Source organism: Aquarana catesbeiana, linkage group LG08, assembly GCF_042186555.1.
Source record: "Aquarana catesbeiana isolate 2022-GZ linkage group LG08, ASM4218655v1, whole genome shotgun sequence".
NCBI lineage: Eukaryota > Metazoa > Chordata > Amphibia > Anura > Ranidae > Aquarana > Aquarana catesbeiana.
Window position 1 is genome coordinate 92,548,599 of NC_133331.1, and position 144,179 is coordinate 92,692,777.

General features: G+C 43.0%; 1 protein-coding gene across 3 annotated transcripts; it reads right to left on the reverse strand.

Annotated features, from left to right (window-relative positions):
• Positions 1-13,601: 13,601 nt before the first annotated feature.
• On the reverse strand, positions 13,602-109,211 carry SUFU (SUFU negative regulator of hedgehog signaling). Of its 3 annotated transcripts, none has more exons than XM_073596148.1 (12): positions 108,822-109,210; positions 93,860-93,994; positions 82,971-83,107; positions 79,846-79,988; positions 70,447-70,532; positions 66,484-66,556; positions 64,240-64,393; positions 54,243-54,354; positions 41,572-41,706; positions 34,121-34,259; positions 29,316-29,384; positions 13,602-19,767 (listed from the first exon to the last, which is right to left on the reverse strand). In XM_073596148.1, exons 1-12 carry the CDS (start codon positions 108,962-108,964, stop codon positions 19,678-19,680), a joined length of 1,416 nt encoding a protein of 471 aa, XP_073452249.1. In that variant the 5' UTR covers positions 108,965-109,210; the 3' UTR covers positions 13,602-19,677. The 3 variants fall into 3 exon arrangements, with proteins under 3 accessions (XP_073452249.1, XP_073452248.1, XP_073452250.1); XM_073596147.1 differs by having other exon boundaries at positions 64,240-64,396; XM_073596149.1 differs by lacking the exon at positions 41,572-41,706 and having other exon boundaries at positions 64,240-64,396; positions 108,822-109,211.
• Between the last annotated feature and the right edge of the window lie 34,968 nt (positions 109,212-144,179).

Genomic DNA, 144,179 nt, shown 5'->3' on the forward strand with positions numbered 1-144,179 from the left:
TATCGAAATTGACACGTGTATGATGGAGTTTCGTTTGCCTGAAGTAAAATTGAAGAAATTAAAATGGCTGATTATGTGGGTATTGAAAAAGAAGAAAGTTCGGTTGAAAGAGATGCAATCGCTGTTAAGAATTTTGGCTTTTGCTTGTAGAATTATGCCGGTTGGCAGGATTTTTTCTCTGCGCCTTTATCTGGCAATCTCTGGTATGAAATCCCCTTTGGATCACATTAGATTGACTACCCCTCTGAAAGAAGATCTGATGGTCTGGGCTAGCTTCTTGGAATGTTATAATGGGAGGTCCTTTTTCCAATCTGAATTTGTGATAGCCTCAGATTTCCGTTTGTTTACAGATGCGGCAGGATCCATAGGCTTTGGTGTTATTTGGAGAACACATTGGTGCTGTGCAGTTTGGCCTGAGTTGTGGTTTCAGACAGGTGTCACCCGTAACGTTGTGTTGTTGGAGTTGTTCCCGATTCTGGTGGCCTTGGAGTTATGGGGCCCGAATTTTGCAAATAGGCGTATTCTAGTGGAGACTGACAACAAGGGCGTGTTATATGCGGTTAATTGTCTTTCGTCTAATTCATTGCTAGTGATCAAAATACTAAGACAAGTGGTCTTTAGATGCCTCAAATTTAATGTTTGGTTAAAAGCTAGGTATACTCCTGGGATCCTGAATAACATTGCTGATTCTTTATCCCGGTTGCAGATGGACCGTTTCCGGAGTTTGCTTCCAGAGGCAGATGTGACAGGCATCCCGTGCCCAGACCACCTGTGGGACGTGATTTGAGTGCTATAGCAGAAGCTATTCAAGGTTCCTTGGCGCCCAAGACTTGGTCCAGTTACTCTGCGTCCTGGGGAAGCTGGTTGTCCTTTGCAAGCGCTGAAGGTTTTAGTTTCAGAGAACCATCTGAAGCAACTGTCTTGGCCTTCTTATCGCAGTTAATACAGCAGTGTTTTTCCTTTAGTTATGTGTCAAAAACGCTGGCTGGCATTTCATTTTTCTTTAGGTTATTAGGTTTGCAACCTTGCACGTCTTATTTTTACGTTAAACAGGCGCTGAAGGGTTACAGGAGGTTGACTTTTGTTTCAGACAGTAGACGACCTATCTCCTTGGATATCCTTCGTGGCCTTTGCAAGGTTACTGCAATGGTTTGCTTCTCTAAGTATGAAGCGCTACTTTTCAAAACGGCTTTCGTATTAGCCTTTTTTGGTGCTTTCCGTATCTCGGAACTAGTTCCAGCAAATAAACAAGGGACTTCAGGAATTCGATTTGAGCAAGTAGTGGTTGACCAATTGGGAGTGCATATTTGGCTGCAGCAGTCTAAAATGGATCAATGCGGCAAAGGCAGGTGGGTCAACCTGTGCGTACAAGAGGACAGAATCGTGTGCCCTGTAGAGGCAGTTAAACAATTTATGGGGATTAGACCTTTAGGTAAAGGGTTTTTTCTTATTCATGCTAATTCAATGCCACTTACGAAATTTCAATTTGATGCAGTTTTTAAGAAATGCTTGGTACAGTTGGGATTAACCAACTTGAAATTTTCCTCCCACTCATTTAGAATAGGCGCAGCTTCTGAGGCGGCCCGGGTAGGGTTACCAGATTCTGACATTAAAGAAATGGGGAGGTGGAAGTCCCATTGTTTTTGTTTATATGTTAGGCCTAATTTGTTTATTTGAATTTCAGGTTTTCAGCACACAGTTTGGATTCTGGGACACTCTTTTATATACTGGGCACGAAAGAGAGCGGCGCAACGCAGTTACTCAACGAATTTTTCCCTGCAGCCGGACTCTTTTAAGTTATATTGGCAGGGCATAAGAGGCCTTCAGTGGCACCAACTTTATTTTCACCTAACAAGGTTGTGTCAATTATGGCCCATGCCATCCATTTTGGTTATTCACTTGGGTGGCAATGATTTGGGAAAAGTTAAGACTCTAGATTTATTGTTCATGATTAAACAGGATCTCCAGCGCTTTTGTATCACTTCCCCAGGTACAACTCTAGTCTTTTCAGAGATAGTCCCTCGGCTTTCGTGGCTCTCCTCAGATCAGAGGAGGGTCATGGAAAAAATGAGGAAAAGAGTCAATAGGGCTCTTGAAAAATTTATGCCTCTGATTAATGGTTTATCCTATCGGCATGTGGATCTTGAAGGTGGTTACCCGGGTTTGTACAGGCCGGATGGAGTCCATTTATCAGAGGTTGGTCTGGATATATTCAATCTGGGGCTGCAGTATAGTATAGAAAGTGCTGTGGCCGCGGCGGTGGGGGGGGGGGCCGGGCTTGATGTTCAAGCCCGCCGTGTGGGCTGTTTTTATTTAAATTCTGCTACTGCTCGAGTTCTAATAACTGAGCAGATGGAAATATGTTTGGATTTATGAAGTTATGATATAATAAAAGAGTTATGAATTATTTCATTGTTTAAAACCAATAAAAGGTGTCGCGGCCAATTTTCTTGCCAAAAAAGATGGATGTTTGTGTATTATTTATTTAAATTGTATATGGGGAAAGTGTTTTGTGGGTGGGTGTGGCCTACAATCTCACTCCTCCTCCTTCCAGGAGCACATCAGTTTTTGTAGCAAAGCAATATACTTAAATCCCCAAAAAAGAGGGGAGGGAGCTCTGTGTCCTATGATGTACTCCAAGAAAAGGATTTTACAGGTAAGCTGTTATAAAAGTGTAAAAAAGGAGACCCAAATTGGGTAAAAGCTGCGCTTAGATTAATAAAAAGAAAAAAAGCTGCCAGCACCCTGAAAAAATCCTGTATCTGACTTTCAAAAGTATAATAAACAATAAAGTGCAGCGCTAATATGATATGTGAAAAGATACAATTGAGTTCCGCCAAGTGACATATAAAACAATTAGTGACAAAACATATTGCGAATACAAGTAAGAAGCAAAACTGAAATCACAAGTGTATGTGAGAAAAATCCAAAAGTTCTTAATAAGTCCACAAATATATAAATAAATAAAGAACACCCATCCAAGAGAGGTTGTGACGAAAGGTGCCTAGATGTGATCCACCAAAACGTGTATGAGTAGAGTCTGCTTACCAGACGGCGATGACTGCTATTATGGCAGTCTCGCCCAGCATAGGGATTATGGTCTCCCAAAACCCAAGGTACAATGCAGGATCAGTAGTTCTAATACTCCATCAAACCGGAAATACAAAACACCTCCATAGCGCAACATTGTATGATATAAAATTTAATAGTATATAAAGAATCGCACTTACAATATTGTAGAAAGTATGCAGCATGTGAAAACTCAAACGGAGCGGCGGCGTCTCTGTGTGCCGCGATTCACTTCCTGTGTTCAAGCCCTTCCGAGAACGTGATGACGTCACCGTCGTAGGCTCCTCCCTACGCATTTCGTCACGATAGGACGTCGTCTGGGGATTGGCCGAATGACGGGTCATCACGTCTGGGCTTATAAATACATAGAGAGCGCCATTTTAACTACTGGCGAACATGGTGTGTGTGATAGAAATGAATCTAAAAGAGCCATGTTGAATTCTGGCTGCTAATGGTAAACCAATATGTAAGAAGGAAGTGATAAAAAAGAAGATCACCATCTTGTGGAGATAAAGGAGATCAATGGAAAAGGCTCTACACAGGAAGGAAAAAAGGGCACAACCGATGCACCTGCCGTAAGAATAATAAAATGACATAAAATAAAAATCTGCTCACATCAGATTCGGAGTAAAAACTGATTTACTAAAGGGAAAAAAATAAAAAAAGGGAATAAAAAAGAGGGGGATCACAGTAAATAAATATGGATAAACATCATAATCTCAACTAAAAGAATTAGTGTGTTACCCGTGGCTGTCGAGCTGAAAGTTTCACATTTCCTGCCCCTGAAGGAATTGATCTGGCAGATCTTGCATCTATGACAGGGAAAGAAACCCTTCATATTTTGAAAGAAGGAGATGGTACGTGGAGGGTCGACCACATTTGAGGCTACACTGTGTCTTAGGGAGGGGGCCCCTCTGTAGATCAAAACTGGTTGGTCAGGTATAACTGTACAAAGTATTGGATCATTCTGAAGAATACTCCAGTGTTTACGGAAAATCTTTTTGATAAGATAATGCTGATTGGAATATCCCGTGATCATGGACCACTCAAATTTATTAATAGGTCCCAGATCTCGTTGTCTATCTCCCCTCAGCATCTGAGATCTATCCATAGTGGCAACCCTGTTAATGGTGGTATCAATATCACTCTCCAGATAGCCTTTGTCCAAGAATCGTTGTTTTAATATTAGAGCTTGTGAATGAAAGTCTGAAATATCAGTACAATTGCGTCTGATACGTTGAAATTGACTTCTAGGGACAGACCTCAGCCATGATGGATGATGGCAGCTGGAGAGTGGTATGTATGCATTTCTATCCGTTTCCTTGAAGTGTGTGTTGGTGGTTAGACACCCATTTGTAACCATAATGTTTAAATCAAGGAAATGGATACTCGATTGGCTAGCTTCAAACATCAAAGAAATGCCTTTGTTGTTAGAATTGAGTCTGGAGAAGAAACTATGGAGAGATGTAATATCTCCGTCCCACACAAGGAGGACATCATCGATATATCTTCTCCATAGACGCAGTTCCTTGGGGGGATCGGTGTCTATGACTTCTTTTTCCCACCTGGCCATAAATAACTTTCAGCTCGACAGCCACGGGTAAGACATACAGCATAGAGTCCTTTATAACATGCTCCACTCAATATGTGGTCTACCTTATCCAATGTCCCTGTTCGAAACAGTATATTGGTCGCACCAAACGGGAACTTCATGTGCGCCTTTCTGAACATGTCGCTAACATCAAACGAGGATTTACGAAACATAACCTTTCCAGGCATTATGCCAAATACCATAATAAAAAATTAAAAGGTACCCTGTTTGTAGCTATCGACAGAATACGTCCCCACTGGAGAGGGACCAACATGGTCAGATCTATCTCTAGACTTGAAACCAGATGGATCTTTGACATGGCATCTTCCAGACCGCAGGGGTTAAATGTGGAATGGGATATAAACTGCTTCATAAACAACGCATGAAGCAACACACCATTGTTTGGCCTTTTGTATTGTTTATTTCCTCTTCCACAATTTTATGAATTTTTACTTTCTTAAAAACTAATTCTTTTAGTTGAGATTATGATGTTTATCCATATTTATTTACTGTGATCCCCCTCTTTTTTATTCCCTTTTTTTATTTTTTTCCCTTTAGTAAATCAGTTTTTACTCCGAATCTGATGTGAGCAGATTTTTATTTTATGTCATTTTATTATTCTTGTTACGGCAGGTGCATCGGTTGTGCCCTTTTTTCCTTCCTGTGTAGAGCCTTTTCCATTGATCTCCTTTATCTCCACAAGATGGCGATCTTCTTTTTTATCACTTCCTTCTTACATATTGGTTTACCATTAGCAGCCAGAATTCAACATGGCTCTTTTAGATTCATTTCTATCACACACACCATATTCGCCAGTAGTTAAAATGGCGCTCTCTATGTATTTATAAGCCCAGACGTGATGACCCGTCATTCGGCCAATCCCCAGACGACGTCCTATCGTGACGAAACGCGTAGGGAGGAGCCTACGACGGTGACGTCATCACGTTCTCGGAAGGGCTTGAACACAGGAAGTGAATCGCGGCACACAGAGACGCCGCCCCTCCGTTTGAGTTTTCACATGCTGCATACTTTCTACAATATTGTAAGTGCGATTCTTTATATACTATTAAATTTTATATCATACAATGTTGCGCTATGGAGGTGTTCTCTTTTGTATTTCCGGTTTGATGGAGTATTAGAACTACTGATCCTGCATTGTACCTTGGGTTTTGGGAGACCATAATCCCTATGCTGGGCGAGACTGCCATAATAGCAGTCATCGCCGTCTGGTAAGCAGACTCTACTCATACACGTTTTGGTGGATCACATCTAGGCACCTTTCGTCACAACCTCTCTTGGATGGGTGTTCTTTATTTATTTATATATTTGTGGACTTATTAAGAACTTTTGGATTTTTCTCACATACACTTGTGATTTCAGTTTTGCTTCTTACTTGTATTCGCAATATGTTTTGTCACTAATTGTTTTATATGTCACTTGGCGGAACTCAATTGTATCTTTTCACATATCATATTAGCGCTGCACTTTATTGTTTATTAAGCTGTTATAAAAATCCTATTTTCTTTATCATACATCATGGGACACACAGCCTTAAGTAATTACTTAATGGGACGTCCCATAGAAATGCTACTTGAGGGGAGGAAGAAACAACCCGGAGGGTACCCCCAGATTTGAGGATCTATACTGCTGCCTGCAGCACACGGAGCTCGAAGGCGATATCCTCATACCTCCTTACATCCAGCTGATAAAATTTTGTGAATGTATGCACTGAAGACCAAGTTGCGGCCTTACAGATCTGAGCCATGGAGGCCTGATAACACACTGCCCAAGAAGCACTAACAGCCCTAGTAGAGAGTGCACCTTAACTTGAAAAGGGGGAATCTTACCCCTTAAATCATAAGTTTGAATTATCACTTGCCGAATCCACTTCGCGACAGTGGATTTCAACGCTGCCTGTCCTTTCTTAGGACCCTCTGGCAGAATAAATAAGACATCAGTCTTACGAATCTGAGCAGTTGCCTTTAAATAGATTTTCACTGCTCTCACTACATCAAGACAGTGTAGTGACTTTTCTTCTCTGGAACATGGTTTTGGAAAAAAACAATGGTAGGACAGTATCTTGGTTCAGGTGAAAACCTGAAACCACCTTTGGCAAAAAGTCTGGACGAGGGCGTAACACCACTCTGTCCTCATGAAAAATCAAATATGGCTCTTTACAAGAAAGAGCAGTCAATTCAGAAACCCTTCTTGCTGAGGATATAGCAACCAAAAATACCAACTTCCTTTGTTAGAAGGACTAGGGGAATATGTTGCATCGGTTCAAATGGCTGTTTTTATAAGACACAAAACTAAGTTCATGTCCCAAGGGTTCAAGGGAAGTTTGATGGACGGATTAAGCCACGTTACCCTTGTATAAAACCCCGGACCAAAGAATGAGTAGCAAGTGGTCTTTGAAATTATACCGATAAAGTTGAGACTTGGCCTTTAATAATACTCAAGGCCAACTTAATTTCTACTCCTAATTGAAGGGAGGCAAGAATTCTTGCCTAAGATATATATCCGAGGGTGCCAACCCTTGGATTCACATCAGGAAACATAAGCCCTCCAGACCCTATAATATATAGTTCTGGAAGCTGGCTTCCTTGCATTAATCAGGGTAGAGATAACTGACTCGGAAAGCCCATGTTTCTTCAGAATGTGGGTTTCAATAGCCAAGCCGTTAAATTTAGAGACCGTAAGGTAGGATGGAATATCGGTCCCTGTGAGAGCAGATCTGGCCATAGTGGGAGGGACCATGGGCCCTCCACTGCCATCTTTACAATTTCTGCATACCATAACCTTCTGGGCCATGCTGGTGCCTCCAGAATTACCGTCTTTCTGTCCAGCTTGATCCTGCAAAAAAGTTGAGGCAGCAACTGAATGGGGGGAATGCATAGATCAGTGAGAACTGATCCCATGGAGTCACCAACGCATCTGTTCCACATGCGAATGGATCCCTTGTTATGCCCACAAAGTTGACCAACTTCATGTTGAACCTGGATGCTAGAAGAAGATCTATGTCCGGAGTCCTCTATCTTTGGCAAACAGACTGAAATATGTCGGGGTGAAGAGACCATTCCCCTGGTAAGAAACTGCTGGCGACTCAAGTAGTCCACCTGCTAATTCTCTACTCCCGGAATGAAGACTGCCGATAGGCACGGAACATTCCTTTCTGCCCAAGTTAGAATATGGTTCACCTATCTCTGCGCTGAGAGACTTTTGGTGCCCCCTTGGTGCTTGATATAGGCCACAGCTGTTGCATTGTCGGATTGAATTCTGACAGGACAATCCCGTAACCTGAAAGTCCAGGCCTTTAGAGCCAGACACACTGCCCAAATCTCCAGGATATTGATGGGCAAGATTCTTTCAGTTCTTGACCACTGTCCCTGGACAGTTGTCTTTTCTAGTACTGCTCCCCAGCCTGAAAGGCTGCCATCCGTCGTTACCACTTTCCAGATGACTGGTCTGAAGGATTTTCCTTTCAGCAGATTCTGGGTTAGTAACCACCAAGTGAGGCTTTGGGACACTCTTGGGGGCAGCTGCATTGGCAAGTCTAAAGTTTGAATTTTTTTGTTCCAAGCAGACAGGATACTGTTTTGCAACAGTCTTGAATGAAACTGGGCATAGGGAACTGCTTCGAATGAAGCCACCATGGTTCCCAGCAACCTCATGCAAAGGCAAAAGGATCGCCTTTTGACCTGACCATCTGCACCAGCTCTCTTATGGAGTTGATTTTTGCCTGAGGCAAGAACACCTTTTCCTGGGCTGTGTCTATGATCATTCCCAGGTACTCCAGCCTGTTTAGTGGTATTAAGGAAGATTTCTCTAGGTTGAGAATCCAACCCAAACTTTCCAGATAATTGGTTGTAGTGCGTATGATTTGCTCCAAACGAGCCACTGACTGATCTATTAGTAATATATAGTCTAGGTTGCGCTAGACTATACGGGGTGCTGTGGCTAGCCCAAAGGGCAGGGCTACAAACTGGAAATGCTGCTGTTCTAACTAGAACCACAGAAACTTGGCTGGTCCCAGCCATCCAAAGTGCCACTAAAAGGATGGTATCTGGGGCCTTGTATCCGAAGCACGAGGATTTGCCAGTAACACCTCTCTTTGAAGGGCTGGACCCCAGGGCTTTGATCTTGTTACATTACCTAGCTTTCCTAGTGGGGTGCTTTTACAGGTCCAAGGGAGTTGGAACCCTGTTTTAGGGACCCGGTCTTCGAAGGTTTGCTAAACGCAGCCCGCCGTGATGGGTGAAGGTTGGATTGTCTTAATTCAGCAAATCCTGTGGCAGGGATAAGGTAAGGAAAGAAACGTAGGTATTCTTCCATTATGGAAAAAATGTTGTCATGCCTTAATTCTCCTCTAGAGGGGGTCTATGCACATACCTTACTCTATTGTCTTCACTTTAAAGTTCAGTCAGCGTGTGCAAGGGGATTTTTCAAGGTAAAAGAAATCTGCAAAAATGTTTTCTTTCTTCCTTCTGATGGGACCAGAGGATTAGGGGGACATCAGCGCTGTACCCCCCTTACATGGGTCTCTGCCCCCCCCCTCCCTCCCCCATGTAGGGTCTGTGGACCCGAAAATGCTGCACACGAGCGGGAAAATTTTTAAATATAAAAAGTGGCAGAATTTTTCTTGGAGGGGGCGGGGCCTAAACACGGTGTCGTGAACATCCACGAGGACGCACGGCAGGCTAAACAGATTAAGCTACAGCTGTGACAGTCTCTCCTCAGCTGAGGAGGAATAGACAAGCAGCCTGCAACACAGGGACACATATGGGTTGCAAAACTGGCATTCCTGATACAGGAAGGACACTTTTTTCCCAGCACTAGGCTGAACTTTATGTCGGCTTTAAATGGCATGACTATTTTCAGCGATTAAGTGCAATTTGTATAGTGGCACTTTGGATGGATCTGGTCTATGGAGGCTATTTAAATTTAGCATGGATCCCTCCTGGATCTCCTCAGAGCACATCTTCACTCGTGACCAACACCTTAGACACTGGTGAACAAACTGATGTGCTCCTGGAAGGAGGAGGGGTTATATAGGGAGTGAATTTCCTTGATTGGGTATACCAGTGTCAACACCTGAAGGTGGTCTATAACCCATTAAATAATTACTGTGTGTCCCATGATGTACGATAAAGAAAAATATTTTACATAAAAAAAAAGCTGATCGTTGTAAGCACCTCTGTCAGAGTTAAATGGTTTGTCTTAACCACTTGCCAACCAGCCGCTGTCATTATACTGCGGCAGGTCGGCACGATCCCGTGAACCGTCGTAGCTGTACGTCGGCCCTTTAAATGCCTATAGCACTGTATGAATGTCAGTGATCCCAAAAATTTGTCAAAAGTGTCCGATCTGTCCGCCACAATGTCGCAGTACTGCTAAAAATCGCTGATCGCCGCCATTACTAGTAAAAAATAAAAAAGCCATAATTCTATCCTGTAGTTTGTACACACTATAACTTTTGCGCAAACCAATCAATATACGCTTATTGCGATTTTTTTGAAGAATATATATTGGCCAAAACTGATAAAGAAATTTGATTTTTAAAAACCTTTTTGGGGATATTGCAGCAAAAAAATGTTTTTTTTTTTTCAAAATTGTCACTTTTTTTATTTATAGCACAAAAAATAAAAACCGCAGAGGTTATCAAATACCACCAAAAGAAAGTCCTAATTGTTCGAAAAAAAGGACATCAATTTGGTTTGGGTATAGTGTTGCATGACCACGCAATTGTCAGCTAAAATGACGTAGTGCTGTATCGCAAAAAAAGGCCTGGTCATTAAGCAGGCAAATCTTCCGGTCTATAAGTGGTTAACACTCTTAACTCATTACAATTGCAGGAAAGCTTGTTCTGTTGACAAAAACAGATTTTCTGGGCAGATCACCAGGTGAAAAACAAAAGAAAGCCAAGAAAAAGAAAAACTAATGCAGCCATCACATTCAAGAATTGGTAAATTGATATATAATAAATGTTTGCTTTTGGGTTTAATACTGGTTTAAAAGTTAACCCATACTCAAATCTTTCATCTTCATGGGTTGCATAAATAAGGCACAATATTTTATATTCCTGGGTAATGTGCTGCTTCAGGCTCCATCCAGTAGCAGCCTGCTGCCTGAAGGCCTAAGAATCAGTCACAGTCTGAATTCTCCTTGTTTTCATTTCAGGAACTGCCCAGGCTTTCAAGTGAGCCTGTGAGGAGAGAGATATAGGTTAGGTTGTTGATTTTTCTTTTTGTTATAGGTGTAAAGCTTTGAGGGTGCTGTATTACAGAGATAATAAGACAGATGCATTCTACCAGTGACATCTACACGAGCTTCCATCCTGAATATTTGTTGCAGTTTATGACTCAACAGGTAGAGAAAGAGCGACTTGAAAAACCCAAAGAGTTCAATGGCAGTGCCCATTGATCTGCCCTCATACATTACCTTTCCGATATGTTGCCAGTGCTAAAGTGAACCTATTGCAGCATTTTCTCCAGGGACTTAACTTCAGCCCCGGAAGATTTGGCTGCAGAATGACCGGGCTATTTTTTGCGATTCGGCACTGCGTCATTTTAACTGACAATTGCGTGGTTGTGCGGCGTCTCTGACGTCTTTTTTCCCCCACAAATAGAGCTTTCCTGTGGTGGTATTTGACTGTCTTTTTTGCGCTAAAAACAAAAAAAAGCGACAATTTTGAAAACAAAAAATATATTTTGTACTTTAATAAATAACCCCATTTTTTTTTTAAAAAAAAGAAAAAATTTGCTAAGTTTAGGCCGATATGTATTCTTCTACATATTTTTGGTAAACAAAAAAAAAAAAAATCACAATAAGCGTATATTGATTGGTTTGCGCAAAAGTTATAGCGTCTACAAAATAGGGGAAAGATTTATAGCATTTTTATTATTTTTTTTTTTACTAGTAATGGCAGCGATCCGCGATTGTTATTGTGACTTCGACATTATGGCGGACACATCGGACAATTTTGAAACATTTTTGGGACCATTGGCATTTTTACAGCAATCAGTGCTATAAAAATGCATTGATTACAGTAAAAATGTCACTGGCAGTGAAGGGGTTAACACTAGGGGCGATCAAGGGGTTAACTGTGTTCCCTGGGAGGTGATTCTAACTGAAGGGGGAGGGGACTGACTAGAGGAAGTGACCGATCGTGGTTCCTAGCCAATAGGAACACATGATCTGTCATTCCTCTCAGAACAAAACATGGATTTGTGTGTTTACACACACACACACACACACTTCCGTGTTATATCCGTCGTGCGCGTGTGCGGCGGTCACCGCGACCGTGTTGGCCATGAGCATCAGTACAATCGCGGGGCAGGGCGCACCTGCTATCCCGATCCTGCGACCTGACGTATAGCTATGACGGTTCGTGGGATCGTGCTGACCTGCCGCAGTATAATGATGGTGGCTGGTCGGCAAGCGGTTAAAGTTCAGCTCCAGCTTTCCTCCCATTCTGCACCATCTCTCATCACTTTTTTTTTTTTTTTTTAGAACTAGAAATTACCTTTTATTATTATTATACAGTATTTATATAGCGCCAACAGTTTACGTAGCGCTTTACAACTTGAGGGTAGACAGTGCAAATACAATACACTTTGATACAGTAGGAATTAGAGGGCCCTGCTCCTTAGAGCTTACAATCTAAGAGACCTGTAAATACCTTCAATTCTGCTTCCTTCTGGTCAGTAACATGCTGAAGGCATCAGTGCCATGCTCTAGGTCGTCAACCCCTGGACCGCGGCCCACTACCGTAGTGGGCCGTAGCGTCTTTGCAGCTGGGCCGCATGACATTTTAAGGCACTGGTGCATCAGAGAGGAAAGCGGGCGGGCGAATGAGAGAAGCGGGCTGGCGAGCAGAGATGACATCTCTCTCCGCCCACCTAGCATCACCGCTCTTCCGCCCTCACAGCGTGCGGAATGTCGGAGATGCGGCATCTCTCACCGCCCGCCCCGCATCTCTGCTTATCAGCCCTCACTCAAGAACGACCACTGAACCAGTGTCACCAATGCAGAGACAATCATCATCTGGTGGCACTGGCAGGTGATGTGACAAGTGGCATTCCTCATCTGGTGGCACAGGCAGGTGACATGGCAAGTGACATTCCTCATCTGGTGGCACAGGCAGGTGACATGGCAAGTGACATTCCTCATCTGGTGGCACAGGCAGGTGATGTGGCATTCCTCATTTGGTGGCAGACAGCATGGCAAGTGGCATTCCTCAACTGGTGGCACAGGCAGGTGATGTGGCATTCCTCATCTGGTGGCAGGCAGCATGGCAAGTGACATTCCTCATCTGGTGGCACAGGCAGGTGATGTGGCATTCCTCATCTGGTGGCAGGCAGCATGGCAAGTGACATTCCTCATCTGATGGCAGGTGACGTGGAAAGTGACACACTCAGGGCTCCCACCGATTCTGCATTATGGTGAGTTGAACTATTTTATCTGTCTATAACATGAAGATGCATACGCAAGGGGTAAGGAAGATAAAGGACTCCGGCCACCATTCAACTGAGGTCCAGCACCTGAGAAGGGGCAAGTATTGCAGTAGAAACTTTTTTTTTTTTTTTATCTTAACAGATGGTGCTTTTTTTCCTAAATCAAAACATAAGTTCCTCCAGTATGTCAGACCTTCCATTATGCCTGTAAAGGTTCCTATTTATCAAAGTAATACTATACTTTGTAGTAGTCAATCACATTCAAGTGGACTTGTAATGTTAAAGGTCAGTGTAGCTCTGCAAGGGAATATTGAAGGCCCCAGCTTCAGGACTAGCAAGGACAACTCTTTTACAGGGTGCTTTTTTTTTTTTTTTTTTTTTTTACTGCAGAATCACTTTAAAAAAACCTGGCAGGGTATGGCATTGCCAGGCACAGATCATCCAAACAAACCTCAACAGTAGTAATAAGAAGCGGAAAGCACTGCAGCTCTTTTGTACAAATACATTTTAATGCATTTAGATAAAGACAAGGAGAGATTTAGTGGTTTGCAAATTACAAACAAGTAATTCACAAGCTCGTCTACCTGCAATTTAAACCAGTGAGAATGTACAATACAAGACTACAGTAAACAAAAAATACAAAAATAAAAAGCAAACCAAAAGTTATAAGTTACAAAATTAGATATGCTAAAAGATTCAGAGATCTTTACATTATGTCCATTTTCTACTATTGTATATAAAACTGAGTTTACTGAACATCATACGTATGCATAGTCAGACTATATGTGTGCAGTTAAAGATTAGAAGACTTTCAGCGTTTTTTAACAAGGTGCTGCAAAGCAAATTACTAATGTGCAAAGTGTAGTTCCCCCAGCAGCCAATCAGATTGGAGTTTTCTGTAGTCAGCTCATTGATAGGTTTTGATTGGTTGCGGTGGGTTACATAATGCTGCACATCACTCTACCTTATTACCTTACATCGCTAAATTGGTATTAAACCCAAAAGCAAAAACGTTATATTGCAGCTTACCAGTTCTTAGAGGTGATGGCTGAATTTGTTTTCTTTTTGAGGCTTGTTTCTTTTATTTTCACCTGGTGATCCTGCTAGGAAGTCTGTTTTGATGTCGTCATTTAAAGCGGAGTTCCACCCACTTTTAAAAGGTGGTCTTAAACTAAAGACCACCCCTTGTTTTTGGAGAATATATATAAATATATGTATATATATATATTTTTTTCCTTCTTTCCTATGAAGTACTAAATGTACTTCCCCCCGACCGCAGCGAAGTATGTAATTTCCTCCTCCCCCGATGAGGTGGCCATCCACAAAGTGCTGCGCGACTCGTGCATGCGCAGTAGGAAACCAGCTGTGAAGCCTGAAGGCTCCAACTGCCGGTTCCCCTTAGTTACAATGGCGGCGCCTGCACCCGAGTCGATGGATGCTCCTGGGGGGGGGGGGGGTGGGTGACACCGCGGGCTCCCTGGACAGGCAAGTGTCCTTATTAAGTCAGCAGCTACAGTCAATTTTGAGGCTGGAACTTCGCTTTACTGACAGAGGCGCTTACAATGATCAGAATTTATGTAAAACCTTTATCCCAAAAGGAACGCAACTGTTGCTGTAAATGTATAAAGCGGTTGTAAACCACTGGGTGCTTTTTTGTTTCCAGACCTGCGAGGTAAAGGAATAACATGCTAGTACTAGCACATTATGTGAAACTTGCCTGAAAATGAAGCATTCCAGGGATGCGATCTCCCCGCTGGAGGCCACTTCCATCCTCACCCGTCTTCCTTTTGCAGTCTCCAGCTGTGACTGGCCGAAGCCATGATGACGTCATTACCACGCATGTGCAGGGGAGACGTCATTTACAGCACAGAATTAAGGAGGCATGGCCTGGGTGGCCGTTCCGTCAGAGCGCATGCTCCTATGACATCATCGGCTACATATATATAGTAAAATATCTCCTAAACGGTGCATGTTTACGAGATATTTACAGAACCTATAGCTAAGCATTATTATAGGCTTACCTATAGGTACAAGTACAGGACTGAGGTTTACTTCCACTTTAAAAAGTGTTAGCTAGAGTTTGGCTTAAAATTTGTTTAGTGTATTTAAATCTAGTACATTTAATCCTACTCCCCCCAGACGGACAACGGTGGCATCCAAATGTGTGGTTGTGCTCCTTTACCCAGAGTGTAGGCACCCTAATGCAGGAGGTAGGTTACTGACTGGATCGGAAAACAGAGGAGAAAGACTATAAAAAAGAAAACAAATGCAGCCACATCTCGTGTTTGGTAAGCTGCAACTAATTACATTTTTGGTTTTGGACTTATTACAGCTTTAAGAGTTTAACTTTATCCAAATGTTGCTAGAGGGCTTATGTAAAAAATAGAATTTCTGTCCCTCCTATTTAACCCATAGAATCCCTGCAGTAACCCCTCATAATTTATGCAAAATAGCCATTAATAATATTCAAATATTTATATGAATGTGCTCAGCATCTGGGCCACTGTGTAGATCGGGTCAATGTAGACCTTATCCTCCAATAAATAAACTGTGTATGGTGCAAAGGTGACTTTCAGGGTAGCAACTATCCACTAGTTAGCACGGTCGATGCAGTAATACAATGATCCCATCAGTCTCGTGTTTAGTCCAAATATGTCAGCAACAAACATTTTCAGTGAATTAGTATTTACACATTACTTATTCATAATCCTTACATTATCCTTTATCAATTACTTGAATGACAGCTCAAAGCAAATGTAGAAAATGAGCAAAGTCGATCATTACACTTGCGATCTGAATAAAGAAGTATGGACAAACCTTTTTTTAGCTTTACTTCTCTTTTTGGTCACAGGAGTGTATTTACCAACAGCTGATGGGGCAGAGCCTCACCACATTTGGGAAGTATCCCAACAATATTGTCAAGATCCACCTGGCTGCCTTATTGACAGCGGTTTCCTCCTTTCAGCACATGGCTAGGAATTGGAGCCAGCTGTGCCAGACCTGTCTGTCACCCCAGCGAGTGCTAGAGGAGCAGAGTAGGGTCACTGTTCTCTGCTGCAAGCAAGCTGGGAGCTGACTGATCGGCCTTAGAGCCGGCGTGGGCCAATTGCAGTGTCACATGGATGCTGCAGTCTGTATTTTTAACCCAATAATTATTTTATTATTTATTTCTGCCCAATACCCAGTAGAGGACAGCATACAGTACTCATATTTCTGTTCACTTAAAAAGCCAGAACATGGAAACCCAGCCAGGAACTGGTTTCTTGTTCACAGTTAGCAAACTCCCAGTTAAAAAGTACACGTCACAGTTACTGATAGCCTGAAAACCTTTTTCCGCAGACTTACACAATTTAAGAGCAGGCTATATTTATCAGACTTTGCTTTCCCTTAACGGTGAATGGGTCCCTGCCAACAAATGATCGGAATTAAAGTGAAACTCTAGCCAAAATCACTGTTTTAGACAAAGAAGGCTTAGAACTGCTCATGTTTTTATCTGCCTGAGTTTTCACTGGGTAAGATTTTTACTTATTTCCTATAGAGGTCCCAACCCTTCCACAGAAACGTTTAGTCTAGTTACTTATTAGGTTGATGGACAGCAATGGAATAACTGCTCAAAACAGTGTACTGAATATGGGATGTGGAAGGTCCCCTGCTGATACTCACCATCAGGACAATAAATTATTAAAGAGGAATAAATATACTGCCAACAAAATAAAGGAAACAGTACATGTACGATATGATGAAAGATGGGAGGGAAGGGAAAGCCTTGGTTTTGATCATTTACAACCTAAAATATGTACCACCACTGAACACACAAATCCCTCAAAACGAGCTGCTACATAAGGGGAGCTTAGTGCTTAGGGACTATTTGAAGGCTCATACACAGGCATGAAGAACACTTTACCTCGGATTGCATTCTTATACCTCATACTGTATTGCATCCCATAACGCATTACAAAATTAGCCATTTAATACTTGGGAGTTAATCCATTACTATTTAAACAGCTTGACATTCCTCTGCAGCTTTTGTTTTTTTTTTTTTTTTTTTTTAAGTGCATGATTGAAAACTTTAGTTGTGGGATTTGACGTCATTGACAATCACAAAGCCAGCAGACATAATCCATTTGAGTAATATATTACTCTGTACACAGTGGGCACCACCAAAAGGTACACTAGATAATCATTTTATATGGTCTATGTCTAGCCATCACCTACACACAGTACGGCAGCTGTTTTAGAACTCTTTGGATAAAAAAAAAAAAAATTCTGGTGGCAAGCAAAATTTTTATATTGAGACTTAGCCAACAAATACACACCTATATGGTTCGAGTGTTCTTAAAGTACTCCTAAAACGTAACCGTAGCCAGGTTTTGGTTTAAATAGTGTAGGGAAGAAAAAGAATGTTGTGTGTGCGGGTTTAAGTCCCCTCAGTGGGGAGATCTCCTGGTGGTGACAACAACTGGGATAAGACGTGATGGAAAACTGCCCATCAGGGACACAGACAGTAATTATATGTTCCTATCCCTTCTTCACTCCACAGAACAAAACTGTTGCTGTCTTTTCATACATTAAAGGAATTTCTCAAATTCAAGTCCCTCTGACAAGAAATGAGGAGATACCTTGCTAACATGAGCACAGATAACAAAATAGGTATCACAGGAGAGTTCCCATTCTAGCCTTAAAGTAGAGCAAATATTTTGGCTGGGGTTCCAGTTTAACAACCATCTTATGTGTCCAAAAGGTATACAATTTTTCTTTAGATTTACCAAAACCATATAATAGGAGGTCAAACCTAGACACCTAAATTGAATAAGAAAATTATATAAAACGTATGGCCAGCTTAAGGCTGGCTATACACTATACAATCTGATTGTACAATTTCCTTTAGCTCTACCATCAACTTTGTAGCACAAGGGCTGGTCTGCCAGACTAGGTACAAATTGATTGCTTGGGTTTGTGTGTTTGGTAAATCCGGGTACACTGAGTTTTTTTTTTTCTTTTATTCTCACAAAGGAACTGTCAGCTCTGGTCAGAGCCACTGTACTAACTATCCGAAGTTAGTATAGCGATCTCACCCACTGAGCTGCTGTGTTCTGATTGGGGGGGGGGGCGGGTTTCCACCATTGCCTGAGAGAGTGCTGATCTGGGGTCGGTCGGCTGCTGTTTTTCCACCATGCTTGTCCGACTTCTGACAGACAGGGTGCCATACACACAGGCTGAATGTTGGCAGGTTTTTTTTTTTACCTGCCAAGGTCTCCCAATATTTCGCTCGTGTATACGGGGCTTAAATCTAAAGGCGATTGTACAGTCAGATTGTATAGTGTATGACCATCCTTAGCATTTGTAGAAAGACCAGTACTTGCTTTACAAGAATCTCCCTTCTGTCCATTTATAGTTATAGGCTGTATAAAATAAGAGATACTGGGTTGTAACGGGCAATCTCCTCCTGCTCTGGTTACCTGGCACATAATGATCTGGTATGTTTATTCAGAAATGAATGGCTCATCCACAAAGAAAGGGCAGTAACTGAGTAACTAGGTCTTCATTTAACCAAGATCCCAACTATAGCTTCCTGGTCTTTGCCCTAAATGAAATAAAATAGGGGCTTTGTGCACCAATACATTTATAGCAGCACTCTGGAACTTGACAGTATGAAATCAAAACAGATCTAGAATCTGAGCGTCTAACTGTAGGCACTAAAGGAAAACCTGAATGTGCGATTCAGACCTCAAGGTTTCCTGATGCGAGTCGATGAGTGAAAGATTAACAAGCAACTTCACCCAGCTACACAGACTTGCTCGATTAGGCACTGGAACTTAATGGTTTAAGAGGAAAATAGGACATTCCCATAGCTCAGCACTACACTGAGGTCCATTGCGGTCCCATTTACAGATAAAGTATTCCGGGCTTTTATGCAGCAACCCCTCATGGATCAGTCTGCAAAATACTGCATAATACTTTTATCCGATACTCTACTTATAAATCAAGACCAATTCAAAGTGTTGGGAAAGAAGTGATCTATGTACTAGTGAAGATCTGTGTATTAAATATATAATTAAATCACAAAAAAAAAAATCAGAATACTGATAAAATTGCCCACACATCAGTTATTGTATATATTATCTGGCTCACACAGAATCAATATTCAACTACTGAAAAGTAACACTGCGATTGTGGAAAGTCAGTCGAAGGAACAATCCTGTAGCCAGCATTGTGACCACTTGCAGGTTCCAGTGTCGTACAAGAATCAATGTACTCGGGAAATATAGCATTAGCTAAATACTAACTTGTTAAGTGAGGGCTACCATCACACGGATGTCATTTAGGAGCACAGAGAAAGCCATTAACTGACAGAACTGTGTATTGAAATAGAACAGGGTTCTATCAATTCAGCAAGTCGGTAAGGATATACAGTCCCGATACTGAAATATCACAAGTGTGTTATCGGTCTCTTCTAGTGATGATTGTGCAGTAACTGCTTTCCTTTGGTTTACAGCCATAAACGGTGCTGAAAGCGGCAGAGTTCATCATCTTTCTGCGTCGTGGCTGGTCTTGCCCTTTTCCTCACTGTAGTGGGTTATCAAATACGACATCTGGAAGAATGGAAATCTTTAGCTTCTTCTCTGGCCAGCTATACTCCTTTGGCAATTTCATCTGAGAAGAAGTGAGGACATTAAAAGCAGTCAGCTACCATTTTAAAAAGGAGAGGAGAAAAAAAATCATAACAGAACACATGCCCTATTATCTATGGTGTAATGCGTACCAGGGTTGCCAACCGTCAGTAAATTTACCAAGTTTGTAAAAATCAGTGACTAACTGTAAATCTCAGGGGCTGAGAATTGGTCATGCTGTGTTGACTTTAAGTGTAAACCAGGCTAATTACTTATGTGTATTGTCAGTGTTTCAATGTTTATACTGTTTAAGTATCCATTATATTAATTTTTAAGTGCTTCGTCACTAAGTTTCCCATGTTCTGTTAGTAAAAGATGCAAAAGGAGGTTGGCAACCCTGATGTGTACCTTTACTGTGCTGGACACACACATAATCAGATAAAATAATAAAGTGATAAAAACACTGTGCTTGACAATCAGTTTCACATAAATAACCATGTTTTGCAGGCAACTGGTTCCTGAAGAAATCTGCACTGCAACAATGCCTGTCCCCTTCCTGTCTCTGAACTTCTGCACAGCACCGATTACCGACTTTGGGTCTTATGTAGATGCTGTTAACTATTGCAGAGTTGGAAGATCACAGACAAGAGGACAGGAATCAGTGAAGGGAGGATTTCTCCAGGATCCAGCTGCCTGCACAATGTGGGACATACTCCATTCCAGCTAAGTGATGCGATTGTAGGAATAATTTTTTTTAACCAAACTTTAGCTTTGAAATTGTTTGGAATCCATTGAGGGACACAAATCCAGATGCAGTTGGGTTATACTTCTGCTTACAGGAGGAATGCACACTGGAAAACAGAATAGGAATAAGCTAGCCAACACAAAGCTCATAGAACAGTAGCATTAAAAACCACTGTTTGTTTAATAAAAATATGCACTTACAAAATTCCAGAAGATAAAAACAGCATATGATTGTAAAACGAAGCTGGAAGACAACTGGCTTCCATTTCCTACCCAAGCATCTGAAACCACTTCCTCGACATGTTTCGTCATGTGACTTTTTCAAGGAAATCTTAAACCAGTGATTTTTAATCCTACTACACTATGAGCTGTGTTTTCCCCTGTCAGGAATAATCTAAGGGATCCTGGGAATGTTCGACACAAGTTTGGACCCTATGATTATCACATGTTGCAGATTCTGGAGAGAATTCATCTGCATGCGGTTCCAGCATAGTGGCGATTGTGAAGAGTATTTGCACAAGCACTATTATCACAGCATTGTGTTTAAGTAATGTAAGCATAATTTTTTTTTTTTATATGGCACTGGTTAATATGATGTGCTACACCATGGATGTGCTATGTTTGGTCTATGCCTAAGATACTGAGCGTATCATAAGAACAGGGGAATATCTGGGGATTTTCGGCAAGAAGGAGGGAGACATCTGGAGGCAGGAAAGAGATTCGCATCAAGCCTGATTTGCCTCACTGATACATAAGGGTCAGAATTCTGGTGAGAATTTATTCATATTGGGGTCACAGAAACAAAGGGAAGATATAATATTTGAAGGAGGATTTATATGTTGTGGGGGTTATAACATTTGCAGGGTTGGGGGCACATTTGCTGCTGGGGTTTCTTCTATAAGTGGGGTTATTTAAGTGGGAGCACTTCCGACTGCACTCATCTAATGCTTCTGAAAACTTCTTCTTTGTCCCTCCACAGGTATGTCACTCTGCTGCTGCCATTCCACCCATAATTGAAATACTGCAAGCTGCTCTCGGTTTGTCTATTATTCTGGTATGTCCAAGTTGCAATGTTTATTTTTTATATCTCTGGTGTCAAACCTAAAAGAGAAAGTAAAGTCTTCCTATTTACTTGTACCTACAGGTAAGCCTATAATAAGGCTTACCTGTAGGTACTGCAAATATCTCCTAAACTTGCACCATTTAGGAGATTTACTATATACACAAACGCTAGCGAATGCGCTTTGAAGAAACGGTCGCCGGTGCCATTTCTTCAGGACCCTGTGATGTGACCGGCGCCTCCTGCGCGCATGCAAGAGAGTGACGTCATCACGGCTCGCCCGTGAACCAAGAAGAAACTCCGGGGAAATGTCAGCGGTGTGCGTTCACCACTGAAAGAGCTTCGGTCTAAGGCAAGCCTTTCATAATGAGCTAGAATGCAATGCAGTACTAGCTAATTATGCCTTTGTCTTGCAGGGTTTTTTTTTTTGGGTTTACAACCGCTTTTACTTTACAACCTGCCCTCTTTTTAGTCTGTTTTCTGAAGTGAAAATCCTGCTCTGTTTAGCCAGCCAGCCATCCTTTATTAACTCTTGATTAATTAACAACTTAAGGACCAGCACCGTTTTGGATTTTAGGTGTTTACATATTTAAAACAGGTTTTTTTTTGCTAGAAAATTACTCAGAACCCCCAAACATTACATATTGTTTTTTCTAACACCCTAGAGAATAAAATGGCAGTCAATGCAATACTTTTTTTTTGCACCATATTTGCGCAGCGGTCTTATAAGCGCACTTTTTTTTGGAAAAATTCACTTTTTTGAATTAAAAAAAAAAAAAAGACAACAGTAAAGGTAGCCCAATTTTTTTTTATATTGTGAAATATAATGTTACGCCAAGTAAATTGATACCCAACATGTCACGCTTCAACATTGCGCCTGCTCATGGAATGGCATCAAACTTTTACCCTCAAAAATCTCCATAGGCGACGTTTAAAAAATTCTACAGGTTGCATGTTTTGTGTTAGAGGTCTAGGGCTACAATTATTGCTCTCACTCTACCGGTCGCGGCGATACCTCACATGTGTGGTTTGACCACCATTTTCATATGTGCGCGCTATTCACGTATGAGTTCGCTTCTGCGCGCGAGCTCGTTGGGACAGGGGGGGGTTTAAAAATTTTTTTTTTTTATTATTTATTTTACATGATTTTATTTATTTTTACACAGTTAAAAAAAGAAAAAAAATTGTGTCACTTTTATTCCTATTACAAGGAATGTAAACATCCCTTGTAATAGAAAAGGACAGGACCTCTTAAATATGAGATCTGGGATCAAAAAGACCTCAGATCTCATATTTACACTAAAATGCCAAAAAAAAAAAAAAAAAAAAAAAAAGTCATTTTAAAAAAATGTGCCTTTAGGACGTATGGGCGGAAGCGACGTTTTGACGTTGCTTCCGCCCAGCAGTGTCATGGAGACAAGTGGGCGCCATCTTAGCCTCACTCGTCTCCAGGCACAAGCACGGAGAAGGATGCGATCGCCTCCGCTGCTACCGACGGCTCTGGTAAGCGGCGGAGGGCACCAGATCGCGGCGGGAGGGGGGCCCCTCTCCCGCCACTGATAAAAGTGATCTTGCGGTGAATCCACCGCAGAAACCACTTTTATCTTAAAGTCGACCGCCGCACGAAAACGGGGATACCGGGGTTATGGCAGCTAGCTGCTGCCATAACAACGATATCTGCCGCCAAAGTTTGGACGTACATCGCGTGCGGCGGTCGGCAAGTGGTTAACTGAAACAAACCTACCCGATCCCTAGCAGTATAAAAGTAAGCATTTTTATGGGGAAAGTACATTTGCAGGGAGGGGGCACATTTGCCGCTGAGGTTCTTTCTATAAGTGGGGTTAAGTGGGAGCACTTCCGACTCTGCACTTGAGCAAATGCACAAAGTGAAAATACTTTTGAAAAACACCACACATAACACAGTAGACCTTGCACAACCCTCCAGCTCTCCATCCACTCTGTAACATGCAATCTCTACCACTCCTTCTGACAGTTCTGTCCTCTCTCCTTAAACTTCCTTTCCTTCACCCCAGTTTATATATAAATCAACCTCATTAATGTCCTCTCCTCATTACTGCACCCACCAACTCCTGCTAACTCTAAATCCACACGCACACAAAATCTCTAGGACCCTAGGGCACATCCTTTCATATAAATCACACTCCCACATTACCCCCCTCACACTTCTGCTTCTCCTAACCTCGGGGATATATCCCTAAACCCTGGGCCTCCATCACTAACTGCACCCAGTACCCTCTGGCAGCAGCCGCAATCCACACAATTTAGTTCCCATTCCTCTTCTTGCCAAAACCAGACTTCTTCTCCTGTGTCCTCTGGACTGCCCACTCTGTAACAAACTCACCTCTCTCCATGGCCTCTATCGCTAACTCATTTGATCTACTCATCACTGAAACCTGGCTTCATGAATCTGATACTGCATCTTCTGCTGCCCTCTCTCATGGTAACATTCTCTTTACTCACTCCCCCAGGCCCAGTGGACGTAAGGGAGGGGGTGTGGGAATCCTATCCCCACATAGCAGCTTTCAGGTACTTCACCCACCTCCCTCTCTGTCACTCTCCACATTTGAGGCACACTGCATTAGTCTTTTGTCTCCAGTTCCTCTAAGGATAGTTGTGATCTACCAGCCCCCTGGACCGGTAACAGCCTTTCTAGATAACTTCTCTGCCTGGCTACCCTACTATCTCTCTTCTGAAATCCCCACAATCATCCTCTGTGACTTCAACATCCCTCTTAATACTAAAACTCATTCCAAACTTCTCAGTCTAACCTTCTATGACCTGAAGCAATGGATACATGCTTCTACTCACTCTGAAGGAAATACCCTTGAACTTGTTTTTTCCCACCTATGCACTCCGTGCAACCTCTCCAACAATCCCTTCCCTCTCTCTGATCCCTACCTTATTAGTTTCACTCCCTCCCTCTCCTCCACCTCCTCTCCCTCAAACCGCCTACCAGTTATCTCTGTAGATACCTTCGCGATCTCACCCCTTCTCTTATCTGCCACTGACAACCTCTATGACAAAGTCTCACCCCTGTCCTGCCCAACCTAGCCACTTCTGTCTACCACGCTTCAAGGTCATCCTCTTTGGCCACACTAGCCCCCTAACTACTTACAGAAATCAGGCCCTGATCCCTACAATTTTGGCAAACTGACGACACCAGAAGTCTAAAAAAAACATAACATGTCCACAGGTACAATCATTACATCCCTTATTCAACCCCATCACTAGAGCAGAGGTTACTAAACTTCTTTCTAACCTCCAGCTAACCACCTGCCCTCTGGGCTCTGTTTCTTCACAATTGCTACGTTCACGCTCTCGCATCTTTACCTCTCTTCTGGCAAATTCTCCAATTATCTAAAACATGCAATGGTCACCCCCATATTCAAAAAGCCCTCCCTGGACCCCACCAACCTTAACCTACGCCCCATCTCCTTGCTCCCCTTTTTATCCAAACTTCTTAAACATCTGGTTTATAGCCAACTGAACGACCACCACGCTGTGAACAACCTTCTTGATCCCTTCAGTCTGGATTTCGCCCTCAAAACTCCACAGTATCCGCCCTCAAACAAACAATCTACTAACAGCCAAAACCAACGGACACTATTCTGTACTCCTACTCCTAGGCCTTTCTGCTGCCTTTGATGTGGTTGACCTAAAAACACAAAACAAAAAAAACAAAAAATCCACGTCTTTGGTCCCTATGACTGTACAGTTTGCTGTTTTCCCCCCACTTATCCAACCACACCTTTAGCGTTACTTACAATTCCGTTACTTACAATACCTCCTGTTCTTTTCCTTTCTCTGTAGGGGTCCCCCAAGGTTCCGTTCTTGGACCTCTCCTATTATTCATCAACATCTCCTCCATGGGTCAGCTGATAGCATCCCATGGTTTCCAACACCACCTCTATGCTGACAACACCCAAATTTATCCCTCTACCCCTCAACTCACTCCTTCAGTCTCCTCACATATCACTAGTCTATTAACAGACGCATCGACCTGGATGTCACACCACTTCCTCAAACTCAATCCCTTCGATCGAGTCCTAACCAAGCTCATAATTTTCCCTCCCCTACATGCCCCATCTCCTGATCTGTCAAGATTGATGGCACAACTAACAGCCCATCCCCCGCATGCCAAGTTTCTAGGTGTAATCCCGGACTCTGAACTATCTGTTCAGCCCCACATCCAATCACTTTCCAAATCTTCCTGCCTTAACCTCCAAAATACGTCCCTTTCTAACCAACACCACTAAGCTAATTCACTTCCTAGTCATCTCCCGCCTTGACCACTGCAACTCTCTTCACATTGGCTTACCATTACATAGACTGAAGGGGGGATAATCCGTTATGAATGCTCCTGCCAGGCTCATTCCACCTTACCAACCCACTCAGTGTCTGCTACTCCACTGTGTCAATCCTTTCCATGACTCCCGCTCACCCAACTAATTATTCAAAATACTAACAACTTACAAAGCCATCCACAACTCGGCTCCCAGATACATCTCTAACCTAGTCTCAAGACACCAACCTAATTGTTCTCTTCATCTCTCCCAAGACCTCCTGCTCTCTAGCTCCCTAGTCACCTCCTCCCATGCTCGCCTTCAGGTATTTTCCTGAGCCTCACCCATCGTATGGAACTCCCTACCCCAATCTGTCTGATTATCTCCAACTCAGTTTGCTTTTAGATGATCCCTGAAAACCCATCTCTTCAGAGAGGCCTATCCTGCATTTACCTAACTGTACTTTTATTTTCTCCATCACCTTCTCCCCCACAGTTGTTTTCTCAATATTCTAGGTCAGATTATTTGTCAATCAACCAACCAGATTCTGAACCTCTTCCCAATCATAGTATCATCTGCAAATTTCTAGAGTGAATTGCAGTACAATCATAGGTGTACAAAACAGGGTATTGGACTCAACAAAAACCCTGTGGTGAGCCAGCACGTGAGCTAGACTAGGAGTATAGGAAGAAAGAAAGCCCACTTTAATATGTTGTTGGTTTGCTTCCACTGAAGTGAGTACACTCGGCCTATAACATTTAAACTCAGTCACTTTATTGGGGGGGGGGGGGGGGGGCAGGGATGATAACAGTTTGCTTTAAACAAGATGGAATACCAGCTTGTATGGAAAAATTAAAAAAGCTTTGTAAAACCAGCAAGCTGGTCAGCACAAGCTTTAACTACTACCCAGAAACTATCAGGACCAGTAGCCTCACTGCCCCCTCACCCCACGCTCTTTGAAATTAAGTGCATCACTGCTAGGGGCTTGCACCATCCTATTGTTAGACCTCCTACGTTGGGGCTGTAGTGCACTCTAGCTTTTCATGACATTACTGATTATGGTTTCCATCACAGGGTCAAAGAAGCAACGACCCTTGAAGGCCAGTCAAGGCAGATGCTCTATATAGATAGGTCATCAGCATCATTGCAACGCAACTATAGTGCCCCGCACATGTATATGGACAGTTCTGATACATGCAACAAGCCATCTAACTGCAGCATAAGACTCCAGACATTTGTTCTACTCTTGGCTGGGGATAGAACGCTTTGGTGGTAAATTATCCCATTCTGGCACAATCTGATAAATAAAAGGTCACTGACAACACAAGATGGAGGGCAGAACACAACTAAGATTTGAGGAAGGATTCTAACTGCCTGGGTAGAGGAAGTTGTAGTGTCCAATCTTCCTGAAGGTGGCAGTACAACCAGACTGTGTCTGAATTTCTGTGTTCCTCAATAGACAAGGAAGAAAATTAATTTATTTTAAACAAACACAGTGGCCACTATTATAGTTACATCCAGTGGTCAGTAAAAGGTCTATGACAATTTATACCTTAGACACGGACAACCAGCATTCAAACATCCACATTCTACCTCTTACAGTATACGAGAACAAAAGCAATTATGCAATGGGCTGCTTTGGGGAAGCGCAGACAGATCTCTTCCTTCAGACACTTTCATAAATGAATGCAAGAGTTTTAGCACCTATGATCATAATCAATTATCTCCATGCCAACGCTTTTGTGTGTAACAGGAATCATTTGGCACCCCTTGGGACATTTCAGCACAGCAGTTATGGGTAAGTGGGAAGGAAGGTGGGGGTCGGGGGGGGGGGGGGTACAAATGCAAACTGGCAGCATAAGAAACAAATAGAACAGTTACTTGGGATAAAAAGCAGACAGTGTTGCATTTATTACACATCAATTTTGTGTTTTATTCCTGAAAAAAATTATATTGGAGAGGTTTACAAACATAGGACAGAGTGTATGTTATGCAAGTATTTTCCAATGTTATTCTCTAGCTCTTAAAGTGGTGTTAAAAGGTTTTTGTTTTTTTTTTAAAGCTGAACAAACATTTTATACTTACCTGCTCTGTGCAGTGGTTTTGCACAGAGCAGCCCCAATCCTCCTCCTCTTCTTCTTGGTTCCCCTGCTGATGCTCTTGGCTCCTCCCCCTTGACCAGTGCCCCCAATAGCAAGCCACTTGCTATGGGGGCACTGGTGCGTGCTCGCTCCCGAGCCCTGCTCTATGTGTCCATAAGAGACAGAGCCACAGCTTGACCCCACCCCCTGCTTTATCCTCATTGGCTCACTGGCTGTGATTAATAGCAGTGAGCAATAGCAATGAGGAGAGGGAGTCCTGGGCTCTTCTGCACATAGAATGCATGAAGGTATAAAACCTTCAGCCTTTGCAACCACTTTAAAGCATGGTACATATGTTTGTAAAGACATCTGCAATTAATGGATCAACATATTTGCAACACTTTTTTGTTCACACTAGCTCAAAGAACTGACTTTAAACAAATGCATCTATAGTATGAATGCGAGTCGTCCATCAAGTTTGAAGCGCATTTAATGTACATGGAAAACGTTTCCGAAAATGCCTTATGTGCACCCCAGATACCTATTTTGTTGTGTGCTGGGGCGTTTATTGTGCGTTACCCATAGACTTAAATGGAAAGAGCCGATATGCTTCAACGCCTTCCATTTCCACACAAAACTTCATTTTTTAAGCGCAGGAAAGTGACGCACATTGCTTCACGTTTTGATAATGTGAACAGTACAGTATGTGCTGTCCATACAATCAATTGAAGACCGCTTTACTAGGAGTTTGAGTTAAAATAACACGCCTCAAGCTCCTACTTTTAATGCCAATGTGAGTAGGGCCTTAGTTCAGTTTTTACAGGGTGCTCATCTTCAACCTGCTACATGAATTTAACAACTGCAGTGCAATTTCTGACCACTAGAGGGAAACACAGCAATTGTGAGTATATTTGTTCCCTCTCGTTGCATAATGCATCTATTCTGCATTGTGTTCTAAATCCCCACCATCCTCAGGACAGATAAATACGAGTGTTCTCAGATGGAAGTGGATGACTTTGACACTCTAGTAAGAATCCTTAGAGCGCTCTGTAATTCAATTCATCACAGATCAGCAATGTTATTAATACCCTTAGCAGTAACATCATTTTTCTGCTATAATTTCTTTAATAGAGCAAATGAGGCTCTATTACATACCAGGCATCAAACCTTACAGAGATATTATTACTTTGTTATGTATTCAGCTTGCAGGCTTACGAAGTCTTTAACATGGGTTAATAAATGAATAATTATGAATGCGTGACCCTGTTACTGAACAGGAGAAATGGCACACTCCAGCAAGTTCCCATGTTTGAAGAAAAGGCCTCCGGCTGCAGTGACTGCAGAAAGGCTGGCGGTTTAAAGAAGCCTTTCCTCCCCCTCACTTATACAAATGAGAGCTTACTTCCTCTGGAGAGCTTAAATCTTCTAAGTCTTCCAGCATCCTTTCCACCAGCTCCTCTGTCAACAAAATCTGAAGAGATAAAACAGTTTCAGCCTTTTATTCTCAGGTTTCTATGTAATTGGCAACTATTTGATCTGACTTTCAGCAGCAAGTGAGGATGTAAACCTTTCTATACAAAACCCCTAGTTTGCCATAGTTTTCTGGACTACACCACTTATACAATTGTTCAGTTGATAAATCACTGAGGTTTCTTAGTGTTCCAACAAACGTGCAAGGCCATACTGTAGCCTTCAGTAACAAGGAACATATAAAATATCAAGTATTACTTCTAAATTTGCCTGTAAGTGCTGCAGGATCTCATTATATGACTACTAGCTATTTCCTAAAGTATACGTAAACATTTACCTTGTAAACTAACCCATTCAATTTAAAACAAATGAAAATCAAAACATGTGTGTATATGTATTAGGGTTGCACCTATACCGATATTGGTGCAGATACGAAGTATTTGCATGAGTACTTGTGCAAATGCTCCAATACCTAAAACCATAGTGACTTCAGCCTGGGTTGACACAGGAGCGGTGCGGGAAACCGCATGCGATTGATATGGACAGGAATCCCACCGCATTCTTGAAGATTCTTTGCAGTTCCAATTGAGCCCACTAATTTTGTATGGGCTCAAATCACACCGCACAATATCGATAATTGGTTTGGCGAGTATTTAAGTACAAGCATCGGTACTCTTACAAAACAGGTATCAGGGCATCCCTAATATGTATACATATAAAACACAAACATTATAAATACCGTTCTTGTGATCACATTACTTCTGTTCTCTGCATAAGGGTCTTCAAGAGCTAGGGGTGGAAAAACTGCAATACACTGCTCTTCCCAGTGAATGGCTGTGTGGGGAGGTTGCCAGGACAAGTATGATTACTGAAGGACAGGCAGGCTGTTCACCCAGCACAGCCAGAAAACTAGCTACACTGAGACAGATGTGCTCTCATTCTTAGCATGGTCAGTTCATGGTCAGTCAGGAAAGCAGGAACACCAGGTATTTCACACAAAGGAAGCAATACAAAGAAAACAGGATAATGACACAAGTACATGGAACAGGCACATATCAGGAATATGAAATGTTGGGGTAACATTCCTTAGGCCTCATTTAGGCTTGCAGTTAGAGGGTGGCAAAATTGTGTGGTTGACCCATGTTTTTATTGCCCAGCAAATAGCAGCAGACAGGGGTGTTTACATGCCGCAGGTGCGATGTTTCACGGCAAAGTTGACCCAACATGTAGTGAGCGGCAAGCTCGCCAAGCACTACACATTCAAGTCAATGGGGAAGCACCGCAAATGCCCCGCAACTGTGTGCAATGCCCCTGGCAAAAATGGGGTTAAAACAGGCAGTGAGAAAACATCACATTGCTTCCTCACCGCTTGTCAGTAGCCTCTAGAGCACAATCTCAACATGGATCGGAACATGAATCGGGCTTCAGAAGCAAGGAATATTTAGATGCACCTCTAAATCTACCCTTAAACATGTAATGCTACATGCATTTATATATACAGTTGTGAGTTTATATACCCTGGCAGAATTTATGATTTCTTGGCAATTTTTCAGAGAATATGAATCAGAACACAAAAACTTTTTTCACTCATGGTTAGTGTTTGGTTGAAGCCATTTTGTTTTATCAATTAAAGGGGTTGCAAAGGATCATGTTATTTACCTTAATGCATCCCATGATCACTTTGGTCTCATCACGCCAAATGATTTTGTGCCAGAAGGTTTGAGGCTTGTCTCTGTGCTGTTTGGCGTACTGTAAGTGGGATACGTTGTGGCATTTGCGTTTTAATGGCTTTCTTCTGGCGACTCGACAATGCAGCCCATCTTTAAGTGTATCTTGAAACAGCCACATCACATGTTTTCAGAGAGTCCTGTATTTCACCTGAAGTTATTTGCATCGCCAACAATTTTCCTGCCAGTTGTGGCTGAAATTTTACTTGGGTCTACCTGACCGTGGTTTGGTTTCAACAGAACCCCTAATTTTTCCACTTCTTGATTAGAGTTTGAATACTGCTGATTGGCACTCAATTCCTTGGATATCTTTTTTTATCCCTTTACTGTTTTATACAGTTCAACTTCCTTTTCCCACAGATCCTTTGACAATTCTTTTGCTTTCCCCACAACTCAGAATCCAGAAACATCAGTGCAGCACTGGATGAAAGATGCAAGGGTCTTTCAGTAGTCCAGAAACTCATTGACCTTTTATACACACACAAATTACAAGCAAACATATCACAGGTGGGGACGGTTACCTTCAATAGCCATTCAAACCAGTGTGTCAAATTGTGCGCATGTTATCAGGCCAAAATCATCAGGGTATGTAAACTTTTGATCAGGGTCATTTGGGTAGTTTCTGTTGTGATTATGATTTAAAAAGAGTAAACACAGCTGATTGATAACAAATGCCCAAACATTAACCATGAGTGAAAGAAAATGTTTTCGTCTTACTCATATTCTCTGAAAAATGGCCAAGAAATCAAATTCTGTCGGGGTATGTAAACTTATGAGCACAACTGTATATTCATACATACACAAATACATATACACACACACACACACAGACACACACCTCGGTTTGCGAGTGTTCTGCAAAACGAGCAGGATTCAAGCCTCTGTCGTTTGGAAACCCTTGGAAACAGTTCTCCATGGGTTTCCTCCGAGTCTCTCCGGCACCCCCCCCCCGGCCACATGCGGTACTGCATACAATAGATCCATGCTTTGGATTACAAGCATTCTCCTGGAACGGAACGGATTATGCTCGTAATCCAAGGTTCCACTGGAGATAAGAGTGTGTGTGTCTATATCTATCGACACATATATATACTTATAGACACACACACACACATATATACATACATATATAAAGGGCATCCTGACTAACCTGTACATATTTTTATTAGCACTACTCCCTTGCAGCTCCTTTTCTCTCCACAGCCAGGACGTCTGGATATGAAAGAGCACATGACCTGCTCCCCTGTGATACTGCACAAGCCTAGTAGCCAATTGCTAGGCTGGCGTGTGGTCACATGACCAGAGGAGTAATGTTACTGCTCTCCTGGGTCATTGACATCGCTATTTCAGAGGCAGCTGCTGAGGAGGAAGTATTGTGAGGGAGTCTTTAAAACAGACCTGTTAACTATGCTTTACAGTATATTTAAAGTGATATTAAACAGAAAACTTTTTTTTTTTTTTTTTTTTTTATATATACATTGCAGGTTACCAAATTATTAGTTGTGGTAGATGCATTAGTTTTTATTTTTAGGCTTTTTTTCCTCATTTCTACTCTCACCCGTGATCTGGTCAATAACACATCTCCTGTATCAGAGTGCCCTTTGTACAGCAGCACTGTCAGTGTGGGGGGGGGGGGGGGGTTAAATATACTAGCAGATTTAGATGCATTAACAAACTGAAGCTAAACTCTAGCTCACACTATATAAACTGTTTCAGGAAGTTTTTTTCCTTTTGAGAAAAAGGTTTCACGTAAATAAAAGCCAATTATTGTAAGCACCCCTGTGGGTGGTAAATTGTTTGTACCATCCCTGCAACAGAGCTTGTTTTGTTGAAAAGCAAGACTTACTGGCCAGATCACCAACTGAAAATAAAGGAAAGAAAATCTAAAAAAAGGAAAGAAAATCTAAAAAAAGAAAACAAATGCAGCCACCACATCTAAGAATTGGCAAGCTGCAATATATTAAATTTGTTTAAAACTAAACTCCAGACATATAAATGTATGCATGTCAATTGCATGTTAAATATCCTTTAATCTACAGCCCACTTTTGCTGTAGCTGCTGTTAATCCTTGTAAATAAGAGCAAAATGATCAGGAAATTTCCAGCAGCAAGGCATTTCCTGTTATGACGTCCAGTCATCTCATAAGGCTGCTTATGATTGGGTGACATACTACTTCCCTGACCCTAGAAGTTCTGTGCAGGCAGTGTATCAAGTCACTGCGTAGACCAAGTGGTGACTATCAGAGCAATATGCGGGATGTTTTCTGCCTGTCCTCACCTGCTACACTAATCAGCAGCAAACTTGTTCTGCTCCCTGCTCAGAAGCTGTCAGCAAAGGCTTTGTGCTCTCTGCCCCGATGCTTTGTAGCCTCTGCACAGACAGCGGATCAGTCTAGTTGGCAGAGCAAGTGAAGCCTCCACTGTCAGCAGTGTGCCTACGCTTCAGTGCAGCAGTGAAGACATACAGATAGAGGCTTCACTTCTTTTAACTTTTTGTGGAACAATGGATGTACAAGGTGATCAATATGATTCTAAGACATTGTTAAAATCATGAGACTGCTGCTACTATAAAAAAAAAAAAAACCCTTTGCACACATCTGTGAGCGGTTTAGTAGAGGTAGAAAGAGAAAACCCTCTGCACACTCCTGACATTACAAATTTCACCTGTTTTGCTCCACTAAACTGATCGGATGTCAGATATGTGCAGTGTTACAGAACAAGCACATCACACGGCATAGAACAGGATTACATTTACCTTGGAAACTTTCTAGCACTTTCATCATGCTTAATGCATATCCAACTGGCAATGAGGTTAAAAGACAAACTAAATTCACAGTCACAGCTCTTGACATGGAAGAAAGTATCATCTAATAAAAATCAATAATAGGATGTGAACCAATACAGTAGTACAATAAAATTATTCATCTAAACTGTGCAATATGACCAGCTGATTGTAGGTCTACTTAAATATGGGGATTCAATCTACATGGCTAGTAAAGGGATTTGCTCACCTGGAGCCAAGGCCCGTGTGCTGCATACGGATGCTCTTCTGTAGCAAATGCTCCTTCGACCCCCGTAGAGACAAAAGTGATGGCTGTGTCCCCAGTAATGCTTTTATAAGTAAAGTGTCGTCCGTGTAACAATCTACCTCTGGATGAAAGCAGAAAAAGAAATCTAAGCAATATTTTTAAATCGTGTAAAATAGACAAGACTACAAGAAAGTTTTTCACTAATCTGTAAATCTTGGAGTCTAGTACAGGACACAGGGTGAATATTCATAGACCCTGGATTATAGGCTGCTGATTGGACACTGGCAAAGCTTTGGACTCGCCCTCTCTGGTTAATACTCCTATAAACATACCCCACAACTCGAGGCCTGAGTTTGTTGGCAAGCAATGCAGAGTTATGCCCCGTACACACGGTCGGACTTTGTTCGGACATTCCGACAACAAAATCCTAGGATTTTTTCCGACGGATGTTGGCTCAAACTTGTCTTGCATACACACGGTCACACAAAGTTGTCGGAAAATCCGATCGTTCTAAACGCGGTGACGTAAAACACGTATGTCGGGACTATAAACGGGGCAATGGCCAATAGCTTTCATCTCTTTATTTATTCTGAGCATGCGTGACACTTTGTCCGTCGGATTTGTGTACACACGATCGGAATTTCCGACAACGGATTTTGTTGTCGGAAAATTTTATCTCCTGCTCTCCAACTTTGTGTGTCGGAAAATCCGATGGAAAATGTCCGATGGAGCCCACACACGGTCGGAATTTCCGACAACACGCTCCGATCGGACATTTTCCATCGGAAAATCCGACCGTGTGTACGGGGCATAACACAGGAACAGAGGGGAGGGTGGCCTGCGTCCTGTACTTAAAGATACAGATTTTACAGACAAAAATATAAAAAAAATATTTCCATCCTAATTGTACAGTACAGGACACAGGATGGAGATTCAGACCCTGGGATGTCCCCAATGTAAAGGGTGGGCAACAACAAGGCAAACGGAAGTGTGGCAATTGGCCCAAAATGCCAGAATAGGGTCAAAGACCAACACAGAGCGCTGCTGAAGGAACCAAGTGGCCCCTAAAAAGCTGAGTAACAGATGCCTGGTGGCAGAATGCCAGGAAATTCCCACTAATCTGGTGCAGTGAACACGTAAGCGTACCGGAGGTACCATATCTTTTAGTTTCTAAGAAACTGACCGACATTCAGCCAGTGTGTACAGCAGTATGTCCGGCTTCTGTTGAACGGGCATGTTGGAAAACCAGCAGCCAACTGGCATCTGAACAGCGCTGGCAGCCAATGTCTGCGAATGCTGACCGGTGTGTTTTGATGGGGGAGCAGCCCCCCTGTCAGAACATAATAGCTCAGCAGGGAGATCAATGTATTAACATCACATTGTTAGTACAGCAAGCTCCTCAGTTCCTGTTTTCGTTCAGCCTGCTAGGTTGAACGAAAAAACAGAACTGTGTATACCAGGCTTTACCGATGAGCTGTCTTATCAACCTGGTAATAGTGGACTTTGAGGCAGGGTGTCCATTTTGAGTCCCTGTAGGCAGGACAAAATGTCAGTTTTTCATACAGAGGCTGTGGTTTTGAGTCCATGGAGTTACCAGACCATCAGATGCCAAAGTTAGAGGATCCTTGGCCATAAAAAAGGGTAACTGTCTGTTGAACCCGGAGGCCAGGATGTCCATGCCTGGGGTCCCCTAATTAAAAAGGTTTGGACTATTCCCCTCGGTCCATGGGATGACAAGGAAATCAGTCTTACAATTATTCTCTGCCAGGATGTGAACAGCAGAGATTGCTGGGCAGTGCTTTTCTGTCCAAGATATGATCACACTTACTTCAAGGCTGCCTGACTCCTGGTTCCCCCCTTGGTGCTTGATATAGACTACCGTATTTTCCGCACTATAAGGCGCACCGGATTATAAGGCGCAGTCTCAATTACGGGGATTATTTCTGTACTTGACCATACATAAGGCGCACTGCATTATAAGGCGCATGCTAAAACATATGGTCTACAAAAAAACAAGCAAACAAAAGCCGGGGGGGGGGGGGTAAATGCCCTACCCTACATTTGCTACAGAACAGTGCAAGTGTTCCCAATGTTCGCTGACAGTTAGTACTGTCAGCGCACATTAATGCCTGATGCCCTCTCTGTAGTCCTGGCTCAGAGAACTCAGTGGGCGGAGTCAGGAGAAATGCAGAGTGCGGGAGTTCTGAAGCCGTGGAAGCCGAGAATGAAGACTGTGGAGGCTGGGAGCCGTGAAGGGAGCTGAGATTGAAGACTGTGGAGGCAGGAGCACAGAATGGGAGCCAAAAAAGAAGACTGAGGAGGCAGGGAGCACAGAGAGGGAGCCGTGAAGAGAGCAGAGAATGGATGCGGGCAGCAGATCAGAAGGTGAGATCCTGTCTGAACGGTAGCAGTGCTGCACACTGTGGAGGGGGGAGCAGAGAACAGGAGGTGACATCCTGTATATAACAGCACTGAATGCAGACTGCAGAGGGTGTGGGCAAACTCAGTGCACATATAAGGCGCACCGGATTATAAGGCGCACGGCTGATTTGGAGGAAAATATAAGGCTTTTAGGTGCGCCTTATAGTGCGGAAAATACGGTAGGTGCAGAGAAGTCAAATAGCAGTTTGAAAAATTGGAAGGGTTTGTCTCCTACTGCTAAGTGTAGAAAGCACTAATGAGGTGTGTAAATGGTATTGTGCAGGTAAGCATCTTAAATGTATACTGATGCCAAGTATTCCTCTCGTCTCAGAGAGGCAATAGTTGACCTTGAGGATTCCACATTAAACTTGTGAATGTAAAAAAGGTACTGGTTTAGGGCTTTTAGGTCCAGGATAGGACAAATACCCTTTTGGTTTTTGGTACCATGAACATGTTTGAATAGAGTCCCTTGAAACGGTCCTCAAAAAGGGACTGGAACAACCACTGCTTGGTTTGTAAATCTGGTTGTCCAGATTGGCAGATTTTGGTTGGTTTGAGAAAAGAAACAATGGAGGGGAAGCATTTTGAAATCTACTGAAACCGATTGAATACTTAGGTCTGTGACATAAGAATGCAAACTCTAACAACATCACCCAACCCTTAGGAGTCAGGGCGCTCCATTGTGAAATCGGCTTTACGGCAGGCTCAGTGGGCTGTGTGTGCCAAGTCTTGCACCAAAGAGCTGCAATTTGGCTTTAAAAATAAAGCCTGGAGGACAGCGACGTGGCACTCTGAGGAGATAAAAGCCCTGACATGTGGGGGTTTGGAGACTTTAACTGCAGAAGAACCTTTCCTCCTGTGACATAATTTTATTACTTTCCTCTCCAAAGATGTCCTCCTTCAAAACCACCAAAGAAGCTTCAGCTGATCAGACTTTTAGCATAAGATTCTGCACATATGGACAGACATGGGAACCATTCTGGAAAATTGTGTTGTGACATGTTCTAGGGTGCCAATACAGAAAAGTAAGGCAGAAAGCAGTATTTTTCTAAGTTTGTTTTGCAAAGACAGGATCCTGTTTCATTGCCCTACTCCAATTATCTGTGGTGTGACTAACAGAAAATGCAGCAATAGTTTGTAGCGTGGCTGAACCAGCCAGGATAAAGAGATCCTTTAAAAAAAGTATCTCAAATTTTTTGTCTGTAGAATCCTCGAATACTCTTCAAAAAGGCACAGAAAAATGTTGGTTTAAGACAGACAGCAGGATCTAACTACTTTTTAGTGAATTATTCTGCCGCTGGATGTAGCTCAGCAATGATTCTCAGAGGGGTGAAAAACATTTCAGGAGAAACCCAATTGTCATAAATTGCCCATTCCATTGTTTATGAATGGGAAATGTCTTAGTACCCATTGGGGGTTGGTGAGAATCAAGTGTGACCATTTCAAGGCTTTTGCGCACAGTAGAAATAAACATATTTACAATGGCAAGCATACTGAATGAATTCAAATCATCAGGCATATGAGAGGCTGGGAGTAAGAAATCTTCCACTGCGATTCCCTTGCGCCTGGTTTCTGCCATTGTGTTTCCCAGGGTTTTACTAAAGTTGCACTGATCCAGATGTACCGTTTCTATTGTTTAAATAGAAGGCAATGAAGAGGTTGATTGAAGAGTTATTTGAAGAACACAAGAACTAATTAAGCAAGATATGTCTCGATAAGAGAGAAGAGGTCCATCACCTACAGGACACTAACAAAAAATAAATAAAAATAAAATAATGAAGTCTCATGGAGTAGGGTAGGTTTATAGGGATATGCCAAAGAGGGAATTCTCCAAACGCACACCTGAAGGTAGCAGGGTCTATGAATTTCCAGCCTTTGCCCTGTACAATTAAGACAAGTATATTGACAATAACTTGATACAAAAAAATATGAAAATTTACAATTTAAAAATAGGTTATTTTTGATTAGAGATAAAACTGAAGTAGTAAAGTTACAGTTACAAAAGGCAACTGGTGAGAAAATGAAGCATAAAATAGGTGAGATGAGGGCTTCAAAGAGCGATGCTTAAAAAAGTAAACCTGTTAGGACAAAAATAGGGCATTACTGACTGGTTTTAAAAAGGTTCAAGCGCTAGGGTTATCATAATCCCTCATTTTATTAACTAAGGAGCCAGTGACTTAGAAGAACCATGCAGGAGTGTTTTAAGGCTACCTGCAAGCTTGTTCCAGGTCAGGTGACTCATTAAGTAGTGGATCAGGAGGACAGCCTTGGAGTTTTGTACAAAACCGCAAGAGGGAGCTCACATTTTTTTTCAACTTCCCAGGTTCTCTTTACAGCATATGTCAGGGCACAAAAAAAAAAAAAAAAAAAAATTACATCTCTCTAATACATCCACAATCCCCCATATTTTAGCCCTATTAAAGCATCGCAAATACAGAAAAATACCTGTTGATCTGCCATAAATCCAGTGTGCTCCCAATGAAATTCTACAACACATCAGCTCTTCCACTAGCCCCTTCTGTGTAGGACCTGTACATTAACCACTTTTCTACCAAGGCAATCTATTACTTACTTTTTGCATGCTTTAAAATCTGCATTTTGTTGCTAGAAAACTACTTTAAACCACTTTAACTTTTTTTTTTATAACACGGGACAATAAGTCCCCTATTTGATGAGTTTTTTTGGCGACAGGTTCTCTTTAATGAGACACCAGTCAGATTGCTTCCATCTGACAGCCAGCTTGTCACACACACACACACTTTAGGTGGCTGCAGCCAGATGTACAAACCTGGCAGTAAAAGGGTTAATGGGGAGTTTTTTACTAAAATATTAAAGATGGGGTTGCATCTGGTACATAGATAGCAAACATATTAAGTCTTAAAATTATGAGTGTTCATGAAATAGTGAAAAAACTATGGTACCCAAGATTGTCCATAGGCCAATGCTTTAAAAGCCGTTACAGGTTATCAGTTTAAAATCAACCATGAATTGTGGCCCTCGTATGCATTTAAGGGCTCTTTCACACATGCGTTGAATTCCACAGCACCCTTAACACACATTAACACATCTAAAGCATTAACGAGCCTATGATTATGTTGCATTCGTTCATGTCGCATCAGACAACACACCTCAAACCCTGTGAGACAATTTTTTTTTAGTTTGACAAGGCTAAAAATGGGAAAATGATCACTTTTGAAGCTTTGAAACAGCACCTTAAAAGGCACTGTACACGCCCATAGGTGCGTTCACAGTGCATTCAAGGAATACTTGTGGTGCTTTTCAATAGAAATGAACGAAAACTGTTGTGAAGCATTGACTGCCAAACTCTGCAAGCAGTATTCATTTTACTTTGGGGCGATGCAAGGCAACGATAACGCTACAGTGTGAACACCTCCATGTGCTCCAGATTTTAACAGATTTGAGTAGCATTTGGCATTAGGCGTTTTCTTTTATTGATCTTGTGAGCCAGTTATATATATATTTCACCAAAAGTTTCCCCTCTGCAAATCCAGTGGTACGATGGAGACCAAGAACGTAGGTGCCCTTTACTCCCCTAGTGTTGACGCTGGTCATTTTATGGAAATTTATCCTGAAGAGGGGCTTTAAGGCTGCACTAGTTTTATAAATGCCCGCAGTGTTTAATTAGCAGTTATGGACTAATGCAGTGTTTTTAAATAGGATTTATTCTCTTCTACCTCTGTATGGTGACAGTAGGACCTGCAAGCACATATCTCTACTGAGCAGTGCTTCCCAAAAAGGCTGCGGTTTGGGTTCTCCCAGGATGCTGTGAGCACTGGACCCAATCTGCCCCGGATCAACATGAGATGCCATGGTGAAAGTGAGCCAGCTGGCAGTCTAGGGCCAGAATGCAGTGTCATCAGTTGCTATTGTGTGACAGCAGGCCAGCCTGCCCGCACCATGGCAATACATTACGCTGTTCCAGGGCAATCCCCATCATTTAGGAGAGAATGGAAATTTGCCTATTAAAACTTGCATACATGAAGTTGACCAAACATTTACTGCAAGTGAATCATTCCCTGTAAGATAAAACACATGCACCAGGAAATTTCACCTACAGTTAATGTTTGGTGACTGTCACATTGACTGCTTTCTAAATATGCTCCCAAGAATCATCCCTAAAAGTAGAATTCCAGTCAAATCCTAAACTGCCCCACTTCCATTCTAAGCCTAGTCTATTTACCCTGTAAGGAAAGACGTCTTTACCTATTCTCAATGCGCTCCGGCACGGTCATATGATCTCTCCAGCAGCCGGCTTAAGTGAAGAGGACAGATCGCCAACAATGGCTGTAGAGCCTGGACGATTATGTAACCCATAGGCTTACTATGGAGAATCTGCTGTCACTCCTCAACACTAAAGCCGGTGCCAATCAGGTGACCAGACTGGAGCGCCCTCGGAATAGGCAAGCATAGACATCTTTCCTTTACAGGGTTAAAATAGGCTTAGAATGGGGATGGTAGCAGGTTTAGGTATAGCTGAGATTTGAGTTAAATGCTACTTTAACACTTGTTAAAGTGGGAGTAAACTCACATGCATGAATTTTAACTAAAGGTAAGCCTATAATAAGGCTTACCTATAGGTACTGTAAATATCTTCTAAACGTGCACAGTTTAGGAGATATTTACTGCACATGCAGCCAGTGACGACACCGGTGCATGCGCTTTTAAGGAATGGCATACCTGTGCTATTCCTTCAGAGTCCTGTGCCGTGAAGAGCAGCTCCTTCATGCATGCGCGGGAGTAACGTCATTGCGGCTCTGAGCACTCACACAGCCGGAGTCCGCAAACCCAGAAGGAAGACCAGGTGAAGATTGAAGTGCCTTTAGCAGTGACAGTGAGCCACTGGCAGGCTTCATTTTCACATAATGTGCTAGTATGCCATGCATACTAGCACATTATGACATTGCCTTGCAGGTTAAAAAACACCCCCAGCGGTTTACTACCACTTTAATTATATGAAGAGATTTTTTTGCCCCTTTGTCACACATTCTTACCTTAAACAAAGTGGAATGAGTGTGCCAGATTCCTGGTTAAACTTGAGATGGACGCTTTCCAGTTGTCGTGTACGTACTAACTCATGAGGAATTATGGCTGAGGAACTTTCACTTTCTAAACTGTCTTTGCGACTCCTTAAAAAAATAAAGAGCAGAAAGGACACATTTAAAGCTTACTATGGTATTATTAAAGTACTGTATCAACTAATCATAAGGTAATAAAACCCAAGAGGGAAAGCTATCAAGTCCATTCACAGGCAGACTAGGTCATTTAGGATTTATCTACCTAATCAAAACCCACCTAAGGGATCAACAAATACCACCATGTCCAATAATTATATATGGTTATTAATTTGTTACAGAGAAACTGGTACCTGCCCCAGGTGAGCTGCCAATACAATGTCCCTACTAGTATTACAAAATCATACACATAACTATGGCCAATTTATACAGAAACCTATGAACTTGCAATAGTAACAAGGCCAAAACATGCTCAAACCTGGCTACACAACAGGCGGGAACCCCACCTACAATACTTGCCGTAAGACTTTTCCCCCCAGAATGGTGTCTGCAGATGCGTAAACATCTACCTGGTAGAACATACATGTGAAAAGAAGACCACGTAGCAACTTTATAAAGTTGGACAACAAAAGCTGGATGCTGAAGCTGCCAGGAAGCACTCATACTCCTGGTGGAATAGGCCTTGACCAGGAAAGAGAGGAACCTTGCCCTTGATATTAGAGGTTCAGAGCATATGAAAATTTCACTCTCCTGCGCTGTGTGGCAAGTTCCAACGTGTTATCAGACTATCTTGACATGTTGGTATATGTGAATAATGCACACCTCTCGCTGCTTTCCAAAGACTGGGGGGGGGAGTCCAAATGAACTGAAAGCATAGAACACAGAGGGCGCAAAGGCCATAAAGGTGTACTACCATTTGAGTCAGTACACCATATATAAGTATGTGAAATGGACATGTTCTGAAGGCTCTGAAGAAGAGGGAAACCTTGAAACACGTTAGCCGATGTGACTACAAGTGTTGTGGATTTTCGCATATGGATTTAAGTGGATGATTTTATGATGATGCTATGACACAAGTACTGGTTTGTGAGTATATTCACCTCCATTTATATTAAATAAAACATGTATTGACGATTATGTGCTAGGTCTATGTGCCCTCTGTGTCCTTGATACTATAGGCTTGGGAAATGAGCCCACAAATTAACCTAAAATTGTAGATTAAAAAGCATGACTCTTGCAAGGACTCTCAAGCAGAACAGGAAATCAAAGTCAAAATAAAGCTTTTTGACTTCAGATAATCGTGAATACTGACCAAAGAATGAATAAACTTCTCCTTAGGCTGTAGGATTAAGACAAAAGATGGTAACACAATGTCCTGGTTCAGGTGGAAAAAATAAACCACCTTAGGTAAGGAAGAGGATCAAGGCCTCAACACCACCTAATCCTGATGAAGAACCAGGAAGGAGTTCCTTGCAGGAAAGTGCAGCCAACTCAGAGATTCTGTGAACCAAGGTAATGGCCACAAAAAGACAACTTTGTGTTCAAGAAGCGACAAGAGAATTGGAGAGGTTCAAAAGTAGAAGACTGCAAAATAGACGAGACCAAGTTAAGGTCCCACGTAGACAGGGGGCTTGAAACCATCTGTGCGACACCCTGCACAAAGGCTTTAACCAAGGAGCAGGACCTGAAAGGTCTATGAAAAAGCACACAGTCAAAGCCGAGATATGTCCTTCGATGGTACTTAAAGCCAGAGACATCTCCACACCTGGCTGGGAAGAGAAAAAAAAAAAAAACCATGCCAGACTGTTGGGGATAAAAATTGTGAGCTTTACACAAGGAGAAGTAAGCCTTCCATGTACGATGGTACAGTTTCGTGGAGGTTAGGTTTAAAGCCTTTAGCCTCAATCCCATGAGCGCTTTGGCCCGTAGACTATGAACGAGCCATGTGTAAATGCAGCTTGAGCTGCCAGTTGCTGCGTGCAGGCAGTCCATTTAAATGTATGGTGATGCAGTGGCTGCAAAGCCGCTCGTCCCTATTTTACAGTTGCGCTGGTGCCTGTGAGCTACCCCAAACGCAGATCGTGTGCATTTGGTGCTACTCACCAGTCATATTGGGACAATCGTCTGTGTCCATTCAGCTGCAGCTTCCCCATACACTTAAGTGGGCTACCTACACACAGCACTTAGCGGCTCGAACCACATTAACAAATGGTCTCAGCAGCCACGTAAATTAAGCCTTAAGAAGGGTAGGGATTACAGACTCACCGACTCCTCTATCTCTCAAAACTTGGGCTTCAACAGCCATGCTGTTAAAGCTAGTGACTGTAAAGCAGGATGGATGAATGCATAAATCAGAAAATGGATCCCAATGAGTCACTAAGGCATCCGCCAGAAACACTGGAGGATCTCTTGTTGGGGACACAAACCTGTCCAGACAAATCTCTGCAAACACTTCTTGGTGAAGAGCCCATTCTCCCATTTTCAGCTGCTGACAGCTGAAGTCCACTTGCCAATTATCTTGACAGAGGGATCCAGAAGACAGACAGAGCAGTGCATGAGCGCTAGCAGAATTGCATGATTACAGGATGTTGATTGTCAACTTTCACTCTGACGACCGTATTCCCTGGACTGAGAGGTCCTCCTGAACACCTCCCCAGCCCGACAAGCTGGCATCCATGGTCAGTACCTTCCAATTCACAGGAAGGAAGAATTTACCAGTATCCAGCATCCACATTCATATCCACCAATTTAGAGCTGACCTGGTCTCGGGAGTCAGATGCAATGACAGATCCAAGGACGTTGCCCCAAACCAGGAGAATATTGAGCTGAAGAGCTCTGGAGTGAAGCGGCGCACAGAGGACCACATGAAAGGCAGCTACCATCTTCCCCAGGACCACCATGAAGGCTTGAACAGAATTTACCAAAAGGCATCAGAAACTCAGCCCGGGATCGAAGAGACAGGCATTTCTCCTGCGGGAGCAGTACCTTCAACCTGGAATAAAAGAGTTAGCCCAAGTATTCCAGGTGTACCAAGGCTGGTTTCTAAAATTTCGCATTATAGTCAGTGTTTATTTGGCGCTCCAGATGGAGTAATCCTTAGGGGTATAGTCTGTAGCTGCAATAGCAGGATGGTGATAAATCCATAGAAAGGGGTATTAAGGGTTAAAAAGGAAGGCAGTCATCCTTCAGAGTGTGTCCAGAACTCTGCAAGACATGTAAGGAAAAAACCAGGGAGGAGGAGGAGGTGCTGACTGTTCCGGATAGCTGGAAAGGATTGAGCAACTGGTTGGAATGGATCAGTGTTTCTCCAGGAGCAAAGGAACCAAGCAGCTCCACACTGACCAGCATGGACCGTGGAACAGAAAGTGATGTCCCCGGCGTCTGATTTGACCTAGGCAGAGCTGGAATCTTGTCAATCAAGGCTGCAGTGGTGAAAGGCTACGCTATGTCAATCAGGGCTACTCCTTCTATTGGCCTCAAAGTTCAGTACCCATCTGAACCTTTCTAGGACTTGTGCTGGACACTGGACATGTTTCTGAGCCAAATGCTTCCTTAGACGCAAGGTGTTCAGGAACCACACAGTGGGGATACTACTACCTAAACATTTCTTATTTTAATGCAAAGAATGCATGAAGATAAAATAGGATTTTTTAAAACAGCTTACCTGTAAAATCCTTTTCTTTCGAAGGACATCACGGGACACAGAGCCACAGTAATTACTGATGGGTTATATAGGTATCACTGGTGATTGGACACTGGCACACCCTATCAGGAAGTTCAACCCCCTATATAATCCCTCCCCCTTGCAGGGATACCTCAGTTTCGTAGCCAAGCAATATAGTGTATTAGAAGAGGGGCGGGACCTCTGTGTCCCGTGATGTCCTTCGAAAGAAAAGGATTTTACAGGTAAGCTGTTTTAAAAAATCCTATTTTCTTTCTCGAACATCACAGGACACAGAGCCACAGTAATTACTGATGGGATGTCCCAGAGCAATGCTACCTGAGGGCAGGGAACCACGACCAAGTAGGGTGCAATCAGACCCGAGGACCCTGTACCGCTGCCTGCAGCACACTACGCCCAAAGGCGATATCCTCATGCCTTCTCACATCCACCTGATAGAATCTGGTGAATGTATGAACTGAAGATCAGGTTGCGGCCTTGCAGATTTGAGCCATAGAGGCCCGGTGATGCACTGCCCAAGAAGCACCAATAGCCCTTGTGGAATGTGCCCTGATCTGAAACGGAGGAATCTTCTGTTTCAAACCGTAAGCTTGAATGATCAACTGTCGAATCCATTTAGAAATGGTAGCTTTTGACGCTGCCTGTCCTCTATTGGGACCCTCTGGCAGCACAAACAAAACATCCGTCTTGCGGATCTGAACAGTTGCCCCTAGATAGGCCTTAACTGCTCTTACTACATCCAACGAATGTAGAGATCTCTCTTCCGGAGAACAGGGATCTGCAAAAAAAGGAAGGTAGAACAATGTCTTGGTTTAAATGAAAATCAGAAACCACCTTCGGTAAAAAACTAGGATGAGGGCGTAGTACCACTCTATCCTTGTGTATAATCAAATAAGGCTCCTTACAGGAAAGAGCTGCTAATTCTGATACTCTTCTAGCAGAAGAGATGGCCACCAGAAAAATTAATTTCCTTGTCAACAAGACAAAAGGAATCTGACTTATTGGTTCAAAAGGCTGTTTCTGTAACACAGCCAGGACCAAATTCAAGTCCCAGGGGTTTAGGGGCGCTTTAACCGGAGGATTAAGACGCATCACCCCCTGCATAAAGTTTCGGACCAAAGAATGCGAAGCAAGTGGATGCTGAAATAATACTGATAAAGCAGAAACCTGGCCCTTGATGGTACTCAATTGTGATGGTACTCATCTGCCTGAACGGCTATCTTGAGAGATGGTGGCCATTAGGCCGCAGAGCCCGGGTGGTATAACCACTTTCTAGACCCCTGTGGCCCCTCTCTAGCCTGGGGGGGAACATTCAAACATGAGAAATCCCCCTTTCCACCTTACCTGTTTGCAGCCTGCTTGAGACGCTGGGACATAAACAGCGATTACAACACCTGAGACAGAGTCAGCATGTGTAGGTTTGTGCTCTTGGCAGCCCCCGGTGGTCACAATAGGCATAGCATGCCTTTACCTTAAAGGAGAAAAGCCACTAGAACTCAAAAATTCTGTGGAATCTCCTCTTACCTTATCCAGCCGCAGGGTGCTGTTTACACAGACCCAATCTTCACCTCTCACGGTGGGCTCCGTTTGAAAAAACCGTCAGAGACTGGGGCCCCCATCAGTAGGGGGATCCAACAGTTCTGGGACCGTAAAGCACCTCGCCAGAAATTAGGAAGTTTAAAGCCATTTTCTGATCTGCGGGGTCCAGCTCTCTAAAAAGAGAAGCATTACAGGTAAAACCTCGTTTCTTCGGACACGAGGCCCGGGTACCATTCAATTCGGCCATGAAAAGACACTTTGAATGGATCCGGTTCGCCTGGCTTGCCCCAGTATAGGATCTTAGGATATTCCCTTTGGAGCTCAGCAAAGGACATCTTTACACGTCCATCACCTAAGACACTGGCGTAAAAACTGAGGTATCCCTGCAAGGGGGAGGGATTATATAGGGGGTTGAACTTCCTGATAGGGTGTGCCAGTGTCCAATCACCAGTGATACCTATATAACCCATCAGTAATTACTGTGGCTCTGTGTCCCGTGATGTTCGAGAAAGAAATAATGTTTAGGCTTTATAACCACTTTAAGAAAACAACTCTTCTTGGATTCTAAAGGTCTCACTGGTTTCTGACTTGTCACCTTCAGCACCTTTAAGTGGTAAAAGTGACATTCTGGATGAACACATCCAACGATGGTCCAAATAAGTGTTTGCCCTCAAAAGAGCTGCCCCTCAATTTGCTTGAGCCATAGGATCCTTCTTACGTTGACATGGGGCCTGCCAGTAAAAATTGTCATATAAAGTCTTCCAAGGCATCCACCAAAAAACTCAAGGCTCTCAGAAAGCTTTCCAGGAGCTGCCAAATGGTAGGAAGGATCTTTTGGATCCTATTCTCTGGAACAGAGAACATGATTAGCTCAAACTTTAAGAGCTTGGAAAATTCCCACTACAGCTACCACCAGCTGCAGAGCCACTCCTACCAGACAGAAGGATGCCTGAATATTTTATCTATGGCATCTTTAAAGACTGGGACCTCATCCACTAAGATCTTATGTATGAAATAGCCAGGGTCAAAAGCTGGATGCCCCCCATTTTTTGTGGCATTCCTTCTCCATGAGGTACTGGTGAGCAAAATGCTTTGGTGGTGAGAAAGACCTTCTCCAGTAAGCCCAATTGACACAATCTCCTCTTGTGAGTCAGGGGGAACTGGAAAGTACTTGGAAACTTTAGGCATGGGATGTGATCATCCCATGCCTGATGAAGGGATCCTGCACAGCTCCAAAACATTGCACTTTGCCTTTTGTGATGCATCTTCAATAAAACTTCTCGTATGACATTTGGTGATCCGTGGTGTGCTGGCAAATATGGCTTGTGAGGTTTCCAGTCTCTAGCTGGCTGTTTCTGCAGCAGCCGCTACTTCTGAGCCTTTTCCAGGAACGTGAGCGATGGGAATATTAGAACTCCAGATGCGGTAGACTAGTGCATACCACATTCACCAGACAGACAGCCCTGGACCCCAAGATTCCTCCTGGGAGGACTTGTCCACAGGGGATTCCATATCTTTCACAGCTTTCATCTTTTCTTGAAGAATTTCCACCAACACCTCATCCCAGCTAAAAAGGAGAGGCGGGACAAGGGGATGGCCTACACTTACATCCCAAGTGTTGCAAGGCAGTGGGAACACCTGAGAGCTGATCACGCAGTCCAGATATATCTGCAGAAAATTCCTCCCTTGAAACAAAGTAAAGAACTGTGCCCCTGCAACAGTGGAAATACCAGACAAAGGCAGGGATTCAGAACTAATCTGACCCTTTTATTGAGTCACCGCAGGGAAAAATTGTAGGAGGTTCTCCCTACCCGATCGAGGAGTTTGGGGGCCCACCCCATCATCCTCCCCCACCTCTCTATCTGTAACGAGGCCATGGCTGAGGGTTAAAAGGCCTGTGAGCCCAGAGGGAAGTGGTCACCTAAGCACGAACACTATGAGGTAGTACCCACCAGTAGCTGACAAGTGTTCAAATAGTTTCTGTGCTTTGATAAGCGGCAAGGCTGCGGTGCAGGGCTTGAGTTACAATGAGCTGAAGCAGGTTGACTTCCAGAGCAGTACGATAAGATCTCCACATGCAGAGTAGGCTCAGACAGCTCAAATGCACGTGCTGTGATCAGGACTGATGAAAATGGCACCCATACATGAGCAGGCTTGCACGACAATGTAATCATACACTCGCGGTGCCAGACCACCCCTTATGAGCTGCCACCATTGCTACATAATTGAAATCTACCCAAAAAGTACCAAAACAGGAAAACACTGAAGGGGAATTGCCACATTGCTCCACTGATACCCAAAGGCACCCACCAGTTCAGCTCTAGGGCCCACAGGCCCAATCTTCACCCATCATAGTGGGCATGCCCCACAGGGTTTTTAGGGGCTGGACTCAACCCTATGGGAAATACTGTCCTGGACCTGTTTAGCACCCTGCCAATTAGGTCCCTGGGTACACTGTACTCCTAAAATTGATAACTGCAAGATCCAGCACTGACCGGCAGAAATTACACAGGCCACCCCAGCTCTTGAACGCAGGGTCCGAGTACAGTCATTGTTGGCTTACTGGCCATAGGGACCAATCCAGATAAGTACCATCTCTGCCCCATCCGGGGTGTTCAGGTGGTTCTAAAAGACTTAGGGTTTTTTTTAATTTTACCTTCATGCATTCTATGCATTAAAGTAAAAAACCTTCCAGTGTCAGCCCCCACCCTAAATACTTACATGGTTCCGCTTTCAATCCAGCGCTGTACCCGAGAGCAGCATTGCTACCCTCGCTCTCTCCTCACAGGCATAGAGGCAACAGCAGGAGCCATTGGTTACTGCTGCTGTCAATCAAATCCTGTACAAGTGTGGGGTAAAGCCTTGTGTGTATATAGGCAGTATCCCAGACCCCAGTATTTAATACTAAGCCATTACACTGCTCCTTCCACCCGAATGAGTGAAAAGACAGCTATATATTTGATTTGCCACAGGCAGCTAATCTGTGCACTATACAAGCACTTTTGAATTTTCACTAGGATATGGCATCTACTAACACAGACTGGCTCTGCTTTTTTCCCTTATTACAGAAGCCTTTTACAGGATCCTAGCAATCAGTGATTAACAGAACCAGGCAGAGCTTCCCACTGCAGCCAGCAGTGTGAAAGTCTGAAAAAGGCAATTGTGTCATGCATGTTCAGTAGTAGTGATGGAGCTCACTTGCCTGTGCAGACAGATTTAGAAACCGTCACTTCAAACAGGTCTTATAAACTGGTGGATGCACCTCCAAGGGTGGCCTCCATGGCCCTTTCCTCCATCTTCCCCTACCCCAGGCCACCCCCCCCCCCCCCCCCAACCACCCTTTTTTTTTCTCTTTTTCTTCACTTCCTTTAGTATCTCAAATGTCACTTTGTTAGGCCTTATTGGAAATTGTCATGCAATATGTGGCTGCTACATTGAAGGGTTTTTTTTTAAATTTGAGGTATTCTGTTCATGTAGCAATAAGGTTTAAAAAAATATATTTTTTGTATTGTGAAGTATGGGGAAAGGCCCACAAGTTCAGATCCATGTCTGACAGACATTATAGCCACAAAAAAGGCTACTTTGCTTGTAAAAATTCCCCTGATGGGTTCAAAGGGTGGTTTCTGCGAGACAGAGAATCAAATTAAAGTCAATATCCATGTTTTATTTAACTTTAGTCTGTTTGGACTAAGCTGGCCCAAACAAATTATTTATCTCACTAACAGTTGCAGTGACTGGGGGTGCTGTATGAATTATGTTAACCACTAGCCACCCAGGCCAATTCTGACATTTCTCACCTACATGTAAAAATCATCATTTTTTTTTGCTAGAAAATTACATAGAACCACCAAACATTATATATGTTTTTTTTAGCAAAGACCCTAGAGAATACTATGGTGGTCATTGCAACTTTTTATCTTGCATGGTATTTGCGCAGCAATTTTTAGAACGTATTTTGTTTTGGAACGAAAAAAAAACAAACAAACAAAAAAAAAAAAAAAAAAAAACAAACAGTTTTGTGCTTTAAAAAAAAAAAAAAAAACAGTAAAGTTAGCCCAATTCTTCTTCATAATGTGAAAGATGAAGTTACGCTGAGTAAATAGATACCCAACATGTCACGCTTCAAAATTGCACACGCTCATGGAATGGTGCCAAACTTCGGTACTTAAAAATCCCCATAGGCGCTTTAAAAATGTTTTACTTATTACATGTTTTGAGTTACAGAGGAGGTCTAGGGCTAGAATTATTGCGCTCGCTCTAACGTTCGCAACGATACCTCACGTGTGGTTTGAACAACGGTTTCATATGTGGGCGGGACTTACGTATGCGTTCGCTTCTGCGTGCGAGCACACGGGGACAGGGGCACTTTAAATTTATTTTTTATTGTCAATTTTTCTTTTTTTTTTAGTTTGATACTTTTTAAAAGAAAATAAATTTTTTTTGATCACTTTTATTTTTATTACAAGGAATGTAAACACCCCTTGTATTGGGAATATGGCATGATCGGTCCTCTTTACAGTGAGATATGGGGTCAATAAGACCCCACATCTTACCTCTAGGCTGGGAAGCCTGAAAGAAAAACCAAAAAAAAAAAAAAAAAACCACACCCCACACGATCTTGACTTTCCAGCCGAGGCAGCGCCATTTGTTTGAATGCAGAGGCTGAGCGTGACGTCATAACATTGCGCCCAGCCTTCAAATGATCATAGACTCCGGCGACCATTTGGTCCGGATCCTGTCTCCGACTCACCGATGGAAGCGTTGAGTCGGTAGAAGCACTGGAGGGCGGCAGGAGGGGGGATGTCCCCTCTCACCGCCCGTAAGAACAATCAAGCAGCGAAGTAGCCACCATGATCGTTCTTACGGTGTAGGGAATCGCCGGCTGAAAAATCTGATATGTATGCCTGTAACTGCAGGCATCATTCAGATATACCCGCACAAAGTCAAGGACGTCAAGGATAGCCAACGGGCAGGAAGTTGTTAAAGAATAAAAAATTATGCAGCCTCAGCTACATACGGTATACATTGCTGTGTCTCGGCAGCGGAACAAGAACTTCCCGTGCTGCTCCTGTAACACAATCAAGTCGGGCTAAATGCTGCTCAGCCATTCAGAGGAAGCTTTGTATTGAATTAACACAAAAGCTTCCTCCGATTGGCTGAGGCGGATGGATAACGTTACAAACTCTGCCTCAACCAGAGGAAGCACCAAATTCATTCATAGAATACAAAGCTTCCTCTGAAAGACTGAACTGCAACTTGATTTTGTTTCAGGAGGTCAGGAAGGTCTTGTCCTGCTGCCAGTTTAGGCTACATACAGTGTATATAGTGCTCCCAGCTGCTACAACTGTTAAGTGAATTAAATAATACTCTATTGTTAAATGAAACCTGGAAATCAGCTTTAAATAGGAAATGCAGTCTGCTCACATAATTTGTAATAAAAACCTCTGTCATTCTGAAGATTCCCTCCAACCACTTTGCATATTCTGTTATATATATTGCGATTATGTACTTGCCAAATAAGCTGCAGAAATCTCCCTCCACCAAGTCTGGCTGCATCCCTTTTAGCTGTAGCTGCTGCCTGTTCACTTCCTGGATTTACACAGACACACAGAGGTACACCTCCAGCTCTGCAGCTCTCATTGGCCCTCTTATGACTGGAGCTTGCATGTTCTCCCTGTGCCTGCATGGCACAGACATGCTGGCGTCTGTCTAAATTGGCCCTAGTATATGAATGTGAGTTAGGGACCTTAGATTGTAAGCTCCTTGAGGGAAGGGACTGATGTGAATGTACAGTATATGTAAAGCGCGGGCCTAAATTTATGGCGCTATACAAGTACCTTAAATAATAATCAGTGGAAGCAGGATGCACCTGAGCTCAATTTTGAGTGTCATGGCAAAAGCTGTGAATACTTATGTACATGGGATTTTTTTGTTTTTAATAAATTTGCAAAGATTTCAAAACAAAACTTCTTTCATGTTGTCATTATGGGGTATTGTTTGTAGAATTTTGGAGGGAAATAATGAATTGAATCCACTTTGGAATAAGGCAGTAACATGACAAAATGTGGAAAAAGTGAAGCGCTGTTAATACTTTCTGGATGCACTGTAGATGTAGTTTGATGTATCTAGAGGCTAGGATGCCCACATCCACAGTCCCCCAATATTGGTATAGCAAACTGAACAAACCTGGATGTAGAGACCATTCCCCTTGGTCCAAGAAGTAACAGTTGGGATAATCCGTCTACCAGTTGTCCACTCCTAGGATGTGGACTGCAGAGATTGCTGGGCAGGGAATTTCTGTCCATGCTAGAATCTGGTTAATTACCTTCAAGGTAGCCAGGCTCCTTGTACCCCCTTGATGGTTTATATATGCCACTGTTATGGCATTGTCTGACGGCATCCAAAGGAGTCCCTTTAGAAGGGGGGACCTGTGCTGGAGGGACAGTCTGACAGCTCTGAGTGCCAAGATGTTAATGGGGAGTTTGGTCTCTTCTAGTCATGTTAACTGAACTGTCAAGGACTGGAAGATGCCTCCACAGCCTGACAGACTCGTGTCCTTTGTAAGAACTTTACCATTGTAGGGAAGTTTAAGACCTTCCCACTATAAAAGTTGGAGCGGTGACAAGGAACAGGTCAAGGACTTTCTTGCTTGGATGGATAGGAGAATGGGTAGATCCAGGGAAAGAGCCTACTTGTTAATGCAGACAAAAATGTTTAGTTGCAGAGTTCTTTAACGGAATTGGGCAAAAGGTACTGTCTCAAAAGAAGGCTAACATTAGATCAGACCCCTCATGGCAAATCTTACTGTGGGATCTCAGTGGTCAAGCATGAGCCTCAAAATTGCTTTTCTGGAAGAAAGACTCTTGCCTGGGATGTACCAGGGATCATACCAAAGTATTCTAGGCACAGGGACAGCTGACCAGAAGCTTTTTTGAAGTTGATCATCACCCAGCCAAAATTCTGAAGCAGATGAATTGTCTTTTGGGCATTAGTCGAATGTTGCTGCAGAGTCCCTTCTGACTCTGCAGCAAGTGAGGACACCAAGGGCTTAACTCGTGACATCAATGTGCTAGCCACTGTGTTTTATTTCTGTGCGCTGATCTGCTTTTTAAAATTGCGAGTACCTGTCTGTATTGAACATTTATTTTAAAAAGACAGTTACACTATGTTTGGCCTTTGTTCATTTGCAGAATATCCTGCATGGGGTTACCCAGTCGAGTTGACTAGTACTGCGGGCATCTTGAAGCCTGGGAATGGGGTCTATGCTGATGTTTCATTGTTAAAAGCTGGAATCATCTAATTTACAAAATGCTTTGTTGATCTCTGATAAGAGGCTTATTTGTGTGGTGGAGGGCACAAGGACAAGATCTATTTTGAAATTAGTTCCTGTAATGTTTTCCATAAATAATTTGGGCATAAATTTACTTACGGTGCCCGATCATGGTTCATGCCATTCTGACGCTGCATACTAATTGGAGGTAGGATAGGTTTACTGTTGATTTCAAGGCCTCTTCGTAAAGCCTCTCTGATTTGCTCGGTATCTGAGAGAATACAGAGAATTAGTTACATTTCATGCATGGCACACATTTGAAATCTAAACAAACATTAAATCATAGCCTGATTTTTAGAACAGTGGTACTTATATGTAAAAAATGGAGGACAGGAAAAGAGCATGGGTTATGGTGCCAATAGATGGTCTGTTATCTCCCTGACAGGCAAGCAGGGTTATCTGGCCACCCTAGAACGAGTTGAGCACAGTGGCGAAGTGGTTTGCACTTCCGCCTAGCAGCACTAAGGTCAGGTTTCAACCATTACACTACCTGCCTGGAGTTTGCATGTTCTCCCTGTGCCTGCGTGGGTTTCCCACTTTCCAAAGACATGCTGGACAGGGTAATTGGCTCCTGTCTAAATTGGCCCTAGAATGTGTATGTATGAGTGTGCATTAGGGACCATAGAGTGTAAGCTCCTTGAGGGCAGGGACTGATGTGAATGCACAATATACTGTATATGTAAAGCACTGCGTATTAAAAAAAAAAAAAAAAAAAAAAAAACCAGACGGTGCTATACAAGTACCTGTAAGAGTAAATAAGAATATTGAAGATATCCAGTACTGTGCAAACATTTAAAAGGTAGGTGTGAGGAAATGCAGAAAATTGTAATCTTAATCAAAGCAATATTTGGTGTGACCATCCTCTGTCTTCAAACCAGCATCTATTCTTCTAGGTACACCTGCACGCAGTTTTTGATGGAACTCAGTAGGTAGGCTGTTCCAAACATCTTTGAGAACGAACCACGGATCTTCTGTGGATGTAGGCTGCCTCAAATCCTTCTGTCTCCATGTAATCCCAGACAGACTCGATGTTGAAATCAGGGCTCTCTGGGGTCCAAATCATCACTTCCAGGACTCCATGTTTTTCTTTTCACTGAAAATAGTTATTAATAACATTGGCTGCATGTTTGGGGTTGTCCTGCTGCAGAATAAATTTGGGGCCAATCACACGCCTCCCTGATGGTATGGCATGATGGATAAGTAGTTGCCTGCATTTCTCAGCATTGAGGACACCATTGATGCTTCCCAAATATCCAACTCTATTTGCAGAAATGCAGCCCCAAACTTGTAAGCAACCTCTACCATGCTTCACTGTTGTCTGCAGACACTCAATATTGTTCTTCTCTCAAGCCCTTCTGCGAACAAGCTGCTTCCTGTTACAGCCAAATATTTTGACTCATCAGCCCAGAGCACCGGCTGCAATTTTTCTGCACACCAGGTTCCTATGTTTTTGTGCATAGTTGAGTCGCTTAGCCTTGTTTCCACATTGCAAGTATGGCTTTTTGGCTGCAATTCTTCCATGAAAACCACTTCTGATTATACTTCTTCTGACAGTAGGTGGGTGTACCTGGGTCCTACTGGTTTCTGCCAGTTCTGTGCTGATGGCACTGCTGGACATTTTCCGATGTTAAAAGAAGGTAAACATGATGAGTCTCATCTGCTGCATGAAGTTTCATTGGCTGTCCACTGTGTATACGGTCATCAACGTTGCCTGATCAATAGTGTCCTCAATGCTGAGAAATACAGGCAGATACTCATTCATCATACCATCAGGGAGGCATGTGATTGGTCCCAAATATATTCTGCAGCAGGTCAACGACCCCAAACCTACAATGTAATTAAAGCAGATCATTTGTTTAAAAAAATAATGTTCTTTAGCAAGGAACATTCATTCCACATTAATTGCCTCCAGCATTGCTCCCTTTTCTTCTTGCTGGAGCCTGCCGTTTTGCTGAAGCCCAGAGCCCTTGAACAGCAGTAAATCAAATCGGAACTAAAACCATCGATTTGACGGTGAAAAAAAAAAAAAAAAAAAAAGTTACATACCAGGAATGCTGGGATTACCAACTGTCAAACCATCAAATGTATGGTGTCATAACTGATCATGTGTGCAGCATCATGGCAGTTGCATGACAAACAGAAGCAGCTTCCTTGTCTGTAAGAGCCCTTTCACACTGGGGCGGTTTGCAGGCGCTATTGCGCTAATAATAGCGCCTGCAAACCGACCCGAAAGTGCCGCTACTTTCATTCCAGTGTGAAAGCCCCGAGGGCTTTCACACTGGAGCGGTGCGCTGGCAGGATGGTAAAAAAAGTCCTGCCAGCAGCATCTTCGGAGCGGTGTGTATACCGCTCCTTTACCGCTCCTGCCCATTGAAATCAATGGAACGGTGCGGCTATACCGCCAGCAAAGCGCCTCCACAGAGGCGCTTTGCGGTGGTATTTAACCCTTTCTCGGCCGCTAGCGGGGCGTAAAACCGCCCCGCTAGCGGCCGCATACCGACGGTAGAACGCCGCTAATAATAGTGGCGTTTTACCGCCGACGCCGACGCCGCCCCCGCCCCAGTGTGAAAGGGCTCTAAAGGATAGCAGGGTTTAATTCCGCTTTAAGGCTGTCAGTAGGTAGGCCTTTACAAATTAGTGCCTAAAAAGAGAGAGCAACTGAGCATGTTTAGAGCAGGGTTAGACAGTATTACTGGATTTTAAACAGTAGACACACTTATTTTTATGCTTTCCATAACGATACCTGCAAAAGCTGTCTGCCTAAAGTGATCTAGCAAAAAGTGATCTAGACTAAAGTTCCACTTTAAGAACTATCTTCAGCGTAAAGGATGGTTTGGACCCCACAGAGCCCTGATCTCAGCATAATTGAGTGTGCCTGGAATTACATCGAGACAGAAGGATTTGAGGCAGCCTACATCCACAGAAGGTCTGTTAATAGTTTTCCAAGAACAACCTACCTGCTGAGTTCCTTCAAAAACTGGGTGCAAATGTATCCAGAATTGATGCTGGTTTGAAGCCAAAAGGGTAGTCACAGCAAATATTAGTTTGATTTAGATTTTTCTTCTCACTTTGCATTTTGTAAATTGATTTCCTAATTGAAATCCTATTATTTTAATTGCTTATTTTTAACAGCTTACCTGTAAAATCCTTTTCTTGGAGTACATCATGGGACACAGAGCCTAAATAATAACTTAATGGGTTATAGGCCACCTTCAGGTGATGGACACTGGTATACCCAATACAGGAAGTTCACTCCCCTATATAACCCCGCCTCCTTCCAGGAGTACCTCAGTTTTTGCAGCAAAGCAATATACTTAAACCCCATAAAAGAGGGGAGGGACCTCTGTGTCCCATGATGTACTCCAAGAAAAGGATTTTACATGTGAGCCGTTATAAAAATTCTATTTTCTATATCGAACATTATGGGACATAGAGCCTTAAGTAATTACTTAATGGGACGTCCGACAGCAATGCTACTTGAGGGGAGGGAGACACAACCTGGAGGGTACCCCCCAGACTTGAGGACCTATACTGCTGCCTGCAGCACACTGCGCCCGAAGGCGATATCCTCATACCTCCTTACATCCACCTGATAACATTTTGTGAATGTATGCACTGAAGACAAAGTTGCGGCCTTACAGATCTGAACAATGCAGGCCTGGTGACGCACTGCCCAAGAAGCACTAACTGCCCTGGTAGAGTGTGCCTTAACTTGAAAAGGGAGAATCTTACCCCTTAAATTATAAGTTTGAATGCCAAATCCACTTAGCGACAGTGGATTTCGACGTTGCCTGTCCTTTCTTAGGACCCTCTGGCAGAATAAATAAGACACCAGTCTTACAAATCTGAGCAGTTGTCTTTAAATAGATTTTCACGGCTTTCACCACATCAAGACAATGTAGTGAGTTTTCTTCCCTGGAACATGGTTTTTGAAAAAACGATGGCAGGACAATATCTTGGTTCAGGTGAAAACCTGAAACCACTTTTGGCAAAAATTCTGGGACGAGGGCGTAACACCACCCTATCCTCATGAATAATCAAATATGGCTCTTTACAAGACAGAGCAGCCACTTCCAAAACCCTCCTTTGCTGAGGATATAGCAACCAAAAATACCAACTTCCTTGTCAGAAGGACCAAGGGAATATGTTGTATTGGTTCAAATGGCTGTTTTTGTAACACAGACAAAATTAAGTTCAAGTCCCAAGGGTTCAAGGGAGGTTTGACTGGCGGATTAAGCCACATCACCCCTTGCATAAAACCCCGGACTAAGGAATGTGTAGAAAGCAGTCTTTGAAATAAGATCGATAAAGCTGAGACTTGGCCTTTAATAGTATTCAAGGCCAATTTCATTTCTACCCCTAATTGTAGAAAGGCAAGAATTCTGCCTATGATATATCTCCGAGGGTGCCAACCCTTGGATTCACACCAGGAAACATAAGCCCTCCAGACCCTATAATATATAGTTCTGGAAGTTGGCTTCCTTGCATTAATCAGGGTAGAGATAACTGACCCGGAAAGCCAGTGTTTCTTCAGAACGTGGGTTTCAATAGCCAAGCTGTTAAATTTAGAGACCGTAAGGTAGGATGGAATATCGGTCCCTGTAAGAGCAGATCTGGCCGTAGTGGGAGGCACCATGGACCCTCCACTGCCATCTTTATGGATTTCTGCATACCATGACCTTCTGGGCCATGCTGGTGCTACCAGAATTACTGGCTTTCTTTCCAGCTTGATCCTGCAAAGAATTCAAGGCAGCAACTGAATAGGGGGAAATGCATAGATCAGCGAGAACTGATCCCATGGGGTCACCAACGCATCCATTCCACATGCGAGTGGATCCTTTGTTCTGGCCACAAAGTTGACTAACTTCATGTTGAACCTGGACACTAGAAGATTTACGTCCGGAGTCCCCCATCTTTGGCAAACAGCCCAAAATATGTCAGGGTGAAGAGACCCTTCCCCTGGGAATAACTGCTGGTGACTCAAGTAGTCCGCCTGCCAATTCTCTACACCCAGAATAAAGACTGCCAATAGGCACGGAACATTCCTTTCTGCCCAAGTTAGAATATGGTTCACCTCTCTCTGCAATGAGAGACTCATTGGTGATCGATATAGGCTACAGCTGTGGCATTGTCAGATTGGATCCTGACAGGACAATCCCGTAACATGGAAGTCCAGGCCTTCAGAGCCAGACACACTGCCTGAATCGCTAGGCTATTGATGGGCAAGGTTCTTTCAGCTCTTGACCACTGTCCCTGAACAGTTGTCTTTTCTAGTACTGCTCCCCAGCCTGAAAAGCTGGCATTTGTCGTTAGCACTTTCCAGATAACTGGTCTGAAGGATTTTCCTTTCAGCAGAATCTGGGTTAGTAACCACCAAGTGAGTTGGGACACTCTTGGGGACAGCCACATTGGCAAATCTAAAGCTTGAATTGTTTTGTTCCAAGCAGACAGGATACTGTTTTGCAACAGTCTTGAATGGAACTGGGCATAGGGAACTGCTTCGAATGAAGCCACCGTGGTTCCTAGCAACCTCATGCAAAGGCGAATGGAGGGATCGCCTTTTGACCTGACCATCCGCACCAGCTCTCTTATGGAGTTGATCTTTGCCTGAGGCAAGAACACCTTTTCCTGGGTTGTGTCTATGATCAGACCCAAGAACTCCAGCCTTTTTAGCGGTATTAAGGAAGATTTCTCTAGGTTGAGAATCCAACCCAAACTTTCCAGGTAACTGGTTGTAATGCATACGCTTTTGCTCCAAACGAGCCACCGACTGGTCTATTAGTAATAGATCGTCTAGGTACGCCAAGACTGTTATGCTCTGTGCCCTTAACCTGGCTAGAGGCGGGACCAGCATTTTTGTGAACACTCGGGGTGCTGTGGCTAGCCTGAAGGGCAGGGCTACAAACTGGAAATGCTGCTGTTCTAACTCTAACTGCAGAAACCTTTGGTGAGCGGGAAATATAGGAACAAGCAGACATGCATCCCTGATGTCGATAGATGCCAGATCTTCTCCTAGAAGGATAGAAACTACTGACCTGATCATTTCCATGCAAAAGGAGCAGATCTTCAGGAACCGATTTAGATTTTTTTTAGATCTAGAATGGGTCTGACATCTCCATTTAGTTTTGGTACTATAAAAAGATTTGAATAAAACCCCAAACCTTGCTCTTTTGTGGGGATCTGTATGATCACCCCCTGAGATATTAAATGGTCTAGTGCCCGAAACAGAAATGGTCTTTTCTCTGGATCTTTGGGAACGCTTGACCTCAGGAAACGAGACGGTGGAAAATCCCGAAATTCCAGCTTGTACCCCAGCGTTACCATGGAGATGACCCATCTGTTCTGAATTTCCTCTTGCCAGACTTCTGAAAACTGCAGAAGTCCCCACCCACCTTGGTGAGGGCGATTGCCTCTTCATGATGAGAGGCTTTAGTATTCTGCTTCGCAGGTTTCCAGCCCCAGGACTTCTTTTGAGCCTGGGCCTGACCCTGAGGTTTTCCTCTAGAGTCTGACGGTGGAGGCCGACGCCACTGCCTAGAGGCGGAAGCCCCTGGCCAGGGGAAAGAGCCCGTTTAAATGAAGGATGTTTATACTTTATTTTGACTGGCAAAAGCGTACTTTTCCCACTAGAAATTGTTTGGATACCATCCCTATGGGAGAAGGATATAGGTCCAATTACGGGAGATCAATGGGAGGAAGTTCTGCAACCTATTAATATATGTTCTCTAAATGTGGCCCAAAAGGTATCCTAACTATATATAGTACTTAGAGGGCACTACACCCCACTTAAACTATACAATATGGATAGAAGGCCAGACCCTTTATGTAGTAGATGTGAGCGACATCAAGGTGATCTCATTCATCTACTTTGGAGATGCCCAAAACTCCATAGGTACTGGAGTGAGGTACTGGGGACACTTAACCAAGTGTTCCAGACCAACATTCCTCTAGATCCAATTCATTGTTAATTAGGAGTCCTAGAGGACATTGTCCCAGAAGAGATGACTAGAATAGCACTCACCAGGGCACTGTTCCAGGCACGCAAACTTATACTGCTTGGCTGGAAGTCGGTTTCACCACCCTCAGTGAAATCTTGGAGAACGCATATGGGCAACACCCTGACTATGGAAAAATGCATATACCAACATAGGGGTAGCTCTAATAGATTTGAGTGGATTTGGGCACCATGGTGGGATACCCCCGGACTGAGTCCCAGGGAACTGGTAATGTCCAGACTACTACAGTGTCCTGGGTGGGCCCGTGAGGCTCCTTAAAAATTACTGACCACAGGGTTGTAGAGCATTGGAATGTTATAAGAGATTTTGGTAATAAATGACGATTGAAATGTACAGTTCACATGAATGTGTATTAATGTATGATGCTTGTACAATGGAAGCTATATGTAAATTTGTTCAATAAACACCTTTCTGATTTAAAAAAAAAAAAAAAAAAAAAAAAAAAAAAAAAAAAAACAAACAAACAAAACTAACCTAAGCTGCATTTTTTTAAAACCAGTTTGGCAGAGTTTGGTGTTTGGGTGTTCGTTTATTTCATTGGCCAGAATTTTTATTTATTCTGGCTATTGAAATGAATGCTTAAATACGAAATACTTTATTATGCTAAACGCGTCTAGTGTTTAGGTGCAATTAGACTCGTGGATGCACTGGCATTGTTTTTTTTTTTTCCTGACATTAAACGCTGAAAAAAAAAAAAAAAAAAAAAAATTGTTTGGATATATTTGTCCAAACCTTCCCCAAATAGCCGATCCCCATGAAAAGGGAACCCAGTTAGAGGGTTTTTACATGGTGCTTCGGCTGACCAATTTTTTAACCACAGGATTCTACGCATATGTACTAGCATAAGCGTAAGGCGGGACGCCTGGTTAATAGAATCTTTAATGGCATCTATGGCAAAGCATAACGCTTTTGGTAGTTCAGCCAATTCCCAGGCTGGTTGTGCAGGAACCTCTTTAAGGGCCTGTCTAAATTGGTCCTTTAGGGATTGACAGACGCCTATTGCATCGACTGCAGGCTGAGTAACGGCACCTGCCAAGGAAAAAGCAGATTTTAACAGGAATTCCAACCTTTTATCTGTTGGATCCTTAACCATTTGTGCATTGCCTACTGGACAAGTTAGGCTTTTATCCACACTGGAAATTTCAGCGTCAACTTCTGGTAGTTTCCGTTTTTTTGTGAATTTCTCCTCTATGGGATAGAGAACTGAAAATCTCTTTGGAGGGAGAAAATGCTTATCCGGGTGATCCCATTCAGCAAAAATAAGCTGTTCTAGTAATGCATGGACAAGAAACGCATGCAAAGGCTGTAAAGGTTTTAAGGAACCCAAGGTAGAAACCAAGCTTTCAGCAGACTCCGTTAAGGGTAGCATGAAAGTAGAACAAACCATCTCCGTAAGAGATTGTATCAGCAACTTCTCAGATTGTGAGGCTACAAAAGGTTGATCTACCGTTGTTTCCTCCACAGAGGAATCATCGGTTTGTCTTTCCTCCTGATCGGCTGTGGTTAACACCTCATCCTGTGCCCACTTCGTATCCATTTGAATGCAGGATGCGATTAAAGCCGCTAATCTTCCTTCCAGACCCTGCAGGGTGGAGGAAAGAACATCTTCAGTCACGTATACAGGGGCTGAAATGTGAGAAGCAGTTGCACGATCAATTTGTTCCAAAGGCTCACCCTGGCTTGCCATAATTCGTAATTCAGACGAGGATGACAGCGTGGAGATGCGACTCGAGATCCTAGCGCCTGGGGGGCTTTTTGAAAATGTTCCCACGCTCGTGCGCGGCGGCTTTCGGGTCTACAAACCCAACACGAGGGGGGGAGGGGGGAGAGGAGAGGCAGAGCCCTGTCACCAGTAGGCAAAAGAAAATACCACAACAATAGTAAGAGTCTGAGCAAGAAACTCAGGACCTCCGCACCCCCCCGCGGCGGGGGGTACACCGCTGATGTTCCCCTAACCCTCCAGTCCCTTCAGGGGGGAGAAAGAAAGCATTTGGAGATTTCTTTACCTGAGAAAATCCCCCTGCGCAAGCTGCTGCGACCACACAGAGACTGACTGAGCTTTACAGTGAAGGCAACAGATTAAGGTAATGGAGAATTAAGGCATGACAACATTTTTTCCCTTAAAGAAGAAAGCATAGGTGGACTTTTTAGTTCCCAAGTTTCCTCCCTTACCTTATTCCCGCCGCAAGATTTGCTGAATTAACAGACAATCCAACCTTCACCCATCAAGGAGGGCTGTGTTTAGCAAACCTTTAAGGACCGGGTCCCTTAATATCGGGCTTCCACTCCCTTGGACCTGTAAAAAGCACCCCACCAGGAAAGCTTTAGGTTATGTAGCATGACCAAAGCTCTGGGTCCCGGGGTCCAGCCCTACAAAGAGGGGCATTACAGGCAAAACCTCGTGCTTGGGATACGAGGCCCAGGTACCATTCACTTTGGCCTCAGTGGCACTTTGGATGGATCTGGTCTATGGAGGCTATTTAAATTAAGCATAGATCCCTCCTGGAGCTCCTCAGAGCACATCTTCACTCATGACCAACACCTTAGACACTGGCGAAAAAACTGATGTGCTCCTGGAAGGAGGAGGGGTTATATAGGGAGTGAACTTCCTGGATTAGGCATACCAGTGTCCATCACCTGAAGGTGGCCTATAACCCATTAAGTAATTACTTAAAGCTCTGTGTCCCACGATGTACGATAAAGAAATATATTTTTGAAAACATTTTTACTTTACAGCTTTTCTTCACACCTGCCAAAAAACCTTTGCGTAGTACAAACAAGAATGTAGTACAGAAGGTTTACAGAGACAGAAAGAGAGAGGGTATAGGAGTCCAGAAGCCATCACAGCTTTACTTTTAAAAAGCAATGCATTTTAGAAGGGGTCTAAAGAAGCTATTTTCACAGTAGCCAATTTTTTTCCCATACTACACTACAAAAGGTGATTTTGACTGGCTGCCACGTATATCCATAGTAATATCTTTTGCAGACACTTTTCAGTTGTGAAACCTTATTCAGATGTCATTAACTGTATATATAGTAAACAAGCACTGGTGTTAATTAGGCTGTGAACAAATCAAGACCTTTGCCAGATAACCGCCTCGGTTGCGTTCCAATACATATACTCCTACTGTCTTCCTCATCTTCGGGTGGTCGACTCAAATCGTCCCATGCACATTTGGCACTGACCCCGCTGAGGTTCGACCCTTCCGTTTCAATCCCTTTATCAACCCTCTCCTGCTTGAAAATGTAAGAGAAAAAAAAAAACTCTTTTGTAAATGTATTCTTAAAAATCAGAGGCTTCAAAATCATGGCCTCCTTGATGCTTATTTTGGGAGGCTTACCATAGATGACACATTTGAGATTAAAAAAATAAACACAATAGTAGATAAATAAATCTGGAAAACATGAATGGTGCATGCACACAGTCATAAGAGGGTAGTAGAGCATCTAGAGCCCCCATAAAAACTTTCCCAAGACCCACAGCTGCTGCACATCAACTATAAGATGGAGCTGCATGCAGTTATACAGGTTACATAAAGCACCCACACAGACATATGTTCCTAATGCACACTTTCCGCATTCTAAGCGAACATATGTGCGCGTGCATGCATGCGTGGGTGCTTGACGCAGCCCCTGGCACATAACCACACAAGGACATATCTTCTAATTGATGAGCAGCAGCTGCAGGTCTTAGCTCTAGAAGCCTTATGGCCCACTTGCGCATGAGCCCTAAATAAAAAACAAACAAAAACAAGGCTACCATTTTCTGTATTGACAAAAATATAAAAACATATTTATAAAATGCTTGGTATACAGAGATTCATGTGACACTTTCTTTAACAAAAGATTCTCCAATATTCAAACTATAATGCATTTAAACAAAATTGTGAGGATTCAGTTTTAGAATGCTTTTAGCTGACTACATAGTATTTACAGATAGATACCCAACATCATTTTCGGACCATACAACTTCATCAGCTCTTAATCTGCATTACAGGTAGAAGTGTGTTTTTAAACACTTTAGAAAACAAGTTAAAAGATTTACTTTATTTTTTTTTTAGTTAATGCACACTTGAAAATCTATTTTTTTTCTTTTTTTTTGTTTTATAGGAATTTACGGTCACTTGAAGTCACCACCATGTGATTCAGATATGCGTGGAGTTATCCACCATGCATTAAATCCACCAAGTCAGTAATATTTAATTTCAAATCAACCCTGCCCTTGAAGAAAAGTAAATACTTGCCTCTCTATCCACCAATGCTGCTCCAATCAAGAGAAATAGCCAGTTGAAATCTACACTACTGGAGTGGAAATCTCCTGTGTCCTCAGCAACGCTCAGTGGTTCCTCCCAGTGAGCACCGCAGCATACACAGAAGACGCTCAGAAATGTAAATTTCTTCAGACCTCACTCTACAATGCCTCTCGATCAGAGAGATCGGCAGCATAGGCATTAGAAGAGGCAAGTACTTTTTTTTTTTTTTCAGGGGCACTGCTTATCAATGTAATATTGGCTGACAGGGTTGCTTTCCTAAATAATGAATGAAAAAAATAAAAATAAATAAAAAAACATGACCATTTGAGGGCCTGATTAGTCTTTGTTGGGCAGAGAGACCTTTAGGCCTCATGCACACTGGGCATTTTTTCTGCTGCTTCTAGGAGCGTTTGGCTTTTTCTCGTTCCTGCCTGTAAACGTCCCTGCATGTTAGCCTATGTGTCCTTGCACACATAGGCATTTAGAGGCAGAACCCCCCCCCCCCCACGGCCAGCGCATCCAGGAGCAGCAGAGTTGTGGCAGGGAAAAAACAAAAACAAACATTCAATGCACCTAAAATCATGTAAATGAGCCCTAACACTAGCCACATTTAGCACCTGAGCGTTAATTTCAATGGCTAGAATAAATTATTCTGGCCAATGAAATGAATTATTGCCCAAGTGCACTGTCAGTCACCGGCTCTCTGCTCTGCCCCTCCAGCACTCACTGAAGCCCTGGGCTGTGAAGGGGGTGGGAGCGGCCTGCTCAGTCTCCCAGCGGCTCACTGAGAGGCCAAACCAGGTGTCTGTCAAGGTATCTGGGTGGATCCCAACTGTAAAGTCAAGACTCTGCGACTCAGCCTGGGTCACAGGAAAACAGGTCAGAATGAGCTGCACTCCTGTGATCCTTAGGCAAAGTAGGGCCAAAAAGAGCTTTGCTCATACTCCTCCTTTAAAAGCTTCACACGTCAGTGGTTGGAGGACCTCTGCTGACACCATACACACAAAAGCAGTAAACATTTTAGTGTACACCACCATTAAATCTTTCTGTGACCTTCATAATTAGACATACCTGCAAATGAGGGTCAATTTCAAAAATGGTCTCCCCTCTTCTCATATCTGTTATTAACCAAGGTCCTCCCGCTCTGAATAAAGAAATAATGTTATTTTAAAGTTTTTTGTGTAACTCATAATAAAGCAAATCATAAGATAAAAAAAAAAAAAAAAAAAAAGTTAGAAAAAGGTTAAAATGGACCAAAAGTAAAAATGACACCCATCACTGCCCTTCACTAAACCAAGCTTGTCTTGCAGAAAAAAATGAATCCCATCCAACTTTGGTGAAAGGGAGATGAGGCGCTCGAAAAGCCAAGCCTACCCTTAAATCATCTGGTCCCAGGCCACCACAGGATCCCAGAGTTTTCTTCAAGACTGTCAAATGTTTCAGGATTTCTGTTAAAGTGGTTCTAAAATCTAAAAAAGTTTTACCTTAATGCGATTGTAAAGATTATTTTACAAAAACAAGGGTTTTGCACAGAGCGGCCCTGATCATCCTCTTCTGGGGTGTCCGGTGGAGCTCCTAGCTCCTCCTCTTCATCGTGTCTCTCCTGCGGAGAGATGCATTCCATGGGGGCACCCATGCGGGCGCACTCCCGAGTCATGCTGCTGCGTCCATCGACACAGACAACAAGACTTGGCCCAGCCCCCCGCCTCCCGTGTCACTGGATTCGATTGGCTCCTGCTGTTAGCAATCTATCCAATGAGGACCCAAGACAGCGGCTCAAGCTGCCAGGCTCATTGCTGGAAGGATCGGGTTCAAATAAGAAAAAGGGGGGCTCTAGGGGGCAGCTGTAGCACAGAAGGTTTTTCACCTTAATGCATACAATGCATTAAGGTGAAAAACCTTGAGGGTTTACAACTCCTTTAAAGTAAAAATGTAGGCAAACCCCCCCCCCCCATTTTGGATAGCTTAGTAAGGGAGGGTTATATCCCCTGTATTTTTTTTTTTTTTTTGCCATCTGTGTCCTATTGCGAAGGTTTCTTCACTTCCTGTCCCATAGCCTAAAAAGAAGAGAGGATATCCCTGCAAATTAAGGGAATTCCTTGGGTAATCCCCAGGTCACCAAAACCAGAGTCCCCATTGGAAGATTTCCCCTCTATTACTTTTCTGGGGACAGCCCAAAATTTGGAATTTTCTTTTACTTTCGCTTTCAATTATAATGCTAAATAGGACAAATAGAGGGTACATTTCCTTAATGGGGGCACAGACAGCAATAAAAACTGACAGATGTTTGAATCCCTCTCCACCCTATCCAAAACAGCAAAAAATGTTTTGCCTTTAGTTATACTTTATTGCAGTAAGGTAAAAAATGTTTAGGCATCAAAATCCCCCCCTCACCCCCCTTTTAATTACATGAGCCCTTCATTCAATCCAGTGCTGTGATCATCTGCAGCATTTCTCTCCCTGGTCTCACAGGCTTTGCTGAGGCAGCATGAGCGATTGGCTCTTGCTACTGTCAAAGGCCGTGATGAGGGAGTGGGGGGCGGCGGCGAGGACTGTCTGTCTACAGACACAAATAGCAAGGCTCGGGAGCGAGCCCATATGAGTGCCCAGCGGGGGACCCGAGAAGAAGAGGTTCGGGGCCACTCTGTGCAAACCCACTGCACAGAGCAAGTATAAATCTTATTAAAAAAAAAACAAAAAAACAAAAAACAAAAAAAAAAAAAAACAAAATTTACAATCAACTTTAATTTATTTAAAAAATGTACATCCTTTCCAATTTGCATGTGAGAGATTAGTTTTATGCATACTTGTTATAGAAAAATGATAATAAGTGTTGTCTCTCTCTACTGTGTAATGTACAAAACTTTATATTTAGTATAACAAAAAAATATGGATGGGCAAGTGAGTAAAAATTTAAAATGTTATATCAACAGTTACTTAAACCCCGTCCTACTGACTGTACGCATATAGGCAGCCTCACAGAAGTGGGTCTTTTCCGTGGGCCATGTATATACGCATCTGTCTTTGTGCTGGGAGCGCCTTCGCACAGTGCTCTGCCAGCACAGAGACTGCACTCTCACTGAGAGCCCCGAATCTCCTAATGATCGGAACCCAGAACTCCCGATTCCAGGTCACCCGATTGCTGTAATAGCCTCTGATTAGCTATAACAGGGATTAGTCACTGAGCGCCCCTGTGTTTACTTCCTCTTCTGAATGAAGAGGGATTTGCACTGTATCTTTCTTTTCTTGCAGGAGAGAAAGATATACACAAACAAAAGTGTGTATAAGTGCTACTATTGATCGCAGAGATAATACATACGTGTATATTAGTAGTTGTTTGTACCCACAGCAGGATCAATGGTGCGCATTTTGCATTTTCTTCTATCCTGTCGAAAACACACCGACACTAACAGGCACTGATACGAATTTTAAAAAACTGTTATGAATAAAATATGCTGACCGTGACCTTTGACCCTGACCCAAACACTAACCCTGGCAAACTTGGATGTGGTTATTTTTTTCTTACTTTTATTTTTTCTTTATTTTTAGTTAATTTTTTTATTTTATTTACATCTTCATCTCTTGCAAGGAGAATAAGATAAAATGCATCTTCCTCTCCATTCAGAAGAGGAAGTAAACACAGGGGCAGGCTCACAGTGATTGATCTGCGATCAGGTGGTCCGGAACTGGGAGTCCCGATCGTTAGGACAAGACCCAGGGCTCTCAGTGAGAGTGCGGTCTCTGTGCTGGTAGCCCACTGCGCGGCGTGCTCCCAGCACAAAGATACGCATATATGCAGCCCCACGGAAAAATGATCCACTCCCGTGAGCAGCATATATGTGCATGATCAGCGGGAAGGGGTTAAGTACAATTCAATGGACCTTACCAATGAAAGTGCCAGGACAAATTGTCCCTGCTGGCCATAGCAACAAAAATCTCAAATTCATCGTCCAAACTTTCTATCAGGAAATGACCACATGACCTGAAAGGTTGCTATGAGCAACAATTTATTCCTTTATAAAGGAAAGACCTATAAAACATTCTATTTTACATTATTGGCTTTTTTTTTTTTTTTAAAGTCTGGCTTATGTTGCTGTAAATAAACTGAAATAGAAAAAGATAAGTGCTCAGACAGAACACACCTGTAAACCATTCCCTTGAACACATCCCAATGGAAGTCATTTTGGTTATGAATATTTTATATTTGATTATTCTGTTCTGCCTAGCTGATTTGGTTTTGCAGAAAGGAAAAACAAAACTATAAGGGTTAGATTAACCTTAAAAAAGTCTACCAGAATATGAAAAACCGATAGCCACTATCAGCCCACGAATAAAAATTATAACATAACAGCATTTGTTGTTTCAATAAACAGGTAGGAAACCTCTACTTACTAGTGTCGTTTAAACATAACGGAGGAGGTTCACGCTCAAAAAAAAGGTACAAAGGTGACCTCTTTGGACTACATGGTTTTATAAGCCTAGCAGGCAGTTTTCGGCACGGTTCACAGTGTTAAAGAATGATCAAATCTCCTACAAGTCTGTACTGTGCTCCCTAAAACATAGCAAACCTACAGTGACAGAACAACCAGGATGATTTATTGCTTGCTTGTTGGGGGACTGCATTTTATCTATTGCCTTGGTAATATTGTATAAAGCAGCTATTCAGCTCACAGTGAAAGCCATGCTACAAACCAGACATTTCGCTCAGGGGTAACAGGGAAGTGTGCGACAGATAAAGGGGCTGTTTACAAACCTGTAGCATTAAGAGTGGTGTCTGTTCTTTCATTTATGGGCCGACCAAATATTTTAACTTCACCGAGAAGCAAGTCTGAGCATAAAGTGGTAGTAAAGGCAGTACTTTTATAACAGAAAAGACCATAGAGGTCTCTTCAATCATAAATGGTCCCCTGCCTGCCAGCTGGTAATGCAATGTGATGTGGGCCGCATATGCGCAGCTCAGACCACATGTATGGCCTGCTCTGTGTGCCACAGATAGAACTCCCGCATGCAGACTTTCAAAACACGCTTACTTACAGTGGTACTGTTCGAAGTAGTTCTAGTATTCCCTGCCCATTCCATTGCTGAGCTGCATGCAATTCTTCAGTGCAAACACCAACTATCTAAAAGAATAAAATAAAGGTTATACAAATGCAGGAACAGCAAGACTGGCCATACATACCCCAGCATGTGCAAACAAAGTAACCACCCTATAGAGGTAAGCACCGACATGAGGACTAACCAATCAAAACACTGTAGAAGTGAGCATTTATAGGAGAACAAACAGTCTAGAGGGGTGAGCTCTCACATGAGGACTAACCAATCACAACATTCCAGGGGAGAACTTTTTTTGGGGGGGCACGGCAAAACCGCCCGCCAAACCCCCCATCACAATCAATTGCATCCCCACCCCGCAGGCACTCGGTTGTCAGCCCATCCAGCCTGGCACTTAACCCATCGGCTTCACAGTGGTTTCCCCTGCGTCTTCTGCTCCTCCTCCTCAGCCGCCAATAGGATCGCTTTTCCTCTCGGTCAAACGGGTCTCAGGAACCGCTTCCTCATTGGCCAGAAGGAGAATTAGGAAGACAACAACAGTGAATATTAATTGTCACACAACTGGGGGGGCACAGGAGGTAGTGCTCTGCGCCCCGAGCTCACCCTTTTTTTAAGCCAAATTAAAGCCTCTGGCTTCAATCATGTACAAAAAAAAAAAAAGACCTCATTAGAATCCATGCGTCTGGCGCTCCACATATAGATTAGGGGTCGGGATGCATAGATTAGGGGAGGTGGCATCCCGTATGGGCTGCCACTGCCAACCTGTGTGTTGGACTAGTGCCATTTTTTTACCCCAGACACAGTGACATACACACGCTACTGTGCTTTAGAAAGCACAAATTTTTTCAAAAGCAGCTCACTGCAATTTTATGTACTTTATGGTGCACTGGCATGGGCCCTTTCAATGAAAGCGCTATAAAAAGAAGTACAATTCGCAAACACAAAGCTAAAATGTTATGTCTAATACTCACATAAAGGCAACTATCAGCTGTCATTTTGTTGCTGTCTTTCACAAGCAAGGCCACAAAGCGCTCAAGTCTAACAACATTAATAATTGTGTTTCAGGGGCTGAAATTGGGAGGACTGACCATTCAAATTAGCTGATCTCCTACCCTGTTATGTATGGGGGCTGACACTACTGGCCTTCCCCTGCTGCAAACATAATAAGGGTCTAAAAAGCAATAAATCTTAGAATTCTATTGATAAACTTGTTCTAGGTCAACAAATCAATATATTTAAAAATGGAGTTCCACCCAAAAGTGGAAGCGCCGCATTAAAGGGGTTGTAAACCCCCCTTTTTTAAATAACAAACATGTCATACTTACCTCCACTGTGCAGTTTGTTTTGCACAGAGTGGCCCCGATCTATCTCTTCTGGGGTCCCCTGGCAGCACCGGTAGCTCCTCCTCACATCAGGTGTTCCCATCGGAGAAGCGCTCTCCTTGCTGGACACCCGTGCGGGCGCGCTCATGTCCTGCTTTTGTGTGTATTCACACAGAATGCAGGACTCGGCCCCGGCGCCCATGTGATTGGATTTGATTGACAGCAACGGGAGCCAATGGCTGCGCTGCTATCCATCTAACCAATCAGGACACGAGACACCAGCTAGAGCTGGTGTGCTCGTTCCCGGCCAGAGAAAGACAGCGTTCAGGTAAGTAAAACGGGGGCGGGGGCGTGGTCTCGGCATGCAGCGGTGAGGACGCTTCTCCCTTGAGCTCCGGCGCCGATCCCGCTATTACTGCTTTAATCTGCACTTCAAGCAAAATTAACTCACCGGGAGAGATGCGTAAGAGATCGGGCAAATCCCTGCCGAAAAAAGGCGCATCGGTGGGCTCCATAAAACGCTTCCTGGTCGAGCCAGAGGACCAACAAGACACAGATGACCTAGGCCGCTCACCACGCAGGGCGAGCCTCAAGGTTGGCTCCGCCTCCCACCACAGGCCCGAACACAGACGCCGCTCTCCACGGGCTCGGAGGGAGAGGAGAGCCTGTCACAACGCTCCGATGTGGCGGCCCTGGTAGGCGGACTCCCTACTAAGACGGAGTTAGCGGCTATGCTACTGAGGCTGGAACGAGCAATCAAGAAGGAGGTATCCGCAGTCCGGGCAGACCTCTCCCAGGTATTGGACAGAGTAGAGGAATCGGAGCAGCGCCTGGATAGGCACGCATCCGCCATTAGGCACCTGCAGACATCCACTCGCTCACTCGCCATAGCACACAGGATGGCCTTGTATAAGATCGAGGACCAAGAGAACCGTAATCGGCGGAACAACATCCGCATCAGGGGCCTTCCCGAAGCCACCGGGGATGAAGAGCTCCTTCCATCCGTATGAGGTATTTTTAACGGCCTGCTAGGCCTAGCTGCGGATCGCCCCTTAAAAATAGACCGGGTGCACAGGGCACTTCGGCCCCGAAACCTCGCAACAGATACTCCGCGTGATGTGATATGCAGAGTTCACTATTTTGAGGAGAAGGAACTGATCATGCAAAAGGCTAGAGATGCTAAATCCCTGGACTTTGATGGCGCATTACTCTCTTTTTTCCCCGATCTGGCCAGGGAGACTCTGGAACGTCGCAGAGCCCTGCGGCCTTTAACCGAAAAGCTACGCACAGCTTCAATCAACTACCGATGGGGTTTTCCAGCGGCTCTAATCGCTCACAGGGATGGGAAGACAGCAGTTCTAAGGTTCCCGGAAGACCTAGATAAATTCTGCATGGATATCAACATCTCACCTCCAGAACTTCCAGGATGGCAGGACACCATCCCACCCCTACCTGGCAACACAGAAGCAAGATGGCAGAAAGTTGAGCGTAAACGCCGCTCCTCGGTGAATGGCTCCCCATCCCAACCATGTTAACTGGAACTGGCAGTTTATGTTTTCTCTTTGCTACAACTTCTTTGGCCTGATGCTCCTGTTCATCTTGAACCGCAAGTATAACACTCCTTTATAACCACACCTAATGTATACCATGTTGCGGTATAGCTAGAGCTATTGACTACATGTGGGTCATTAATCACACAAGGGTGTTCGGACATAAACTGGGTACCTTACCCCAAGCATCAGGAACTGCAATTTTTCTCCTTTTTTTCTTTTCACTTTTTATGTTTTTACGTTAAAAAGTTCTCAGATTTATGCACTTTCTTCGCACTTACTATGATACCGTATACTAAATGTTTAAATGGGACAAAGTCCCTGTGAGGTTTTTCAAAAAAAATTTTTTTTTTTTTTGTTGTCTCTTTTGTTGTTTGACAGACTGGCGCCGGGGTCATGGGACGACTGACTCTCCACGTTTGGTAGAGGTTGTCCGATGGCTGCGACGGTCCGCTCCCCCCACGAGGGGCGCCAGGTGGCTCGGCGTTCTTGTGCCTCGAGCCCTTTACGGGCGGTGGGCGCAGGGATGCTGGTCTGCACGGCTACCCCTCCTCTGCACTGCAGTCAAATGCGCGCACATGTTGACCATGATTTAACATGGCTTGTGCAAAACTTATTACAAAATGCTAACTGTATGTTTTTTCTTTTCATTTGCTCTCCTTCTTGCTCTACCCACTCTTCCTCCCCTCTCCTGCCCCCCTCTTCCTGTCGCCCCCCACTGCCTCAGGTCCCACTCCTTGGAATTAGATTGTGTGCGGTGCTCCTCTGCGGATCCCCATGGCCACAGTGAACTTACTATCCCTAAATGTGAGGGGTCTTCACGCCCCAGGTAAGAGACACAATCTTTATAGGGAGCTGGATCGTCTGCATGGTGACATAGTCTTTCTGCAGGAGACCCACCTCACACATACCACCTCTGTAAAACTTTTTTCACCACGATATCCTGTCTGGTATTATAGCTTATCAGAGATTCACAAAGCCAAGGGAGTGGCTATTGGGTTCCGCGGAGGGGTATCCTTTAAAATGGAATCCATGCTTAGTGACCCTACTGGACGCTTTCTGTTCCTCAGGGGCAACCTGGGCGGCATGTTATGTACACTAGCAACTTTATATGCACCTAACCGTGACCAAGCCGGTTTTATTACCTCCACTCTCAAAAAATTATGCAACTTTGCACGCGGCTGTGTCATCCTAGCCGGAGATTTTAATACTCCTTTAGAGCCCAGCATAGACACTTCCCAAGGTAAATCTTGCATCTCACAAAAACGTTTGTTATACATACGTAGACGTCTATTTGACTCACAGTTGACGGATGTTTGGCAGATTACACATCCAAAAGAGAGAGATTACACTCATTATTCACATATTCATCACAGCTATTCTAGAATAGACCTCTTCTTCATAGATCATCACCACCTATCGCTTGTTATTAAAGCCGAGATTGAAACATCCCCCATAGCGGACCATGCCCCGATTACACTCAAACTTACAATTCCATCAATGCCCCGTAGAATTACAAATTGGAAACTTAATGATACTCTTATTAATGAAGATATTGACAAAAAAATGATTGGTGAAGAGTTGAATTTATATTTTAAAGAAAACACGCACCCGGACACATCCCCTGGGGTACTTTGGGAAGCCCACAAGGCCCATATACGCGGTAAACTTATTGAACTTGGTTCCAGGAAAAAGAGAGAACACACACATCAACAAATGGAACTGATATGAGACAGCAACACAAAGCCAGTCAAGCACAAGCAGTACTTCACACTTTAACCTTGAAGAGGGAGGAACTCAAGGCCCTACTCCATATGGAGCATAAACGACACACACGCGTAGTTGCACAGCGTTTTCATGAGTGGGGTAATAAACCCAGACGGCTATTGGCACGATCGTTACAACAGAAAAAAAAACGCCTCCTTCATAGATAAAATCAAAAAAATATTTAATCTGACCATTTAGTACACGAAACGTCAGCTATAGCCAAAGAATTTCAAACATTTTATCAACACTTGTACCACGTTCAAAACACGGTTACAGACCGTGAAACACGGAAGACCCTAATACACGATTATCTCTCACAGGCCAACTTACCCATACTACCATCAGACACTTTAGATGCTTTGGAGGGGGGGGGGTTTACTGCCTCGGAGTTTCGCATTGCATTGAAGGCCATGGCCAAGGGCAAAGCACCTGGGCCAGACGGCTTCACAGTCTCCTACTATAGAACGTTCGCAGATATTGTACTGCCCCGCCTGACCTCATATGCAAATGCGAACTCTGCTGGAGAGACCCTAAGACCTGAAACTTTGCATGCGCACATCACCATGATACCTAAGATAGGCAAGGATCCCAGCAACTGTGGGAGCTACCGCCCCATATCCCTGCTGAACTTAGATGCTAAGCTATATGCCAAGGTCATTGCAAACAGACTCATGCCTCTAATTCCACGTTGGGTTTCTACGGACCAAACCGGATTTATCCCCGGCAGAGAGGCCCGTGATAATGCACTTCGCACCCTGTCTTTAATAGACTATGCGGGAAGATCCTCCCAGTCCACCCTTCTACTTTCAACAGATGCGGAAAAGGCGTTTGACAGGGTGGACTGGGAGTATCTCATGGCAACACTATCTCAGCTGGGTATTGGCCCCTCCCCCCTTTTCCACATAGCTGCCTTATACAATTTCCCCACGGCCCAAATACAGGTAAATGGCACTCTGAGTGAACCGTTCACACTTTTTAATGGTACCTGTCAAGGCTGCCCTCTTTCGCCGATTTTATTTGCGCTATCCTTAGAACCCTTTCTTTCGACGGTTAGACATAACCCGAGCATTCACGGAATCACCATAGATAACATTGAACACAAGTATGCAGCTTACGCTGACGATATTTTGTTTTATATACAACAGCCCCTCATTTCTCTTCCTAACCTCATGTCAGCCTTCTCCCAATTTAGTGTCATTTCCAATTTTAAAATTAATATGTCCAAATCCGAAATACTAAATATCTCCGTACCTCCCCATATTGTTTCTCGACTTAAACAATCCTTCCCCTTTAGCTGGCAAAAGGTTAAAATGAAATACCTCGGTATATATCTTACCCCCAAATTAACATCTCTATTTCGCACTAACTTCATACCCCTTCCTAATACAATCAGATCAGATTTACAAAAATGGACTCAACTGGCGCACTCGTGGCTGGGGAGGATTAGTGTTATAAAAATGAATGTCCTACCCAGGTTGCTATTTATGCTCCAGATGATACCCCTTGGAATCCCTGCAGGATTCTTCACACTGATCAGCACACTCATAAGCAAATATGTATGGAACAGAAAGCGTCGCAGATTGGCCAGGGTCCTCTTTGTAAGATCCAAATGCCAAGGGGGCTTAGCACTGCCTAATGTTAAGCAATATTTCCTAGCTATAATTTTGAATAGAATTTCTGATTGGAAGTACCACAAGGACTCCAAGATATGGGTTCACCTTGAAATGTCATTAAGCCAATCAAATTTCTCAACCCAAGTTTGGATTCCTAAGAAATACAGGTCTCTTGCCGCAACTACATCTCCGCTCACACATTCAACCCTCATGGTATGGGACTACCTAAGTAAATTACATAAATGGCAATACAACTCACCTCTTATGCAACTTACTGGCCATGATTATTTTCCACCTGGTAACATGGAACCTAGATCCTTCAGCTGGAACATGGGTAACACACCTCTTCTACACCAGGTTACCACTCCGATGGGCATTGTGCCTTTGTCCACACTTTCACTCAACACCCTGGCCACGCCTTTGGAACACTGGAAATACCGCCAATTGAAAGCTTTTGTTGACTCTCTCCCAAAACCGTTTCGGACTACGTCAGAGCTCACGCCTATAGAGAGAGCCTTTTTGGATGACCAACCTGTCGTGAAACCAATCTCTCACTTCTATCAGGCATTACAGTCTTTATCACCCACAGGACACCCTTCTTTTCTTGCCAATTGGGAAAAAGATCTCCATAAGGAAATATCAGAGGCACAGAGATCTACTATCCTACTAATGGCCCATACATCCGCAACTGCATCCAAAACAGCGGAGGTGAACTACAAATTGCTTACTAGATGGCATTATACCCCAGCAGTGCTCCATAAGACTTTTCCACTGTCTTCTCCTTTATGCTGGCGGGGATGTGGCGAGAAGGCCACACACGCCCACGTATGGTGGTTCTGCCCATACATTCGCCCATACTGGCTAACTATCTTATATTGGATAAAAGAGATCCAGGGTTTTGAAATACCCAATGACCCATTGGTTGTACTGCTTCACTGTACAGGCTCACCAGCAGGAGCATATAAAAAATCTATAACGCCACATTTACTTAATGCTGCAAAAGCATTAATTCCACGTTTTTGGAAACAACCAACCATTCCATCACTTCGCCAATGATTACTGGAAGTAGATCTCACATACTACATGGAAGACCTCACATACTCCCTTAGGGATAAATCAGATCGGGTAAAGAAAATATGGTCCTGCTGGTTCACCTTTAAATACACCACTGCTTACGCAGAAATCATGTCAAAAGGTAAATAAATGAAGGTACAATGTGTCTTCTGTTAGCCTTAACATGCTAGGGAGTGTGTACCGAGGCAGACCCCCCCCCCCCTCCTCCCCCTAACCCTACCCTTTTCCCTCCTCACATCTCTGGCTCTCTGCAACTACTCTATCCTTTTTCTTTTCTCCCTCTTCTCTCTCATATTTTTTACCCTTTTTTTTTCTCGTTTCTTTTCTTTCCTCATACCGAGGTGTATATTGTAATAGGATATTCTCTGGTGGCCCCACATGGAGTGGTCTTTGCTATATACACCACCTGACGGTGGCCGACATCAGTTATTAGCACAATATAATGCAATACTTATAGCGTATGATAACCGGTCTTCTGTTAAGTTAATAACATATTATTGGGGCTTTTTGGCCTGATTTCGACCTTGCTTTATACAATACTTGGTAAATACTTTGTAGACTGTAATCTTTTCCGTTTTTCTTTCAATAAAAACTAATTAAACAAAAAAAAAGTAAACAGGGGGACTGGGGGGGCTGCAGCACTACAGATGGTTTTTCACCTTCATGCATAGAATGCATGAAGGTGAAAAACCTTGAGGGTTTACAACCTCTTTAATCCTCTGCAGTGTGTAAAAAGGCTTTTCGATTCTGTCTTCTCTGATTCTCCCCTTCTTCCACTGTCCTCAAACCATCTCCTGACAGAACAGAGTCTAGGGGACAAGCTGCACAGAAAGTTTTTTTTTCTTGGGAGGGAGCATGTGATCAGCACAGGTCCAATAAGCAATGAAAATTCCTCCTACAAGCTTTAACCAGACACTCATAGAAGTCACAAGACTGCTATATACTGCTCATGAGAAAGGTATTTAGCAGATTATATTTACATTTTCAACTGCAGCCATCTCATGACAGGGTTCCTCCACACATTTATGACTATTAGAGGTTTAAGGAGAGCTTTTTTCCACAGAAAGTACAGAATTGTACTCTGTTTAAATGCAGCTAAACTAAAAATGCACCCAAAAATGCACAGTAAGAATTAAACCATTAAAGCTGAACTCCAGCTTTTGTTACACTTTATACAGTTCTTTTGGGCCAAGATGGCCCAAACGAACAATGTCTCTCACTAACCTGTGAGGCCGCTGGATGTGCAGTATGAACTGTATGTAGCTGAGGCTATATACAGCAGACCACGCTGTGTTCTGGGTTTGAGCCGAGACCTTCCTGTCTCATACCCAGAACACTGTGTTGCGGGTATGAGACAGGAAAGTCTCAACTCGCACATGAAACAGTGCTGTATGCTGCATGTAGCCTCAGCTACATACAGTTCATACTGCACATCCAGTGGCCTCACAGGTTAGTGAGGGACATGCAGGGGAGCCAATGTTTTTGGCCATGACTGTATTTGTCAGGTAATGCACCACTTCCCCAAGAAAATTGTTGCAATTACAAATGTTTAGACAGTCTCATGTTTATTCCTTTTGTTTGTATTGGCATGACACAAGAAAGTGGAGAAACAAAAAGCCAAATCTGACACATTCAATGCAAAACTCAAGAAATGGACTAGAAAAAAAATTGGCACCTACTCAAAATTGTAAGAAATAATTGCATTCCAAGTATGTGATGCTCCTGTAATTTGTAATTAAACTTACCTGTATCAATAAACAGGTGATTGTAATACTAGTATGCATAGGACCTTAGACTGGCCATATATGTTCAATCCTCTTGTACAAATTTCCTTTGGATTTACCAAAACCCATAGAATATGAGGTCAAAACTAAACAACACTTTCAATTGTACCCAGTTAGGCAGGCCCTTGCACTACATAGTTTAAGGTAAATCTAAAGAAAATTGTATAACGTATGGCCAGCCTTACACAATATTCTTTGTAACTTTACACTTAGCAGCCTGGGCATATTTATCACATCAAACATCTGACAGCAATTCCCGTAGTGCACTCACCTGCAAAAAGGATACAACACCAAACGGCGTCTGTACTGGCTGCATTTGGGGGTCTTCTGTCAGAAGCATATGCTGAATACGAGACTCACTGTTGTCCAGTGGACTGTGCCATGACACATGATCGCCGCTGCAGAAGGTGTTCTCTGTAATAAGCCATACAACAAGTAATCACAAAAATACATCCACAAAGTCTTACTATATAGTCAATCAGCTGTTCTGCCTTATTTAGCAGTGTTTTAAAAGGAAGCCGTGTTGTTGCCCCTAGCAACAAGGCTGTATAGCCTAGTGGGTTATCAGAGAATGAGAATTGTCAAACAGTTATTTTCCAACAAAGCTCTACAGTTCTTGGCTCTATCATCAAGTACTGCTGACACATAGGTCATGTTTTGTCACACATTTAAAAGGGCCAATAGGAACTTTGCTGCCAAAAAATTGTTGCATTCCAAAGGTTTTATGGTTGAGGGAGAGAAAATGTCTATTAATCTTGGGAGCACCGGGTGTACAGATGCTCTAGTTGTGGATTTCTAAATAGTTGCAAAGAAGGTAGCCCTTTCATGGGACCAGTTAATTAACCAGGCAATAAAACTCAAGTACCAGAGCCTGCAGTTTATAATACTTCCACCATGAATACAGGAAGCTATGGTCTCCACTACCAAACAATTAATTAGAAACAGAACATAGATCTTTCATGCTCAACAAGAGTTTAACTACTCAAAGGATGGTCTTAGATTCTCAATAGTTCCCAGTCACAGTTATCACATTCTATTAAGGTAACAAAGAGCCAGAAGAGTCCAGCTTGCTCCAATAATCAGGAGGGAACGCCAATCAGCTGGTGTCCATTGCAAATGCGATGTGACTAGGAATGCAGGCTTTACATAAAGCCGGTTTACAAAAGAAAGAATAAAGCTTAAAAGCTGAGGTATAATCCATAACAGATAATATCCCAACTCTAAGGGCTGCAATGGTTGGATCAAGTGATCCCTGTATGGACAGAGGTAGTAAAAGCCAAAAATCTAATTCTTGTCAGAGGCTTCCTTAAATACTGCATGTGGGATTCATACTGAAGATATTCCTATATGCTGTAAGCGGTCAATGGAAACAGCAGCACATAAGAACATTATACTGTAAAAGGCGCATTTACAGTGTTTACCTCCAAAGGATGAGTGTGTGTGTAGACCAGGGGTGCCCAACCTTTTAAGAGAGAGGGCCACATAAGTGATTTGGTAACCAGTCACAGGCCACAATGAGCGGAGCAGGTGGATAACAGGTCCGACACAGCCCACTCTACTCTATGGGCTCTCCGATCCGCCCAGATGGAAGGGGACAGATTCCCTTCTGTCTTTTTGGCGGATCAGATTGGACACAAGTACGTTATCTACCGCTTAATAGAGGTAAATGGAGGGTCCTATTGGGTTGGACCGATTGTGTGAAAGGGGCCTAAGGCTGCTTTCACACTGATGCGTTGTGGTTTACCCACGCCATGGGAGCAGCGCAGAGCACCTGTGGCTTTCCTGCGGGTTAGCTACACTTTGCCATAGAGTTCAATTACCGTATATCCTACAGGAGTGCTGCACTTTCTGAAAGCGCACCAAACCCGCAGGTAATAAACAGAAGTCTATGACTCAGTGCAGGTAACCCACAGGTGCACTGCACCTCACCTGTGGATCAGTTTGGCAGCAGCCCAGTAACCACTGCAGAACAGATATGCCTATATATACTTTGTAATTTTAGTAATAAACCTGCCTTTAATAACAGTCTTCCATTCAGGTATCGCCAAATGTTGCTGTCCCAGGCAGAGTGCATTTGGTATCACTCCGCCTGTGACAGGATTTGGCGCTATACAGGAAGCATCAGCTTATGCAGCTCTGCAGCCGCTTGCTTCCTCTACCGCTGGCTTTATTCACAACACTGATGTTCTGGGATAGTGGGTCAGCAACCCATGATCTGGGCTTGCCAACCCACCATCCCAGAGCAGGAGGTCGTGGGCCACATCAGGAGCAGGAGGCTGTAGGTCAATGGTTGGGCACCCTGGTCTAGACAATTTTGTTTGCTTGATAAAAGGTAAATAAGGGCGTTCTTCACTTCCCTTTGATGTTGTAGAAGTCTGAGAAAAAGGTCTCAGACACCGGAAATCAGGTCACAGTTTATCATCAATGGGATTTTAGCTATTTCTCTAACAAGGCAGCATTTAGTAGAGTACACCAATATGCTTTCGCCAGGAAACAAGATCACTGGTGCAGGAATATGCAATGTCAACATCCTGTAATATAATGACAAGCTGGTTAAGCCACTAGCATAGCTGCCTAAAGTGAATATGTGTGACAGGTACAAGTTTTTGTTTTTTTTCAGACCTGCAAGGTAAAGCCATAATGTGCTAGTATGCATCACATACTAGCACATTATGTGAAACTTGCCTGAAAACAAAGCATTCCAGCGACACAATGTCATAGCTGGAGGCCACTTCCTTCCGGGTCCATGGACTCCGGCTGTGTGACTGGCCGGAGCCGCGATGACGTCACTCCCAGCACAGGATTATCGTTCCTTCAGAGGGCATGTGCCAATGAAGTCATCGGCTGCATATATTAAATATCTCCTAAACAGTGCACTATTTGAGATATTTACAGTACCTATATAGTAGGGCTGGGAGATTTTCTGAAAAAAAAAAAACCCTTGATTCACGATTCGAATCGAGTTTTTTTTCACCGCGCCGGTCCTGAGGAGCTGCAGGCAGGAGTTTTTAGGTGAGGCCGTGGCTCCTCCTCAGGACTGGTGCGGTGAAAAAAAAGTAAAAATAATAATATCTAAAAAAAAAAAAAAAAAATCGATTTGCTTAAATTTTGAATCAATTTGACCTCTCAACTTGATTCAAGATTTAAATCGATTTTTTCCCCAGCCCTACTATATAGGTAAGCCTCATTTATAGGCTTACCTGTAGGTACAAGATTACAGTTTACAACCACTTTAATAGTAAACTGTTCTTTTTATAGTTCAAATAAGTTGGGGGGGGGGGGGGGAATAAAAAAAAAAAAAAAAAAAAAAAAGGTATTGTATAGATAGATAGATATAAATAGTGTGTGTGGCGAGTGTCTCTCTCTAAGTAACAATACCTATAACTACTTTTTTACCCGATTGAAAAACATATCTAGCAAGCCCCTGCATCAGCTCCGCTGGCCATGTTGGTGGTGCAGATTCCTCAGGTTCCCTTTTCAGTCTGAAGGAGAGTTCAAAGCCAAACCCACTGGGTCCATCAACTCCTGTGTATCTATAAAAACAAACATTGCAAATTAGAAAATGGCAGATCCCCACTAGAAAATCTTGTAAATTCAGATTTCAATAGGGAGCATGTGACAGGTAACGTTAACAGAAAATCAGGGGAATGCAGTAAAGCAGTAATGTCACTTTTCTTGTGGTATGACCCATTTATGAGAGCCTTATGCCAGTTTTGCTACAACTACTATCACCAGAGCCAGATTCAGGTAGTTATTACTCCATTTTTAGAGAGACTGTTAGTATGGCTGTGACAGACTCTAAAAGAGTTACCACCAATTTGTACATAAGAAAACTAGCAGCAATTAAGATCAAATCAAAGTTGGGTTCCAGGGTGGATACTGGGCAATGGTGTGTTCCTTACTTAATTAATATGTTTGAATGTGTTTTACATTTACTTCGTTGGTTGCTAGGATGAAGGCCACCCACATCCTTGCAAACAACTGCACAGGTCACGCAGAACAGACCACAGTCGGAGCCTGATGGGGGAACTTCAGATCAGCATTGACAGCAGATGGCAGTATGCAGATTCCATATCAGACATTCAATCCAATAGTGGCTTTGGAATCCCCCCTCTGCCAACTGTTGTCAACGGTGTTCATTTTGGGAACTAAATTAACACTGGTTCTGGAGATTTTAGTCTACTAAAACAACTCAGATGACCAAAATACAACTAAAACGGCTATGACAAACTAAATTGAAATTTGACATCAAAATTAAAACCGGTCGTCAAAAGGGAAAGGCGGACCTGATATGAAGCTACTCGGTTAGAGTTCCCCCATCAGGCTCTGCCCACTTCACAACTCAAATTCATGGCCCCTGAACCTGTTGGGTAGGCAGAGCCTGATGGGGGAATTCAGACTAGTTCCCCATTAGGTCTGCCTTGTCTGATTGACAGCACACACCAGCGCACAGACTCCAAAGCTGTTATTGGACTGAATAGCAACTATGGATCTGCCCACTGCTATGCCCAGTCAATCAAAAGTTATGACAACCTGATGGTGACATAGTCTCTCCACCTTGCCTTACTACAAAACTCCTAGGCCATGCGCCTATCAATGTGGCAGACGCAGTGGTTGAGGAGGCATACTGAGGAAGGAGGCCATTATGGACACTGACTTCAGTGCAGGCACAGACGGATTCACGTACCCGACTCTGGTTCAGCCTCGGCCTCAGTCTGGGGGAAAGAGCGATCAGACAGGACTAGAAAGAAAAAAAAAAAAAAACGAAGGAAGAAAAACCCAAAAATAAACACATGCCCCAGTTGCCATTTCTGCTATGATAAGCAAAGGCCACCATCTTCTACTCCACTGACTTTTGCTCCTCCCGTTTGCTACTGCAAAACCTTGTCTGTATAGCAGAGTCCTGCAAATTTTGCAAGGGTGGTCAGATCAGAGTGCACATCCAACCACCCTCTAAAGACCAAGAGACTGTCCGTTCTAAACAAATCTCAGGAGCCACATAAACAATGCACTTGTAATCACTTTTCCAAGCTCCTACTGGCTCAGAGAGATTAAACTCACTAGTAGCTTCTGAACTATAAGTTCGTCCACCCTTGCTAAACTGGGTACAATATTCTGCGTAACAAAGGGGCCTGCAAACAATAAAATCTTCACAATCCAATGAACACTTGCAGGAGGTTATTTAAACAATATCTTTTTTTCCCCCCCTCTAGTGGCACCAAGGACAGACCACTTTATGCTGTACAAAAATATAGCCACCCTAAAGCTCAAGAGCTGGTTAAAGAATCAATGTGTGTGGTTATTAGAGACAGAAAAAAAAAATAAAATGGAAAAAGTACTACATCCATCAAGGACATACCAATGACATATTTGTATCAATATGTGCGTTGGCGGTAAAGCCCCGATATTTTTAGCGGCGCTTTACCGTCAATTTTGCTGTGCTATTCGTCCACTAGTGGGGCGCTTTTACCCCCCGCTAGCGGCCAAGAAAGGGTTAAAACCACCACAAAGCGCTGCTGTAGCAGCGCTATGCCGGCGGTATAGCCGTGCTGCCCCATTGATTTCAATGGGAAGGAGCAGTTTAGGAGTGGTGTATACACCCCTCTTTCACTGCTCCAAAGATGCTGCTAGCAGGACTTTTTTTTAGCGTCCTTCCAGCGCACCGCTCCAGTGTGAAAGCCTTCGGGGCTTTCACATTGGAGAGACAGCAGCGGCTCTTTCAGGGCGCTTTGCAGGCGCTATTTTTAGCACTGTATCGCCTGCAAAGCGCCCCAGTGTGAAAGGGGTCTTAGGGGCACTGCTATTTAGCACATACACTGGCCCTTGTAAACGTACATAATTGCTTATGTTTATACACAAATAAAATCAGATTGGCCACCATTAGCATCACTACATTTGCACCATTTTTTCCTACAGTATCCTAGTGTGCGAAATTTCTAAGCGGCTTTGGGGTTTTTGCAAGAAGAGGAGAGGCTTCCGTCTAGCCACTCTGTCTTAAAACCCAGATCAGAGGAGGGCTGCAATGGTTGTCCTGGAACTTTGTCACATCTCCACACATGATCTCTGGAGTTCAATCAGAGGGACCATCTGGTTCTTGGCCACCTCTCTTACTAAGGTCCTTTCTCCCACAAATGCTGTTTGGCCAGGCGGCGAGTCCCGGTTGTGCCAAACTTCATCCACTTGAGAATTATGGAAGCCAGTGTGCTGTTGGAAACCTTCAGTGCAACAGAAATGTTTTTATAGCTTTCCCCAGGTCTGTGCCTTGCGATAATCCTGTCTCTGAGCTCTGTGGGCTGCTACTTTGACCTCATGGCTTTTGCTCTGATACAGTATGCATGGTCAGCTGTGAGGCCTTTTATAGAGAGCTGTGTGCCTTTCCAAATCATGTCCAATCAATATAAAATTTACCACAGGGTTTAGAAACACCTCAGCAATCAAGAGAAAAAGGAGGCACCTGAGCTAACTTTCAAGTGTTGTTTGAAAGGGTCTGAATACTTATGCCAATGTGATATTTCAGTTTTTCCTTTTTCATAAATTTGCAAATATTTCTAAAATTCTGTTTTCACTTTGTCATTATGGGGCACTGAGTGTAGGATGAGAAAAAAAGAAAACTGTAAACTGTAGTATCAGGCTGCAACATTAAAAAAATAAATAAAAAAAAGGGGGGGGGGGGTCTAAATACTTTCTGAATACACTGTAAATGACATAAGTGGATAATCACGCATTCTCATAAATCCTAGACAACTGTCATAGAAACTGATATAAAAAAAAAAACAAAAAAACAAACCTATTAACAAAAGTCTTATTTTCTACAACAAAATTAAATTATCAACATGCCCTACTGCCATTTTAGATGAAGAAGAAAGGTCAGTGTGGAAAAGCCATCACACGGCATATGATGTGGCAAAACCACATAACACAGCTAATCAACAAGGCATCCCCAATAAGGATTTTGCAGTGTTTTTAGCTATAGAAGACATTTCTTAGGCAGAAGCTGTAGTAGCACCAGTATGAATGCGTAGCTAATAACGAATTGAAAGGGGGAAAAAAAAAAAAAAAAAAAAAAAAAAGGTCTACAGTACATTTAATAATGACATAACCCAACATTCAGCAGAAAAATGTGCCTGGTGTATACACTGAGAAACGGTTATCCTCAGAGATTAGAGCTTGTTGCAGAATATAAAGCCAGCCCTACTCTGTTGGTGGCCTCCATGTTCCTGTGTTATTGATGGTGTTAACTAGCTCAAACAAATCACAATCTGAAACCAAATACACTGTAGGAAAAGGTTTCCATATGTTCGCTATTTCTTCAGGGGAGGTCTACCTCCAACACACAGACAGCAGCTCTCTAGTGTTGCCCCCTCCCCACTGTTCCCAGTTTATTGATGAAATACTCTCTCATGTTAAACAAGACCAACTCTCTTCAGCAGCACCCTCAACAAAGCAGAATATAACACTTAACATAAAGACTCTCCAAAGATGCTAGGAGAATTTACTGTCAGCTCAGCATCATGGAAAATGCAAAATGCTAGGTTATGTGTGTTTTTGATACATTCTGCATTTACCAGGCACATGCAAAAGTAGCAGAAAATACCGCATGCCCCATTTTGTTCCCAACACACCTAAATCAACTGGTCCAAATCAAATAGATTTTCAAGATCTATTGTGTATTGATACATTAAAACAAATATGAGATTTTCATTTTACCTGCAAAAATTCTTTTCTTGGAGTACATCACAAGACAAAATGGCTTTTGAATATCCATTTGGTTTATATTGCACCTTCAGGTGACTGGACACTGGCATAAAAAAAAACCCACAAAACAAAATCCCCTCCTAGGCATTATTACCCCCCCTTCAGGTTCACACTGAGCAGCACCGATTTCACAGACATTTGTGTGGGTTTCTGCACAGATGTCAATGGAAATCGCAAAAAGTAGTACACAAACTACTTTTTGAAATCGGTGCGGCGCCGTAAATGCAGGGTCGCACCAATTATGACGGTGCCATTGCTGGCAATTGCCACCGATTTGACATGTCAAATCGCATGTCAAAAAACACCAATGTGAACCAGGGCTAAGGGTCCTTTCACACAGGCTTTCCGCCCGATGGACTCCACTTTGCTCAGCGGGGGATCGTTCCACTGATCCCCACTGCGCAGGAAGATGACAGGTCCGTCTTCGCTCACTGTGCGGAGATGGACCTGTCAGAGCCCCACTGTCCTCTATGGGAGATCAGATGAAAACAGACCACCCGTTCATTTTCATCTGATCCTCCAGACGGATGGAAAATAGGGTCGCCATCCAGACGGATTTCACGGACAAGATGGGATACCAGCGAATGTCAGCGGACATGTCACCGCTGACATCTGCCGCTCCACAGAGGTGCATGGAGTGTCCAATCAGGTCCGCCTTTAAATACCTGGCCATTCTTTCGATCCAGCGATGTGCACAGTGTACTTTGCTTCAGTTTGAAATGGACACAGAAGCGATTGGTACCAATCGTTTACTGTGTTCAATTCAGAAAAGGGGCCCCTTCCCGTACTCTATCCCCCCGTCTACCCGCAGCAGCTAGCGGAAGAGGGAGGCCAGCAGCGCTGTGGGGGGGGGGGTTGGGCGCAGGCACACAGGGGGAATCAGATGTTGAGAGCACAGGAAGGGAGATTGGTGCAGCAGGGCTGGGGGACAATTATAGACTGATGTACTGTGTCTCGCACTCCAGCAGCTGAAAGCCAGTGGCAGGGAGAAGGGGAGAAACAGTCTTTCAGCTGCTGGAGGGAAAGAAAAGACACAGTGCATCATTCTGTAATTGTCCTCCAGACACGGAACTGCCATTTGGCCCCACACCTCCTCTCTCTCCTGATTGGCTAACTGACTTTAATGGAAAACAGCAGCAGCCAATGGAGCCGCTGCTGTTTCTCAGCCAATCAGGAGGGAGAGTCCGAGCATGGCCGAGGGACTTGTGGACATCGCTGGTTAGAGAGGGGGCACAAGTTTAGGGGTGCTGGGGCCGCTGCTACACACAGAAGGCATTAAGATAAAAACATTCTGCCTTTACAACTCCTTTAATCTCTTCTCATCCCCCATGTGCTCACCTGGGACCAGAAAATGTATGGATACACCAAAGGTGGCAGAATAAAGACCTAAACAAGCTCTCTGGTCTGTAGATTTTCCAGCACTCCTAATGCTACAGTGAAGCCAAAAAAAGTAGTCTGCTACCTACCAAAATCCATCTCATCAGAAGACAGGCATCGAATATACATGGGTACCTTAAAAATAGATTAACACTTTATTCTATGTCTGATCTCTATTCCAACAATGTCATTTTGTTTGCGGAAATCTTCCAACATTAATATTTGGCAAGGAACACTTAATAAGACTTAAGGCAAAACAAACATATCATATATTCATGAGATTTCTGGGTATGTTTCTCTCTACCTTGTATGCTTCAACATTATTCGTACAACGGTTGAATCATGCTGTTGCAAATATTACCTATATGAGAAGGGATTTTTTTTTTGTGCCCGATTAAAAAAAAATAAAAGAAAACAATTCAATGGAGCCACAGGGGAACCATATCACCAAGTACACCTGTAGTAAGATGACATATTAGCAGCAGCCTGCAACTCTGCATTATATACTGCTCTTTCAATAATGTAAGGTTTATGATACAGAGCAGCATCTGAGGATTGTCAGGGCAGACTGTTTAAACAGATACAACTTTTTTCCCCTTTGTTTTATTGCAATATAAAAACACAGGAGGAGACATGAGGCAATATGCTGCAGATACATTAATAAGACTTTTCAAGAAAACACTGAAAAACCAGGAGACACAGACTGCCATAAACACCCGACAGAGGTTATAATCATTCCCTGCTGTAACCATAGCACAACATTTTTTTTTTTTATGAATCCTGTGTGAATAAAGTTAAAGTGATTGTAAAGTTTCTTTTTTTTTTTAAAGAACAAACATTTTCTACTTACCTGCTCTGTGCAATGGTTTTGCACACAGCATCCCCGATCCCCTTCTTCTAGGGTGCCCCGACGACGCTCCTGGCCCCTCCTCTTCATCAGGTGCCCCCACAGAGAGCCGCTTAGCCTGGAGGCACCCATGGGGGCGCACTCACGAGTCCTGCTGCTGCATCCATTGACACAGACAGCAATATCTGCCCCGCCCCTGGCTCAAATGTCCCTGGATTTGTTTGACAGCAGTGGGAGCCATTGGCTCCTGCTGCTATCAGTCTATCCAATAAGGACCCAAAACAGTGGCTAGAGTCACTGGGCTCGCGCACATTGCTGGAACAATTGGGTTCAGGTAAGAAAAATGTATGAAGATAAAGCCCAGCTGCAGGTATTGGGCACTTAGCCACTGTGAGTGCTTTAGCCTGGCAGCACTAGCGTCATTAGTTTGAATCCCAACCACAGCACTACCTGCCCGGAGTTTGTTCTCACTGTGCAGGTTTCCTCCAGGTACTCTGGTTTCCTCCCACACTCCAAAGACACACTGGTAGGTTAATTGGCTCCTGTCTAAATTGACCCTAATATGTGTATGTATGAAAGTGAGAGTTAGGGACCTTAGAATAGTAAGATCCTTGAGAGCAGGGACTGATGCGAATGTTTAATAAATATGTAAAGTGCTGCATAAAATTGATTGGCTATATATGGCCATTTTAACTGCTAGTGTTTTTCTTGTTAAGGATGGTGGGCACAATACAAAATACTAACATCTAAATCTGTCTGTATATATAATTTTCATCAAAACAAGATAACAAAGTAGGGCAAACAGAGACAAAAATGCTAGGGTTCCTGAAGAGCAAGATGTACACTGATCAGTACATCCCTTGTGTTTAGACCTAGAGTAGCCAATTCCTCTCATACAATCCCCTACAGAGCCTCAAACACTATACAAGACTTGGCAGACCGGCAGCTGGATACGCTGACATGGCTGCATTGCTGCCAACTTGAGGAGAACATGTGCAAGGAGCCCAAACAGTCCAGAAACAACTACAAGGGAGGCCAGATGATAATCGAGCTATGTGATCTCGAAGAGCAGCAAACGTAATTTAATAGAAGTAAATTTAAGTGTACAAGTTTTTAGTTAATATCCCCTAGTATGACCTAAACAAGTTTACTGCTCAACTGCATAAATCTGAAACAAATTAAATAATGCTAAAAGGGTTGTTTGGATGGCTACAGTGGCTTATTAGCAAATTGTATTTGAAATATTCTGCAAAAAAACGAAATATTATACAGGACATAGAACAGCAGTTCCTAAAAAAAAACGATTACCCAAAATGTTTACTTATTGACAAATCAATTACCATCACTTTTTGCTTGTGCTTAGTAAAAGCACAAGTAGTGTGTAAATTATGCCTAAAGGATAAGTGCACAAAAAAAAGGATGATATTATAATAGAGATAGATATCTAGATCTAGTTATATCTCATGAGAGTATATATATATATATATATATATATATATATATATATATATATATATATATATATATATATATATATAGTCTGGCAGCATTGCACCAACTATTAGCAGATCACTAATGCCATCCAGGTCTCCTGTAGACTGTCAGTGTGAGCTGTTCACCCCGTAGACACAGCCAGGAAGTTTTAAACTGACAGGTAGAATCAATGAACTACCACAGCGATCAACAGCACCCTGGTAGTTCATTGACAACTACAAGCCGACATCGGCAAAGGATGTTGATACTGGTAGTTGAAATTATGTGACTGCGTTGGAGGAGCTCCGCACGGCAGCGCTGTTTTCAAAAAGTGACAGCTGGTAGGGGAACTTCTCCCCATACTGCTGTCAATTCCTAGAATTTAAATTTTTCAAAATGGGCTTGAGTGAAAGAACTAAAAAATGTAAAAATAACACACAACATTCACCAATAGCCACAATGGACTAGGTGATCCAAAGCAGAATGTAATGAGAAATAAGTCCACAAACATCCATGTTGGAATGAACTCACAACACACTATACATGATTGGATGATGGAAATAAGCCAAGCTCCTCCTTCACTAAACGCTGAGGAAAATTCCCTTGCAACATCCCTTATAAAGTGAACAGTCTATTTGCCTTTATTCAATCAACCCCCATGTCTGTATGATTTTCAACCAAAAACAAGCTAGAAAGTTAGCTTCTGTTTAAAGTGGCCATGATGTGCGTCCATAGGACTGTGGTAGGAGTCTTCGATTGCAAGCTCCTTTACAGACAGAAAAAAAAACCTCACCCTTATAATTCCCAATAAGGGGTCAATTTTCAAAGTACTGTATCTTCAAAAAATGTTTGCACTACTATTAAATGACAATCATAACTGTACTGTTCAAAAAAGAAACAATACTTGTGTCAGGGCTGGGCTCAGCCCTTTCTTCTCTGAGGTGGCTGCTCAGCTGTCGGCTAATTGCCAGCTCCCATCTCTCTCCACAGTTACTCAGCTGTTGTTCATATCCTGCTCATCAGTCCTTCCTACTTAAGCCGTCCAGTCCAAAGGGTCTCTGCCTTCGCCTTGGTCAACAACACAAGAAACATCTCCTGCGTTCCTGTTTAAAGACTGGCTTTGCTGACATCCCTTCTGGCTTCAGATCCTGCTTGCTGTTCCACTATTTTGATCCCTGACTTCTGGCTTGGCTGACTATCCATTCCGGTTACTGAACTTTGGCTATGTTTTGACTACGTTTGTTAATTTTACTTTTATTATTAAACAAGTGTGATTTAACTGTACTTCTGTCTCGGTCTGATTTCATGGTTTCTGACAACTTGTAAATTTGAAAAATTCAGAGCTAAGTGTAGCTATATGAATTTAACTTACTTCTGTCCCCTAGACTTACAGATCTTCACATATATACTTCAGCAGCTGGCATACCTCTCTGCAAGTAGCCAGAATTAGTTTTTCCTCCACAGAAGTCTATGGAGATTTCACCAATACCTGGATGTCTGAAGAGTACCAAGCTGGCAGAGGAAGACCAAAAGAAAAAAGTGAAATGTTCCCCCCTGATTTATATAGCTTTACAACCTGGAGTTATTGAATGCACTCCAAAAGATAGCGTTTGTTTCTGCATGTTATTAAACCCAATGTCATCCTTTCTAAACTACTGCCATAGGGGTTATCTATAAGGATATACATGCCTCCTGCATGTATCTTTACCTGTCAAATGTCTCCCCTCTGTCTGTTATTAGACCCAAAAAACTGCAGATTCTGTGGGTGGGTCTGTTGTCTGGAGCTCGGTGGGTGGAGTCATGATGTCAGTAGACTCCCCGCCCACCTCTACACTCCTTGTCAATATGTATTTTCTCTGTGTATTTCTAACTGAACTTCTGCTATGATCTCTAACATCCATTGAAAAGACAGGACAGTAACCACATGACTTCAGCATGCCAAATCATGCTGAGGTGTGGAACAGCCAATCCTTGCAGAGCTGCTGAAGAAAGGAGTGGGGGGAAATTTAAAAATACTGGATGTTTCTTAGGCTAGTGTACGAGATGTAAATCACCTGTCACTCACAGTAAGGGGGAGTATTTGACAAAGTTTTTCTCAGTTTGTCAAGAATTGTCTCACTGAACAATAAAAGAGGATTGCTCAGAGATGGATTAACTCTGTGTGGTAAGACTGGGCTCAAATGATAGCAAATCGTATACTCTACAGTATGATATAAAAAAAAAAATAAATAAAACAATTTTTCAGGTTTACATCCACTTTAAGAAAATGGGCCCTTATGTATCACTATGTCAGAAATAAGTACTGTCCAAGTTAACCCAAAGCAGCCAGACTGTCCCTTTCACTCCCAAACTGCCATTTCCCAGACACAGATAGATGAGGTGTGAAATTAACAGACACATAATACCTTCACAATAAGCTTCAGTCAGTTTGAGGCTTTCCAACTGCAGAAGTTCCTCCCTACGTGGGCAAGTCATAAGAGTTTATTAAACAAAAATGTTTGCAGATTTCTATCCTGCTTAATAATTGTGTGTACAAGGTGACAACAATCCAGAGCTTCACGCCATGTTTCAAAGTAGTCGATCAACCAACTGGGATGTCTGCTGAACACTTAATAATACACTTTAGCAAAAAGTGGACAAGTAAAAGGATGCCCTCTGATTCCTCATGTATTGAATGGTATTGTAACTGTACTGTCTGCCCTCATGTTGCAAAGCGCTGCGCAAACTGTTGGCGCTATACAAATCCTGTATTTTAATAATGATAATGGAGTAAATGTCCCTGAAACAAAAAAAAAAAAAAAAAAAAAAAAAAAAAAAAACACACACAACTTACTCATGTACTCTGTTGTCTCCATATAAATCGCTAAGCCCAAAACTGACGTAATGCCAGTGCTCAGGAACACCAAGTGACGAATTGCCAAGGCTTCTGTACATGCTCACATAATCGAGGGGGTCTGGTCCACCCAACCTAAAAGAAAAATAAATAACATAACAGATCAATTTAAAAAAAAAAAAAAAATTGCGGCAGGCCACAGAACATACATTTCAGTTTTAGGCAAGTTGTGGTCCATTAAACAACCCAAATGATGCCCACTTGGAACCCAATGACAAAAGCTCTGTACTTGAACTGCCAGGTTATCCAACCCACCTATACTGTTCCTGCTCTGGGCATCTGGGTTTCCCACCTAGAGTAATGAAAACTGAAATCATACTAATTTTTATTTCATGCCATTACAATACCAGTCGTGTAAAGGCATCGGCCAACTATGAGTTGTGTGCACTACAGCCCATTGGGGCTCAGTTCAGGGATAGCTGTGCAACCAATTGTAAACAGTTCCAAAGTGAAAAAAAAATCCACACCAGAACTGGATATTACTGGGCACAGTGGCTGGGCAGCTTGCTGAGTTAGTATCGTTTGTAAATATGTAACAAGGGACTATACATGATTACAGTTAAATGCCTAATCCTGTTCCTGGGCGATCAGACTCAAGAGGCAAAACAAACAAAAGTAAAAACTAAAAGACTATTACACAATTTAAAGAAGTAGTTGTGTTTTCTTATACCTTATTATTGCCTAACATAATGTTAATCTGTAGTGACAAAGAGAAGAGCACTTACATTTCAAGCCTTAACAACAGTTGTCACAAATAGAAATTAAACAAGACTATTGCCTAACACTTAACAAAAAGCCTTGAATATCTGTCTTTGTTTTTTTATAAATGAAATCACACTTGCGGTACCCTGCGTGAGAAGGACCCTATATTCATCAGCTCCTATTTGGTCTTCCTGCCATTTTAGAGCTGCAGATTCTGTCAGTATCTTTGGCTTTCTACAATTCCAGAATGTCAAAAGTCTGTGCCCCCTGCTATGGCTCTCTTCTGACTGTCGTTACAGGACACAGCATTATTGTACAGGATGGAAGCATGAACAACAGCACAGTGTGGGGGGACGCAAACATTGGACACACACAGAAGCGCTGAATGCCAAAGACACTAATGGATGATGCTGTGCTGGAATGAAAGGGAAGTAAGAGACATGGGGGGTTATTTTTACAAAAAACAAATCCACTTTGCACTGCAAGTGCACTTGGAAGTGCAGTTGCTCTAAATCTAAGGGGTAGATCTGAAATGAGGGGAAGCTCTGCTGATTTTATCATCCAATCATGTGCAAGCTAAAATGCTTTTTATTTTCCTTGCATATCCCCCTCGGATCTACAGTGACTTTACTTCCAAGTGCACTTTCAGTGCAAAGTGGATTTGCCTTTAATAAATAACCCCCATAGGCCACCAGAGAGGAGAGTATAGGGGCTCTTACCCTGCAGGGTATTGTGGATACAATATCACTTTTTAGAGACCAAGAGCGCTAGTCGTGTGACCAGATATTCAAGTCTGGATAATATAGAAATATATAGATATGACAAATGTCTTTACTTGAATTTAAATGCTTTGGGACCGAGAGCCTCTAGGAGCAAATCTACAGAAAGTTAGGAAGATTAAAAAAAAAAAAAAAAAAAAAAAAAAAGGGATAATTGGTGGCCATATATAGAGTAACAAAAAGTGTGCACACGGTCCCTTATTCTGGTGATGTCTGCAAACACAGCAACTACCTTAGGGCAATGATCTCCAAACTGCGGCCCTTTGCTTGCTTTTATCCAGCCCTTAGAGCATTATTCTCCCCACCATCAGCAACAGTGGGGGGGCACTAGTCCTCTCAATGGCACCAATGATGGCACACTATTCCTCCCACAGAAACCAATGATGGGGGAGCCATTTCTCCCACTGACACCAACGATGAGCGCTATTCCTCCCACTGATAGCAACAATGGGGCATTATTACTCTGCCTAACACCAATGATGGGGCATTGTTTACTCCCACTGGCACCAGGGCACTTCATTCTCCCATTGGCTCAGTTTTGCTCCCCTAAAGTTTGAAGGACAGTAAAGTGGACCTTTGTTTAAAAAGTGTGGAGACCACTGCCTTATGAGGTCATTCACACTATCACCATTGTGGTGCATTCCCCAGTGCTAGGACAAGGAAAACAGCTTTATGTCCTATGGCTTCAATTCACACCAACAGGCTGCATTGGTGTGCAGTGAAAAATAAGACTTAGCATTTATGTGCAGTGTGTTCCAAAATGCTGTAGCTCAAGGTAAATACTACATTTAAATTGAACTGCAGGGAAACAGCTAAATACATGGGGAGGACGGAGGGAGGATGGAGGAGGAAATTGCATAGATTGCTGCACAAGGACTGTGGCGATCTTATGCAGAAGTGGGAGTGGGTACCTGGTTTTGAAAAGGTATCCACCCCCCCCCCCCCCCCCCCCCCGAAAAAAGGTGCCAAATGTGGCAGCGGAGGTGGGGGGGAGCAAACAAGTAGAGCTTCCCTTTACATCAATAAATAGAGTACAATACAAACTTTACCTACAATGTTCAAGTCCATACAATGCAAAGCTGTACTTTATTATCAAAGAATTGCACAAAGCCAACTCATTCTGACCTGACAGTAGACATCAAATAAAGGTAACATTTGGTAAATGTACAGTACATACGTAATGTACCGTATATACTCGAGTATAAGTCGAGTTTTTCAGCACTTTTTTTGTGTTGAAAGCGCCCCCCCCTCGGCTTATACTCGAGTCAAGCACTTTTCTGCAGCAAAAATGTCATTTTCTGAACCGACTTTGGGGCCCAGTATCTCGGGGCCACTTGGTGCTAAGAACCCCAAATTTGGTGTGCAAACCCAGTGGAACTAGCATCACAACATATCAAAGCACCAAGTGGCCCCGAGATATGGGGCCCCAAAGTCGGTTTGGAAAATGTCATTCTCTGCTGCAGAAAAGTGCTTGACATTTTCTGAACCTATTTTGGGGCCCCATATATCGGGGCAACTTGGCACTAGGAACCCCAGCTTTGGATATATTGTGGCGCTAGTTCCACTGGGTTTGCACACTAAATTTGGGGTTCCTAGCACCAAGTGACCCAGAGATACATGGCCCCAAATTCGGTTTGGAAAAGGTCATTCTCTGCTGCAGAAAAGTGCTTGACATTTTCTGAACCGATATTTGGGGCCCCGTATCTTGGGGCCACTTGGTGCTAGGAACCCCAGCTTCGGATATATTGTGGTGCTAGTTCCACTGAGTTTGCACACCAAATTTGGGGTTCCTAGCACTAAGTGGCCCTGAGATACAGGGCCCCAAAGTCCAGAGACCCCAAATTTTGGCTGCAGCTAGGGGGCATCTAGGAACCCTTAACTACCGAGTTTGAAGTTCAGGGGACTTATGGCTGCAAATGGGCACAGTGAGGCATGCAAATGGGCATTGTTGATCCTCTTTTCCACTTACAGTAGCTGCGCATTTCTCACCCCAAGCTTATACTCGAGTCAATACATTTTCCCAGTTATTTGTGGTAAAATTAGGTGCTTCGGCTTATATTCCGATCAACTTCTACTCGAGTATATACGGTAAATATTGGTTAAAATAATATAAAATGTCTGACAGTGCTCAATGTGTTGAAAAGAGAAAATGCAAAATATCTTTAAAATATAGGGCCTCAACCCATCCAGTTGACCTGAGTTTTGCAAAGTGTTGCATTTCTAAATGAATCAAAAGGGTTTTTTTTTTGTTTTTGTTTTTTTTACTTTATAGGGAACAGTTCACCAAATAGAAGCGCAGTCCGGATGCGTCCCAGATGCTTTTCTGCATGCGTGTTTTTGACACGTTTTTGGTGCTTTTTTGATGCAGTCTAGTGCATTTTTCCTCTCTTTTTTCTTAAACTTAAATAGGGACATCTGTGTTCCAGTGCTTTTTTTGATGCTTTTTACAGCGTTCCATTACAGTCCAGTGCAGGAAAAATGCAGCACGTTCTACTTTTTTTTCCCCTGAAAAACTGCAAGCACTGGTGTGAATTATGCCATTAAAGACCATATAACCTACTTTCCGTGCGTTTTTGATGCAGAAAAAACCAAACACTGAACTGCATGTGGTGTGAACCAGCCACTGGAGCACACCTAAACGCACTGGAACACATATGTTCTTATTTAACGTGTGTAAAAAGCTGAGCTAGACTTACCGGTAATTCCTTTTCTGAGAGTCTTCCAGGACAGCAATGAGACCTAGGGCTCCTCCTACCTGGACACGTTAACCCCCACCAGATAAAAGGGCGGTCCTCCAGGCCCCATGTCAGTATTTCTCGTGAACCGTAGGTTGTACCTGTAAAACATATGCATAATACACATAACTTCAAGACAAAATCGTGTGGGAATCCGGCTGTCCTGGAAGACTCTCAGAAAAGGAGTTACCGGTAAGTCTAACTCAGCTTTTCTCCAGGCGTCTTCCAGGACAGCTTATGAGACGATGAGCCAGAACTTACCAGTCTAGGGAGGGACAACTGCCTGAAGGACCTTACGACCAAACGCCTGCTCCTGTGCAGATAGGAGATCCAGGCGATAATGTTTAATGAAGGTAAAAAAAAAAAAAACTGGACCATGTGGCAGCCTTGCAAATTTGTTCTGGTGAGGCTCCTGCCCTTTCAGCCCAGTGCACAGACAAGGCTCTTGTTGAGTGCGCAGTGACAAAAGGCAGAGGAACTTCCCTAATTTTGTACGTTTCAGAAATAGCTGTCTTTATCCATCTAGCCAAGGTGGCTTTAGATGCACTCTTTCCCTTGTGTGCTCCTGAAAAAAAAAAAAAAAAAAAAAAAAAAAAAGAAGGACAAACAAGGCGTCTGTTTTTCTAAAGGTCTTGGTGACCTCAAGGTAGAAGAGAAGAATTCTTCTAACGTCTAAATTTTTTTTTAACAAGGTTACCCTTTGGCGAACTACAAAAGGTTGGCAGTACAATCTCCTGGGATCTGTGAAATGTACTGGCCACTTTAGGCAGAAATCCTGGATCTGTTTTTACAACAATCCAATCCTCAAAAATTGTGAGGAAAGGCTCCCTCACTGAAAGCGCCTGTAACTCACTTACCCTACGAGCTGAGGTAATTGCCACAAGGAAAATTGTTTTTAAGGTAAGTAACTTAACTGAAATATCCTCTAGGGCAGGGATATGCAATTAGCGGACCCCCAGCTGTTGCAAAACTAAAAGTCCCATGACGCATAGCAAAACTAACAGCCACAAGCATGACACCCAGAGGCAGAGGCATGATGGAACTTGTAGTTTTGCAACAGCTGGAGGTCTGCTAATTCCATATCCCTGCTCTAGGGGCTCAAAAGGGAATTCTACCAGAGTTTAAAGCACCAGGGACAGGTCCCAGGTTGGGCAAATTCTAACCACTACTGGCCCGGACCTAGAAATTTATTTAAAGAATCTAGCTATAGTGGGATTTTCCAAGAGAGAAAATTGGAGAAAAACACTGATAGTTACCGCCTGTACCTTTAAGTACTAACTGAAAGACCTTTGTCGACACAAAGAACATCATGAGATAATCTTGGATTTTCAGTTAAGCATGAGTTTGATTTCTTCCAGACCTTGGAATATATGGCTCTAGTGACTGGTTTTCTGAAATTTACCAGGGTCTTAACTACTTTGTCAGAGAACCCCCTGGGCGCTTAGTATCTTTTCTGCAGATACCAGGCCGTCAAGCTTAAGGAAACCACCTGTGGGTGCGAACACTGTACCCTGCGATAATAAGTCTTGTCTCTTCAGAAGACTCAGTGTCTGTAACAGGGAAAACCATGGGCTCTTGGGCCAAAAGGGGCTATTAGGATAAGATCTCTTCTAGAAGAAACTTCCGGAATTAGCCTGATCGGCGGGAAGGCGTAACAGATTCCGAATGGTCACGGATTCACCAGAGCATCGATCCCCAATGATTAATCCGCTGGGTTCAGAAAAAAAGAACTTCTCCGTCTTGCGATTGTTCTAATCTGCGAACAGGTCCGCTTCGGAACATCCTCATCTGTCGTGAGACCGGCAAAGATTTCGGGATGAAGGGACCAATTGTCTCAACATACCCGGTAGCTGAGATAATCTTCCAGACAGTTTTGTGTCCCCTTCAGGTGCACTGTTGTAATTGCTGTAATGTAATTGCTGTAATGCTGAGGCTAGATTCCCTACTGCCCATGATAAAATCTCCTGGGCGATAGATTGAAGTATCCGACTCCTCGTACCTCCCTGTTTGTTGAGGTACGCATCAGTAGCAATATTGTCGGATAGAATCTGGAGATTGTGACCCCCGATTACCATCTGAAATGCACGCAAAGCTCTCTGAACCGCTAGAAGCTCTCTGATTTGATGAAGCTCTTGCTTCCCTTAAGGACCATTCTCCCTGTGCCATTGTGTTGCTGAGATGGGTTCCCCATCCCCAGGAGCTTGCATCCGTTGTGACCATCTGGGATATAGGAATGGACAACGGTAGACCTCTTGTTAGGTGGTGGTGCGTCCTCCACCACCACAAGCTTCTTTTTTACCCTGGAGGGTAACAAGACCCTTGATGCCAGGGAACTTGCGTCTCCGTCCCAGTACCTTAGTAGAAATAGCTGTAATGGGCGTTGAAGAAATCTTTCCCATGGCACTGCGGGAAAGCAAGAAGTCATCAGACCCACTGCTCTTGAAACTTCTCTCAGTGAGACCGACTGATTGGTCTGTAAGGCTGACATTGTTTGCATCATTCTTGAGACCTTTTCCTGCGGGAAAAAACTGTTTTGGTCTACTGAGCAAAATTCATAAAATCATACAAAGTATGAACAGCGGTCTGTTGGTTTCCCTGCACAGTGCCCATCCCCCTTCAGTTAGAACACAAACTAGGACACACATTAACCCCTTCACTGCCCCCTAGTGTTAACCAAATCGCTGATCGCCGCCATTACTAGTTAAAAAAAAAAAAAAAATTATCAAAAAAAATTATCCCCTATTTTGTAGATGTTATAACTTTTGCGCAAACCAATCAATATACGCTTATTGCGATTTTTTTTAACAAAAATATGTAGAAGAATACGTATCGGCCTAAACTGAGGAAAAAAATTTTTTTTATATATATTTTTTGGGGATATTTATTATAGCAAAACGTAAAAAAAGAATGCTTTTTTTCAAAATTGTCGCTCTTTTTTTGTTTATAGCGCAAAAAATAAAAAACAGCAGAGGTGATCAAATACCATCAAAAGAAAGCTCTATTTGTCGGAAAAAAAGGATGTCAATTTTGTTTGGGAGCCACATCGCATGACCGCGCAATTGTCAGTTAAAGCGTCGCAGTGCCAAATCTCAAAAAGTGCTCTGGTCTTTGGTCAGCCAAATGTTCCGGGGCTGAAGCGGTTAAGGAAGACTTCTCCTTGTTTATTAACCTAGAGATTGAAGAAAGTCCTGTACAGTCTGGAGATCTGCTAATAACGTTTGGTATGACTCCGCCACCACTAGGAGGTAGTCCAGGTAAGGGATAATAGTTATCGCCTTTAACTTTAGTGGAACCAGCGCCTCCCCCAACACCCTTGTAAAGATGTGTGCAGCCTGTACCCCTTGGTCACTAGGTCCAGGATGAATGGACTTGAGGTGACTGCTGCCTGCTGTGGGAGAAAATCCCTCAATCTTCCTCCCACTGGGAGACACGAGTCACTGTGACTTGACGGGTTGTGGAGGAGGTTTAAACAAGACCTACCTCTGCCCTTGTGTCTGCCCCGTCAGGAGAAAACACTAATACTGGCATGGGGCCTGGAGGACCGCCCTTTTATCTGGTGGGGGTTAACGTGTTTAGTGTCCTGGTAGGAGGAGCCCTAGGTTTCATGGCTGTCCTGGAAGACGCTTAGAGAAAAAACAATTAGGGCCACCTACCTAAAGTGCTACGTGCAAAGGCGACCAAAATAACAATATATTATAAATGGTAATAATATATCACAGCTGCTGTACACTTCCAGTGAATTCACCTCACCAAACAGCGTAATAATTAATAAAATTAAGTGCAAAAAGAGTTAGGTGGAATCAAACAATTCCTTTACTTTCATTCAGCTATGGTCTCATCTCTTCCACATCCGACCTGCTACTCTGTATCCACTTTCAAATGCGTAGCTTCCTAGGGGGATTGCAATAATGATCTCTCATATATATACAGCCCCACTGCTTCTGAACTGGCCCTGAGACATTGTTTCTGTTTCAGAACCTCCAGGTAATGTAGAGAAGAGCAACACATCAAATGAATGATATTTAAAAAGGAAATTCTATTGCAAGTGCTTTTGTTAATGAAGTGAAAATTGTACAAGAGGTGGTACTACTACTCCAAGACAAGATTTAGATGTACGTCTAAACCTGCTGCTCCTCTCAAAAGCGATACACCTTTGGATCAGTTTTCAGGGGTAATTGACATGCAGTGAGATGGGGACATGACTCCTCACCACCTGTTTAACCCCAATTTTTCCAAACAAATGCACCACAACTGCATGCATTGCACACAGTTGCAGGGTGTTTGTGGTGCTTCTCGATTCACTTACCCACTGATATTTCACAATATGCTGGATAGTTTTTGCTGCCGATGCAAAGCAATGCGACTAGGGTTGCACCGATAGGCCCCTTTCACACGGTTTTGACGGCGGACCTGAACGGGTGCTCCATGTAAATCTATGGAGCGATGGACGTCAGCTGGGACATGTCCGCTGACATCCAACCTGGTCCGATCCGCTAAAAGCAGACGGATGCCTCTACGTTCGCATCTGTCACTGGCGGATCGGATCAGGTGAGATCTGAAGAAAATGGACATGCTGTCCGTTTTCGTCCGATCTCTCCATAGGCAGCAGCGGCGCTGGACAAGCCCCTCCCTGCTCAATGAAGGGCCTGTCATCCGCCAGCTCAGTGGAGATCAACGGAGAGATCTCCCGCTGAGCCGGCGGACTCCGATGAAGCGGATCCGCCTCGTGAGAATAAGGCCATACTAAGTATCGGTACTCATGCAAATGCACCGATACCTAAAACCGATACTTTCTGGTTCAGCTCTTTGAGCTGTCAGTGGGTCTCACCAGTGTTAAAGAAGTCCGGTAATTGGAGCTGTAAAAAAAAAAAAAAAAAAAAAAAAACAGCCTGCAATGTTTATTACCAACATTGCTCAGCCCCGAAACACTAAAGTAAAAAGAAACATTGGGGGTTATTTACGAAAGGCAAATCAACTTTGCACTACAAGTGCAAACTACAAGTGCAAAGTGCACTTGAAATTGCACTGAAAGTGCAGTCGCTGTAAATCTGAGGGGAAAATCTGAAATGAGGGGAAGCTCTGGTGATTTTATTATCCAATCATGTGCAAGCTGAAATGCAGTTTTTTATTTTCCTTGCATGTCCCCCTCTGATCTACAGCGACTTTACTTGCACGTGCACTTTCAGTGCAATTTCAAGGGCACTTTTAGTTTGCACTTGTATAGGTATAAAAACACTGCACTCTATAAAGAACAAAAGTGAGTAAGCAGCAGCATACGTTGTGACAAACAACTAAAGATAAAATTTAAAAATGCAGCGCTAAACAATAATAAAACTAAAGCCACATACATAAGTCCAAATGGTTTTCAACTGGGACCATTTGGTCGAAACGCGTCCGGCGGTACCCCTACTACATGCTGCCTTTGCTCTTAATTTTGTGATCACTATTTTTATTGTTTGTGGCTTTTTAGCAATAAATATCGCCTTGTTTTTACCTGCACCATGCGGAAGCCGTGATTTTTTTCTCTTACATGATCTTTGGACAAGATTATCTTCTTTTTGGATGACCAGATCTGTCCAGCCTCTCCACACATCTCTGGCACTCACCGTGTGTTCCTTGGGGTTCCTGTGACGGAAGTTCATGTTGCCGGTTTATACACTCTGGTTTTCCTTTCCTAGCCCAAAGGGGCTCATTGCCTGATTGACTCCATGTCGCTGACAGAGGAGTCCACCTTTTTCGGTAAGAGTACCCATCTTCTTTATTGTTTGGATTTTTAATATCATTGATGCCAGTTCAGCCCAATGAATTTATACCACATTCACCGGGTCCTGTGTGTCTCCGACCATCCATTACCGCCCTGCTTATTATGTACGGACATGAGTTGACACTTGATTCACCCACTATTTCTTCACCATATTGTTCAATCAACACCCTTACATGGACTTATGCATGTGGCTTTAGTTTTATTATCGTTTAGCGCTGCATTTTTAAAATTTTATCTTTCGTAAATAACCCCCATTGTTTCTTTTTGTATAGTTCTGTTTCTTCATCTGCAGATCAAAGGGATGAACAAATTTTCCTCTGTTTAACCCCTTAATTTACTCCCTATTCTCAATTTAAATTATTTTCTTGCCCTGATTTTTTTCTTTTGTTCACGTCTATTTTATAATACGATAAACAATTAAAATGTTTGTTTTGTTTGCTTTGTTAAATATATATGTGTGTGTAAAAATATTTCACTAACATATATTTACACATTTCACATTGAAAAAGCGCTAAATTAAAAAAAAAATCTATTTATTTCATTTGTAAATAACTTTTCAATGCTTTGTACCATTGCTGACAGCTGAAGTTAAAACAAAAGCAGTTGCAGGTAGGTATCGGTAATTGGTATCAACGAGTACTATAAAAAAAAAAAAAAAATGTTATCGGTGCATCCCTAATTGTGACTGTGGCATTTAAACACCCGGTTTCTGCCACTGCAGCTTAAACATGGGGCTATTGTGCTAAAAATGCAACTCCACTGCGCAAATTTAACATCCCCAAACAGTGTCTAAACAAGGCCTTTATACTCTACTTTATATGCAAGCACACACAGACAGCCAATCACGGTAACCTACAGCACTTATTTGTGCAGCTACAATATAACAGAATAGAGAGTTCATCTTCCCTCTAATCTCTTAGACCAGCAGTGTCCCAGAGTTGTGCACTCAAGTCATTAGTACAATACTGGACTTATTCTATCAAACAGAACATAGAACTGACCAATAAGCATCCAACTTGTGTTGCCCATTCACACTGTTTTGTGTGGGATTTGCACCTCGCTGAGGCAGCCCATTCAAGTGTACAGTGTGGCACAGAAAAATGCAAATATGCTGCATTTTTCCGTAGCACGTCAAATGTTAGCAAGTCACGATGCAGAGCTGCAGTGCAAAGACTTGAATGGAGTGTAAGTTTGTATAAAATCTATAAAGTTAAATAAAATATTATTCACCTCCTTTGCGCGGAATCATTCATATTTTCTAAATAAAATGTAAATGCTGTAGTTCAATGCACGGAAACACTGCCTCCTCTGCAAAACAAACCTCAGTCTGCACACAAGAAAAGCATTTTTATTTTTTTGTGTTGCTGCAGATTTCTTATTTCTATCTGGTAAAATGGGCAAGATTTCTAACGGAGCTCCAGATAGCGGTATAAACCTGTCAGGTGATCAAAGCCACCTTCACTCTTCCTAAAGCTAAAAAAAAAAAAAAAAAATCCCATACGTTTGGCTGGGTATACACTTTAAGGTCCAATTTCTTTTGTTGTGCAGCAGTGATGTATTTTTACATGCATCAGCACATTGCCATGCCATTGATTTTTAGTAGGCACTAAGGGAACAGAATTGCTTTGCAGCACACCATAAGGGCCAATTCACAATGGCTGCACGCTAAAGCAGTCTATAGAGGATTCAATTTTCCTCCACCACCTTCCACCAAAATCTTTTAATTCCCCCATCACCGCGGACTCCCACAGTGCTATTGTGTTCTGCCAGCAGGGGGCGCAGGGAGCCTTCCCAGCTGACAAAACACAGTGATTATTGCTAGTAACTACAGCCGCCGCCAGCATGCAAAAAAAAACAACAAAAAAAAAAAAAAAAAACAAGAAAACAAAACAAAATAAAAAAAAAAAAAATGATCGATGGATTGACTTGGGTACAATTAGTCTACACAAAGATGTATTGAATCTTGGCCGGTCCCTGCTGAACCACCGAACGTCGATCCATGTATGGCTGGCTTAAAAACACTACGTTTTTTTTTTTTTAGAAGAGAAAGGGAAGAATGTCAGATTATTATTCCTATCTGAGTCCCTAAAGAGAAAATCCCTTAACTTCCCATTAGGTAAAGAGTCAGCAGGAAAGGAATTTATTTAGGGAAATTTTTATTATCACAAAAACAGGTTGTTAATGAAAGGAACAAAATAAGGTAAAGAGACTAGGCAGATGCAGCATCAGTTCAGTAGATTCATGCCTGCCAAAAACTGTGTGCAAGTCCAGCTTGTCACCGACTGTCTATAGCAGGGTTTCTCAACCAGGGTTCCTCCAGAGGTTACCAGGGGTTCCTTGAGCAATTTCTGCCTCTCAGATAAGTTCCCACTGACACCATTGATCTTTTTGGAGATCTGTCAGGGGGTAATTCTTCCCAATGACCACAAGTGTAAGGAGAATTCTTCCCACTGACTACCACACTAATGTATCATGAGTTGTAGATATATTCATTTTTAGCAGAGGGTTCCCTGAAACCGAAAGGTTGACAAAGGCTGGTCTATAGCATAAGAAGAGATTTAAAAAAAATAAAAAAAATAAAAAATACTCCTTTCCCAGGAAACAATAATAAAACCAAGACAAAGAAAAGTAGATATGTAAATAGTGAATGAACATGCATTACCTGTAACATGTTTTGTAATAGCGAGCAGCCGAGTTTGACAAGTACACAGGGATGGATGCACAGATCCAAACGCACAGTCTGTGCATCCAGGGTCATACTGCCCTCTCTGTACTTGTCAAAGTCGGTTGCGCAGGTTGAGTTCAAACAGCCGATGTGTGTCCATTCATATATGGACTGCATGCACACAGCTCAATACTAAGACAGAAAAGTACACAGTACAGGACTCTTCAATCTGTACAGGGCCCAGTGTGTGTGAATGAGCCCTAAACATAAAAAGTGTGAAGATAAATATTATTAAAACACCAATTTTGTGTTCAATGAGAACCACAGATAACAAGTAGTAACACGCTCAATAAGATTATGTTATCGATCTCAAATTGCAATGATTCCCAGAAAAGAAAGATGACTGACAGCAGCAATGATTCGGGGTGATGCGGTCAGTCTCACAGCACGAGGGAAGAAGCTGTTCCTTAGGTTGTAGACCTGATGGGGTGTAACAACCGATCTGACAAACAGTCCATGAGCAGCATGGGAAGTGTCTTCCGTGATACTGAGGGCCATCTTCATTCACCTTTCAAAATTAGATTAATAAACCCTTGTCAAAAAAATAGAGCAAAATGCTTTTGGCTAAACGTGCAATTTATCTGAATAGGCTGCCAATACATACACAAAAAATAACGTCCATTTCTTCTGAGGCAGCACATCACAGCACATGTTACCGTGCATCGCGGTGTCCTCAGCCTCTATGGAGGGCTCCCAGCTATGGTGTGGAGTCCTCAGCCACTATGGGGGTGCCCATGTACATTGTCACTCAGTTTAATATCCCGTCACTATGGGGGGCTCTGGTTAGTGTGGGATCCACAGTCATAGTGTGGAGTTCCTGGTTACAATGCAGGTCCCCAATCACTGTTGGGTCACCAGTTACAGTGCGAGATCCACAGTCACTGGGGGGGGGGGTCACCAGTCACTATGGTGCGTTACCAGTTACGGTGGGGGTGGGGGGTGGCGATCAGTGACTATGGGGGATCCTGGTTACAGCGGGGGGTCCTCAGTCACGATGGGTATTTCTGGTTAGTGTGGAGTGTCCAGTCACTATGGGAGGGGTTCCCAGCCAGTTACAGCGGGAGGAGGGGGTCCAGTCACTATGGGGGGGTTCCCAGCCAGTTACAGCGGGAGGAGGGGGTCCAGTCACTATGGGGGGGTTCACAGTTACAGCAGGAGGAGGGGGTCCAGTCACTATGGGGGGGTCCCCAGTTACAGTAGGAGGGGGTCCAGTCACTATGGGTGGGGGGTTCCCAGTTACAGCGGGGGAGGGGGTCCAGTCACTATGGGGGAGTTCCCAGTTACAGGTGGGGGGTCCCTGGTTAGAGTGGGGTCATCAGTCACTATGGGGGTCCCTGGTTAGAGTGGGGTGACTATGGGGGTCTCTGGTTACAGGTTGGGGGTCCCTGGTTAGAGTGGGGTCACTGGTCACTACGGGGGTCCCTGGTTAGAGTGGGGTCACTGGTCACTACGGGGGTCCCTGGTTAGAGTGGGGTCACTGGTCACTACGGGGGTCCCTGGTTACAGTTGGGGGATCCCTGGTTAGAGTGGGGTGACTATGGGGGTCAATGGTTACAGGTGGGGGATCCCTGGTTAGAGTGGGGTGACTATGGGGGTCCCTGGTTACAATTTGGGGGTCCCTGGTTAGAGTGGGGTCACCGGTCACTATGGGGGTCCCTGGTTACAGGTGGGGGGTCCCTGGTTACAGTGGGGTGACTATGGGGGTCCCTGGTTACAGGTTGGGGGTCCCTGGTTAGAGTGGGGTCACCAGTCACTATGGGGGTCCCTGGTTACAGGTGGGGGGTCCCTGGTTAGAGTGGGGTCACCGGTCACTATGGGGGTCCCTGGTTACAGTGGGGTGACTATGGGGGTCCCTGGTTACAGGTTGGGGGTCCCTGGTTACAGTGGGGTCACCAGTCACTACGGGGGTCCCTGGTTACAGGTGGGGGTCCCTGGTTAGAGTGGGGTCATCGGTCACTACGGGGGTCCCTGGTTACAGGTGGGGTCACCAGTAACAATGTTTGCCAGTATAGAATATGAACTCTCCTGTAAGATGAGCTTCCACAACCCCAACTAATGTAAAGTTGCCTCTATAGCCGTAAAGTGAGGACTCTGGTGTAGTGAGCAGTATGAATGGCCATGGTACATGTACATATATATATATATATATATATATACACACACACACAGGACAGACAGGAGTGTAGTGTGGCCTTACCAATACTTGACTATAGCGGTGACCTGGAGGGGGTTGGGCTGCTCCGGGTACAGCCTCCGACACTCGCCGTAGATGGCATGCAGCCCCGGAGGGAAGATGGACGGGAAGGCCTGGGGTCCGCTGCTAGGCCTCATCTCTTCCATGCCCTCCGCACACTCGCAGCGCTCACACACTCCGCGGACACCCCGGCCGCCTGTGTTGAGAAAAGTCCGCTCCTCCTCACACACACTTGGTCGCCCCCTCCCTCCTTCCCTCCTTCCCAGCAGCCTCTGGGGGAATTCTCTGGAGAGGCGGCCACACAGATCGCTACTGGAGTGGAGACTGGTGGTCTAGCAGACAATTCCCATTAGCTGCTGAGCCAACCAATGGATGATGCTTGGAACTACAGTCTTCGTCTCCCAGCAACTCAGTGGCTAGTGTCACACCCAATCATCGTATGGGTAAAAGATGTCGCCAGTAGTGAACCTCCGCCATATTGTTGGTTTGATATATTTATTTATTTTTGCTGTACTGTATATTGATTGCTAGTTTTCCCCGTCCTCTAGACTTTTTGTTATAGAGAAAACATTATATAAAAGAAGTACTATAACAATAATTACTAACTAAATTTCAATGTAAAAGAATAACTCTGGGTCACGTGACGTGCATAGTTGCCAACATTTTAAAAAATCTTTCCAGGAACACTTTTTCCCGCTGTGCAGTCAGCAAAGTATTGTAGGTAGAGATTTACTTTAATTATGGATGCGGCATTCATTTTAAATGGGTGGCATATAGTTAACCTAATTCCATACTTTAATTAAGTATATACTTTATAAGAGAGATGTAGTTACAGGGCAAAAGAAATACAAAAATAAACAAAAAAAGTACAGTGCAGGCAGCAGGAAAGGGCCTAGAACAGATCTGTGGAGTGTATGGTGTGTTGCTGTAGGGCGCTCAGTGAGCGGTATGTAGTGGCAGGGCGGTCAGTAAGTAAGGACTATGTAGTGGTAAGGCAGTGATCAGCATTTAGTGGCATGGCAGTCACTGAGCATTATGTAGTGACAGGGTGGTAAGTGAGCATTATGTAGTGACAGGGTGTACAGTGAGCAGTATGTAGTGACAGAGTGTACAGTGAACATTATGTAGTGACAGGGTGGTAAGTGAGCATTATGTAGTGGCAGGGTGTACAGTGAGCATTATGTAGTGACAGGGTGGTAAGTGAGCATTATGTAGTGACAGGGTGGTAAGTGAGCATTATGTAGTGGCAGGGTGTACAGTGAGCAGTATGTAGTGACAGGGTGTACAGTGAGCAGTATGTAGTGACAGGGTGTACAGTGAACATTATGTAGTGACAGGGTGTACAGTGAGCATTATGTAGTGACAGGGTGTACAGTGAACATTATGTAGTGACAGGGTGTACAGTGAACATTATGTAGTGACAGGGTGTACAGTGAGCATTATGTAGTGACAGGGTGTACAGTGAACATTATGTAGTGACAGGGTGTACAGTGAACATTATGTAGTGACAGGGTGTACAGTGAGCAGTATGTAGTGACAGGGTGTACAGTGAACATTATGTAGTGACAGGGTGTACAGTGAACATTATGTAGTGACAGGGTGTACAGTGAGCATTATGTAGTGACAGGGTGTACAGTGAACATTATGTAGTGACAGAGTGTACAGTGAACATTATGTAGTGACAGGGTGTACAGTGAACATTATGTAGTGACAGAGTGTACAGTGAACATTATGTAGTGACAGGGTGTACAGTGAGCAGTATGTAGTGACAGGGTGTACAGTGAACATTATGTAGTGACAGGGTGTACAGTGAGCATTATGTAGTGACAGGGTGTACAGTGAACATTATGTAGTGACAGAGTGTACAGTGAACATTATGTAGTGACAGGGTGTACAGTGAACATTATGTAGTGACAGAGTGTACAGTGAACATTATGTAGTGACAGGGTGTACAGTGAACATTATGTAGTGACAGAGTGTACAGTGAACATTATGTAGTGACAGGGTGTACAGTGAACATTATGTAGTGACAGGGTGTACAGTGAACATTATGTAGTGACAGAGTGTACAGTGAACATTATGTAGTGACAGAGTGTACAGTGAACATTATGTAGTGACAGGGTGTACAGTGAACATTATGTAGTGACAGAGTGTACAGTGAACATTATGTAGTGACAGAGTGTACAGTGAACATTATGTAGTGACAGGGTGTACAGTGAGCATTATGTAGTGGCAGGGTGTACAGTGAGCATTATGTAGTGACAGGGTGTACAGTGAGCATTATGTAATGGCAGGGTGTACAGTGAGCATTATGTAGTGACAGGGTGTACAGTGAACATTATGTAGTGACAGGGTGTACAGTGAGCATTATGTAGTGACAGGGTGTACAGTGAACATTATGTAGTGACAGGGTGTACAGTGAGCAGTATGTAGTGACAGGGTGTACAGTGAACATTATGTAGTGGCAGGGTGTACAGTGAACATTATGTAGTGGCAGGGTGTACAGTGAGCAGTATGTAGTGACAGGGTGTACAGTGAACATTATGTAGTGACAGGGTGTACAGTGAACATTATGTAGTGGCAGGGTGTACAGTGAACATTATGTAGTGGCAGGGTGTACAGTGAGCAGTATGTAGTGACAGGGTGTACAGTGAGCATTATGTAGTGACAGGGTGTACAGTGAACATTATGTAGTGACAGAGTGTACAGTGAACATTATGTAGTGACAGAGTGTACAGTGAACATTATGTAGTGACAGGGTGTACAGTGAACATTATGTAGTGACAGAGTGTACAGTGAACATTATGTAGTGACAGGGTGTACAGTGAACATTATGTAGTGACAGAGTGTACAGTGAACATTATGTAGTGGCAGGGTGTACAGTGAACATTATGTAGTGACAGGGTGTACAGTGAACATTATGTAGTGGCAGGGTGTACAGTGAACATTATGTAGTGACAGGGTGTACAGTGAACATTATGTAGTGACAGAGTGTACAGTGAACATTATGTAGTGACAGGGTGTACAGTGAGCATTATGTAGTGGCAGGGTGTACAGTGAGCATTATGTAGTGACAGGGTGTACAGTGAACATTATGTAGTGACAGGGTGTACAGTGAACATTATGTAGTGACAGGGTGTACAGTGAGCATTATGTAGTGGCAGGGTGTACAGTGAGCATTATGTAGTGACAGGGTGTACAGTGAACACTATGTAGTGACAGGGTGTACAGTGAGCATTATGTAGTGACAGGGTGTACAGTGAGCATTATGTAGTGGCAGGGTGGTAAGTGAACATTATGTAGTGACAGGGTGGTAAGTGAGCATTATGTAGTGGCAGAGTGTACAGTGAACATTATGTAGTGACAGGGTGGTAAGTGAGCATTATGTAGTGGCAGGGTGTACAGTGAACATTATGTAGTGGCAGGGTGGTAAGTGAGCATTATGTAGTGGCAGGGTGGACAGTGAGCAGTATGTAGTGGCAGGGTGGACAGTGAGCAGTGTGTAGTGACAGGGTGTACAGTGATAATTATGTAGTGACAGGGTGGTAAGTGAGCATTATGTAGTGACAGGGTGTACAGTGAACATTATGTAGTGGCAGGGTGGTAAGTGAGCATTATGTAGTGACAGGGTGTACAGTGAGCATTATGTAGTGACAGGTTGTACAGTGAGCAGTATGTAGTGACAGGGTGTACAGTGAACATTATGTAGTGACAGGGTGGTAAGTGAGCATTATGTAGTGACAGGGTGGTAAGTGAGCATTATGTAGTGACAGGGTGTACAGTGAGCAGTATGTAGTGACAGGGTGTACAGTGAACATTATGTAGTGGCAGGGTGGTAAGTGAGCATTATGTAGTGGCAGGGTGGACAGTGAGCAGTATGTAGTGACAGGGTGTACAGTGAGCATTATGTAGTGGCAGGGTGGTAAGTGAGCATTATGTAGTGGCAGGGTGGTAAGTGAGCATTATGTAGTGGCAGGGTGGTAAGTGAGCATTATGTAGTGGCAGGGTGGACAGTGAGCAGTATGTAGTGGCAGGGTGGTAAGTGAGCATTATGTAGTGGCAGGGTGGTAAGTGAGCATTATGTAGTGACAGGGTGTACAGTGAACATTATGTAGTGGCAGGGTGGTAAGTGAGCATTATGTAGTGGCAGGGTGGTAAGTGAACATTATGTAGTGGCAGGGTGGTAAGTGAGCATTATGTAGTGACAGGGTGTACAGTGAACATTATGTAGTGGCAGGGTGGTAAGTGAGCATTATGTAGTGGCAGGGTGGTAAGTGAACATTATGTAGTGGCAGGGTGGTAAGTGAGCATTATGTAGTGACAGGGTGTACAGTGAACATTATGTAGTGACAGGGTGGTAAGTGAGCATTATGTAGTGACAGGGTGGTAAGTGAGCATTATGTAGTGACAGGGTGTACAGTGAGCAGTATGTAGTGACAGGGTGTACAGTGAACATTATGTAGTGGCAGGGTGGTAAGTGAGCATTATGTAGTGGCAGGGTGGACAGTGAGCAGTATGTAGTGACAGGGTGTACAGTGAGCATTATGTAGTGGCAGGGTGGTAAGTGAGCATTATGTAGTGGCAGGGTGGTAAGTGAGCATTATGTAGTGGCAGGGTGGTAAGTGAGCATTATGTAGTGGCAGGGTGGACAGTGAGCAGTATGTAGTGGCAGGGTGGTAAGTGAGCATTATGTAGTGGCAGGGTGGTAAGTGAGCATTATGTAGTGACAGGGTGTACAGTGAACATTATGTAGTGGCAGGGTGGTAAGTGAGCATTATGTAGTGGCAGGGTGGTAAGTGAACATTATGTAGTGGCAGGGTGGTAAGTGAGCATTATGTAGTGACAGGGTGTACAGTGAACATTATGTAGTGGCAGGGTGGACAGTGAGCATTATGTAGTGGCAGGGTGACAAGTGAGCATTATGTAGTGGCAGGGTGGACAGTGAGCAGTATGTAGTGGAAAGGCAGTCAGTGAACAGTATGTGGTAGCAGGGCAGACAGTGAAAAATATGTAGCGATACTGCAGTCATTCAGTCATTTACTATATGGCTGGAGATAGAAGGCTTCTTGGGCTGCTATGTCTGCTCCTTCTCTTCATCCTCAGCTGCTATATGACCCTGAGTGAAGCAGCTATCTGTGCTAGGAGGGGAGGAAGCAACCAAATCACCTGCTGTGGCCACTAACTCCTGTGACCCTGCCTGTGTGCCCTGGCTCCTATTCTGGGTACTTTGATAGCAAGATCCACCTGCATTAGCTACTACTCTGGGCTCCCCCACCCTATGTGCCCCCCAAGACCCCTTCATGATCAGAAAATCTCACGGAGGCTGTGTGGGAGGTGGAGCCAGGCAGGGACAATATGTGGAAGGTGGCCAACGAAGGAGGATAGAGCTGAGGTAGAACTTGGGGTAGATTGCAGGGTGGAAGTGGGAGGTGCAGAATAGATTTGTGTAATAATAGATTACATTTTACTCCCACTACACCACCCCATATCAAGTTATAGGAGTATAATGTAATCTCTTTTTTACTGTAACCTCTGTGGCGGGTTCTAGGCGCTGTCACTGCCGCTTTGATTCTGGGGCAAATCCCGGTACAGAGGCATCACGAGACATCAGACCTAAAAACGTGACTGTCCTGACAAATCTGGGACAGATGGCACATGCACACTTGGGCAGACATATTTTAATGCCACATGGTAAAATAATGTGCTCTGTACATCCAGTACATGCCAATATGCTGCAAAAATGGAACATGCTGCATTGAGAGCCCAATCACACCATTGGGCTGTGTTACTCAACACAGTCTTACACAACGTGAAATCCATAGTTTCTCCTGAGCCCGGTTCACAACAATGAATTACACTGATGTGAACTGGGTAATATTGGACCTGGCACATATAAACGCAGAGCAACAAGCTGCAGCATGCGTTATAGTGACACTAAACATTGTCCTTATTCTCCTAAAGTAATCCATACACATCCACTACCTAAAGAGGAACTGCAGTCTGCTCACATAATTTGTAATAAAAACATCTTTGTCATTCTGAAGTTTCCCTCCAACCACTTTGCATATTATTTTATAAATACTGGGATTCTATACTTGCTAAATATGCTGCAGAAATATCTCTCCACGGAGTCTGGCTGCAACCATTTTAACTGTGGGCAGCTCAAGCTGCTGCCTGTTCACTTCCTGGATTTACGCAGACACAGACACAGAGGCACACCTCTAGCTCTGCAGCTCTCATTGGCCCTCTTATGACCCACCCCCCTCCATTCCTGGCAAACTCTCATGAGAGAGAGAGAGCTGTGCATTATGTCATAAGCCTTGGCTTTTTTCCAGACCAGAAACAGGAAGTGGACTGTATAAGGTATTTACTGGCAGAAAAAAATGTTTTACTATCCAAAGTTAAAACAATAAGGGCAGAAGATTTAATAGATGGAAAGTTGAAAAATGACTGAAGTTCCACTTTAATGACTCTGTAATTTGTTTCTAATGAAATAGTTTCTTATAGTGTTTTTTTGCTTTGTAATGTCCGCCATGAATACCTGGCCCTCCGCATTGCTCCCTCACTTCCTTTGTTTGGAACAAGCACTGAATTTTTACGCATACCTCCCAACTTTTTGAGATGGGAATGAGGGACACCTATCAGCAAAAGTATGCAGGCAGAGGACACACCCCTTGCCATGCCCCCTTAAAGGAGAATTGTACAAAAAAACAAGATTGGTTAAACCCACAAGTGCTTTTTTACCACTAGTATTCCTTTATATTTAATTAATTGGGAAAGGTGTAGGTGTGACGCTATTCCTCTTATGAATGCCAAATAATGATACTTAAAATATTATAGTGGAGTCAAATGGTGAAAAGACTTCAACATATATTAAATATATGTGAACATAAATTCATAAATAAATGGGTGCTGAAAGTTTGCACTAACTGCAAAGTGAGGTTTAAAGATGCCCTGAGGCTCGGTTCACACTAGGATGACTTGTCAGGCGACCTAGTCGCCTGACAAGTAGCATCCCGTTCTGTACAATGGAACCGTTCTAAGTCTCTCCGACTTAGAAAAAGGTTCCTGTACTACTTTGGGGGCGACTTGGGGCGACTTGCATAGACTTCTATACAGAAGTCGTTTTGCAAGTCGCCCAGGCAGCCGTGTGCAGGTCGCCTCGGTGAGTGTGAACCGAGCCTTAGAGATGAATGGAAAAAACATTTAATTGAAATGATGGGTGCTTGTGTGTTGCCCTGTGCAGAGATGCCATATAAAGGATTTGCTGAAAGTGTTAGATTTAATGCAAATGCAGTTTAAATGCTTATATGATGAAAAAAAAGGGAAACAATTATTTAAAGTGATAAGTACTTGTGTGTTACACCCTCTGCAATATGCAGGGTGCCAAAGAAGTGAATAAAAACTAATCCTAGTGTTAGTGATGTGTATGAGAGTATGGGTCCTCCATTATCATACACTAATTTGTTCTATACATGTGCAAAAAGCATATGTGTTTGACCCTCTGTTGCAACGTCCCAATAGAACAAACATACCATAATGAAACAGAGATGTAAAACAAAGTGCAAAAATGTATATACCCGTATTTATCGGCGTATAACACGCACCGGCGTATAACACGCACCCCAATTTAGGAGGGAATTTTAAAGAAAAAAAAACTTTTAGGAGGGAAGTTGAAGGGAAAAAAACTTACATTTAAATGCCCATCATTGCAGCCTTCTCAGTGCAGCCTTGCCCCAGTGCAGCCTTGCCAGTGCAGCCATGTCAGTGCAGCCATGTCAGTGCAGCCTTCTCCAGTGTCCATTGCAGCCTTGCCCCAGTGCAGCCTTGCCCCAGTCCAGCCTTGCCCCAGTCCAGCCTTGCAGCTCGCTGAGCTTCAAAATTGCCGACCGCGATTTGAAAATGGCGCCGAAATACATAGAGCCGGTCCTTGGCTCTTCTCGGCGGCTCTCGTTCACTTTCGGCTCCACTCGGGATGGGCGTGACGGTGAGCGGAGCTATCCGAACCTAGCCGAGTACACTCGGCTAGGTTCGGGCGGCGCTCGAGTGAAGCCGAAAGTGGCCGAGAAGAGCCGAGGACCGGCACTGTGTATTTCGGCGCCGGTGTCTTGCCGAGAATGTTCCCTCGGCGGATAAGTTCCCCCCCTGTACTGCGCAGGCGCAGCGCCTGCGCAGTACGGACTACTGTCAGCCGCCGGAGATAGCCGAAGCTCAAACGCTTCAATCAGCTGTACACGGCACCTGCGCTCTGGGTCCAGGTTCCTTCCCCACCATCCAAGTGCACCCAGAGGGGGAATCTAAAAGAGCCGAGTGAAGCGAGGCCGTGCCCGAAGCGTGGCGAGCGAAGCGAGCCCGCGAGGGGCCCTCTTACAGGCGCCGTGTACAGCTGATTTTCAGCTATTCCGCTTCGGCTATTTCCGCCGGGGGGAACTTAGCCGCCGAGTGGAACTTTCTCGGCAGAACACCGGCGGCGCCATTTTCAAATCGCGGTCAGCGATTTTTTAGATCTGACAGCGGGGGATCGCAGGGGATCGGCGTATAACACGCACCCGCGATTTTCCCCTGATTCTAAGGGGAAAAAAGTGCATGTTATACGCCAATAAATATGGTATATCCCACTGTAAAAAACACAGAGTGTCAGAAACCATGAATCAGACCGAGACAGAAGTACAGTTAATCACACATGTTTAATAATAATAAAAAGGTAAACAGAGTAAGCGTAGGCGATACATAGCCAGAGTTCAGTAACCAGATCGAGTAGTCAGCCAATGCCAATGTCAGAGAGCCAGAGATAAATGTAGTAGTACAGCAAGCAGGATCAGGAGCCAGAAGGGATGTCAGCCGAGCAAGTCTTCAACAGGAACGCAGGAGAAAGTCTCTGAGATGTGACCAAAGGCGAAGGCAGAGATGAACAGCTTTAACCACTTCACTACCCGCCTATAGTCATATGACGTCCTGGGATGGGATCTCCCATCCTGGGTGGACGTCATATGACGTCCTGGGATTCCCGGGCATCTAGCGGGCGCGCACTGCTCGGGACCCGGTGCGTGTGCCCGGCGGCCGCGATTGCCGCTGGGCACCCGCGATTGCCCGTTAACCGGGCCGGACCATGGATCTGTGTGTGTAAACACACAGATCCACAGCCTGTCAGCTCTGAGGAGAGCGATCTGTGTTCCCAGAACGGAGGAACACTGATCGGTCTCCTCCCCTTGAGCGTCCCCTCCCCCTTCAGTTAGAATCATTCCCTAGGAAACATATTAACCCCTCCCCGCCCCCTAGTGGTTAACACCTTCACTGCCTGTCACATTTACACAGTAATCAATGCAATTTTATAGCATTGATCGCTGTATAAATTTGAATGGTCCCAAAAATGTGTCAAAAGTGTCCGATGTGTCCGCCATAATGTCACAGTCACGAAAAAAAATTGCGATCGCCGCTAAAAAAATAAATAAATATTTTTTTTTTTAAAAATGCCATAAATCAAAAAGTATTTTGTAGACGCTATAACTTTTGCGCAAACCAATCAATATACGCTTATTGCGATTTTTTTTTAACCAAAAATATGTAGAAGAATACGTATCGGCCGAAACTGAGGAAAACATTTGTTTTTAAAAAAAAAAAAATTGGGATATTTATTATAGCAAAAAGTAAAAAATATTGTGTTTTTTTCAAAATTGTTGCTCTTCTTTTGTTTATAGCGCAAAAAATAAAAACCGCAGAGGTGATCAAATACCACCAAAAGAAAGCTCTATTTGTGGGGAAAAAAGGACGTCAATTTTTTTTGGGTACAACGTCGCACAACCGCGCAATTGACGTTTAAAGTGCGACAGCGCTGAAAACTAAAAATTGGCCTGGGAAGGAAGGGGGTGAAATTGCCCTGTATTGAACCGTTTTTTTAAGGAGTCACTGTGGAGACAAAGGAGCTGGCAATTAGCCAACAGCTGAGCGGCTAGCTCAGAGAAGGAAGGGCTGAGCCCAGCCCTGACACAGAGGGGGATGTGCAAAAACAAACTGTAAAAATTGAGTCCATTAATCCAAGTGGATACAGAGGGAGACCCCCAGCACCAAGGGGTGGAAACACACCATACAGACCTCAAGGAGGGTGGAGACCCTTTCAGTATCCAGCCAGGAATCAACACCAAGGAAACCCCCAACAACATGGGGGACAACAGGGATGGAACCCAAGAGGAACCAGACATGTAGAAGGGAAAAGGAACAATGGAGAACCAGAAGCAAATCAATGGGAAGAGACCACACTTACAGACCCCCATAGATGGGCAAGAGAAAACGGACCAGAGGCAAGAGAGGAGTTGGTCAAGAAAAAGAAGGCGAGAATACTAGGAGGAGGTATTTTTAACTTAAGTGAAGCATTTTTTAATGAGGAAGAACTCAAGGTACTTGATCTGGGATTGAAATATGCCCCAGACAAAGATCTGGACAAATTTGAGGCCTACATAGATCTACAAACGTTTGTAAGGAAAATGAACATCAAAAAGTTTTTTCCCTTAAGGGAACAGAACCAAACCGTAAAGGAAACCACCCAATTTAAAGATTCTAACCTGAGAAATAACTCTATTTTTAACCCAAAAATGCAACATAATGAAACTTAACTGTTTTTTTAAAAAAATAGTAGAAGAAGATATAAGGAAATTAAAGAAGTCAAAAAGAAATAATATATGGAAGACAATTAAAGACATAGAAAAGAAGAAAGAAATAATTATTCGCCCGGATGATAAAAAAAGCGGAGTCATACTCAACAAAAGAGATTATGAAACTTAGATGAATAAATTGTTGAAGACACAAGACACCTATAAAAAACTTAAAGGAAATCCAAAAGTTGAATATGAGAAGAAATTGAAATCTTTTGTAAAAAGAGAAGAAGATAGGGAAATTCTGACAAAAAAAAAAGAAGCAAAATTCCTGACTCCAGAGGCAGTAAAAACCCCTGTTATTTACTATGTCCCAAAAATTCATAAGGACCAATCGAATCCCCCTGGTAGGCCAATAATAAGCAGGATAGACTCATTATTTCCCGACTAGGAGCATATATTGATGATTACCTACAGCCACTGGTAGCAGAGGGCAAATCATATCTGAAAGATAGTAGACAAGTGATTGGTGAACTCAGAGATTTTGAAATACAAGAAGATGACATTCTGGTAACAATAGATGTGAACTCATTATATACTAACATCAAACAAGAAGATGGATTAAGTAGCGTGGAATAGGCATTGTACAAACAGATGGATTTAAAGAATGAACAGATCAGATATATTACTGAAGGTTTAAAACTAGCTATGAGCCATAACTACTTCTGGCACAAAGGGGATTATTATACCCAAACAAAAGGGGTAGCTATGGGGGCAAAATATGCCCCTAGTGTGGCAAACCTGTTTCTAAACCGGTGGGAAGAGGAACAAATATGTAGTGTACAGAGAGAAAATCTTAAACTCTATTGTAGGTATATAGAGGATATCCTCATAATATGGAAGGGTACAGAAGATGAATTATGTTTCTTTGATGACATAAATCAAAATATCTTTGGGATCACTTTTACAAGTAGCTGGAACAAAGTATTGATTACCTTGACCTACAGGTATATGAGAACAATGGTTTCCTAAACACACATACCTTCTTCAAAACCACAGATAGAAACGGATATATAACGGATATACTAATAGCTGCCACCCCCCTCAGTGGATTGGTAACATACCAAAAGGACAACTATTGCGTCTATATAGAAACTGCAGTAATCGAAAAGATTTTGAAGAACAATCAAGTACAATAATCAATAGATTCAAGGCAAATGGATACAAAGAAAAAGAACTGCTAGTAGTAAAAGAAAAAGTAAAAACATTGGATAGAAATATGATGATAGAAGGCAAGTCAGAAAATAAGAAGAAAAGAACAAATACATCAACAGGATTCAATAGACAGCATAGGGCCTTAGAAATGGTAAAAAAGAAAACATTGGGCAATCCTACAGTCTGACAAAGTTCTACCAACCAGGCCTACTTTTATATATAGAAAAGCACCATATCTAAGAAACAAATGAGTACATAATGCTCTAGATCCACCTAAACAAATTAAAATATTCAAAAACCTGAAAGGTTTCTACAGATGCGGGAAATGTCTGCCATGTAGAGTCAGCAAAAAAAAAACAATAAGAAAAAATTAAATTAAATTTCAGTTCAACAGTGAATGGAAATAAATATAACATCAAAGAACTCTAATCTAATAACTTGTAACAGCACTTATGTGACCTACGTCATAGAATGCCCATGCCACAAACAATATATGGGAAGAACCACAAGGCAGCTATGTGTCAAAATCAGGGAACACATTAACAATATAAAAAACGGTTTTAATAAGCATAGTGTCACAAGACATTTCAGAGACTACCATAGAAGAGATCCAACATGGGGGCGTGTCCGGGCGAGCAAGGTGGAGGACGTGTTTTGGCTGAGCTCCTCCAAGGCACGGAGAATCCGCCGCCATCCAGGCTCCAATTCTCTCTTGTGAGCCTGCCATACAGCACTTTAGCCTCCTGAACTACCCTGCCAAGCATCTATTGGGTTCTTTTTGGCTTTGATTACTCTTAGTGTCTTGGGCCTACAGATCGCTCCCAGCAGAGACACTCGCCGCCATCTTGAGGCCTGCGGCCCCATCGGATCCTTCGGCCTGCCGTTTTTGTGACCCGGGAGCCGGACGGACGCTCATCCCGAAGGGACAGCAGTCATCCTTCAAGGAAACCGGCAGAAAAAGGGACCTGTGGACTGCCTGTAAACCCGATCCCTCTGCTTTACTACACTGAGGCCTTACACCGCCTTGCGGCCTGCAGTCTGCCTGAAGCCTCCGACCTGTGTTATCTAAACGCCAGGCACTGACCTAGAGTGGATCTGCCCTTCCTAATCCCTGGGACACAGTGAGTAATAGCTCTCCCTTACATCCACACAACGCACAGGGCCTACATCCCTCACCGAAAACGGTGCTAGCCCGGCCGGATACACTCACTAGGAAAGTCTGCGGCTTCGGCCTAGTCCTGAAAGTCGGCGGCCATCTTGGTGCTCCAAATACTCCTACAATCACCTTACTTCACAGCCTTTCTTATTAAAACTTTCTCACAGCATTCATCTTTCAGCAATCCTCTCCATCTACAAAGCTGAACTGTACTGCCTCTATGAGATTTAATTACGATAATATTTCCTGCCTTTTTTCTGCCGTATTTGGAGTACATTTACTGTTATCTGTGATCCGCCTATATGGGAGCCCCTCTATGTGCTGATAACATTTTGAAGTATGTGTGATATTGCTCAGATGTGAGGGAGAGTGCCCTTTGCAGCTATCGGCCATAAAGTTTCAGTTATGCCCGCCAAAACACCTAAGCCCCGTTCTGCCCCAGTTAAACGTCCAAACAAGAGATCACTCTCTAATCCAGTCTCTACAGGTTCTATTCAGCAATACCTGGCCAACGCACGCGGTGACCAAGCCAGAACTTCGAGAATAAGCGCCTCTCCATCATCCCACGCTGCCTCTGTGAGGGAGAGCTCTCCAGCTTCCTCTTGCTGCTCGGATCTTATGGATGATCCCGGATCCCCTGTGGGCTCTGAAATGTCTGCACTCATGAGCGGCCTCAAAAAAGAACTTGCAGGTATGTTTCACAGTTTGGAGAAATCCATCAAAAAAGAAATAACTGCCGTTAGATCTGATATGTCACATATCCTGGCCAGGGTAGAGGAAGCGGAACAGCGACAGGACACGCAAGCACTAGCTATTAAAGAATTGCAGGACACTCTTACCCAGTTGGCTTTCGCCCACCGTGCATCTTTGTATAAGCTTGAAGACCTCGAAAACCGCAACCGCAGAAATAATATTCGAGTCAGAGGTTTGCTGGAAGCCACTGGGGATGCCGATCTTGAACCTTCTATAAGAGGCATTTTTAATACCATCCTGGGTAACCCTGTCACTGCACCATTACGCTTTGATCGGGTGTATCGGGCCTTGCGACCCCGTAACGCTAACTCAGACCAGCCCAGTGATGTCATCTGCCGCCTGCATTATTTCGAAGATAAAAATGCTATTATGGTGAAGATGCGAGGCTTACCTAACATTGATTTTGACGGGGCTACCATCACCATCTATCCAGACCTTTCCAAAGATACTTTGGACCGCTGTAGAGCCCTAAAACCGCTACTGGACAATCTAAGATCTGCCTGATTGCTACAAAAAATGGCCGTTCCAATACATTGAGATTTCCTGAGGATCTTCCAACTTTCTTACAGGACCTACATCTCCCTCCCATGGAACTTCCAGGCTGGCAGGACCCAATTCCAAAATTTTCATGTCCCATGGACTCTATCTGGAAAAAGACCCCCTCAAAGAGGAGTCGTACTTCGCTCCCGGGCTCTGCACAAAAACATGGTTGAAACACTTGTCTTTTCACCCATGTTTTTACTAATAATGTGAACCATCTCTCCCTTACAAAAGGTTTTTTTTTGCGGAGTCCAGCTCTGGCCTCTGTGTTTTTTTCTACCTGTATTTGTATACATAAGACTAGAGCGGACTCGCCAGTAAGCTGACCAATGTCTGTTTTTTGGGTTTTTTTTTCTTCTCTTTTGGGTTTTTTCTTTTTTTATGTTTTGTCGATTGTTGCATGTTTCCAATTGGTCTACATTTGCTATTATTGTAAGGTTGCATATTATTTCTATTGACCCTGGTTTTACTTACATGGGTCTCTATATTTTCAACTGGAACTCATTGTTCTCTTATTAATGGCAGGTTGTTAATTTGTTTTCCTCCTACAGGCCGTGCGCTGTCGGGGCGCACTCCCCTCACCACCTCCCCCTCACAGCATAACCCCACCCCCACTTCCCCCTGGGGATGGCGAATGTGAACGGCCCTGAAGTTGTCCTATTTAATGCTTGTTTAAGGATTAGGATGGCCTTTCACTCTCTCTTTCCCCAATGGGACCACTGCAGTCTTCTGCGTGATATTTTCTCACTTCCCACAAGTTCCTTGGATTACGTATGTACTCTCTGTATATATTTATCCTCTTTTTTTTCTCATCTCTTCCTTTATCTCTTTTCTCTTTCTCCCTTCTCCCCTTTTTCCCCTCCTCGCTGGTATGCCTGGCAAGACAGAATGAAGGCCTTCATTTTATTTTCAAATGGCTAAGGTAAAGATTGTATCCTATAATGTTAGGGGTCTTAATGTCGCTGCTAAACGACATCAATTATATCGTGAACTAAAACAAGCCACGTGTTCCATTGCCTTTCTTCAAGAAACGCACTTAACCCACACGACACCTGTCAGACTAACCTCACCTAACTTTCCGCAGTGGTACTATAGCCTATCGGACACCAATAAGACCAAGGGAGTAGCCATTGGTTTTTGCAGAAGTGTGTCTTTTAGGCTATCTGATATGCTTGTGGATGACTATGGTCGCTTTCTTTTTCTCAAGGGAGTCATTGGAAATGTTCAATGTACGCTTGCAAATATCTATTGCCCGAACCATAACCAACCTGCCTTCCTATCTCAAATACTGACTAAATTGTCACATTTTGCTAAGGGAATTACTATTCTAGCGGGGGATATAAACATGCCGTTAGACCCCATTATTGATACATCACAAAGCCGTTCTAATATCTCTTTCAAACGACTGAAATTTGTGAAAAAACGGCTTCTTGATCATCAATTGATGGATGTCTGGCGCCTTCTTCATCCCAAGGAGAAGGATTTTTCACACTATTCCTCAACGCACCAATCATACTCCAGAATAGACAATATATTCTTGGACCATTTTCATCTTCCCCTCCTACACTCTGTCCACATTGGCATCGCATCAATCTCAGACCATGCACCTGTGTCGATGACATTGACCGTGCCCTCTTTACCCCGACGTACCACCAACTGGAGGCTCAATGACTCCCTTCTCACTAACGAAGTAGAGGTCTCTATGTTGGCTTCTCATTTATCGCAGTACTTTAGGGAAAACAAATCCTCTGACACCTCCCCTTCTATCGTTTGGGAAGCTCATAAGGCTACCATTAGAGGCCAGCTCATTGAGCTTGGTGCGCGGATAAAGAGAGAGCATGGTCAACAAATTAACCAGGTTTTACAACAGATAGAGGCTCTAGATAAGCAGCATAAACTTTCTTTACATAATGAACACCTTCAATCCCTCACACTTAAACGTGAGGAATTGAAGTCCCTCCTTAACCTAGACACCAAAAGAAAGTTCCAACGTCTGTCACAGAAATTTTACGAATGGGGGAACAAACCAAGTAGATTGTTGGCTAGATCACTAAAGACTAAACAGTCGCAGTCGTTTATCTCTAAAATTAAGCTTTCGTCAGGTGCATTGGCCTATGCAACTCCAGATATCGCTAAAGCCTTTAGAGACTACTACGCGGACCTATATAATATCAAAAACGACATGTCCTCTCTCCCTCATAAGGAGAGACGGAACCGCATGCTCTCCTACTTGAGAGAGGCAAATCTTCCTAAATTGCCCACATCTGTCCTTAAAGAACTAGAGGAAGACTTCACGGTTGAGGAATTCCAGGCGGCATTGAAGTCTTCCCCCTCTGGTAAAGCCCCTGGTCCTGACGGGTTCACGATTCTATATTATAAAACATTTAGCGACATCCTCCTCCCCCGTCTCTCTGAATATGCAAACTCTATCTCTAACTCCTCAGGTTTACGCCCAGAATCCCTTTCGACTCATATCACAGTCATTCCCAAACCAGACAAAGACCCTACCCTATGTAATAGTTTTAGACCAATATCGTTAATAAACGTTGACATTAAGTTATTCGCAAAAGTAATGGCAAACCGATTACTTCCCCTTATACCAAACTGGATATCGGCGGATCAATCAGGTTTCATACCCTCTAGAGAAGCAAAAGATAATTCCCTTCAGGCAATATCCCTAATTCAGTATGTTCGGGGGCACTCCCAGCCCACCCTACTCCTCTCCACTGATGCAGAAAAAGCTTTCGATAGGGTGGACTGGGAGTACCTTAAGTTGACCTTACGCCACTTCGGTATGGGTCCTAAAATGTTCTAACGTATTTCTTCCCTTTACTCTAACCCTTCTGCTCAAGTTAGGATTAACGGAACGCTGAGTGATCCCTTTGTCCTACATAATGGAACCAGGCAGGGCTGTCCCCTCTACCCTCTCCTTTTTGCTATCACTTTAGAACCCTTCCTCGCCACAATTAGGAACAATGCCAATATCAAAGGCATACAAATAGGCAACAGATCCCACAAATACGCGGCATATGCAGACGATGTACTATTTTTTATCCAACAACCTCGGATCTTGATTCCGAATTTGATGTATGCATTTTCTACGTTTCAATCAATATCTAATTTCAAAATGAATCTGTCTAAATCCGAAATTCTGAACATTAACATCCCTAAGTCCGAGACTCTTTCCCTTAAAACCCTTTTTCCTTTTAGATGGGAATCTAGTTGCATGAAATACCTAGGTGTTTATCTTACCTCTAATCTACAATCCCTTTTCCGATGCAATTACATTCCCATGCTAAACAAAATCAGAACAGACCTACGAAAATGGTCTAACTTGTCACATACCTGGTTGGGGAAGGTTAATATAATTAAAATGAACATATTACCTCGCATCCTCTTCCTCTTTCAAATGCTACCACTAGGTGTCCCGGTGGGATTTTTCACTATTTTACAGTCCATGATCTCCTGCTTTATTTGGAAGGACAAACATCCTAGAATACCCAGGGAGTTATTGTTTTGTTCCAAATGCTCAGGTGGCCTGGCACTTCCTAATTTTAAAGCATACTATCAAGCAACTGTATTGACCAGACTTGCTGAATGGAAATATGCCCTTAACTCGAAGCTATGGGTACAAATTGAGTATTTCCTAAGCGGCGTAGACCTTTCAATTGGATGTATGGGACACACTACATAAAAAATATTTCTGGAACTATGATTCCCCTTTACTACCTCTCCTCAATCACACATACTTTCTGCCAGGCCTTCTGGGCCCAGGTTTTAAATCCTGGAGGTCAGAAGAACCCCTCCTATTGCATCACATTCTAAATGGCAATATACTCAAACCCTTATCTGCGATCCTCACTCCTAAACCTGCCACGTTCCTAGATAGGTGGAGATACCACCAAATACAACATTTCTTAAGCTCTCTTCCTACTCCACTTAGGGGCGTCAGTGACTTAAACGATATAGAAGTAATATTTTATCCAAAGACCCCCCTCTACATAGCATCTCTTTATTCTACAAAGCCCTTATTTCTCTTCAAAACCCTGACCCCCCTTATCTGACTAAATGGGAAATTGACTTTGATCTCTCCCTGACTGACAACCAAAAGGATAGGATCCTACTATTAGCCCACACCTCGTCCTTAGCCTCAAGAATGTCAGAAGTCAATTATAAATTGCTCACTAGGTGGCATTACACTCCAGCTCGTTTACACCAAATGTTCCCCGCCAGTTCCCCATTGTGCTGGAGGAACTGTGGGAACAAAGCTACTCATGCACACATATGGTGGTTTTGCCCACTGATCAGACCGTATTGGGATGATATTCGTAATCTGATTGCTCAGATTGCTGATGTTCATATACCAAATGACCCATGGGCTATCCTTTTTCACGTCACAAAAACTCCCATAAAGTCGTATAAACGCTCACTCATTCCTCACCTATTGAATGCCGCCAAGGCCTTAATTCCCACTTTGTGGGGCCAACCAACTGTTCCTTCTATGAAAGCTTGGCTACAATTGGTTGACGATGTACACCTCATGGAGAGTATCACCCACAATATTAGAGGGACCTCCCAGAAACATTCCCTAATCTGGGAATCTTGGAAAAAATTTCAGTCTACCAACACATATACAAATCTCTTGCTCTAACCCCTTAAACATAATACTCTAGAGTAGCCATTCAGCACTTAGGCTAATTCTCCCCTCTGCTCAATACTTGGTCTAGCATACCAGCAACTTCCTACTCTCTCCCCCTCCCATCTTAAATTCTTTCTTCTCTATCCTTTTTTTCTCTAACATTACTTTTTCCAGATGTTCACCTTTATTAAAATAAAGCAATACTTTCTATTTAATTATATTTAGTTTATGGTGCTCACTTAGTTAACATCCTTTATCCAATCATCTGTTTTGTTGATTATGTGTATATCCCTGGATGTACCAATTATAATTTTCTAATTGGTGGATTCAATGAGTACTATATTTTATGTTGCTGTAAAACTAGAAGTGTTAAGTATTTTGTGTTATATTTGTACATATGGTATATTTTTCTTCAATAAAAATATATTAAACAAAAAAAAGAAGAGATCCAACATGCATGATTTTCTATGCCATAGATAAAATCAAAGGCCACTGGCGAGGGGAGAACAAAAGAATTAAAGTTTCACAAAATGAAACTAAATGGATTTTCCAATTAGACACCCTCCAACAAGCAGGGCCGAACATAGATTTGGATTTGAACTGTTTCCTGACTAACTTCTGAAGCATACCTCCATGTAAGTATTGGGGGGGATACAGTCTAATATTCTAATAGTCTAATATTCTAATTTTTTCTAGCTTAGTATAATTTATTATACATTAGTATTGGTGTAGGGGTTTAAATATCTGCCATTTTCTCATTCTGTACATAGCGCTTTTTGCTTTTGAGAGGTCTAAGCACTGTGCCTTTCATATAGCACTTTGCTATTAACTAGGGGGATAACACCCTTTCAGAGAGAGATATGTATACATATATACATTTTTCTTCTTTGTATGGAACCCTCTATGTTATTATTAAGCAATCAATACCATATACTCTAAAACTTAGACACATCTCTTTATTAAGCCAACGTATGTGCAGTTGCATTTGTTAAACATTTCTCACTTCATTATTTTGCATTTGGGGCGGTAACCACAATATGGTTCACCTCATTACATCATTCCCACCAATTATATTAAACTATCACAGTTTATCTATTATTTTTAATATCAAAATAGATTTTTATTTTTATTTATTTTTTAGTATTATATACCTACTTCATGGTGGCACTTTTTAAGCTTCATGGTTCTAATGATATTAAATATTAAATATATGGTTCTATATATATGGTTCTAATGATATTAAATATTAAAATATACTTATTTCTAATTTTATGTATGTACAGTACATGTTCAATTAATGTGTTTGGCGCACATACCTACTGGTAATTTTTATATGTTTTATGAGGTAAAAAAGATTTGGGTCTCTTATGCCCTGTACACATGATTCAGACAACAAAATCCATGGATTTTTTCCGACGGATGTTGGCTCAAACTTGTTTTGCATACACACAGTCGCACAAAGTTGTCGGAAAATCTGATCGTTCTAAACGCGGTGATATAAAACACGTACATCGGGACTATAAAAGGGGCAGTAGCCAATAGCTTTTGTCTCTTAATTTATTCTGAACATGCGTGGCACTTTGTGCGTTGGATTTGTGTACACACGATCAGAATTTAACCGTTCAGATTTAGTTGTCGGAAAATTTTATAGCCTGCTCTCAAACTTTGTGTGTCGGAAATTCCGACGGAGTATACATGGCATTAGTGTGTAGTGATCCAGTTGGTATATTGTAAGATTGGAGAACTCCCGCACTGTCAAAAAGGCATAAACTAAGGAACACTGCTGCAACACCTATGTGACTGAACCAGACAGACAAAAATGTGTAGGTAGAAGGAAGTGGTAATTTCCCTGTGACAAAGGGACAAGGGAGGTGGAAAGTGAAAAGGGGGTGAGTAAAGAGGTGGAAACAGCCGAAGTGTATGCGGCCACAGATGCACTAAACAAACATACTGTACCATGGATTAACAAAGATACTAACATGGGTTGAATAACTAAAAAAATGACATAGTATGTGTAAATGACAGTGATAAAACACTCAAAACAGTCCATGTGAATAAGGGCTAGTATCAAAACTAGCACATAGTGACAAATCAAAAAGTTTAATGTGATGAATCCATATGAGTAAGCGTATAACAATCCCGCCACCAAATAATAAAAATTCCAGGAAGAAGGGAGAAGTCTTCAGTGAAAACACCTCTGTTTCTGCCAGCAGCTCACCTTACTGCTGTAAGGTATACAGCATGTGCTTAATTGCAGACCACGGGCAGGCATGGATATCCCATCCAATTTTTGAGGCGATTCCAATGGTGGATATGCAGGACGGTATATGAAAGAAATGACATAAACAGAAATGTAGTGTAACTCTGTGACGATCAAAGTGAGAGGGGGCGGAACACAGAAAGAGGGTGCACTCACTTTTTGAAAATAAGTGTGGGCATCAATCCACAAACGCAGAGTTCGTATGCCTCAATAGATATCTTCAGTTAGTCCCCGCTCCTCAGTGCTCGTCACATAGGATGAATGTATGTGGGGTATAGGCAGAAAGCACTCATAGCATAATCCCGTATAAAAACCAATTTATTTAAAACACTAAGGTAAACTCACATATAGAAGTAAACTGCGGTGCATAGCATCCACGAGCGCCGAGCTCGTCTCCTGCCGTCAGTTTGTGACAGTATCCCGTGCTCCAATCCTGACGCGTATCGTCACGTGACTTCATCAGAGGATAAAGTCAATGCCTATAAATAGTCTGCACATGGTGGATGCCTGGCGGCCATTTTCCTGAAGCCCGTCATTATAGTGAATGGCATCAGTATTAAACAGAGCCGTCGGCCATTTTGCTGGGGTCTCGCACATAGGCAGACAATGGAAAAAATGCTGATAGCCATAAGCATAATCAGTGTGAAGCCTGCTAAGGTGCGCAGCAAAGAGCAATCACTAGAAGGCAGTAGCCCACTGGTAAGTATAAGAATGGATATAAGTAAAAAAGCTGAAAAACGCATAGACAAAAAAAAAATGAACATAAATAATTAAAAAATATATATAAATATAAAATTTGTATATATATATATAAAAATATGTATATATATATATAAAAAGGAAGGGATCAGCAAAAATAAACTAGACATAATCCAGCAGAAAAAAAGGGGATGGAGGCAAAAAATGGGGGAAAAAAATGAAGAAATAATAATGAAAAAATAAAAAAAGTAAAAAAGGGAAAGGGAGCTCAAGGGGTATCACAAACTCACTGGAAGGGAATACATGAGATAAATGCATAAATATGACAATAAGTATCAATGCAGCAAAGCAAACATATAAGGATAATGTAGATAACCCAAATATAAACATACCTATAGGTAAATAGACTGAAAAGAGGAAGGAATGGGAATGGGTATAAGAAATTGCATGAAGAATGTAGGTATGAATTAGAAATCGCTGAGAAAGCAGTTTAAGTAAAACTCGATATTTAACCCTTTAGGCGCAAGAGTGTCCATAGAGAATATCCATTTAGACTCAAATTGACTTAAAATCCTGACTTTATGTCCCCCACGCCATGGTCTGGTATAGGGTGCAATACTCCAAAACTTCAGGTGGCTGGGGTCTTTGTTATGGTGTTTTGCAAAATGAATAGAGACATTGTGTTTATCAAAACCCATTTGGATGTTTTGGACATGCTCTTTAATGCAAATTCTTAGCAGCCTTTTAGTGCGGCCAATATATTGAAAGCCGCAGCTGCACTCCAATGCATAGACTGCTCCTTCAGTGTTACACCCAATAAACTTGTTGACATCATATTTAGTACCGTTACTGTTTGATTGAAAAGAGAACACTTTTTGGTTCGGACGTTTAGTACGAATGCAGGCATAACATTGTTTACAAGGGTAAAATCCTTTACCCGTAAAGAAAGAAAATTGTTTTTTCGGAGAATCTATCACACTTTTAACTAACCGATCATGAAGAGTAGGTGCCCTTTTGTAGATGAATTTAGGTTTTTCTGGTAGTATTTCTCTACTACCATAGGGCATTTTTATGTGCTCTCATATTTTAATATACAGCATGACATTAAAAAAGGGCTTGTACACAAATCCATTTAAGATTGTTAATCCTTTTCAAAGGATAGACTTCGGTCTTTACAATGGTATCAAAAATGGCCGCTGAAGTTCGGGCTTCGGTCTGTAAAATTTCATCAAAAACGGACGCTGTAGATTTGCGCGCGCAGGCGCATCAGGGACACTACACGCTATAAAATGACGGGAGGTGTAGCAAGACAGACACTCCAGATGACATCTTGAGTGATGAAACACGTATTGGGAGTTACAGTACGTCTTTGCGTCACTTCCAGTCACGGCCGTAAATGTTTATTTACTCGGCACTTGCTTCATTTAAACTCTTTGAATGTGATTTTTAATCAAAATGTGAGTATATCTTTATACTTTTTCTACAAATAAACAATTTAAAAGCGGTATCACGCTATGGGCATTCCTCTCTTTTCTATGTGATAACCCGGTGGAACGCCACTAGCAATTTATAGATTGTCCAGCTAGTTCCAGAGTGCTACACAGTGGCCTATACTGTGATCTTGCAATACCCCTGGGGGGTTAAGGCCATCTGGTGAGTGCAATCATATTACCAGCATGGATAAGATCACAGTCACTACTGTCACCTAACAGGATTTTAAACAGCATTATCTTTGCAAGGCACTGGACACTGTTTGCGAGCACAAGTCACTTTGTTTATTATTGGATTAATGGACTAAATTTTTACAGTTTGTTTTTGCACACCCCCCTCTGTGTTTTTTTACAGTGGGATATATATACATGTTTGCACTTTGTTTTATATCTCTGTTTCATTATGCTATGTTTGTTCTATTGGGGTGTTGCAAAAGAGGGTCAAACACATATGCTTTTTGCACATATATAAAACAAATTTGTGTATGATAATGGAGGACCCATACTCTCATACACATCACTAACACTAGGATTAGTTTTTATTCACTTCTTTGGCACCCCGCATATTGCAGAGGGTGTAACACACAATTACTTATCACTTTAAATAAACATTCCCCTTTTTTTCATCATATAAGCATTTAAACTGCATTTGCATTAAATGTAACACTTTCAGCACATCCTTTTTATTGCAACTCTGCACAGGGCAGAGGGTGCAACACACAAGCACCCATCATTTCAATTAAATGTTTTTTCCATTCACCTATAAGGGCATCTTTAAACCTCACTTTGCAGTTAGTGCAAACTTTTAGCACCCATTTATTTATGAATTTATGGTCACATATTTAATATACTTTGAAGTCTTTTCGCCATTTGATTCCACTATAATATTTTAAGTATCATTATTAGGCATTCATAAGAGGAATAGCGCCACACCTACACCTTTCCCAATTAATTTTCCTTTACTCCATCTAAGTGGCAGTATTATGTAGAGGCAGCAATTCTTCTTCTTTCTTCTCTCCCCCCCCCCCCTTTTTTTTTTACCAATTTCTTATTTACTACACCTTCATCTCCTGCTTTGTACACGTTTTCATTCCTTTATATTGGCTTTTGGAATTTACAAATGCAGCAACTTACAAATCAGGTGAAAGGTTTAGCGCTGGAAAACAATCAAAAAATCAGGGACAGTCCCTCGAAATCAGGGACAGTTGGGAGCTATGTGTTAGTTGTAGCTATGTGAATGTTCTATGCACACTACACATCTCATAGGTGTCCTTTTATGAAACTGAGATCAGCAGCGATCCCGAGTCTCACCGCTGATCTCAGCTCATTACCAGTTTATGAAACTGAGATAATCAGCGGAGAACATGTTCTCCGCTGATTATCTCAGCACAGTGAGAATTTGTAACTGACTTCACAGAAACGGCCAGTTTATGAAGGTGCGATCTTAGCACCTCACTGGCGATCTGTGACAGAATTCTCACTTTCTGATTCACCATTTCAGAAGTGGAGAATCAGAGTGAGAAGCCTGAAACTGGTGAAATTTATAGTGTGTATATATGTATATATATATATATATATATATATATATATATATATATATATGTATATATATATATATATATATGTGTGTGTATATATATATATATATATATATATATATATATATATATATATGTATGTATATATATATATTGGTGTTGGTATGTGTTTGCTGTCTGTTGGTGTTTGCTGGGTTGCATTTTGGGGACTTTTCCTTTTAGTTTTTAATTTGCCTTTTGCTGTCACTTTTTAAATAGCTTTTTTTTTTCTTGTTTCATCAGTCTATCAATTAAGGGGTGTGGTTAATTGCTCACAGGTGCCTATTTAACTTGTTGTAGGACTCAGTCTGAGCGTGCTCAGTTTGAAGCTGTGGAGCTTGGTGTAAGTGGAGCTGGATTAAGTGGGAGTTAAAAACAAGTGTTAGAGTATACAAGTCTTGCTGTCTGTTGGTGTTTGCTGTCTGTTGGTGTTTGCTGTCTGTTGGTGTGTGTTTGCTGGGTTGCATTTTGGGGACTTTTCCTTTTAGTTTTTAATTTGCCTTTTGCTGTCACTTTTTAAATAGCTTTTTTTTTTTTTTTTTTTCTTGTTTCATCAGTCTATCAATTGGGGGTGTGATTAATTGCTCACAGGTGCCTATTTAACTTGTTGTAGGACTCAGTCTGAGCGTGCTCAGTTTGAAGCTGTGGAGCTTGGTGTAAGTGGAGCTGGATTAAGTGGGAGTTAAAAACAAGTGTTAGAGTATACAAGTCTTGCTGTCTGTTGGTGTTTGCTGTCTGTTGGTGTTTGCTCTCTGTTGGTGTGTGTTTGCTGGGTTGCATTTTGGGGACTTTTCCTTTTAGTTTTTAATTTGCCTTTTGCTGTCACTTTTTAAATAGCTTTTTTTTTTTTTTTTTTTTCTTGTTTCATCAGTCTATCAATTAAGGGGTGTGGTTAATTGCTCACAGGTGCCTATTTAACTTGTTCTAGGACTCAGTCTGAGCGTGCTCAGTTTGAAGCTGTGGAGCTTGGTGTAAGTGGAGCTGGATTAAGTGGGAGTTAAAAACAAGAGTTTAAAACAGGAGGTTATAACAGGGGTCATAGTACCTGTGTAGTGTGAGTATCTGAGTGTTGTCTGAGTAGTGTGTGTGGATCGTTAGTACTTGTGTATTGTGTACCTGTGTATTGTCTTGTCGTGTACCTGTGTATTGTCTTGAGTATTAGTGCCAGTAAGCTAGTTGTTAGGTAATTTGGACAGGGTAAAATCCCCAAATCCTCACCAAATTTAATAGGTACGATGCCCGGCGGGTGTGGAAAGGCGACTCTTTGTACATCTTGCCGCATGTATGTGTTCCTTGATCATCCGATCGAGGGCGAATACTGCTGTGCAAAATGTAAGCATATTGTTTCCCTGGAAGCCCAGGTTCTGAATCTGGGGAAGCAACTGTCAGCACTGAGAAGTCCCTCCATACTAAAGGTGAGCCAGGAACGTACACGGCAGGTGCCGGCAGGGGCCAGCACAGAGGCGGGTGGAGACAAAGAGGTGCAGGCACTAGCAAAGAGTAGATGGGTGACAGTCAGGAGGGGTAGAGGGGGAAGTGCCAGGGAGGCTGATCCAGGACTGGAGCATCCCAATAAGTACGCTCCATTGAGTGACATTGGTGTAACCAGTCAGGGACCAGCACTGCTGGAGATGAGGGACTCTCCTAGCTGCCAGGGGAAGAACTCCTCCAGTGAGAGTGGGGGGGCAGCAAAGGGAAAGGAAAGACAGATTCTGGTGGTAGGGGACTCAATTCTTAGAAGGACAGAGAGGGCAATCTGTAACCAAGACCTGAAGCGCCGAACAGTATGTTGTCTACCGGGCGCTCGGGTTCGGCACATCACGGATCTTGTGGACAGATTACTGGGAGGGGCTGGGGAAGACCCGGCTGTCATGGTGCACGTTGGCACCAATGACAAAGTCAGAGGCAGATGGAGTGTCCTAAAGAACGATTTTAGGGACTTAGGAGCTAAATTGAGGAAAAGGACCTCCAAGGTAGTGTTCTCAGGAATACTACCGGTACATCGAGCCACACCAGAGAGGCAGAGGGAGATTAGGGAAGTAAACAAGTGGCTGAAGAGCTGGTGTAGTAAGGAGGGGTTTGGGTTCCTGGAGGACTGGGCCGACTTCTCAGTCGGTAACCGGTACTATAGAAGGGACGGACTGCACCTAAATGAGGAGGGTGCAGATCTGCTGGGTATGAAGATGGCCAAAAAGTTAGAGGGGTTTTTAAACTAGGCGATGGGGGGGAGGGTCCAGAGACAGTGATAGCCAGCGCGGAAGATATTCCAGAGGGTAGTATTGGGGGCATTAGTGGTAGGTTAACCAAAGCACAAAAACACAAGGTGAGTATAGTAGCAAGTCCAAGTTGCAATCTTGAAACACCCAATACGAGGACAATATGCGACCGGTCTAAACTATGTGGCATGTTCACCAATGCCAGGAGCCTGGCGGACAAGATGGGTGAACTAGAGATACTGTTGTACAAGGAGGATTTGGATTTTGTGGGAATTTCAGAGACCTGGTTCAACAGCTCTCATGATTGGCTGGCAAACATTCAAGGGTATACCCTATACCGCAAGGACAGAGAGGGTAAAAAAGGGGGAGGGGTATGCCTCTATATCAAGAATAATGTACAAGTGAATGTGAGAGATGACATCACTGAGGGGGCTAGGGAGGAGGTGGAATCTTTATGGGTAGAGCTCCAAAGGGATGAAGCTAAGGGGAAAATAATACTGGGAGTATGCTATAGGCCCCCTAACCTGAGGGAGGAAGTGGAGACGGATCTCCTATCACAAATTGGATTAGCAGCAAGGATGGGAAGTGTTATCATAATGGGGGATTTTAATTATCCAGACATAGACTGGGCGGAGGGAACCGCGCATTCATTTAAGGCTCGCCAGTTCCTTAGCGTCTTGCAGGACAATTTTATGGGTCAGATGGTAGACACACCAACTAGAAATAAAACATTACTAGATCTACTGATTACCAACAATACAGACCTGATAACAGATGTGGAAATACAGGGCAATTTAGGTAACAGCGATCACAGGTCAATTAGTTTCAGTATAAATCACACAAATAGGAGACATGAAGGGAACACAAAGACACTGAATTTCAAAAGAGCCAACTTCCCTAAACTACAAACCTTGCTAAAAGGCATAAATTGGGATAAAATATTAGGAACAAAGAATACGGAGGAGAGATGGGTTTGCTTTAAGAGCATATTAAATAAGGGCATTAGCCAATGTATCCCATTGGGTAATAAATTTAAAAGAGCGAACAAACATCCTGGATGGCTTAACTCCAATGTAAAAATGCATATAAAAGCAAAGGAGAAGGCCTTCAAAAAATACAAGGTTGAGGGATCATCTACAGCATTCAGAATTTATAAAGAATGCAATAAGAAATGTAAGGGTGCAATTAGTTTGGCTAAGATAGAACATGAAAGACACATAGCGGAGGAGAGCAAAAAAAAATCCCAAGAAATTCTTTAAGTATGTAAACAGTAAAAAAGGGAGGACAGACCATATTGGCCCCATAAAGAATGAGGAAGGACATCTGGTTACAAAGGATGGGGAGATGGCAAAGGTATTGAATTTATTCTTCTCCTCAGTCTTCACGAGTGAATCGGGGGGCTTCAGTAACCAAAACTGCAGTGTTTATCCTCATGACACAACACAGGAAGCACCTACATGGTTAACAGAAGACGGAATTAAAATTAGACTTGAGAAACTTAACATTAATAAATCACCGGGACCAGATGGCTTGCATCCGAGGGTACTTAGGGAACTCAGTCAGGTGATTGCCAGACCGTTGTTCCTAATTTTTACAGACAGTCTATTGACTGGAATGGTACCAGCTGATTGGAGAAAAGCCAATGTAGCACCAATATTTAAAAAGGGCCCAAAAAACATCCCTGGGAATTACAGACCAGTTAGCCTAACATCAATAGTATGTAAACTCTTGGAGGGGATGATAAGGGACTATATACAAGATTTTAGTAATAAGAATGATATCATTAGCAGTAATCAGCATGGATTCATGAAGAATCGTTCTTGCCAAACCAATCTATTAACCTTCTATGAGGAGGTGAGTTGCCATCTAGATAAAGGAAGGCCCGTAGACGTGGTGTATCTGGATTTTGCAAAAGCATTTGACACAGTTCCCCATAAACGTTTACTGTACAAAATAAGGTGCGTTGGCATGGACCATAGGGTGAGTACATGGATTGAAAACTGGCTACAAGGGCGTGTTCAGAGGGTGGTGATAAATGGGGAGTACTCAGAATGGTCAGGGGTGGGTAGTGGGGTTCCCCAGGGTTCTGTGCTGGGACCAATCCTATTTAATTTGTTCATAAACGACCTGGAGGATGGGATAAACAGTTCAATCTCTGTATTTGCAGACGATAGTAAGCTAAGCAGGGCAATAACTTCTCCGCAGGATGTGGAAATCTTGCAAAAAGACCTGAACAAATTAATGGGGTGGGCGACTACATGGCAAATGAGGTTCAATGTAGAAAAATGTAAAATAATGCATTTGGGTGGCAAAAATATGAATGCAATCTATACACTGGGGGGAGAACCTCTGGGGGAATCTAGGATGGAAAAGGACCTGCGGGTCCTAGTGGATGATAGGCTCAGCAATGGCATGCAATGCCAAGCTGCTGCTAATAAAGCAAACAGAATATTGGCATGCATTAAAAGGGGGATCAACTGCAGAGATAAAACGATAATTCTCCCGCTCTACAAGACTCTGGTCCGCCCGCACCTAGAGTATGCTGTCCAGTTCTGGGCACCAGTCCTCAGGAGGGACGTACTGGAAATGGAGCGAGTACAAAGAAGGGCAACAAAGCTAATAAAGGGTCTGGAGGATCTTAGTTATGAGGAAAGGTTGCGAGCACTGAACTTATTCTCTCTGGAGAAGAGACGCTTGAGAGGGGATATGATTTCAATTTACAAATACTGTACTGGTGACCCCACAATAGGGATAAAACTTTTTCGCAGAAGAGAGTTTAATAAGACTCGTGGCCACTCATTACAATTAGAAGAAAAGAGGTTTAACCTTAAACTACGTAGAGGGTTCTTTACTGTAAGAGCGGCAAGGATGTGGAATTCCCTTCCACAGGCGGTGGTCTCAGCGGGGAGCATTGATAGCTTCAAGAAACTATTAGATAATCACCTGAATGACCGCAATATACAGGGATATGTAATGTAATACTGACACATAATCACACACATAGGTTGGACTTGATGGACTTGTGTCTTTTTTCAACCTCACCTACTATGTAACTATGTAACTATATATATATAGCTATAGATATGTATATATCTATATATATATATATATATATATATATATATATATATATATATAGATATATATAGATAGATAAATAGATATTTATTGATATGTATAGACTATATCTCTCTATAGATATATCTATATATAGATACATCTATTATATATATTTTTACATATATATATATATATATATATATATATATATATATATATATATATATATATATATATATATATATAATATAAATATAGATATAGATAGCTATATAGCTCTATATACAGTATATATATATATATAGATATATGTATATATTTTATTTTTAGATGTTCACGTCTCTGGCTGGGTTCACACTTGTGCGATGCGTGAACCAGCGTGATTCCTAAGTGGGTTTTCACATCGCACCTACATTGACATCTGCGCACCACTGCGGGTGTCAATGAAAAGTTAATGACACCCCCAGATCATTTCACAGATCGCAGTGCGAACTATGTAATGGTGCAGGAATTGGATCGCATGGGTGTTCACACTCATGCGATCCGATTCCAGTGCGGACCAAATAAAAGGTCCTGTACCATTTTGGTGCAAATGCAATATGATTTAGGGCCAGTTCCCACTGCTGCGGTGTCCGAGATCGGATGTGATTCGCACCGCACTGCAGTGCAAAATCACATCCGATCTCTGTGCATACAGATAGTATTGCTAAATTTGCATTGCACTCGGACCAAACTCTTACAGGACCCTTTTTTTGGTCCACAGCAGAATCGGATCGCATGGGTGTTCACACCCATGCGATTCGATTACTGTCCGAGTTTGCAGATCACACTGCGATATGCGAACTGATTTGGGGGTGTTAACTTTTAGGCCCAGTTCACACTTGTGCGATGCCGGACATCGCACAGGCATTGCATGTAATTCGCAGCACACTGCCATTCACATTACATGCGATGTCTGTGCGTTGCGATATCAGCTGTACAGGTAGTATGGCTGATATCGCACTGCATTCAGTGCAAACACGCACAGGACCCTTTTTTCTGTTCGGACCAGAATCGGATCGCATGTCCGGACTGTCAGTTCGCAGTGCGATATGCAAGCTGAACTGGGGGTGTCCTTAACAATGTATTGACACTCCCCAGCGATTCGCATATGGCAGTGTGAACTGTAATGCGAGTCGGTGCGATGCGGGAACCCGCAGTGGATTCGCAGTGTTCTCGCATTGCACCAGTTTATCAATTTTTATGTTTATCAATTATGAAATATATTTTAATTTATTAATAAATATTTATACTTGTATACTTTATTAAAATTATTTTTTTAATGATTATAAATGTATTTTGCATTTATATGAATGGTGTATAGCTGCATTACATATGTGCATTACATTCATTTACTATACACCATTCACATTTAAATAGGGACATGTATGATCTTTAAATATTGATAAAAACAATGTTTTTTTTATAATTAGGTTAATGTATATTGTGTAGGGGGAATTTAACTTTATTATTTTATTAATATGTTGGGGAATAATGTGTGCTGATTTGTGTTACACTTTGTATTTTATGGTTCCTCATACTGTAATCCCGCTATATCATGCGAGATTATAGTGAGAGGAGCCATTCTCAGCAACTCAACATGAGAAGCGATCTACACACTTTCATAAACAGGCACTCAGAGGAGAGCGATCTCCTCTGAGAATGCCTGAGAACTGAAAAGCGGTATTTTACGGCACTTTCATAAAAGGACACCATAGTCCTCAGGAGGTCATTTGGAGATTTGGAGGAGGCTGAGGGTATGTACTTTTTTGTTGTTGAGAATGCATACTTGAATAAAATGTATTTTTTAAACCAGAGTTTAGTGTCACTTTAAGGAAAGCAAAGTAAAGTATTTAAGTTTCTGCTGTGAAAAAAAACACATGTAGGGAACTGCTACCCTCTACTATTAGCTACTATTAGCTGCTAATATCACAGTCTTATGTATAATTATATATTAGCACTTCCTGTCTCTAGGGGGCTGGCTTTAAAGTGGAAGACTGGTCATAACTTAACTAAGCAATGGGCAGTCTTCTTACCCTTGGGTTTGCTGTCCCTCCTCTACACTGAAGCTAGGGCTGGGACCTGATCATGTGACCTAACTTGGATGCCCTCAGGATAGGTAAGTATAGACATCTTTCTTTTACAGAGTAGTTAGAATAGGCATAGAATGGATGTAGGAGTAGATTTAGGATAAGTTAGCTTTTTACCGGACTTCTACTCCTACTCCAGAGGAAGGAAGTAGTGAGAGAGACTGAGCCTCATGACCTTATACACACAGGAGCTGTTGTTGTATTTTACCCAGGCCAGAAGCAGAGACTATTATGCAAGTATTCGTATGTTCTAATAGTTTAAAAGGTTAGTTCATCTTTACCAAAAAAGATGCCTATGCAGATAAGGGGTATCTGTGTCTTCAACTAAGGTTGAATAATGTCCTTGCTATAGGTGTAGGGCATTTACGTTGCTCCTGCAAAGAAAAGTCTGGCACCCTAATACACATACATGCACAAAACGAACACACCTATAGAAGACACCCTCCAATGCCTTTATTTATCCTTCTTGCTTGTGTCATTTTCCCTGATCTGCACTGCAGCCCCGTGAAAATCCCAGTACTTCCAAGTTACAGAGCACACATGTGTGCTCTTTGCAGAGATTTGCATGTTACAGTTACCCCTGGAAATTGGAGAAGCATCTGAAGGTCCATGCAGGTATCATTATTTTCCTGTTTAGCAACAGATTTACTTTAAAATATTTCCAACACCAAATTTCATTTTCAGGGTTGGATAGAGTATAAAATGGTTAAAACCTGCTATATGTCATATCATCCATCCTTTTTGCCTAAGGTTTTTTTCTGCCTGTATCGCAGTAGAGAGATTTCCCTTAACTTCCTAATCCCGAGAGACATTTCAACACGTTCTTTGAATTAGTGGTGGAGATCATGTCCTTTAGCTGCACTTCCCCCCATTCACAGAATGCAGCGCATAGTGAGAGATTGTTAATATGACTTTTATGAATGGCAGAGAGGGCAAAAGGGAGTGGGGGGTGTTCCAGCCGCAATAAAAAAATTTTCTTAAAAGTCAGCAGCTACAAACCCTGTAGCTGCTGACTTTTAATAAGGACACTTATCTGTCCAGGGAGCCCGTGATGTCGCTCCCACAAGGCCGATCCATTCATCGGATCGGGTGCAGGCGCCGCCATTCTAACTAAAGTCTCGTACACACAATCGGATTTTCCAACAACAAAACCGTGGAATTTTGTTTGAAGGGTGTTGGCTCCAACTTGTCTTGCATACACATGGTCACACAAATGTTGGCCAACAATTATGAACGTAGTGACGTACAAGACGTATGTGATATCTCCATTACAAACGCTAGTTTTACAAGACCGAGCGCTTCCGGCTCGTCCTTGATTCCGAGCATGCATGTTTGCACTTTGGACTTTTGTTAGACGGACTTGTGTACACACGATCGGAAAGTCCAACAACACACATTTGTTGGCGGAAAATTTGAGAGCATGCTAGTCAACATTTGTTGGCGGAAAATCTGACAACAAATGTCCGATGGAGCATACACAAGGTCGGACTTACCGCCAACAAGCTCACATCCAACATTTCCCGTCGGAAAATCTGATCGTGTGTACGCGGCATAAGGGTAACTGGCAGTGGAGCCTTGTGGCTTCACTACTTGTTTCCTACTGCGCATGCGCGAGTCACACGGTGCTTTGTGAATGACCAGCTTGTCTTCTGGGACACACACAGGTCCCAGAAGACAGCGGAGGGGGGGCCCTCACTGCACAAAAGGATATGACGTCCTGCGCCATGGCCCAGATGGATCGGAAGTACACTATGTACTTCATTAAAGGGTAGGAAAGGAAAAAAAAATGAAATATCCAAAAACGAGGGGTGGAAGAGTGGTCTTTCGTTTAAGACCACCTCTCAAAAGTGGGTGGGATTCCGCTTTAACTTTTTAGACCAGCGGTGATGGCTATTAACTCTTACTACAGCTCTAGAAGACAGCTGATCAGGACAATGTCTGGCAGCTACTGTATTAAGGAGGGAAGCAGCCACTTGCAGGTAAAAGGGTACACGCTTACACATGAATAATGAAAAAAAATACTGTAGGGCTGGTAGATTTTATCTACCGCTGATAGGTAAATTTAGTGGGTCGCTTGTTATAGGAAGTTAGATTTTGCCTCTGTTCCAGCTTGGCTGATGTTGCATGCAGTTTCGCATTGTGCCGGTGGGTGTCGTTGTCACTGTCGGCAGGTGTTGGAAAAGCAACGTGTTGAAGCGAATGAGTGCTCCTCTGTCTGATAACTCGGTGGAGGTGGTCCTCCGAGTTGCATTCTGGGAGAGGGTATTTATGGGACAGCCACCTGCTGGCCCTCCTGGCCGACAGGGATGCACTAGGAGTACCACCTCATGGTCCTCCGTTCCGGAGGCCCGCGTCGCTGCGGCGTGTGGGTGGGCCCAGAAGCCTGTCTGGGGCCTACCACAGCAGCGGAGGAATGGTCCTGAGTTGTCTTTCCTGAGTAAAGAAGCTGGACAACCAGGAAGATCCCAGGGGAGGATCCGGCATGGAAGGATCATGCAGAGTGCTGGTCTGGAGAGGGGCCTGGTGACTCGGTTGGAGGACGCATTCCGCAGTAATCTTACAGTATAGTACTGCCGGGTTGGCTTAAAGGTTTAAGTACTGTATCTGTCTTTCACCACAAACCAATACATCCTGTGGCAGAGGATCGTACGGGTTTTATTCCAGATAAGTCTGTGGCAGAGACTTTTGTTCGTGCTACGTGCTGGCTGCTAGGCAAATGAGAGATGTCTATCCAGGCGGGCAAAGATTAAATCCTACAAAAGGGGGACTATTCAATTACAAGTGTTCAATTACAAAGAATGTTCTGAAGAAATACAACAGAAAGGTATTTGAGCTTCCCTGCAGCTTTCCTACTACCTCTTTCTTGCTACTTCCCTTAATTGTTCTATTAAAGCATTGGAAAAATCTACTCAAGTGTTTGGTGCTTATATCGTCCAGAGGTAAACTCAATGGAACCCTAGACCCGGTGCCGGTGAAACAGAGGTGTCGAGAGTGAAGGTAACAAGCCCGTTTAAACTAGCAGCTCCACCGATAGTTAT

Coding starts and splice junctions, on each gene's coding strand:
- SUFU (XM_073596147.1), bottom strand. CDS start 108,964: ATGGAAGAGATGAGGCCTAGCAGCGGACCCCAGGCCTTCCCGTCCATC. Junction 54,355..64,239: donor GAGGCGGTTATCTGGCAAAG/GTCTTGATTTGT, acceptor GTATTCTCTCAG/ATACCGAGCAAATCAGAGAG. Junction 34,260..41,571: donor CTCATTCCACTTTGTTTAAG/GTAAGAATGTGT, acceptor GCTTTCATCCAG/AGGTAGATTGTTACACGGAC.